Source organism: Cyprinodon tularosa, unplaced genomic scaffold, assembly GCF_016077235.1.
Source record: "Cyprinodon tularosa strain WSP-4 unplaced genomic scaffold, ASM1607723v1 ctg624, whole genome shotgun sequence".
Classification (NCBI taxonomy): domain Eukaryota; kingdom Metazoa; phylum Chordata; class Actinopteri; order Cyprinodontiformes; family Cyprinodontidae; genus Cyprinodon; species Cyprinodon tularosa.
The window spans coordinates 1-122667 of record NW_024039368.1 but is presented as its reverse complement, the minus strand read 5'-3'; the positions used below and the strand labels follow the sequence as shown (position 1 = coordinate 122667).

Below are 122667 nucleotides of genomic sequence, written 5' to 3'. Positions count from 1 at the left end.
CGGATTTGGACAGCTGCTGTAAAATGGAAAGGTCACTTCAGGATCGGCGAAGAGGAGCGCAGGGGCCCCCAGTCACTCAATACTAATGTTTTATTAATGCCTCCCTGTGAGGGCCACCAGGAACACAAGCTGAAAGGAGCTTTTATTGCAGCATCTGTGTACAACGACGACTCCCTCCACCACCTCAGCACAGATACACACTTCTCCTGCAGTCCCCAGAGTAATCAGTTCGCCACATTACAGCCCCTCAGAATGGCCGCTTACATTTGCATAAACCTAATGGTGTTTTTTTTTTTATTGGCCTTTTCTCCATGCGGAGGGTAACAAAAAGGAAAAGGAAAGGCGACGTTTGAAATGGCTGAATAATCACCCAGACTAATTAGATTACAGCCTTAAAAAGAGACGAGCTGTCATACAGTTAAAGTGGGCTCTTCACTGAGCCAGCTGGGGTCAGATGGAGCTGGGGTCTGTCTGCTAATTAATCACAATTAGGCAATATTTACAGAAGAAGCACTTGAGAGGTAGTTATTCAGTCCACGAGATAATATTTATCCAGCCTTAAACTATACTTCCTGTCAGCATCCAAGTTCACTGTGGAGTCCTCCATCAAAGTCATGCAAACTAATGTAAATAAAGCCAAGCTGGGTCAGGTGTGGGTCACTGCAGGATGGACCTGGATGGTCACATGGGACTGCTAAAGAAAAGACTGGGCTTTGCTTTTGGACGTTATGGGTAATTTGGGTTCTGCACAACGCAGATGTGGTCTGTGGCATATAAACCACAAGAGAGGAAAGAATGAAATCCCAATTCAGGTAAATTGATGACTTTCAAGTCAGTTTAAGTTAAAATGAACTTCTTTGGTTTGTTTTGCTTACAGACATAAGGCTCTAATAGAAATATGGTGATCGTTCCAGTATTAATAATGGCCTAAAATCGAGGTGAAAGGGGGGTGAGAGTAACCGATACAGCTCAGTGCGGCATGTTATCGACCTTGACGTGTAAAAAATGGGGAGCAGGCCCTTTTGTTGTGGCTGAGAGAGCAGAAGTTTGAGAATGTGCGATGGGAATGATGTCTACTACGGGGACTGAATATTTGGTCGGACTACAGCTCTAAAATTTGGATCATTTATGCTTTGAATTTAATGAAACATCTTCATTGGGACATTGACCTGATAGTCAAGCAGGGTAAGGTCTTCCTTCCTAAGCGCTAGATCCAAATATATTAATTGAAAGGAAGTGTGATGAAAAAAAAGGGGGGGGGGGGGGGGGGGGACAAACTTTCATTTTCTTTTTTTTTTTTAAACCATATGCCAAATTAGTTATTTATTTTCACTTTAAAATTGAGGTCCTGGATTCCAGAAGTGGAGGGAGAAGGAAAAATCGACCTTTGATAAATTGTTTTCCTTTTTAAAATGAAATGCTGACATAAGATGCATCTGTAAATATTAACTCCATGTAGACCAGAACTCATGAGACTGAATGCTCAATTCCTCCTGCAATCAATTCCTCCATTAGAGGCACAGCTCAAAGTGTGCAGCCAGTTCAGGTACCAGAGTACAAAGGGTAGATTTCAACTGTTGTTTCCTCATCTTTGCTAAGGTCTTTGGATTCACCTTTACCTGCGATTATCTCAGCACCTCCTTTACAGAGGAAGATAGATCAACGAATTGATATCATCTGTAACTGGTTCTAAATAATTATGTTGAGAATGGAGGCAATTTTAAGTGATTCCCTTGAAATCATAGCGTTGAATCCTCTTTGTTTAACTGGTATTCTGATTTATGTCTGCACACATATTAGAGAACATAGTCCCATTAGTCTCCCCATACAAATTGTGTAAAATCAACATCCTAATTCCTCTTTATTTTGAGAATTCAAATGAAATTCAAAGCAACAGAAATTGCATGTTAGCCCCGATTGGTACAAGAGTAGAATCTGTGTAGGAGCTGTGTCATGGTGATTCAGACCCTGTATTACACCACCTACGCTCCCTGACCAATATCAGCTCTGATGTATGCTGATAGCACTCGCTTGTTTTTATGTGTTAAAATATCCTGTTATGTTTAAACCTTTGAGACCCCACAGGAAAAAATCACAGAAGCACCAAACAAACAGGTTTACCTTATTTTCATGTCTCAGAAGATCTAATCTTATTTGTTCAGAAGGTAATTCAGCTTCTCTGCAGTCTTTTGTTTTCCCGGTAGCTTTACCTGATTCCAACTGTTGCCCTCAGGCTGATTATTCACAGCTTCAACAGTCGCACGTAGCTCAGAGAAACCTTCTGTAAGGTCAGCTTTGACAATGAGAGCTTACCAAAATAACCCTCTGCCTGCTGCAGAACAAAAATGTCCAAGGCTTGTAGCTTGCAGGGCAGAGAGCAGGGCACATCACAAACATGCAAATCAGAGGCAAACACCATGTTTAAGTTTCTCGCTACCTCCCCCGAGATATCCAGGGAAGCATTCCAACATGGCAGCAGGCGTGGTAAATTAGACGCCGAGTTATCTGGGGTTGGAGAGAAAACTCGAGAAGAGGGTTTCAAAGGAAGTTATTGCAGTTTTTGCAAGCGCTCTTGCATGTGTAGGGATTTAAAAAACTGAACCATGAAAAGGTGACTCAGAGTTGGAGCTTTTATCTGAAGACAGCAGATGGATTTTTGGAATCGGTTTCTTATTTAAATGCAGAGAGGCTGAATTTCATCTCGCCGTTGTCTTTGTTCCCAGACTGCAATATTTATTCCTCAAGAACCTAAACCAGTCAAGCAGCTTAATCCCGCATACCAGGACAACTTTGGTTAAATAACGTAGCGAGGCATTAATAATGCCATATGGGCACGCCTCATAAAATGGCATGGTGATGAGCACTGAAGACTTTGTGTTGCCCACTGTTTACACACTGCCTCCTTTTCCAGCAGTCTTTACAGGACCTTAACATTAACCTCCCTCTTTTCTGTTCCCCCCAGATGAGCTGTGATGTCTGGTATGCAGGCATATGTCTCTCTGCTGGCTCCACGGAGGAGGAAGAAGAAGGGGTTTGTGTCGTATCGTCGGGGCTCCGTCCTCTCTGATGAGTCTGCGGAGGAGCAAAGGCCTGGAAGCAGCCCAGAGACTGAAAGTCTGGTCCCACCCATCCTCAGCCCCCACCACCTGATCTGTTTACTCGGACTGTGTAACTTTCTCATGGAAGCAGCCTGCAGTTTAAGCGGGAGTTGTTGCCATGCTTACTGCAGGGGGGCCTCGCAGTCATCTCTGCTTCTTCTCTCTCCTCCTGGAACAAATAAGCTACTGTGACCGGATCAGACCTGTACTGGTCCTTTTTCCAGTTTTATTCCCTTTTCGCCTGACGCGTTTACTCAGGTGTATTATTTTCCTGCTCGCAGGCTGAATTAGACGTGTGATCAGCCAGCTGTGCGGCAAAGGAAGCAAGTTGTTTGTGAAGCTGTATTATTTTGTGCACAGAAATATTCTTCCTGTCTGTATTTTTAGCCTTTGGACTCGGGCTTCCCTCAATTTTGGTGAGCTAAATTTGTACTCCGCTCCGCAACTGAAAAAAGTAACGAGCTTGCGGGGAGAGAATGCTGAAGGAGATACTCATCAGTTTTTGTTTTGTTTTTTTGTCTCAGGGTTTTTTTGTTTTTGTGCTTGTTCAAAGAAGGGTTATGTCTTTCTCTATTGTCCTTTTTTTATGTACTTGTTACAAAATTTTTTGGCCCTTACATTGGTTATACAGAAAAATATACCCATTTGTCTTACCTAAGTGGTACTTTGGATTAAATTAAGTGTTTTCGTACTAGTTGGCTCTGTAGTTCTTTTTTAAAATATGTAATGTACATAATTGAATATTATTAACAGAGGTCCTTTGTGTGTTTGGTTTTTACTTTAGCTTTGTAATATGTAGAGAATTTTTATTTTTTTTTTTGCACAAAGAAAACTCTGTGGTCTTAATTTTGTATCTTGGTCTTAATCCAGCTCTGGTAGTGTGAGTAATTGAAGCCTTTTTGTAGCAAATATTCTCATCTCTTTCCACATTCTTTATTCACACTCAGTGCAAGTCGCAAATATATCAAACTATTTGTCTGTTGTACTAATTTACTACTTATACAACCTTATACTAGTTCTGCAACTGAGAACCTGTCAATAAACCTGATTTTGCTGAAAATAATGAATTGTTTCTTAATTTCACTCAGTGTCAGTAACAGCTTATTTTAGTAACTATCTTTAAACATCAAATGATTTTACACTGGGCTTATTGTGTATATAAGCACTGTTATGAAAAAGCAGTAGGTAGCATTAATTTATCTGTACATTTTCTGTAGCTCATATCCTTTAATTTCATACCATATGGCTTCTCTCTACATATACACTCTATGAGTCTAAGAGCCTTAAAGGAAGCAGATTGTTGTTGTGGTGTATCTTCACAATATAGCATGTCTGACTGTAGGGCAGCCTTGCTGGTAAAGACCCCACCAAGATACTACTCCATTTTAATGGAAAATGGAATTAATCATAATCGTGAACTGAGCCAAAGTCATTATATAGGTAATCAATGGAGAATAGGCAACAGACGTGCAACCATGCACATCTAATAGCAATTTAGAGACCTAACAGTCATGTTCTAGAACAGTGGGAGGAAGCCAGAGTACCCAGAGAGAACTCACATATGCACAGGAGTACATGCAAATTCCTTTGCGACATATTCTAAGGCAGGACTCAAACCCAGGGCCTTCATACTGCAAGGCAACAGTGCTACAAACATCCACCGTGCAGCCATAGAGTACATTAGTGATTACTCATGAACTTAGGGACAAAGGTTGTTTCTAGGTCATGTGGACTGGACCAAATTAAAATGGAAGTGATTGGCTATAAGGACTACGGTTATATTTTTCATTAAAAGAGAAGGATCCCTGAAGAGCGAGAGCAAGGCTTGTTACACTTTCTGGATTGGCCAAAATAACCCCTTAGTCCATGCAGTTCTTCATTCTTCAACCTGAAGAAACAGCTGTTTTTGCAGACTGTGCTCATCAGCTGAGTCAAGAGTCAGAAATGTGGGACCCCCAGAATGTGGAGAACTTTCAGCCATTCTAGTTTTTGAATCATCTATCTTTAAAGTCAAATTAAATCAAATTTATACGCATAACATGAGTGTAATTTAGTCAAACATTTCCTCAAAACCTTCTTGGACTTATTTTTCTAGCCTTAAACTTGAGACAGCACTGTGATGACGTCACACGACCCAGTGCGAGCTTAGCTACGATCGACTATCTTAGGAGGGGGTCAACATTTGTTTAGTAACAACAGATGTGGAGATTCAGACTGTAGATTTTACATCTGGTTTGAGTCAGAATGATTTATGAATACCAAGAAAAACTTCTACCAAAAGATAAGGGCAGATATGATTAAAAATTAGCTCTAATCCGCCGGGGAAACAGCACCAGGGAGAGGATAGGCTACAGCTGACAGAGGCTAGTTATATAGGCTACCGATAACTGTGGTAGATGAAAGGAGGATAGCAGACGATCAGAGAAGCATGCAGAAAGAACAGTGGAGCAGGGAGAGAAGGCTCCAGTTGCAGGACGTGGTAGAACCACGAAACAGTCCTTCTACTGCTAAATTAAGACAGCTTTAAAAGAGCGTTCACCACTCCATCTTTTGTCTACATAAAAAAGGCTTGTCTCCACTGCTTCCATCACTAAAAAAACTTGTCAATTCATACTTCTTATCTTCTAATAAATGTTGCAATAATACATTGTAATAATACAGATTCAATGTCAATGCCCACTACATATGTTGGTCCACTTTGACTTTGTATTCCAGCTTTTGCCATTTCCACTGATCCTTCATACAGCTTTCACCCATGCTGGACGTAAGTAACTACCTTTCAGACATGACTACTGCAAGCATGAGCAACACAAGACTTCCGTATCAGGACGAGTTTTACAGAAGGCCTATCTATATAAAGTCAGAACTAGTCGTTAAAACACAGTTGTTTACCCCTCTTGTAATGGTGCTGTATGGTCGTCAGGTGTAATATATATCTATACTTGCCATAATGGAGGGTGTTGGCGCAGGCCCCGGCTCTTGAACAATACCTAATAGCAAGAAAATCTCTTATCATTCCATTGATTTATTAAGACTAATGGTAGGAGAGGCATTTCTAAAATAGCTAAAATACAAATTATTTGTGGAGGTAATTGATGTACTACAATACAATCCTGCAGCAACAGGTGGAGCTTCAGAATCAAGGGAGAACTCCTATTCTGAGTCTGATGATGAGGACCGACATGGAGGATAAGGGCAATGAACCAATTGAAACCATGTAATGCTGAGAATTGTTCAGTCTCCACGCACCTAGACATACTTTGGCTGTCAGCATGGTTCAGCTAAAACATATGTTTATATATGGGCAGGTTTTAAATATTTGCATACAACATTTTTAAAGCTATATATTTGTGAACGTCTATTGTCATAGGTACAAGCAGAGGGCTGGAAGTATCCTCTTTTTGTTTGTCTCATTCCTTGAAGGGTTGTTCTACTATTGTGTTGTTTTTTTAATATAAATTAGAGGACAATCTTTTATTGCTGAGTGGATCATCTCAATAAGTGGTCCTCCATCATTCTGGTGATATATTTACGTAAGGCCATCCTATGTGCTCGTTCTGTTAGCTATATTTTTCTGTGTATGTGCACTTTTGGGCGTATATGTGTGGTGAGCTACGGTCTCAGACAGTCATTGAAGCTCACCTTTCTCACCGCGGTTCTGAGAAAGGTTCATTGTGTGGTCGCAGAAGTCTAATCCACCCTTAAGAATGAATTCTGTAGCTGTTGGAGAGCTGTCAGTGTTTACAACAGTGTGATTTTCTTAATGTTCTGTAGGGGGAGTGCAACTCGAAAACTACTTAGTACTGCTTTAACTGAGAATTCGCTGACACTTTGCCCATCACAGTTCTGACGTACTGTACTTAGACAAGCGGTCCCTTATCTTGGTACAGCGTGTATGTGGCAAAACCTTGGAGTATGTTCTATTTCACAGTCTGATAACTCGTCCTTTACAATACGTGTGTGATGTGTACTGTACTGTAAGAGCCCAGCACTATAAACCCAAACAACCTCTCTGTCTAATGTAATTTAAATTCTGTTAACCTATAGTCCTGTTTTACAGTAATTTATTATATTGGTTAATACTACCGGTTACTTAAAGTGTGATTAAAACCAGTGATCACCTCCAGACCAAGAACTGTGATAGAAACTCCTCTGAGTGTAAAAATGTGAAAACACCAAAAGTGAATTTTTACATTTTTTATCATTAATATTATTTTATGTAGATCTTTAAGGAAAACACATAATTTGATTTCAGATTATGTTGGTTTCTAGAACACTTATTTGACCACTAAACTGACAGGATGAGGTACTTCTAAAGCTTGCACTTAACCCCTTTATTTCCTGTACCCTCCCTAAAAAACAAACTAGAAAAAATTTGTTTTTCAGGCTTCTATGATTGAGACAAACCTTTAATAAATATTAGATATTTTAAATGTAACCATGGAAAAAGAGATATAACTCATAAGCTCGACTAAAACCTTTAAAAGACCGCTGACAAACCTTCAAAGAGGGCTCTTAATTGGATGTCAACAAAAGAGCGCTCTGAAAAGTTTGCCTAGGCAGCCGTGACATCATGCCAGTAACAGGCTCTGTCCAGTCAAGCATGTGGGTGAATCTGGGCCAGTTCGAGTACAAGGGATTCATCAAAAGGTTAATTTATGCATTTTTAAAGACAATGCAGACAAACATAAAAAGATGAAACACCGTCTCTGAAAGGGAGACCTGGCATCGCACAGCTGAATGAGCGGGGCCTCACAGCCACTCCTATTGTGATGCAAAATGTACAAACGGGGCAATTTCAAACAAATCTCGCCCACCACACAATTAAAGCACAGTGAATAAATAGACATTTGAAAGTTGGACAAAGACAAACCAACATCAGAGACGGTCAAAACAACAGTAAAAGAAAACGGGGAGTGGAGAGATAATCAAACTGGCATGGCAATCTGGATCCTGCATTGGAGGATTTGAAAGGTTTCTAGGTATGTGTGTGTGTGTGTGAATGGAAAATCCATGCTTCATGTGTCTTTGAGGTTTTGAGGGCATTTTTGTTTTCCTTCACGGGGTGGAGGCGGGGGATGGGGAATGAGCTGCGTGGCTTCTCGTAAACCTACAAGAATGAAGGCAGCGAGTCGGAACTGACATGGACGCCGCTCTGGCCTCTCCACCCAAACATCGGAGTGTGTCTGTTAGCCTGAGACCCCCAGCTGTGCCCTCTGCCTGCTGCTGACTGGAACAAAGACACAATAATGAGGCAAGAGTCAACACCCTCTCACCTTGCCCCAAGAGGGACCCTGAGGTTTCTCCTGAAGTCCAGCTCAGGACTCCCTGCTGAGTTTGGATCGATTAATATGAACCTTCTGGTCTCCTCATACAGCGTACCATGGTCTGTCTTATACAATACATTCAAGTCATGCATTTAATTTACTGTAGTACTCTAGGTTAAATCCTCACTGCTAAATGTAAATTTTCTGCCCATTTTAAAATGAGAAAAATATACAATGTTGAGGATAAAATTTCAATTTAATCTTTATTTTTCTCCTTTTTTTTGGTTAAATTTGTGCCTTAATGATAACAAGAAACAGCTGTAATATGAGTCTTTGTTATGAGTCTTCCTCTGTGAAAAAGGAGCAAAGTTGAACATTGAAAACTACATTAACAACAGTCGTTAATATGGATCCTGGATCCTGATTCAATTGAATCAACTGGATCAAACTTAACAGGATCTAAGCGTTTGAAATTCCCTTCCTCGATGGATGGTATCGAACTGGTGAAGAGCTCTTCTACCTTTCAGAGTCTGGGTGAGAGCCACAGCTTCGATTTATTGCTCCAACACGCACGATAAGCCACCTCTTATGACTGATAACATTTGGTTTAGTGTCCAAGTGATGAAATCAGCTTCCAGTGGCTAGCCGATGAGGTGAAAAGCTCTTTCTTTTAGAGCAGCTGCTCCCTCACATAGAGAATAGAGACAGGAGAGAGAGAAGTCATTGGAACATATCTCGCTTTATGTTCAAAATACCTCGAAAGGCCAAAAAAATGAAGTAAAGGATGTCATAACCTTATTTTAGGTACAGAATATCAATTATGGATGGAAAAATGGAAATATTTGGGTTACCTTTTTATGGTTTTCCCTGATTGCAAAGCATATGGGCGCCATCTTATGCAGAGGACCAGAGCAGGTACTCAATATGGCCACTGCTTGATTCAAACGTCTGTGACGTCAGCTGCAAAGCATCAATATGTGCAATGTTGAAATTAATATCCTCTATTTAATCTAACATCTATACAGCAAAAACATAAATTATAAGTTTTTGTATACAGCTGGTTATAAATTCAGGCATTAAAGGGGTAATTCTTGACCTTACATCTTAATAACACTGGATTATGCTAGAGAACAAAGATCAGAAGCCAACAGGTTCTGGAGACGCCTGAATAGTTTCTTCTTCAGTCAAACAGAGACTGTTTGACATGGCTGCTTACACAAAACCCTGCAATGTGGCCCAGTTATAATTATTCTGCAGAGAAGGACTCCTCCATAGTGATCCAAAGGCTCATCATAAGTTATCCCATAAGCTTGATGGTAGCTGTTGCTGTCAAGAGTGGCATAGTGGTCATAGTTTGCTGCTTTTTATTTTTTATTGGATCTGAATTGGCTTCAGAAATTAACATGTAATCCAAATTAACATGTAATCTTTGTAAACTAAACCTTTTCCACATATATATGGGGGAAAAAAATCTAAAATTCTGACTACGGTAAAAGAACTGACTGGTTATTATGAGCTGGACATGATTCTTGAAAGAGGTGTTTAAAGTCTGGTTTTATCTAGAAAAAGGCTAACCAAGTATTAAAAAGAACAGTATTAATCTTTAATAATATAAACTTTTGAAACCAGGTCATCTTAGGCTAATTCATCCCTCATGGCAACATAAAAAGGGACATGCTTACATTATTTTCAGTAGAATTTAAAAACTTGACCTAATTAAGGTAAAGTCTTATGCCTTAGTTGATATTGTTTTCCAAAGAGGAACTTGGAAGCATGCACTTTAGGTAGCTGGATTCATGTAAGTATTTGCACTGAAACTATCAGCAGCCTCCTCATAAAAATTGCAGTTGATCTGAGAGAAGCCTTCAATCTGACTCTTACATAAACCTCTCCTGCTGCAAACCTCAGCAAACATCAGCCCTCCTCCCCCACACTTTCTTTCCTATCCCAGTTTCAAACATCTCTCTTTATTCTACATTTTAGCCTCCAACAATAACCAGAAACAGGTTTGATCACATTTTTTTCAAAATCCCCAAACACCCAAAAAGCATTGCCTTCATGTTCTTTTCTCTGCTCCAAGTTATCTCAAATGCATCTTTACATCTTGCTGCGCCTCTACTCTACTCTCCCTTCTCCCCCATCGTCTGAGGGTATCTTGCTTGGCAGCTGCTCTGAGGTTCCAGAGTTGACTGGGAAAGCAGACGAGGAGTAAACACAGGGAGAGACAAACAGAGAGGCAGTCAGACTGTGTAACCACCGGAGCAAACCAAGAGCCTGGTTCATCTGCGCTGTCTGTGGGTGAAGAGGGGGAATGGGGGGGCTCACAGGAGTTGACAGGTCCAGGAGACCTGAAGGAATTGTTTCAAATGTAAAAATACTGAAGGTGAGCCACAGACATTCTTATTGCAGCAGAACCGGTTTTAATCTCAGAAATTAGCCTTCTGCATGAATAATAAGAATCTGACCCCCAGCTGTCACATCCGATAGAGGGAAATAATCCAGAATGTCTCAAGGTAATTTGACTTGACCATGGGCCGGCCAAAAAAGAAAACCCAACTTGGTTGAAATCGACTCTCATGTGGACAATCCATGGGTTTATATAAGAAAAGATTCAGGTTAAAACAAGGCAAAGACGAGACAACTATAAAACAGATTTTGGAAGATCAAAGTGGGGCTTAAAAAAAAAAAAACTGTGTTGCAACTATCAAGCACAGAGGTGAGACCATCATCCTGAGGTTGTGTTATGTTGTCAGTGGAACTTGTGCATTTCACAAAATGGATGGTACAATAAAGATCTCCAGACTTCAAATAAACAGCAGATGGAAAAGGAAGTATTATTCTAATGCAATTTGCCAGGTTTTTACTGAATCATGTTAACAAAGCTTTTTCTCCTTATTTCTGTAGAAACGTATATTTTGAACATTTAGAAAAAAAGTGGTAGATCCTAAGTGTCAAGCAGAAAATACAAAGATGAACCCTGGAGCATCTACCCTGACTGTTGAATCCTTTGAGCATCTTCCAGATCCAAAACACTCCTGACCTCTGCTATCATTTCTGTGGTTTACTGGGTAATTATCACATTGTGTAAGCAGCTATTTGGAGGTTTGAGTCTTGGCAACCCTCAAAGCTCCCTCTCGCTCTTATCACAGAGAAGGTTTACATAGTCTTTGTTTTCTGTACATTTTAAATCAAAGAGGCAAGACTATGTTGGATTCTTATGGTCAGTCTTAATCTGTAAAGTCTGTGCAAGCAGAGGACAAATTAAGAAATGCTAGGTCTAAAATGTGTTCAGCAAAAGAACAGTATCTGAATTTGCAAAAATCTAATGCAGATGTGGGAGAAAAGGCTCTGATCAGATAACACCAATATTAGATCCCCCGATCTACATGATAAAACATGTGTGGAACAAAACTAACTAAACATAATTACATTAATTTCCATGGTAGTGGCACCATCATGCTAATGAGAGTTGAGGAAGACAGTGGAGCTAAAAACAAGGTAGTCCCGGAGAAGAATCTGTTGGCTGCTGCGGACTTAAGACTGGGTTCAGCAGAACAACCAGCTCAACATTCAGCGAGGTCTGCAATGACATGATTTAGATCTATACTTAAATCTATACATATATGTATGTCAGGAACGGCCTAGTCAAAGTCCAACTATCACCTTCTCTTTTTCTCTTCTTTCAGAAGCCAGTGTAAGACTGAGCTTTTTAGCACGAATAATAGATGATTTTGTTATGCTTTGGAAGGCCCTTTTATTCCCCGTTTCACTTATTTTGATTGAAATATATAATTAATATAGGTTGTTTCTGTCTTGGAATAATTCTACAATGTTCTGCTTTTACTTTTCAAACAAAGGGACGGGGAAACCGTCTGAAACCTGCTTTCTTTGGAAGAGGAGCCATTGTGAAACACAGTCACGTCACAAAGTCAACATGAGGACGGTTTCATTGAAGGGAAAATCACACAAAGGCTTCGACCGATGACTGAGGGCGATGAGCAAAGACTGTGGGCTGAGCAGAGCCCGGCCAGCGGACATTCCAGGCAAGCCTGGCATACTTGGAGTCCTGCGGCACAAAGGGACACATTTCTCTTCCTCTTTGTCACAAAGCCCCTTTAAACTGCTTTGTTGTTTTTTTTGTCTGAATGAGCAGTTTTTTTAGAATGTATAATTGCAGCTTCCGTTTGCATTCATAATTAAAACAGGGCTCAAATCCCAGTTGGGTAGAAGAGATGTTTGAGGAGGGGGTGTTTTTGGAAATTAGGGTGGTATGGAGGTTGCCTGAGGAAATACAGCCATGCTCTCCCTCTCTCTGTCTATCTCCCCCTCACACGTTTGCTTTTCTAGACATACTGGGGCTTCATATTGACATTCATTTATTTTAACAGGTCTATTGGATGAGGACTGGGCTTTGGTCTCCCATCAGTAGGTTAGTGAGTGAGGTCCTTAATATGCAGCAAAAGAGAAATGGATGCTCACACATAAAAACCTAAAAAAAACATCCTAACATTGCCAATCACGAGTGCTTAAAACTTCAAACAGATCATCCAACGCCTGGTATGAAGCTGGAGTGTGACAGATGTAAGCCTGTCCTCTGGCTCCTACACACTCTGCAGAAAGTCAAAGCGAGAGAATTATCAAAACAAACCAAATGCATGAAGGGGTGGGGGTTGGTGGGGTGAAGCCCCTTCTGTCGAGCCAGTTTTCGGTTGACCACTGCGGATGAGATGTGACACCGAGGATAAATAATACAATAGAGAGATGGTGCTCGGACGTGTCAGCAGCATCTGTCTCCGTCTGGGGCTGACGTGTGTCATCCTCCCTCCTCATTCTGAGCACAGCGCTGAGGCTTATACAAAACTAATGAAGCACACACACGCTCCATTAACACACACACACACACACACATTCGTTCTTTGCTGTACAGAGCCACACAAACAGAGGCAGAAAAAGCAGTGTTGCTCAAATTGAATGAGGGGAGCCTCAGCCATGTGGCCACTCTTTGACCAGCGTCTCACCTCAGATTCCTGAAATTGCCCCCAAAGTCCTGCTCTGCTTTTGATACACAAAAAGACAAGTGTAGGCGCTCAGATTATACGGGTTGCTTTAAGACCGAGCAAAAATACTGAATGATTTATGATCAGACTAGAGGGAAAGGCTAGCTGTTGCCGGGTGTTTTGTTCACCACTGTTAGCGAACTAAGGAGGAGTTTGTTAAAGGCTCTTCTTGGCCGAGGGCCACAGAGGGACGATTAAAATAAAGAGAATAAAAGACAAGAAACGGGGGAAAGAGGAGGAGGAAACTGAAATATTTTCTGCATGTGAATAATAGTCTTCCTTTCTGTTGTTCAACCAGTTCTGAAGCAGGTTTTTAACAGATAAAATAGAATCTGGAGTGAAATAATGACACCTTATCTTGTCATCCCACTTAACACGCTTTTAACACTGCCAATAAAAAAGAGAAAAAAGGACATGTTAACTGCCTGACATAAGATGGAGATCAGATGAAAGAAAAATGCAGTGTGCATGTGTGTGCACGCTAAGGAGATGTTTGGCCTGGTTGGTTGACAGTTTCTGCTCCGTTACATAATCTAAGGCCGGGGGCATTAAAGAAATTCTGACTGAACCAATAAACCATACAAAGAGTTAAAGAAAAAATAGAGCTTTTTCCATTTCCTCTAAATAGGGTTTACTGATGCTACTTTAGTGACAGCATCAACTTAATGTTTTGCTGTTTTTTACATAATAATAACTAAGAAAATAAGATGGTTCATTTCGAGGAATATAAAATCAATCAATCCAACACTCAAATTTCTTAAAAAGTATTAAAACATCTGAAAGAAAAGTGGAACCAGTTAAATTTATGGTCAATTTTCTCCTGGAACAAATTAATAGCCCCTGCTTCACATTGTATCATACATGTTCTTCCTTTAGAGTCAAAAAAGACAATTCAGTCCTTGCAGGAGAAGCATGCTGCTGGTTTAAAGGCAAGGAACATATGAAGCGAAGTGATTAAGATCATTGTTGGAAAGAAGACAAAAAATAAAATAAAAGCCAGGACCACAAAACTGGGGCTACAGTTCAGGAGCATGAGGCTCTCTGGTGAATGCCCTCGGCTTTTCTAATGGGCAGACCTTTCATGTTCACAAAAAACACAGAAAGCTGCAAGAAAATAAAAAGCTGTCTCTTAAGGTGGTACTGTATATTTTCTAGAAAGTGAAACAATGTCAAATATTACAACAGATGCAAGCTTTTTTGGTTGAATACTTTGTAAAATTTTCTTTTCTTTTTATTTTGGATTTGTGCCATAGCGTATTGCACATGTTAAAAGCAGCTGCACAAATCCCCTCTGCCCTCTCTTACTCGCTGCTTCAGTTAGTGCCCTTTTGGTCCCTTGGCAGCGTCTTCCTGTCTCCTCCCCCCTCTCCTATCCAACACCCCACCCTAACCCCCTTTCCTCCCCCTACAGCAGTGTGACAAGCCATCCAGCTTTGCCATGTTCCAGCTGCTTAATCAGAGAAGCAGTGCTTAGATCCCCTCCTTAGACCATGACTTCAACGGCAAAATGAGCACTAGTGCATTCAGCTCAACCAACATGAAAGGAGGTTGAAACAAGAAAGCTCTGCGCACTTATTCTTCCTACTGATGGTGACCCCCTCACCACCGCCAAACACACACCCACAAACTACAAACTCAAACAGTTGGCTTAGAAACTGCAATACATAGAAATTACAGATGTGAAAACATGTTGTTTAGAGAGACGAAAAGCTACTTTTTATTGCTTTCGCTGATGGTGAAAGGGTCATGTTAGAGTAAAACACTACTTGGGGCTTTGTTCTTTTAAATGGACCGTCATAGAGAGCTGAAGAAGATGGAGCAGCGATGTCAAAGTGCACTATCAACAAGATAACATCATGCCAGAGACGCTTCCAGCTCCTCTTCCCTCACTTTAGATGCACTTTCAATCACATGCATCCCAACATTTCCTGCAGGCCTCCAGCTTCCTCACTCTCAGTGATGTTTTTATGTGTATCTAGCTCACATACTCCCCTTGACTTGTACATAACATTTTTTTGATGACCGAAAATAACTTTTTGCAAACTGCTTTAAGCGCTTTCTGATAAGGGAGAAACTTAGCAACTTTAAAAACACTCCCAGCTTCTTAGTTTTTTCATGCAAATCTGCCAGGGGTGTATTTACCTTGGCAGCGCCAGTATTTGACTTGAACTAACTAAATGTGTTGCATGAAGTAAGTAGTAATCCTTTGGAAAGACCCAGAGACCTCCCACACTGCACAGCCCTGCAATATACGGATGGAAAATACTTAAAGCTGAGGAAAGCTGGTTTGTTTTTCCTTATAAAATATTGAAAAGCTTCCTTTTAAATACTGCACCAATGAATAAAGCAGAGAATGCTGCATTAAACATGTTCAGTAATTTGCAACCAAAAGAAAACAATTTAGTGACAAAGTTACTAAAAGAAGCATTAAGCAAAATGTCAGTATTTTAGATAGAAATAACTTAGAAAATAGCTTTGTGAAGAACTAAAGGTATCTTTATAGATGAATCATGGTACGTCATCATACACAATCGCAAGATTGTACACATGCACGTACCTGTGTGTACGTGCATGTGAATAGCAGCCACTCAGGGCTTACCAGCGCAGCATAGGAGAAAAATGGCAGGGAGAAAAACAAGTGTTTGACAACAGCATAAACTCATGGTTGTTTTTCTTCAATTCTATGTAATGCTACAATTGTGGCATGTTGGTAAATTGTTAGTTTGACCAACAACAGGCCAGATAGTTCTGCTACTGTATGAGAGGCAGGTAGTTAACCACAAAACAGGCTTAAATTGGAAGGAACTAGAGTTTCGCTCAGTTTTTTTTGAAGATGTTTTGGCCCCTATACTGGATTCTGTTGACGGAATGACGGCGGGTGAGCGTTGATGATGTCGAAAGTGAGACGGAAATCAGGAAAGTAGACAATGGAGAGCAACATGGCAGGAAGCCAGAGCGCAGTTAGTATTCTTTTTTGTTTTGTTCTAATATCTGTCTGAATCCCTCCCACTAGCACTGCGCCATGTTTATCGAATGCAAACAGGGTTTTTTCAGCTTGTTAGACCAAAAAAAGTGACTAGCACAGTGTGCTGATGTTCATATGTTGTGTTCAATGGTGTCAGATAATTCAGCATGTCAACCCGGTTCTGGTGTTCTCACAGCATGCCGATCAGAGCTGAGCCAATTTTAACGAGGGTCACTTGCCGAGCTGTTGGACCCGGGTAGACATGGGACAGTGAACTGGTCCCACTCCCACCAAAAGCCGATTGTTCCCAAGTTTAAACAGGTTTTTCGGCCATTGTGAAAAGAGTACTAGATAGGAGTCAAAACGTCTTCAGAAAAACAGCAAAAGTCCGTTCCTTCCAATTTCAGCCTGTTCTGTTGTTGCCATGACCCGGATGATTGAGAACTTACACAGGCCTGCTAGTACAGCTAGTATTGTTTAATGCAGCATGTTGGACTTATAAGCCGCCCTCTGTGTTTTTTTTCCAAGTCAGCACTATGACTCTGTACCTGTCCCTGCTCTGTGTAGTTACACTGAGCCTTTATATGAGCAGCAACTTGGGTTGTTTTGTCTCTGTTATTGTAAATTGACATAGAGAATCGAAAGGTCTCATATTGTATATCACAATCAATTAGAAAATGCATTAATACAATAAAGAGAGTAGTAGATTATTTTACAAGCAAAATAATGTGTGCTCAGTCTGAATTCAATGGGAGGAATCAATCATATTATTATTGTTATTAATTAGTAGAAACAAATTACATCTTGTGTTAGATTGTTGAGTTTGATTGAAAGTTGTATTAAAATTGTTGATTTGGCCTCAACAGCCCACCTAGCAGATTTGTTTTGTTGCAGTTTTGTTGCAAACTATTATCTGACTTTTTGTGTCTCTTTTTTACCGTCTTCACAAAATCCTTTGCTTTGTTCTTGGCCTAATATGCAACTCTGGGATAGAAGCTTCTTTCTGTTTTTACCTCTGTAAATAATTGTTAAAAAGGGGAACCTGACAGTTTCAGACATATGAAAAAAAAAAAAAGGTCAACGAGACATGAAGGTCCACAGTTCTCCTTTTGTAAAAAACATGAAAGCAGAGTGTTTGAGGCATCGCTTTAAAATGCATCTGCAAAGGAGCATCAATCGAATTCAAACGTGATTTAATTTACCTTATGGCATGATGTCATCACCTTACCCCAAAGCATTTTCAGTTTTACTTTAGGTAAATTGAAATTGACAAAAGTAAAAAAATTTACATAATTTGATCCTAATCTAATTTAATCTAATCAAAATAAAAAAATATGGTTGATTGAAATCAGAAATTAAAAACGGTATGTGTAAATATCTGCTTTTAAAGGTTTTTGTCTGTTTTTAAATTGCATAACTATTTGGAAACCATCTGCATCCCTAACAGAGCTCCTTTTCAGATCGATAAAATGGAGAACGGTTCTGTCACATTTGTGGCCTTTCCTCACCTCCTGATAAAGCATGATCAACACAAAGGCATATTTGGGAGCAAAACTAGTCTAACAGGAAAAGAGCCTCCAGCTGAGTCCAAAATGCAAATCCCACAAAAAAACACAAAGGGCGAGTCAACACCGAGCACGCTTCCTTTATAATCCGTCCTTTTAGTTCACCTGAGGCGTCTCTTGTGACCCAACAATGGTCCTCCATCTGATCTAATTTCTACCTGACACAAAGACTCTCTGTGGAGGCTTTCTCAACAGGAACTTCCTTTGTTGATATAAGATAGGAGATCATTTGAGAAGGGAGGATGAACAAAGACTCTCATTCATCCCAGCCAGAAATAAGACAGTTTACATATTGTACAATCCATTGGAAATATGTTTTGGCACTGGTCGAAGGCTCTATCAATACGAGTCTCAACTGTTCACTCTGCTAGCTACGAGAACAGCCACAGAGAAACGGAAATAATTCAAATGCTTTAGCTTGCACAATTCACATTAACTGTAGCAGAGCATATTTTACTGTGCTCAACATTTTCTTTTTTTTTTTAACACAGCACATGACGTTCTTCTGACCGCCTGGAGGGATGAAGCTTCGCTTGCAGGACAGACTATCCATAACCTTCCGCTCATAGCATCCCTTGGAAAAACAAATATCTCCTGAGGATGTTAGCTGATTATTTAAACCTAACAGACAAGTAAAAGATTCCAATTAATGAGGCCAATAAAGTACTCTATAGTGGGTAAAAAAGGAAGTCTGGACTGCTGTGCGGTTTCCAGACAGCCTTCAGCCCTCTGTACCATGATTACGCTACAGAAAAGCACACGGATGATGCTGTTCAAATCTGAGACTACCGCTTTCCAAAAGAGAACTACAAAAAATGCAAATTGCATACATTTTTTTTCTGCAGAACCTTAACAAAATGTTGCTACTCCTCATTTAATGAAAGAAACACTCATATTGCTAATAGAAAAAGCCTAAATCTGGCAAAAGTAAATCTACATAAAAATTTGACATAAAATTAACAAATGAAAGTCGTGCTTTAATATAATCATATGAAATAAAAGAACTCATGAAACCAGCGTAGACAAAAATGATGGTACCACTAGAAAAGATGGTGAGAGGCGGACAGGTCACATAGAACAATTCATTCACACACACACACACACACATAAGGATGATAAAGAGATGCCATTTGACCTAACAGTCATGTTTTTGGACTGTGGGAGGAAGCCAGAGCAGCCAGAGAGAACCCATGCATGCTCAGGGAGGAGAACATGCAAACTCCATACAGAAAGGCCGGAAATCGAACCGGAAACCTTGTTGCTGCAAGGCAGCAGTGGTACATACTGCGTCACTGAGCAGCCACTAGACTTTCTGGAAACTGAGCAGCACTGGACTTTTCCAAATTAAAGTTCACTGGACTTTGTTTTGGTCCAGTGGATTGTTTTTTAACTATTTTCAAATGATAGAAAGCATACAAACTCCTTCCTTAGTGCCAGCATTTTGCCGCCATATTTATTATGGCGAATGCTAATGCTAATCCTCTTTGGCTAAAGAGGCCTTACCAATTATGAAGATAGTTTTGGATACAAACAAGGGCATATAGTTAGGATTACAATATTTTTCAGTCAAAAACCATAATATATCTTTAAACTGTCTTTCTGCATGTTCTCCGTGTGGATCTCTCTGTGCAGCAGTTCCTTTTATAGTCCAAGACAAGGGTTAGTGATTGAAGCTTTAGGTTTTAGTGTGTGGGTTCTTTGTTGTCTGTCGTATATCTCCGTGTTGCCCATTAATGAATGACAGTGTCCACAGTGTGTCTGTCTATGCCCTAAAAACACTAGAAATGAATGCTAGCAGCCCCCTGATTCTGCAGGTGAGGAAAATAAATATTTGAACACCCCGCTATTTTGCAAATTCTCCTACTTAGAAGTCAGGGAGGGGTCTGAATTTGTCATAGTAGGTGCATGTCCACTGTGAGACACATAACGTAAAAAAAAAAAAAAAATTAAAAAATCCAGAAATCCAAATGTATTTTTTTTGTATGATCCAGCTGCAAATAAGTATTTGAACACCTGGGAAAAAAAATTGATGTTAATATTTGGTACAGTAGCTTTTGCTTGCAATTATATAGGTCAAACGTTCATGTGCAGATAAACACCCCCAAGCATGATGCTACCACCGCCATGCTTCACAGTAGGGATGGTGCTCATCATTCTTCTTCCTCCAAACACAGTTAGTGGAATTATGACCAAAAGGTTCTGTTTTGGACTCATCTCCCATGACTCCCCTGAATCATTCAAATGGTCATTGGCAAACTTAAGACGGGCCATGACGTCTTAGTGTATTACCAACAGTAACCTTGGAAACGGTGGTCTCAGCTCTTTCCAGCTCCTCCTGTGTAGTTCTGGGCTGATTTCTCACCTTTCCTAGGATCATTGAAATCCCACAAGGTGAGATCTTGCATGGAGCCCCAGTCTGAGGGAGATTTAGTCATGTTTAGCTTCTTCCATCTTCTAATAATTGCTCCAACAGTGGACCTTTTTTCACCAAGCTGCTTGGCAATTTCCCTGTAGCCCTTTCCAGCCTGATGGAGGTGTACCATTTTGTGTCTTTAGACAACTCTTTGATCTTGGCCATGCTAATAGTTGGATTCTTACTGATGCTGTGGGGTGGACAGGTGTCTTTATGGATTAGGGCTAATGACTTAAAACAGGTGCATTACATTTGCAATAATTAATCGAGTGGAGGTGGACATTTTGAAGGCAGACTAACAGGTCTTTGAGGGTTGAGAATTCTTCTAAAATGCTTATTTTCCTTGCTGTGAGTGAATATAGGCTATTGAAGTATGAATTATTCATATGAAAAGAAGGAATAACACATCTTGTTCTATAAAAGCTCCAAACGTCCATCTTCTCCTGCTTAATCCATCAGGGTCACGGTGAAGGTTTCGCTGCAAGGCAACAGTGCTACCCACAGTCCACCGTGCAGCCCAGCTTCAAACAGTCGCCTAATAATGGAAATAATCCAGACAGCTAGAGGGAGATGATGAGTAACTCATCCCCGTAGCCTTCAGTCAGATGGTGCATATTGGATGAATGAAAAGATTACTTCAAGCCTTTATCTGCCCAGACAGTGAATGACTTTGGTCCGAAATGCAAGCGACTGCTAATAGCTGAAGATTGTGCTTCAGTTTTTAGAAATTTGTTTCTTCTCTTCTACAGCAGAGAAGCTGATAAATTGGATGCTGTATTGACAGATATACAAAACCAGTAAAGAGTTTGACTATTTCATTTGATCACATGGTCAAGAGGGACAAAATACCAATTTGATGTAGAAAACAAACAGACAAATTCAGCAAAGTGTATCTGCTATGTCCACTTTTATGACTATAGCTGAAAGTTTCAAAATAAGACTTGAGTATAAAACAATGTGGATGGCCTGTTATGAAAATCAAAAAGATAACCCCTCAGTCAGAAGGCAGCAAAATAACCTTAAGGCTCTAGAGTAGATTTATAAAGTCAGCACATTAAGCCAAAACCAGGGTGAAAAACAACGGCTGACACAGAGTCTATCAAACTCAAATTTGTTCCAGTGTTTTATGTTTGTCTGTTCGTCTCAATTGGAGGAGACTATTTGTTTGACTCTGTGGCCAGAGAAGCCTCAGATGTACACACACACACACACACACACACACACACACACACACACACACACACACACACACACACACACACACACACACACACACACACACACACACACACCAACGGTGGCCAAGACTGAACCTCCTGTGTTACATAAACGGCCTCTGAGCTACGAGGTAGGTCTGAGACACGACCGGATGAGTTGGGAAGAGACAGGAGGAGATGAAATGGGCAGAGCAGTTATAAAGAAGGAGACAGAAGCAAAGACAGAAGAGAAAAAAATTATTGTTGAGAGGAGACAGAGAAAGCCACTAATGACAGCCGACAATAAAACAGAGAAAAAATACACCCGGCGACTACAGCAGCGTCTGCCACGCCGGGATGACAATAAGACAGGAACCAGCAGCCCTTAGTGCTGGAGAGGGATTGAAGGGCCACAACCACAGCGCCTAGAAATAGAGCTTTGTCTGAGGGTAAGCTGTTATTAGATCGTCTAAACACGGGGTCCATAACGCCCCTGTTGCATCTCCTAGACACTGAGAAATGGTTAGTCAGCCAGCTGATTGGGTGGTCAGGATTATTTTGATGAGCAGTTAATAAAAGCCCGATAATCAAGCTGGATTATATGTTCCAGTAACCTTAGCTCAGCGGAAAGGCTCCACTGCACATTGAATGAAAACTACCCACGTGAGAAACAAACCTTGGAAGCCAGACTTGGCATTAATAAATTCTTGCAAATTATATTACCTGTGAAATTTTATTTTAGCTTTGGACACCTTTTCCTACGAAGGAGATGGAACAATGGACCAGGAGTTTTATGCAGAGATGCTGAGGGCGTCACATGTCTGATCTGGTCACCTTTGTAGTTTTAACCTTACAGAGTCCTTGTTTAACTTTTGGAGCTCCACAGCTCTCTTCCTGATATATTGGTTGAAGCATTTAAGAGATTACTTTATATCCTTAGGCAGGCTTCAGATACAATAAGGCTTCTGCAAATCGTTTAAAGATACAGTTATCATAGCGGGTGCTAAATGATGGATTTTGACAAACTGATATTAAAAAAATTCTTATTCTGGCATTTAGCAAATGGAGCTTAATCCCACTAAAAAAAAAAAAGTTAACCGTATAACCCTAAAGAGTGAAAACTGCATTTTTATGCAGCATCTAGTTGGTATAAACAGTAATGTAGTGTGTATTTAAGGTTAAATTGGGGCATAGCCATTGTATGCATGTATGGAAAAACCTCCCAAAATAACATAATCATTTATCATGATAAAGTTATTGGTAATATACACCTAGGGTCCACCCTGATAGTCCTTTTTTTGAGCCTAAATAGAATTCCTGCACCGGGAGCAGTGAGCAGACAGGAACAGATGGTGGCATTAATGCTGAACTATCAGAAAGTCGGAGGACAATTGATGCAGCAAGTTAATAGAGCCTGACCAACCTGCAACGCCTCGCGACAAAGGCTACGTTCACACTGCAGCCTGAAGTGACCTAAATCCAATTTTTTTGCCCATATGCGACCTGGATCCGATCCTTTCATGGCAGTCTGAACTACACAGATACGATTTTTTCCCAATGCGACCCAGGCCACTTGGCTATGTGGTCCTGAATCCGATACGAATCTGATCTTTTCAAACGTGACCTGTGTGTGAACGGCCAGGCCAATGTCACTGATACCCGACAAACGTCACTATTATGCGTCTTGCTACGCAGAAGCGGCAAGAAAAACAACAACCATGGCGGATGATAATGCAGAGAGCAGCATTCATGTTTAACCATATTGAAAAGATTGTGTTTTCATGGTTGGAAAAGACCGCTAGATGCGCGCCGGCACTACCATCCAAGTTTACGTCCGGGAAAAAAGAGCACGCTGGCCTGTGACGTCATTGCGTCCTCTAATGCGCATGTGGGACACGTGTTGTTTGACTGCAGTTCACACAGGAGATCACATAGAAGTCGCACGCAAAAAAATCTGAATTGAGCATCAAGGCCTGCAGTGTGAACGTAGCCAAAGTGACCGATCAGCGTGGACCAAGACCAACGCAGTACTCCAAGATCTGATGAATCATGGCAAGGAAAAAGAATTAAGAAATAGTTTAAATTACATTTTTATTTCCTGTTAAGTGGATTGTTGATGAGACGTGAATAGAATCTGAACTTTAATCTATATTCATCTATATGACAGAAAACTGTTCCCCTATTGTGCATTTAAATTAATCAGTGTATAATGTTTGTACTTCAGGCTAAAAGGTTAACATACTATTCCTAACACTAGTATGAAAAAATACATTTACTCACAGCAACAGCTTAATTCCTCCACAGCTTTAGCTCGTTAAAGCGTTATTCAAGTCGCCTCCCTTCTGGAATCTTTTTATGCTTGTTTTTTTCCCACACATCTTGGACTTTTCTTTATTATCTTCACAACTCCAGTGAGAGCTCCAGACTTTCTTGCTTCGCTGCCAGTTATGCACATGTGCAATGTTTTACCTATGGTAGCGTGGTGTTATGGTAAATACACAAAGTAGGGCTTTATTTACCAAACAACTCAGCAAAAACAGTGTAAAACATTAAACAAAAATAAAACAACTAACCTGCAAGAATGACGCAATCATTTTTAGAAAATCTATACATGCTACCAGAGTGAACTATTGGTGTAATAATTTGAAATGTTATAAAACATAACAAAATGTCAGCAGTAGGCTGGAGAAGCATTTCTTTTATTTCCCTCTTTAACAACCTGATCTTTAACATTATATTAGCATTTTTGCTTAAGAAAAATTCAATGTTATGTTGTGTAGAAGTAGTTAAAGAAAGATGTCATACTCTCGGGTCACCACAAGAGGGCACTCTAATCCCCACCGTCCACGCAAATAGAATAAATCAGACAAAAATCTTCATTTGATTTCTTTTTATTACTAGGTGTGTCTAAGGCAGCAGTTTGTGCTCACAGGTCTCTAATGTGACGCAGTGAATAAGACAAAAAAAAGGTACAAAAATCATTTTTAGCCGTGTGCTACAGACGTCATAAGAATTGATACAAACACGTTCACAGAAAACAGACATCATAATCATTTATTATACCCTTCAAGTATGCTACTATCCAAAGTGACTAGTGTAAAAATTGGCAGAGGAAATAAAATATTTTTGCGTGATTATTTACACATTAAAAAGGTCCAACGAGAGTGCATGAACAGATTAAACTGCTTATTCTGCTTTGTAGCACAGACAGAGGAAAAAAACAACAACACAGTGATGCGACCGACAGCATAATGAGCGTTCGAGTGCAGCGATGCAACTTTTAAGACTTCATTTGATCAGAACAGCGCCACCTGCTGGGAGCCTCTAACCTGCTTAGGTTGAGCAAAGCTAAAGTGCTCTTACACAAGTTTATCCGTCGGCTTCAGAGTTAAAAAACGTACCCATTAATATTATTTCATCATGAAGAAACATTTGACAAAAACATCCCATCTCTGTCATCACAACACGTACCACCATTTATAAGCTGGTTTTGCCCAAAAATAAAATCAGGGATGAGGCCCTTGAAAGTTTAAATGAGCTTGGAAATTGGTTCCTTTTGTCTAAAATGCACAAACATACATCTATAAACAAGCGTTTTGTTTTTTTTTAAGAGAGAAATCAAATCATAGTTGTGGAGTTCTGGACAGTAGGCATGGGCCGGGTTCTGGTTGAACCGTTTAAAAAAGATAGACTAAAACGTCACATCGTACCTTTAAACAGCTTATTGTTTCCTCTAGCAGTAAATAGTATAGCATAATGCTGATCACCTATTAGTGTGCTGAAAGTGATGCTTTCAACAACAAAAAAGAGAAAAATTCTTAAAAAAACTAAAAACCACAAAGAGAGCCACCTATCATTTATATTAAGAAAATGCCTTTTTTTTTACGCTGTTGGGAAGCTACCAATGTAATGTTTTTAAGTTAAGGTTGATTCTCTGAGCAGCTTGGCTTATAATGCTTGTTTTTTTTTTTTATAATGAGCAGAACAGCAAAATATGGCTATCTTGCAGCGCAGCTAGCAATTGGAAACCAACATTAAGTTCTTTAATCTTTGTATCAAAGCAAAGTATATAATGCTAATGATTATAGAAGCAATCAGCCATAAAACCATATTTAACCATTTTCCAGGATATAATGTGAGAAAATCTTTCCAGCCCATGCCTACTGTTCCCACTGACATCCAACTGGTTTATAACACATCTACTACATGAAGAGTGATCTGGCAGAGGAGGCCTACGTTTCCAAACAAACTAACCTAAGGCAGGATGTGAGCCGGACAACAAAATGTTGTAAACAATCGTTATTGACACTCACTGGAGGTTTTTTTATTTATATGCGAGTAAATACACCTTGTGCATAACCACACATCCAGCAGAGTCTTTAACCCTTCATGTAAGCCGACAGAGTGGAACAGAGCCAGCCAAATGTGTCTTTGGTTTACACCACTAAGAAAATAAGACAATTATATTTTTAGCTGATGCATAACCTTGGTGAAACCTCGGTCGTGAGTCGTACCAGAGAGCCAACACACAGTAGACACGGACTTCAATCCAACAACATAAACAAATGTGAGGAGATAGAACCAAAAGAAACAAAAAACCTGCCTTCGGTTTCAGTTAAATTACAGCAACAAATGATTATGGTTTCACTAACTGCCTAGAGTGTCCACAGATGCACTGAACCGTGATACACACCATACAGAAACAGACTTCTGCTTGGTTTTCACATCCAGCTTCATGACAAATTAAGCAAAAGGAGGGCAGCAAATGCCGTAGATCATAAACATATGTACAGAAATATTCATGATACAAAAAAAAAAAGAAAACGGTGTTAACATTGTGAGCTTAGTTTCAGACTTCAGGGTACAAAAAATGCAGTAAAGCTTAACATCATCTTCTTTTCAAGTTGGACTTTATCTGTAAGTTTTTTTTTTAACATGAAAAGCTCCATTAGATGAAAAATGATCGATTGGCAGTAAAACCGCCAATGTGAGTTTTAATCTTTCCATGATTCACACCGAAAAACCAACCTTGAAACCCATTTCTTTAACAACAATAATTGGCTACAGGACTTTAAAATTTTAAAGTACCAATCTGGTCCACAGACTTGAAATGAATAAGGAGACTCAAACACAAGCATCTACTGATGCTGTTCTTTTAAAATATGTTTCCAAAAAACAGAGATGCACCAAGAAGTCCAGAAATGACTGATCTCTGTCATCTTAATCTGATTTCTCCTGATTTGTTAACCAGCTTTATTTTCCAATCTGCTAAAATCATCAACTGTTAATGTTACCAAGTCTTTCTCTCAAAAACACTCTACAGTGTAGATTTTGTTAATAAGATAACTCATGTTTGATGTTTGATACTTAATCTGAGAGAGCAGAAATGCAAAAAGCTAATGAAAGGAAACATTCTTCAGACAAGTTGAAAAATGTGTTCCAGCTGCAAAAGAGAGCAGGACTTGGGGACATATTCAGTGCACTGAAGGAGGTACATCTGTTTATCATTTTAAGAAACGCTGGATTATTATCTGCAGCATTTGTAAAAATCTGAATTAAAGAGAGTAAATGCTAACAAGACTTTCTACAGTTACACTCCTTGATCATTTATTTTTATTCTGAAAGAGGAAAATCTTGTTTCACAGCAACTGATCCCTCAGAAATGCTGCGTTCATGCCTCAGCTTCCTTCATAATAAATTAAAAGATGCGTCGCAATAAGGCCACACATTCCAGTGTTCCTAAATGTCTTCTAATTTCAGTTCTTAAACAGAAATTATTTTTGGTGCAAACTTTTAGAAACTGGTCACAAAATCTTAAATCGGTGCATCTCTGCCTTGCGGACATATTCATTTCACTGTAAGATTGATGTTTGTGTATTTATTTGGTTGGTCATTGTCTGTCTGTGATGAACTTTTCTTTTTTGAAAAGCCATCCAGGAAGCAGACACAGCATGAAAAGCAGCACAAAGATATTCAGTCTGGAAAGCAGACTAGAGGTCCGATATAACTGGCAACACAAAGACAAGAAGAGTTTTTCTTTTTTAATTCTTGGTGAGGCCTTTTACCTAACCTGCAAAGCAAACCAACCGTATTTTGAAAATTTGCCGTATGTAAAAAGAAAACAATTATAGAAGGCATTTCGACTGAAGCAGAAGAGGATTAGCAGTTTATTTATCATTAAAACCAGGAACAACTCTAGACATATTGACGCATTTCGCTTCAGTAAGGCTTTCCTCAAGTTGTTTCACGTATTTACAAACTTTGCTTAAAGAATAAACTCTCCCTTAGCTGACATGGTTTAATATTAGTGAGATTTTAAAAATAGCCACAATGTTGATGAAAATCAACAATTCAACACTTTTTTTAAGCACAATTAAGACAAGTATCAAAAATTGCAATCGAGCTTTACTATCTTCAAAGCTGTACAATTAACTTTTTACAAAGTTTTTCCCATAAAATTATTCTTAAATTTTTTTAGAAAGGATTTTTTGTCTTTTTTTTTTTTGTGCAAATGAAACTTCAAGCAGAGCTGGATGACTTCATTATGGAGTTCTGATTTTACCGCTTCTCCTTCATTGATTTTTACTCCTAGTTGGGAAAAGACAAAAAAAAACAAACATGCTCCTTCATAGTGCTCCTTTCAGTCAGATCCTGTTTGTGCCTTTGGGATGAATAAAAATGATAAAAATAAGAACTCAGCGCTGGACTCCTTTGATGATGTGTTGGCATCCAATGTTTTAAGCATGTATCACTAAAAATTAAATAAACTTTACAGGCAGTTTGGATAAAAGTGTGAAGTAGTAAGGTTAAAAATCGGTAACTGAATAAAAAGTTGGACAATTCTCTGCATAAAGCTGTGTGTGTACTGATAGAAAAACTATGGTTCTCCTTTAAATGGCCCATGTTTCTGACTGGGCGGCTTCTTTAGAAAAAAATGACATCCTCCTTGTTTAGCTCTTCTGCAGGGATGGTGTAGGGTGGCGTTGCGCTGTGACCAGTTCCATGGAGGTTCAGTGGGAGTGGCGCGCTTGGGCTGAGGCTGCGTGGCTGCAGGTGGGGGGGCGACAAGATGGGGTCAGCACTCTGAGAGTGGAGAAGGTGTGCAGAGGAGGGTGCATAGGGCTGCACACCAGCCACCGGCGGCTTCTGCACATTAGGTGGGAAGGAGGAGCTGATGGAGGAGGTGGGCTGGCTGTCTAACCCAGCCTGGTCTGGAGGACTGAGCTGATCTGAATAATAAAATCATAGAAATAAAAACATTAGAGGACAATTAATCGAGAAATGATGAAGTGTTATTTCAGCATATTTCAGGTAATCTACCTAAACTGAAATTAATCACATGTGATTTTCCCAATGATTTTTATTGTGAGTCATTGTGAGAGAACGGGATTAAAAGGTCTGTGTAAGCAGAAGAGCCTGCCATTTGTCAAAGGGAAGGATGAGGAACTGATGGGTGTTTACACAGGGCGAGGCTGGCGTTAATGTGAGCTTTACAGAGGAATGCCACAGGGCGGGTCCGGTTTGTCCAGGTGAGGAACGTACAATCCAGTCTGTAACCGTGAGAACTAACACCAAGTTAAGATGCACTGCAGGAAAATGATCTTATCATTTGTCCACAGTGGAGTAAAATGGTGTTTAACAGCTCAGGATTTCAGGCAATATGTTTGTAATTGGTTATATTTCACATTTGACTGAATAAATCCCATAATCCTGTTTGTTTGTATGCTTTCAGGCTGCTCCTTCTTTCAGGGACAGAAAATAATTTAAAGTTTCCATAATGGATGCTGCTCCTAGCATTACAGTCAAAGACTTAAACAATTAAAAATGACAGTATTATACGAATTTCCCATATTTTTTTTGTTTAAATAAATGAGGCCACGGATCACTGTGTTTGTCCTACTATGACTGAAAGATACCTGAGTGGTGATGCAGGGAGTGGGACTGAACTGGCTGCTGATGGGGGCTGATGGAGCGTTTGGCCTTCAGCACATTGTCCTCTCTTGCAGACAGTTTCAGGGGGAGCATCTGCTTCATGTCCACCGAGGCTAGAAGAGGAGGAGGGTTCAAAAAGGAGTGGGAGGAGAAACAAAAGAAACAATACTGGTTTGATTGGGGTATTGGATTTCACTGCTAATCTGGAGCAGCGAAGCTTTTCACAGGGTAATTGTGATCATTTGAAGGGGGAAAACTAATTTAGACAACTAATGAGCTCTAATAGGGACGAAGAAGTCATTTCTGAAATTTCAGAAATGAACAAAGGAAGCTCTGTTCATGCATTTCTACGCTGGTTGGTTTCCCCTTATTACTGGAAGCAGACCACTTCTTAAAGGAAGCAAAGATGGAAAAATCTACACGTTTCTAAATGTGACTTTAAACAAGCGCAGACATGAATCCCATAACATTCCTTTCAACATATTTTGGGCTCATTTCAAAAGAACAACTCAAAACTTGTTTGCCTCTCAGATAAAGATCCACGTTTCCCACAGGCGGACAGCTTTGATGGTCTCACTGTTGTCAAAACTGAGCATAAAAAATGCTGTTAGGAAGACATTTTCCTTTTAGCTCTGATTTCACTCCACAGAATAAACAAGTGGAGTCCATTTGCTAAATACATACCTTCTAAAAGCATTGCCCTGGAAAAAATAGAAATCTAGAAAAGTAATTTTCTTCTTAAAATAAGTGCATTTGCTCTTGGATTGATGAGGTAAAAGAGTAATTTTGCCAAAGGAACAAGACTATTTACATTTAAAATAGGAAAACACAATTGCACTGTCTTATTTCAAGTGCATATTATCTTATTATCTTATTTCAAGAGTAAAAATAGTAATTCCATTGGCAAACTATCTCATTTGTAGATTAGATTTGTAGAAATCTTTGCAACCTTAAAATATTTCACATTCCACAAAACAATTGGGGCTTATATTGCACTAAGCTTTGTGTGACAAAGTTAATGGCGAGTGAACGAGCAACTCTTTCAATTCCTTACTGGAGCTGTCTGTGCGATGCGACGCCTTCCCACTTTTGCTTCCTTTCCCTTTACCGCTGTTGATTGCTGCCAGTTTGGTGGGGATCTGCTGCTGCACCCCGACCGGTTTGTGCTGCTGGTTAGTGGTGCTGAAGAGGTGGAGCGGCACCTCAGTTTTCAAGGGTAGAGGAAGCGTAGAGGAGCCAGTCTCCCGTCTCACTGCGACTTCTGGACGCTCGGGGTAGTCAGCCTGAGCCACGGAGAGACTGGCCCGCACTATGGGCTTCTGGGAGTGCGGCAACTCGGAGATACAGGTGGAGCCGGCGAGACCAGAGGATGAGAGGAGCTCCCCGTTCAGACTACCAGACATAGGAGCAACCTAAGGGTGACAGAGGAGACAGGTGGTCAATTGCTAGGATTCATCTTTTAGCTGGCATCATGAATGGGATTAAAATCTGCATGCAGTTATATTGAGGTCAGAATCAGCTGCTTCTTCAGTCTGCAGAAGACACACCGGTTATAAGTCAGCAGTTTGAACCATTACATAGATCTGTTTACTTATCAGAGTGTTTATAAGCCCTGGAGGAAATGAGAAACACACCAAAAGCTTCCTTTTTGCAGAGCCAGCACTTTAACAAACACTGTAAAGTACAAGATGCACAAAGAGCATAAACGTGTGCCCCCACTGCAACACACGGGCAGATTAAATGAGAAACATAAAACCTCTAATGGTCCCGGTGCACATAGAGGCACGTAACGAAAAAAGACAAGTCTTTAGGATAAGCAGTGTAACAAAAACAGCTCTCCTGAACTCCAAGGATGAAAGACAGAGGCTGCATTGTTTGCAAAAATCACAAGAATGAATTAAAGACGCTGTGAAGATTAAGTTAAACAAGAGAATTACTCCATCACAGAGCACCCATCAGTGTTTGTGTTACTAATCCAGCGTATTACGTTACAAGAACTGTAAAAAGTCTAGAATAGGTGCCATTACAGAGAATTACAGAGCTTTCAAGCAACCGATTCCTTCCCAAACACTGTGGTTTCTCAGAGCTGCCGCAGGGTATTTACCTTTCTCTAAACAAAGACATCAAAACATACAGAATTGACATCTTTTATGACACTACTTTGAGATGTGCACAACTAGTCCATCCTGAAACAGAGTCTTATTATGATGACTAAAACAAACTGCATGCCAGTTTGCTCCCAAACACCTAAAATAAAAAGTTTCTTCATTCTTTTGAGGCTCATTTGATACGATCACATTGAAAACGGTGATTAAAACTAAGCAGAGACAAAAAATTGGTTTAAAAAAAAAACATCCCACTGTCTCCATTTTAAATCCTGCTTTGTTCCTTTTCTCAGTGTATATATCTATATATACCGTACACATATATATACATATATAATTTTTTTATTGTGTAATAAATGGTGGCATAAATACAGAGACTTTATATCTTCATATGTCATGGAGCTCTTTCTCTCCGGCTGTGTTTCAGCTTGTAGCTCACAATAGTTTGATTAATTTACTTGTCAGAAGCTAAGAAATGTGTAAAAGACAAAAAAAAAAAAGAGCGACAAAAGCAAATACTGAAAAGCTGGGAGGGCAGATGAAGAGTAATGATGTTTTAGTTGGATGTTTCTGCATTAGTGTTTGACTGAATGGCCACCCAAGAGGAGAGCTGTGAAGGAGAAGTCTTTGGCTTAAATATTAGTTGATAAGTTAATTAGTCTGGTGGGGTTTTTAGGAGAAACGTGTCTGAGTTAAGGCGTCTGGAGATCTAACAGACCAGCACTCTGCAGAGGGATTAAAGCTCTCTGTGGCTGTCCTGTCTCTATGTAATCCATAGAAATGGGAAGGGTGCTGAAACCCCTCATCGAGGCTATGTTCACACTGCAGGCCTTGATGCTCATTTCTGATTTTTTTTGTGAAATCCGATTTTTTTTTGCATTGCCATTTATATTTCCAAATATATGCGACTTGTATGTGATCTCCTGTGTGAACTGCAGTCATACAATGCAAGTGTCCCGCATGCGCAGTAGAGGACATGATGACGTCACAGGCCAGCATGCTCTATGTTTAAGGAAGTAAACATGGATGGTAGTGCCGGCGCGCATCTAGCGATCTTTTCCAACCATAAAAACTAAATCTTTTCACATGTTTAAACATAAATACTGCTCTCCGCATCATCATCTGCCATGGTTGTTGTTTTTCTTGCCGCTTCTGCGTAGCAAGACGCAGAATAGTGACCTTTGTCAGGTATGAATGGCGTTCAAGAGGGATGAATCAGACCTGGCCGTTCAGACACAGGTTGCGTTTGAAAAGATCAGATTTGTATCAGATTCAGGACCACATAGCCAAGTAGCCTGGGTCGGATTGGAAAAAAATCGGATATGTGTTGTTCAGACTGCCATGAAAAGGTCACATCCAGGTCGCAAATGAGCAAAAAAAAGAAAAGAAAAAGAAAATCGGATTTGGGTCACTTCAGGCTCCAGTGTGAACGTGGCCAAATAGCCCAGGGGTCTGATATGCTTCCTCCTATTAACCGTATTTTTGAGGTCACATTTAACTATTCAGGAAGACTCCACTGGTGATCCCCTCCTCCTCATTATAAACAAGCTAAATACTAGAAATCTACTGTAAATGTGTTCTGGCTCTATATAAAGGAAGACAATTCATTTCTGAATGTGTGACCTTAATGAAAAGGTGCAGAAACATTGAGTTAAGCTTAAATTAGAGGAGGAATCACTCTATATTTTCTCTTCAATATAGCATCCACCAGGAAAATGACTGATGATGTTAAACGTCATTTGACTCAGTTTCCTCCAGCTGTACAGGAAATACCTTAAGTAAAAGAGAAGTCCTTGTGAGGGAAACGATCCCGTACCCTCTTGCCTGACCCTACCTTCCTCTTTCCCCTCCATCATTTTCTCTTCTTTCAGCACTCGCTCATCTTGACACACAGATGTTCAATTGTTCCCCTAACAACATAAACGTCTTTAACCACATAAATGGAGATCAGGTGACCAAAAAGAGGCAGCATGGCGCAAGGAGCTCTGACTGACAGCTCATAAACAGTTAGCAGAAAACGTCTTCCAGAAGGTTTCGATAATGACCGGTTAGTGTTGGCTAATTATACAGCTTCTAAACACAGAGTTTGCATGGATTCTCATAAATCAAGCACATCTTTACTTACAATGCACAATATATTGCATTGTGGAAAATGGATACCACCTAGAGGGAAATACAGGTTGGGTAAATATTGGATTATGATTCAGGTTCCAATCTATAGAGCAGTTTCACTGCTGTGTTACTACAGCTCAGGGGCAGAATCCAAACCATGTAGATAACACTGATTATACAATACCTGTCGTTACTGATTCATTAGGTTTATCTTTCTGCTCAACGGATTTCTAATTAGCCGACTGACTTGTGATGGGAGTAAAAAAATAAACTCAACAAGCCCCAGGCCTAAATGCAACCTGAGCATAATGGTAAGATGAGGCTTCTGTGCACATCAAAGTTTGATTCATAATAAAAACAAAATGAAGTAGCCATCTGTAGGTGTGGTTTGGGTGAAAGCCACAAGATTAATGAAAGTAACAGATCTATTTCCAGAGTTTGGAAATGTGAGGATTAACTGGGACCCAAAGAAACATAAATATATATGATATTGTTGGAGGATCTAACCTAAAATAATTAATCGCTTCTGAGTAAAAAAGGGAAAATGAACGATATTTTCTCCTGATCTAAAATAAAAAAGTAAACAGCAAACTAACCACACATCACAAACCATGCTTAAGAGGAAATTTAACCATCTTATAAGAAAGCAATAGGATATATTAACACTTTACACTTTGAGAAAGTAATGTGCCAGATGAGAACACGGAGGAGGCAGGATCATGTTGTGGGAAAGCCTTCCTTCAGCAGACACATAAACTGGTCGGAATTGATATAAATATAGAGGGAAGTAATCGCAGGAAAAACTGTCAACAAGTTGGTTGGCAGGTAAAAAAAAAGAAAAGGGGTAGAGCTAAACTGTCCGGATACTGAACATACAGCCAGAGCTGCAATGGGGTGGTTTAAACCGGGCATACGCTGTGTTATATTTTCAATTGTTGGATGCAGCTACAGCTCACACTGTACGACGAAAACCTGCGATTTCCTCATACAGTTCACAGCTCACGATGTGTTCTCACACTGTGCAGCCCAACCCTCTGATGCGATCTACCTGCTCACACTGCACATCTAAATAACCACGCCGGACTCAGCTCCGCTGTGAGATGGCGCTACTCGGACTCGTCTATACGGAAGCCAAACAAATAGAAGAGGAATATGAAGCTCACTACAGTGAAACGCTCTGCCTTTTTTGTGCCGAAAATCCTAAAAAATAAAAGGCGCTGATGTATTTAGACAAAGACATAGCTGCACAAAAATATGGAGCTAGATCGGTCTCAATTTTAACAAATACACATTTGTGACTCATACATACGCAGTACAAGATCCAGACACGCACAATACAAATGTTTGGGCAGAAGCAGGTATGATTGATGCAGATAGTAAGATTTAATAATTTTTTTTATTAAATTAAGCGCTCATTACCTCATGTTTTTCTCCTATGAAAGAAATAATATAGCACATGCTCTCCTCGAGCTCCAAAGAAGTCGGAGCGGATGTAGGAGGACGTAGGCTTTGCTTTGCGCAGGCGGTCTGGAAAGGAGCGGGGCAGATACAGAAGAAGTGGGATCTGGGGGGTCATCCCACGTGGAGTACTTTCTTGTGTTTGGCTTCTACAGGAGTTTTATGATTGGTAGCAAACCATTCCTGCTTAAAAAAGGATTTTGTGTATCGAGGCATTTCAGGGCAGTCTCAAAAATCCACACACAAATGCAGTGAAGTTTAAAGACCACTGGTATTTTGTTATTTCATTTATAATTGTTTCTGGGCCAGAAATAATTTGGTGAATCTTGTTCTGTGCATGCTGATCTTGTGTGGTTTTTTGGATCGTGCTGGGGGTGTGTGGATCTAGTATTGTGTGTGTGTGTGTGTGTGTGGATTTTTGGGTGCTTGTGTGAATTGTTCTGTGCATGTGTGGATCTTGTCCTGTGCATGTACTAATCACGTGTATTTGTGAAAATTGAGACCGATCTGGCTTCATACAAATATGTTCTGTCAATTTTATAGAAAGAACTCCATTTCACTCACACCCCCACCATGCTCCTGTTTTTGTCTGAGAGGAAGAAGAAGAATCTTCGTTCACACTGAGCGATTTATCCACGACCACCTCGTGATGGCCGACTGAATTTCAAACATGTTTGACTTTCTCCCGACCTCACGATTCCTGATCAGGAGATGGTCATGAGATGCTCTTGTTGATAGAAAAATTCTCGCATGACCGGAGAATCGGCTTGAAAAGGGCAAAAAAAAACTGTACAGTGTATGCCCGGCTTTAGTCAACCCCAGTCAGACTGCATGGATATAGTCTGTGAACAGGAACTTTTAATTAAATCTATCCTTAGGATGAAGGGCTGGACCTTTATGTAAAATTGACAGACAGTAGTAGCCACATTTGCTCAGCCACGTCTTTGTCCAAAAATGTGTCACCTTTTCTTTTAAGGGCTTTTAGCACAAAATTTCCCAAATGACCAAGGCAGAGCGTTTCACTCCAGTGAGCTTCATATTCCTCTTCTACTCGTTTGGCTTCCGTATAGACGAGTCCGAGTAGTGCCATCTCACATCGGAGCGGAGTCCGATATGGTTTTCAGATGTGCAGTATGAGCAGGTAGATCGCACCAGAGGGTCGGGCGGCACACTGTGAGAACATACATGAGCTGTGAACTCCCACTGTGGGAGCTGCAGCTGCGTGCAATGATTGAAAATATCGCAAAGTGTATGCCTGGCTTAAAACTTAGCAAATAATAACAAAGCTCTAGATGTGAAACTCTGGTATAGACCAGCTTAAAAGACTTGCAGCTTTCATAGAGGCGACAGGAGTGTTTTACAAAGTCACACCTCAGTTAGGACTGATTCCACTTGGCAGAATAATGGAACAGCACCTGTCTTTTCCTTTTACTACATGAATATGCATTATTCTTTTAATGTTATGACTGATTATGTAACGTTAAATTTCTTATTTGAATTCCTGCTTTTATTGCCCCCTTTCAGCCTTTAATTTTACGGCTCTGCCTCCTGACAGTTCTTACTCTGCCTACACTAAAATAAATCAAATAGAGTTTTGGTTCATTATCTAAAATCTCAAAAATATTTAAGTTTCTAGCTGCATTGCAGCAACATGTGAAATAAATGAAATGAATGCCTGCATGGCTCTATATATAGTATGAATCATTTAGCCCAACTCGTAGGTGAAGGACTGAGTTATACTATAAACAATACACAGCCAACAGATGGGAAATGGATCCAAACAGCTTGAGGGCAACAACTGCCAGAAAGCGTTGTTCGTTCTCCTTGTTCATCAAAGCGGAACGAAACAGGAAGGTGAGTCAGAGGCATCTGTGTTTGTTTACCAGGTGGGGGTGATGATAAGGACAGACTCAGATCACTGAAGCCACCTTCATTTAGGACACAGATGTGAGTCAGCATCTCTTAAGTCAGTTTAACAGTTTTCACGGTTTTCTGCTCCCATAACTTTGGTAGTTTTGTCTTTCCTGTTAATGTAGCCAATTGGAGCAAAAGAACAGCAGGAGGCAACTTGAACTTATTGAATAGCTAAAAACACTCGGCCTAGTTTTTTCCTTTAAGGAGTTCAATAAAATTCATTATGATCTATGGAGATTTAACATTTAATAACACAAAATAATGTGTGATCTTATGAGTTTATTTTTAAATGATTCCTCTATAACCTGATGTTGAAAAGAACCCATCATGGCTAAGGTGAAAAGAGACAAAAAAGTAGTGAAAATTCTCAAGCAAGCAACATTTTCCAAACATATTTGTTGAGAAAAATAAAAGAATAAACCTCCCTGTTTTTTTTTTGTTTGTTTTTTTCCCCAGAGTCTAATTATAGCTCTTTAAGTTTGCTGATGAGCCTTAGGTTTGGGTGGGGGCTATTAAATGTCTGAGGATATCAGCTTGGCAAAGAGCCTGAAAGAGATTCTGTGGTTACAGCTAATGAAAAGCTTGTTTGATGCTGCCTGATGCAGGAGTGCACTTGTAAATCTCCCACGGCCAGGAAAAGTCCCTTACCGCAGCAAAAGAAACATGTTAATACTAAATCAATATGATCTTGCAGTTTGTCATCATTTTAAAACCCATTCTTGTAAGCTCATTTAAATCCGTTGTTTAAAAAAAAGAGAGAGAGTAAATTAAAAGCATAGAATATTTTTTGGAACAATAGTTTGTGCATTTACAGACAACTTCAAATCAAGCTATCTGAATAAAATTCAAATATCTCAGAACAAACAGATGAAGAAGCCACACTGTCTGTTAGATTGGTGGCATTATATACACATCTGTCTAAACTGAATGTCACTCAAACCATGTGAAAACATAAACCGCTGAAGGGCAGAGCTTACTAACTGGTTCTGCTGCTGTGTGATGCTCCGAGAGGCTTCAAAGAATATGTCCAGATCATGCATCAAAAGTTAGTGATACAGGGAGACGTCGTAACAAAACAATTACTCCTATGGATTTAACATCATTTAAAGCTTAATTTTGAGGTTTTGGGAACCAGACATTTGAGATGTTATATTCTACATCGGTCGCATACACTGAGGGTAGAGAGGCATATGTTTTTTACCTTTTTCTGTGCATTTACTGTTCCATCCTAAGGTTTTGGAAATTGAAATTAAACTTTATTGATCTCACAATGGAGAAACCAACTCTCCGCCTTTAACCCATCCCCTTGGGGAGCAGTGGGCTGCCATTGTGTGGCACCCAGGGAGAAGTGTGGTGTTAAGGGTCTTGCTCAGAGAGCCAGAGGGCAGTCTCTGGGGATTGAACCGGGTACTTGAAATCTTCTCAGAGCACAAGCGCACCGCTCTAACCACTAGGCCAACTCTCCTCATTTTGTTATTATATTACTTTGTTAATATATCCAGCCCAATTATTGATCTAATTTATGCAGTAGATAATATACATGCACAAATAAAACAAAAAATATATGTAAATGTTTTAATATAGAAAAGTTTTTAGACATATTTAGCCGTCTTTGGTAAACTATTTTGGGATTCTGGTTGATGTGATTGTTTTGTTTCCTGTTGGTTATATATGATTCCCAGGGATGCACCAAAAATTCAGCCAACCGAAATTTTTCAGCCAAAGATGAACAAAAAGTGCATTTTCAGTTAGAATAGTTGTTAGCAGCATTAGGGCATTTTGTATAAAGACTAAGCTAAGCTAAAGGGAAATACAAATAAACAGTGTATTATCATTTAAAGAAAACGCATAGTCTCAGTTGCTGTCTATGATGCAGAGGTTAGAAACTGATTTGCTTATTTTGATTCGTTGCTAAAACAGGCTGCTGCATATTAAGGACTTTTGGGACCCAAATGGCCCTCAGCAAAAAAATAAAAGTACAGTTAAAGCTACAGTGTGTAATTTTTAGCGACATCTAACGTCCAGACTGCAGACCGCAGCAACATGAACATCTCCCCCCCACCACTTCTCCCCCCACAACAGTACGGCGAGCGTTACGGGACAAAATGTCTTCCACGACGTCCGCATCACCTACCTTCTCAAGTGATGAGGTTTGTTTACATAGATAATTTTACAGATAGTATTCTCAGGCATAATACTGCCATCTATTGTTCAGTACCGTCTCAGTTCATCTCTCTCAACTTGCCGTAGTTACTTTCGAGCGTAATGGGCGATCTCGCAATCGCTGGTTTGTTGGCTCTGCGCTGCCGTAGCGCAAAGATGTCTGCCTCCATGGCTGCGAGACCCGCTCCTATGTAATTATAAATAACGAATTCTAAGGCAACGCAAATATTAAGGTTAAGAGGCTGAGCTCGTAGATGATGATAAATAACATAGTTATGTATAATATATTACATTTCTGACTGTATATCCCTGTAATTATTACACACTGTAGCTTTAATGCTAGAATATGCTATTTTCATTTTTTCTTTTTTCTACTTTCAAAGCTCAACTTAGAAATAAACTTTTCTTGTATATGTATCTATGTTAGAACAGAAAAAAAGTCTGATCAAAATGTAATAGCAGCTCAATATTGAACCCTATGTTTGCTCCGCTGCCAAATAGTGGCTAAATACGCAATTATATAAATCAATTTTTTTATCTGTTTAAAACAAGAGGCTCCAATCAAAAAAAAAAAAAAATGTTGGAATTAAATATTACAGCTTTACTGTGTAACGTTTAGCCACTCAGGGTGCTAGACGTGTAACTCCTAGGTATAGTAGCCCTCAAACCCTCTGTCAGCCCTGCACTGTCTCTAACTTAAGCCGCTAAATCTTACATCAGAGAACAAAACATATGTCTAATCAGGTAAGTTGTATCGGTTTTGCTGCCTTACAACAAATTTTAGCTTAGTTAGCTCTCATGTTTAAATGAACTCAGATTACTCTGGGTCACATGACTCATTTAGCGACATCTCTGACCCTCTGAAAATGCATAGATGAGGTTTTCTTTTTAAAGAGCAGTTCATTAATTCACCCTGATGCAAACCATTTCTTTAATACTTTGAAAAGTTGTTTTTTTTAAACAAATGGCTATTTACAGTTTCCATTTTCATTAGCCACATCATGCCTCTTGGGTTTAATGTGCAAAAACATGCCTGCTGGTACAACTTATGGATGACTGGCCACTGCAGACCAGGGGCAGTGACTCACTGTGCTGATGTGTTCCGGCCTGCTTTGTGTCAGAGATATTTTGAGTAAACACATCAAATGAGACTCTTGATGACAGAAACGTATGTGAGTCAAGATGTGGCGCAAACACTGATGTCATTCTCCTCTCTATACAAGTCTAGATTTATACTTTCTTTATGCCTGACAGAAAAACCCCATTGCAACAATTATCTGAGTGATTGCCAGTGTTTTTATAGGGCAGTTTTATCATGACTTCTTGGCAGACCTGTTAGCACCAGGCATGAAATTACAGTCGGTTGATCATCCTGAAAACTCCTCTCCCATGAAGCAGGCAAACAATGACCCACATTGTACTACAATGACAGATATATGCCTTTCTACCCTATAAGTAACAGTTTGTACAAGTTAAAATAATGCTTTTATGTGGATGCTGGTTTGTTGGTGTTCCAGCAGACCCCGTGTGAGAGCAAATATGGAGCTTTCCGAGTGCATTGCTAAATAATGTTAGACTTACCTGATAATATAAAATGTTTGAACACAACAATAATTGATTTCTATAATTGGCCTGATGCCGACAGAGATAAACCTAAACTACTGCTACCTTGGAGCCTATTTGTGGTTTAGCCCAGCAGCAGAGATCTGAGCAGAGCACTGTACCCTGTACAACCCTACAAATGGAGTTATGACTTGCAAAGCGCTGAGCTCATAAGGTGGAGAAACATGGGGGCCTGTTTGCAAATAAATACTGGGAGTCACAAGGAAAGTACACTATATTGCCAAAAGTATTTGCTCACCTGCCTTGACTCACATATGAGCTTAAGTGACATCCCGTTCCTAATCCATAGGGTTCAATATGACGTCGGTCCACCCTTTGCAGCTAGAACAGCTTCAACTCTTCTGGGAAGGCTGTCCACAAGGTTTAGGAGTGTGTTTATGGGAATTTTTGACCATTCTTCCAGAAGCGCATTTGTGAGGTCGCACACTGATGTTGGACGAGAAGGCCTGGCTCTCAGTCTCCGCTCTAATTCATCCCAAAGGTGTTCTATCGGGTTGAGGTCAGGACTCTGTGCAGGCCAGTCAAGTTCATCCACACCAGACTCTGTCATCCATGTCTTTATGGACCTTGCTTTGTGCACTGGTGCACAGTCATGTTGGAAGAGGAAGGGGCCAGCTCCAAACTGTTCCCACAAAGTTGGGAGCATGGAATTGTCCAAAATGTCTTGGTATGCTGAAGCATTCAGAGTTCCTTTCACTGGAACTAAGGGGCCAAGCCCAGCTCCTGAAAAACAACCCCACACCATAATCCCCCCTCCACCAAACTTTACACTTGGCACAATGCAGTCAGACAAGTACCGTTCTCCTGGCAACCGCCAAACCCAGACCCGTCCATCAGATTGCCAGATGGAGAAGCGCGATTCGTCACTCCAGAGAACGCGTCTCCACTGCTCTAGAGTCCAGTGGCGGCGTGCTTTACACCACCGCATCCGACGCTTTGCATTGCACTTGGTGATGTATGGCTTGGATGCAGCTGCTCGACCATGGAAACCCATTCCATGAAGCTCTCTGCGCACTGTTCTTGAGCTAATCTGAAGGCCACATGAAGTTTGGAGGTCTGTAGTGATTGACTCTGCAGAAAGTTGGCGACCTCTTCGCACTATGCGCGTCAGCATCCGCTGACCCCGCTCCGTCAGTTTACGTGGCCTACCACTTCGTGGCTGAGTTGCTGTCGTTCCCAAACACTTCCATTTTCTTATAATACAGCTGACAGTTGACTGTGGAATATTTAGGAGCGAGGAAATTTCACGACTGGATTTGTTGCACAGGTGGCATCCTATCACAGTTCCACGCTGGAATTCACTGAGCTCCTGAGAGCGACCCATTCTTTCACAAATGTTTGTAAAAACAGTCTGCATGCCTAGGTGCTTGAATTTATACACCTGTGGCCATGGAAGTGATTGGAACACCTGATTCCAATAATTTGGATGGGTGAGCAAATACTTTTGGCAATATAGTGTATGTTGTAAGGAAAACTTAATAAGTTATCTAGAACAGGTAAGAGGTGAGCGGCCCTAAGCCTGCCAGCTCAGGAGATAATCTCAGAAAAACAGAGATGCGTGTTTAAAAATAACCTAATCCATTCAAATGCTACTGGGATCAAATTATTTCAATACTTTCTGGAATGTCACCAAATATTGTATCCCTGTTACCATTATAGGCTTCTCACCTCGATTGTTTTCCTTTTCATCTTTTTCACGTTTTCCAGTCGCTCCCTTTCTTTCTCCACAGCTCTGGTGGACACCCGCAGTCTCTCCAGGTCCTTCTGATAAGTCTCTCTCTGCCGGTCCAGTTCCTCCTTCTCCTTAGCCAGTTGCTCCTGTATTAAAGTAAATATATCATACAGCACTGTAGTTTATATGCCTTATCGATGTAAAACTATGTGCATTTGAAACCTGTAGTGTGCATCCAACCCCTTATAAATCAGCTTAGTATCTTTAAAGCAGCACCATAAAGCTGTACCTCAAGTTTCCTGCACTCCTCCTCTCTTTGCCGTAGCCGGGCCTCGGTCACCTCCACTTGCTGGCGGTGCCTCTCCCTTTCCTTCTCCCAGCGCTGCTGCTCCTGCCTGTGCTGAGACTGAAGCTTGTTCAGGTTGGCCAGCTCCTCTCTCTGCAGAGCTAAAGTTCGCTGTTTCTCCTGTTCTAGGAGCACGTTTCCTCTGTGGCGTCCAGGTAACGACACCCGCTCTGTAAGTGAGGCCCTCTGCAGCTCTATCTGGCTGTCCTGCTGGGATACGATGGCCTAAGCAAGGAGGAAAGCAAGAAGACACAATCAACAAAACGGGAAAGTACAATTTACAATGATTAGACCCAAGCCATACCATGGCTTCTGACATCATATGTTGATTCGTAACAATAAAATGCAGATACTGCCTCCCTTCAGGATAACAATCAAGATTTATCCCCATTAAACTAAAAAAAAAAAAAAAAAAAAAAAAAAAAAAGCAACAGAGCACTACCAACAGCACTACCACAAGATGGTGCTAAAGCATCAGGTTGCTTTCAAGCTTCAATCATGCTTTCCTTTTAATATAGATACAAAAACCAGTAATGCAGATTTTAGCTAAATATTTATGTTGTTTTACGTATGTTCTTAGTCAATAAATGGTATGAATCTGTGCAATAGAATATTCCTAAAAGGAATGTTTTTTTACATGCTATTTGTTTTCTTTTCAATTGTTTACAAACAATTTTTTTATATAATTTTCCACAAATACCAACTGGAATGAAAATGACAGTAAAAATTATTATTTTTTTCTTTTTTGCAAAAATTTGTTTTTTGTTTTCTAAAATTACAATAGTGGTTTGATAAAAATGAAAACAAGTAGATATTTCTGGTAAAAAAAAATTTTCTTTTTTTCCAGAAAGTCTTTACATTTGCGTCTATAAGTATGTTTCATTTAGCTGGACCGAGGGCGAGATCAGCTCTTTGGATCATAAAGGTCGCAGACCCCTTCTATAGAGGGAAGCATCAGCAAGACGTTGCGCTGAAGGTGTTGTTCACGCTCAACATTTCTCAGTCATTCTACTATTCAAACCCCTGCAGATTTCCCTTTTCATGTTAAAAGCTGTAAAAGTCCCATTACCCAATAACGTTTTAAACAGAATTAATTTCTAAGATTATAGGCAGTATATCAGAAAGAGTTTGATGCCTGATGGGGTTCAGAAAAGTGAAGCAGCGAAACGTTCTGCAGTTATTATATTAAAGGACCAAAAAATAAATAACAAAACATTTAAACTGATCCTGCACTTTCTTCTTCACAACCAAACCTGAGCCACACTCTCAGAAATAGACAAAAGATAGTGAAATAAAAAAGTGTTGAAGATAACTGCGACCTTGTAGGGGTCCACGGTGTTCTTCCTGATATCTAGTCTGATTTCTTTTTATTTCTCCATTAAGTCACAAGAGGCGGCAGAGGGTTTGAGGAGTATCCAGATCCAATACTAATTTGCCGGTTTTATGAAAACCTTAACACAAAGGTTGTCTATTCTGGCATTCAGCAAGTGGAAAATATTCTGGTAACTGACATAAAACAGGCAAATAACAGAGAAGTAAAAAAATAAATAAATAATCATAAGTCCTTTTAAAGTATATGTATATATTTGCTTTGAACGGAACACATTGTTTTATCTGGAATTGCAGGTCTTGTAAACTAAATCAGAGTGTGTAGAGCACAGTATTTATTACCTGCAAGCTGTAAAGCCTCTGGGAGAGCATCAGCACTCTGTCAAAGAACTAGAATGATAAAGAAAGAGAATTCAGGGAATTTGTAAGAACACATTTCTGAAGCATTTTCCCCACATGAGGACACCGATCAAATGCGAAATAAGATCCAGCAGCTATGTATGTTGAGAAAAGATCACCTCAGCTTCAGGGAAGGAGTTGGACCAGATGCGGTTCCATTTTGGAGGAGAGGAGCAACTCTGATCAACCTGAGAAATAAACAAAGTGAAAGAATGGAAATAAAGAAAGTGAAAACACTGTAACCCCAACTAGTCACACACAGACTCTGGGCTAAAAATTAGTAGAAAGTAGAATCATCTCCAGACGTGACACATGTATGAGGCCACTCACTTACAGAAATAATGCAAATAAAAGTCACATGCATAAAAGTAAAAAACAAAGAAATGTAATAATGTTGATGTTCATGAAATTGATGATCAAAAAAAGGCAACAGCTTAGCAGCAATGTGTTGTGGAGTAGAGTGAAGTTCAGATCAAATATTTGTCTGGTATATTTCTGTCTGTTGGCTTGGCTTTTGTTCCACAAACAGTGCTCCCTGTCACCAACACAGAGCTATATTTAGACAGGGCGATTGTTCTCAAGGACCACGATTGTTGGGAATTAACTGAATGTTCTCATGATAATATTTATCTAGAGTTTATACTTATAAACACATAAAGAGACTCGTGCTATTCATATTCCACCAAACATAAAAAAGGAAATTAAAACTTTCCCTCTGCTTATCCATAGATAAATAACAGAGTGACACATCCCAAAATATCCTGCGTATGTAGGTGTGTGAGGCCCCTACCGTCTGCTCCAGGGTGTGGCTTCCACAGAGGTCTTTGAGCTGAGGGTCTGAGCTGGCTCTCTGGCTCCTGTCTCGATTTCTAGACTCGCCAGAGAAGCTCTTCTTTACGCTGCCGTCTGGCAAACACACAAATACATGTAGGAGCACAGAAATGAAACAAAAGATCTATAAACACATACACTGCTCATATGGACACATGCCGCATGTTTAAGTGTATGTAATACAGAGAAGTAAAGACTAGAGAGGAAAGTTTACCAAGGAAAAAAAAACATAAATCAGTTCCACAGAATGATGAGAAGACTGAACTCACTCTTACTGAGGATGGCCGGGCTGCTGTCATAGCCTCCAAAGGTTCCCGCTCTCCTGGGCAGAACCCCAGAACCGCTTCCTTCCTCTGCTCGAGTGGACTGAGCCTCCTCCCTCACTCCAGACTGCAACAAGTTCTGCAGGTTTTCAACTAAAGTTTCAAAGAAAGCAAGAACGGCAAATGTTAAGAGACAAAGAAGCAAAGGGGTGCACAACTTCCATACAGTGCAAGAGAAGGTGCCTTTGATGCAGATGATACATAGCACCTGCCTTCCTTACAGCACCTGCCTACCTTCAGTGATGGCTCCTTTGAGTAGAGTCTCTCCCTGCTGGAGGTCTGAGGAGTCTCCTCGTAGCAGCAGTCTAGAACGGGAAGCCGTGTCCTCTAGACCTGCCACAGACTCCGCCATTTCTGTGAACAGCTGCAGCTTCTCTGTGAGAGCCTGGGTGATCACTGCATCTCGCTGGCTCAGACGCTCTGCAGGCCCAAACGGACATAATTTGATTAACTCAAAAACAAATGACAAAATAAATACATACTGGTGTTTACTGCACTTTGTTTTAACCAGTCACCAGTTGACTGTACATAAGACACCTTAAATCCTACTGTATATAGATTAGATTAGATTCAACTTTATTGTCATTACACATTTACAGGTACAAGGCAACGAAATGCAGTTGAGGTCTAACCAGAAGTGCAATACCAGCAAGAGCAGGATAAATAATGGTTCCATAAATACAGGACATGGGTTTTCTACTGAATGAGTATATAGATGAATACTATTATAAATAATGAATAAAATTCACTATAAGTCTCTTTTTCTTAGTTTTTTTTCCTATCCACTGTAAATATATCTGATGTACTGCATATACTTCATGCACCTTTTCCTCCTTTGTGAAACTTCTGTTGTTTATAAGACTCAATATCACAAGCAAATTTCTTCTTCTTGTGAGATCAATAAGGTTCTATCTAATATCTGATCATATTTAACCCCTTTTGGGGTTAATTCAGTTGATCAGCTTATAGATATGAGTAATTTTAGGGGAATATTAAGCTCTTAATATGTTTGTTTGGTCTGATATCAGCTGTTTTTTAGAAAAAAAAAGTTTTTCCCCTCAAAAAAAAAAATTAAAGAAAAACTGCTAAGAATTCTTTGGAACAAACTGAGCCAACTCTTTAATTTCCTGACACCATCAATAAACCAAAGGCTTAATGTGAGACATCAGCACCTCCTTGTGGACATGATTGTGTTCCTGTCGTCAGACGTTACCTTGAAACTCTCTAAGTCTAGAAGCACGAGCCTCCTCTTCCTCACTGACCAGCCTCTCCTCAGAATGAGGACAACTAAAAGAAAACACAGCAACATGCTACGAATTATTATCCGTCTTAACATTGTAAAACTATTCAATGCATTTTGCACAACCAGCTTTAAGATGTTTACAGGAAATTAATGTGCTTGTAAGAAGTATTTCAACACAGACCGCTTGTGTAACTCCTGTTTACCTTTCTACAGCTTGCCGTATGTGCGTCATCCAAGTGTTTCGCTCCTCTTTAGAAGTGGTGTGGATCTCGTACATCTCTGGCTCGCTTGAGGAAGCACAGATGAGAAACATGGCCTTCTCCTCATGGGCCACCTCTCTAACTATTAGCTTTTGGAGAGAAATCACTGATGGCTTGTTGTCCTGAAAGGATTAAAGACAGGGAAACAGAGAACAAACTGATTTTATTTTTTTCTTCTACAACTGATTAATAAAAGCTATTGTTAACAGTGTTACAGTACAGGTAGAAAGTTTGCATCTACTCTTCATGGATGAATGTCATGTTTAAAGTTATCATCAGATTTTTACATCTCTGTGGACTGAGGAAAAAAACAAGAAACAAGTTCTGGCTAAAAAGTGACACTTGGAGTCCAACGGCATGACTTCTGGAGAAGTATTTTCCAGTCAGATGAGACAAAGGAAAAGTTTTCATTGTGCTGATTCCTGTTTTAACACTCAAACACGGTGGTGGCAGCAGCAAAGATGTACAATAAGGAAGGAGGACCAACAATAAATGGCTGAAACATTGAAAGTATTTGTTGTTCCAGCAGGATTATGATCCAAAACCTTATGCTTCTTCACTGACCCAGGCGATGACCCTAACGATACATGTCAGCCACGCTTCAAAGCCTATTCAGGAGAAGGATGACAAGGCTCACCAAGGCAAACTGAATTTTAGTAGCAGCTTATTGATCCTTAAAGAAAGTCTGACATTTCTGTAAAGCTTGAAAGGAGCATCTTTCCACAGATTCCTGAGGCTAAATGTGTAAAAATAAAAAATCTACAAAAAACTAAACTTAATCAAACATTTCTTGGTTTAAAAATCAACTTAGGTTGTTTGATTTGACCCAAGTTGGCCCATCATCGTATGGCAGTTATGCTCCTCATGGATTTATGCTAAACTTTCAACATGAATTGTATGAATAAAGACCAAATATTACTCACAACTGTGGAAAATACATATCTCTGATCCTTCTCTTGAAGTAGGAGCAACACATCTGACAGCAGGACAGCCAGAATATCTGGAAGATGCAGAGTATCATCAGAGGGATTTAGTTGATGACAAAGAAGTGTTGTTGTCTGATTGTGGTTAATTTTGAGGCAAACCTTTGAGTCTGCCAGAGGCAGCCTTCCAGCTCACTGTGCCCTCGTGGAGCAGCCGCCTCCTGCCCTGAGCGAGGTCCTCCCTGCGAAACACTCTGCCATCTTTGATCTTTCCCTGTGCCTTTGGCTCCATCTTGTTGTGTATTTCTCTGAGACGGGAATCCTTCTCATGGAGATTAACCAGTGTGTCCACCTCTTTGATGGTGTCTTTAATCAGACTCACCGCTCGAGTCAGATCTTCATGCTCCTCTGTACCCTCTACAGACAGAAAAAAACAAACAAACACTGTTTTTCAAATCCAATCTGCAAACGCTTTTGTTTAATTTGTTATGATTGTAATAGGGGTTTCTGCTGCAGTTGGACCTCTTGTGTTGTGGAGGATGCGCTCCACCAGTACTGGATACTTGGTAATCCTCTGTGTTACCAGCAAAATACATTCGGTCACTCCTAACCTCCGTACGATGGATAAGTTGCTGATTTTCTGGAGGAAAAAAAAGAAAAGAAAAAAAAGAGAGTAGAAATGTCTATCTTTTGGCAGTCTACGCAGGCACAATAAAAAGGGAACTGATTAAAGGCGTAACAACTCAAATGGTTGCACAACCTACCCTTATGAGGTTCTGAAACCTTCTATTGTTTTGCAGCAGCTCCTTGTAAAAGCTGACAGCTTCAGTGTGGTGGCTACAGAAATGTCCATAACAGTCCTTCATCCTCTCTCCTATTTCACCTGAGAACTACACAACAAACAGGCTCATAGTAGCAGCACACCAATAACATGCTTTAACAACACTCTGCAACCTTTGCTTGCTTCTAAGCTTAACCGTAAGATATTTGAGGCACTTCCAGAAAGCTGGAATCACTGTTCTGGTCCATACCTGAGTGATTAAGATGTCTGCCACTCTGTTGATAGTGTAGTTCCTGTCGCTGGGTGAGACAAGGTTTTCCCTCCGCCGCTCTCTGAGACATGACAGGAAATGCGTGTGAAGGTCCAGGAGGTTTTCCAAGCGGGGGAACAGACAGTCCAGTCTGCCAGAGTCCATCTGGAGGTTTTCCTTCATCTCTCGGACATAGACGCGCAGCATTATCTTTAGCGTCCTCACATGGTGCATCTCGGTCTGCATTAGCTCTATACAAGAAAAACACATTGGTTCTCAGAATTCCTTTTGCAGAATGCGTTTTGATATGCTATAGTCAAACATTAATTCTTTATTAAAGGGAATTGAAGGAAAGGGGCTAAATAAATAATACTTCCGAGATTTTGAGGTGAATCTTACATAAAAAATAATGTTCTTTTAAATTGAAAGATGCATTTGGCATGGTGTTTAAAAGCACTAATGATAAATGAAACAAAGTCACACAAACAGGTGCATCTTATCTCTAAGTTAAATTCAACAGGTGAGCAGCAGGATTGTGTGACCTGGGTCATCTACTACAATAATTGGGTATGAATACTTCTATAAGAACCGTAAATCTATAAATAAGACATCCACAATTATTTAACACTAATGCATTAGATAATATATGCAATAAGACCAATTTGTGAACATTAGCTATTTCAGGATATTTAAAAAAAATCTGATTAAGCAGAATTACTTGACCCTCTTAGTTTTAATGAATTTAAATGTTATCCATTTGCGTCTTTCTACATTAATACTCCTTGAGAAGCTCTGAGGAATATCAAAACCAGATTAAAATAAAAAATAAATAAATGTGGTTTTACAATCTCAATATGCAGCTTAAAAAAAAAAAAAAAACTCAAGTTACTGTTGAACAGCAGTGATGTTTTATACATGCATGTAGAAGTAATAAGCAATCCCGCCTACCGTATATAACATCCTGCCTTTTCACCACGTCCTTTGTATGTTTCTTCAGATACTGCTGATCGACTGCTGTACTCCAGGAGTCTGCCTCCAAGTCCTGAGCATCGGACTCCAGGTCAGCCCGCACTGCTGCATAGTGAGAATCTGAAGAAAGAGGGCTGAGAACTCAAAAAACTATGGCAAAAAAATTACCTTTTATAAATGACCCAAATATGAATAAAAAAAAATCTTTGATTTTCATTATTTCTAAAATTATTGAAAAACAAGATGATAGTAGGAGACTTGGCCTTTCTTACAAATTTAAAATCTACAGGATTGCATTCAATGGAGGTGGACAAAAACCCAAAAATAAAGGATGATGAGTATCAGGTGTTTGCAACAGCGCTTCAGTGTTAAAAGCAAATCCAATAAAACTCTGAAGACTAGAACAAACATAGAGCCCTTGTCTCCAGTCAGTCTGATCTCTCCTACACAGTTCAGCTTAATGAGGCTGAAGTCATGACTCAGGAAAACATCCTCACTCTTTCGCTTAAAAAAAATAAAAAAAAAAAAACTCCCTGAAGACAAACAGTTTCAAAGCCTTCAATCATGTTAAGCAGCAAAATCTGCGGACTTTGCTAGAAGCCGATAGTGCTAAGAGGAGAACAACCGGCAAGTCTGAACCTCTGAACCTCGACTCCACTGTGAGAATCAGCTCACCTTCTACGATGATGGACTCTGTGATGGAGGGGGCGAGGGAAATGGCGTCGTCATTGCAACGTTTAGAGCGGAGAGCATCTGCCTCATCCATGTCCCCGGGAAGGGATCTGATCGAAGACAGTCACAGATAAAAATCACAATAATTAACATAAAAAAAACCAATAATAATAAATCAACCTTTTATCTACGCAACCAAACAGTTCAAAATGGACAAGTTTATCAAAACTTAATTGGCAAGGGCAATAAAAAGCTTATATGATTACCTTAAAATCAAACTAAATAAGTGATACACGATCTATTCTACTCAGATTCAGTTAAAAGATGATCTGAAAGGAAAAGCCTGAAGTTTGCTTAAACAAAAGCTAAACACTGTGCTGCCAACAGATCTCCATCTGGGCGATTTGCACTTCAAATCTTATGATAGTAGATGATATTGTCGTGGCAACAATAAAAGTTAAGATTAAAAAAGGCCATTGCTTCTTTGCAGTCTTTCTCATGTACCTCTAAGACATTGGCAAAAAATAATATATATATAATATTTAGTATTAAATTCGGGTTCTGCAGGACACCTGTTACATAAGTATGATTTATATCACTATATATCTCATATTGACCACAATTAATCCTATTTTTCAAATATGTTCCCCAATATAAATAAATAATCTAAATGTAGTTTTCACAAAGAAATTCATTTCCAGATATATATTTGGTAGTGGAACCCACCCTGAGCTGCTGTGGTGACGGAGGCTGGAACCAACGCTGGAAGCTGGAGCTGCAGCGCTGCTACTGCTGAGGCTGGCTGAAGGTTGACTGGTGGGTGGAAAAAAACTAACGGTCATGCCTGGGGTGCCGGGAAACCCTCGCTGGCCATCTGCAGCCTGAGATGCGGCTGTGCCTGCCTGATCCCTCTCCTTGTCTTTCAGTGCTGGGAAAGAAAGACGAGACACAGGTGAACGGACGAAATGAGACTGGATGGAGGAGGAACAATGGGACAAACGAGGAGACGACATAGAGAAAGGAGAAGATGACCAGCGGAGTGGCAAAGATGACGCCTTGTTTGAATCCTTCCCAAGTTGACCCCAGTATCTTTTCAGCCAGGATCGAGGCAGGGATCGGTACAACCGGCAGGTAATCATGTCACGGTGCATCAGAACTCGCAGGCCTACACGTCCAGAAAGACCCCAAGACGACGCAGAGAGAGACGAAGAAGATGCCTTGATGGTTTTGGAGGCACCTGTTGAGGCCCTCGCTGTTTTCCCTGCTTCTTTGGAAACCGTTAGGTCCATAGCAAATGTCTCTGGTAAAGAAACTCCTACTCCAAGACGAAGTTCAGCAACGGGATGCGACTTCACTGACATAAAAGAGTATCGAGAGGTCGTCTCAAAATCCGCTCTTTATATGAACCGACCCAGAAGCCCCAACATCCCAGTTCCTGCAGTAACTTCCAGAAAGATGTGCACCCTTCTTATGTTTCTAGCACATTCTTTTTTTCTTCAGTGCTCATCAATCCTCTCTCTGCTCATCGTGTTCCCGACCCCCTGCACAAACCACTGATTGGCCGGACCAAGACGTGTGGAGAAATCAGGTGTGGCTGGCAGGACTCCAGCTGCTTTGAGGGGAATAACAGCTTCTACAGGAGATTAACTAAAGCCTGCCGCTGCTGCAGCCACACATGTCTCCTGTGGGTTCAATCACATGCATTCACACCTGCTGATGGTGCAATTAGGAGTGGTGACTGAGATGAGCAGTATAAGGCAAGATCAGCTGGTATTACTATAAATGCAAATAAATATAAATGACTCTTAATTCCTTACAGCTAAAATATAATTACCAAGTAGGATGTCTAGCAGGGTTGGGCACCAATCATCGACTGGAAGTGGCTTTAACCTTTGAATTTTCAATGCCCAATTTCAAAGTACAGTAGAACAAGCCGCTGAAAACCAGCAAAGAAGAATTTTGCCCAACCATTTGTTTGTGTGGTTGCATTTAAAAGTTTTGCTTAATGATAATTAAAGACAGGACCAGTCAATGACTTGCAGCAATTATGATTGGATTATATTATGCAAAGGACCGGCTGCACAGGTGTTGTTTGCCTCCACCCAACATTTGTAACAATCTTCTGCAGGGGGGAGCTGAGCCGGTTTTGTAATCCTTTCCCTCTTTCAGATTACATTTTAACATTTACCTGTCTTCTTTCTTCACGTTCTCTATAGAATGAAAAGCACTTCTATCTAGATCAGCCAGATTTTGAATAATTTTAAGCGTGACCCACTAAATGAACGATGGAGTATGAGATCTGACCGTTTATATTCAATTGATTCTCTGTCAACAAAACTAAAACATTTGTTTTTCCACGTCTAGTTAAGTAGCACTGAGGTGCAGTGAAAGACAATGAGGGTATAAATTCTTTAGGGATCTTTTCCTAAGCAAAACAGCTGTTGTGCTGCTTTTTCTCCAAGCTCAGACACTCAGCCTACCACCAGAGACAGAGTCACATAAATGAAATAGTTAAATTGTCTCATAAGGCATAAGTTTGAATTTTATATACTTGTTGAAAACAATTCTGAGATCATTTATAGTCAGGTTTACATGAAGTAAAAAGTTCAATAAAATAATTCATTTTAAAACCCTTACTGTTAAAAAAAAAAAAAAAAAAAAAAAAAACATTTTTAATTGAGAACCAATAGTAACCAGAATCGAAACAAGGAATCAGAATCGTTCCAATTTAGACGATGCCGAAGCCTAATGTCTATAAAACAAAACTTAGTTTAGAATTACAACAAGGTAGTTTTGCATCAAAAACATTAAGCAGAAGTGGAATATTTACAGTAGTAAAGAGTAACTGAAAATTACAAATGAAAATACTGACAAACAAGCATCAGATTTTGTAGCTTATTACTTGTTTGTTGTGTTTATAAAATATTTGCATTGGAATATATAGAGAAATGGGTGCAGAGCCTGAATCTCCTTCATGGCTAATCATCACCTTTATCTACTAACTGTAGGAGACCAATCTACCCACCCTACGCACAAACATACACCCGTAAAGACACACACAGATGGATTTTAAAATGGCCAATCTACGAGCCTAAACCCTATTAGGTTGATGAGAAAATGAGTCATATACCAACAATTGAAATGTTCTGCTCACCAAGGTTAGGAGATGCTGAACCACCGCCCCTCAAGTGAGGATCTCTCTGTGTGAAAAATAAAATAGGACAGTCAGTCAACTGAGTTGTTACAAGAATTTAAAGGTGTTCCTTTTTACCATCAAAATACAAATCTTATAACAATATACTGTGCTGAAGCTGGAGAAGCACCAATTGGAGATAACAGGCAAAAATTAAAATGATGAAGCAAAGCTGCACACCTGTTATGCTTCACTTCTCTACATAGACTTGACATATTTAACTGTCCAGTCATATAAAATGGGACTATATTAGTCAGAGATATGCTTACAACTATATTACCTGTTGGAAAGGAGCTAGCATGTCTTATTTCAGGGTCGCCGTGATGCTAACATTTTTAAATCAACACCCAAATTAAAGAAACGTACCTGATAACTGACCCTCTATCTATTGTCCTAGCAAACCTTTTGAAGACACAGACTTCTACACTGGAAAAACAATCTAGAAATAAGTAAAACATTTCTTAACTTTAATATATTTACCCTTAATTTGAGTAGGTAAATGAGATAGTTTGTCAATGGAATGAGTATTTTTACTCTTAAAATAAGATAATTAGATAATATGCACTTGAAATAAGACAATGCAATTATGTTTTCTTATTCTAAATGTAAATTGTCTTGTTCCATTGGCAAAATGTCTTTTACTTCCTCAATCCAACAACAAATGTACTTATTTTAAGAAAATGATAATGACTTATCTAGATTTCGATTTTTTCCAGTAAAGACAGACTAAAAATAAATTCAAATTGATAGTGAGCCAATATTCCCATCAGATAAATTACTAAGAAAACAGTGTTGCTTTCGTTACCTTTTATATAAACATATATGCGAGATGTGAAATTGATTAGACAATGAGATTTTCTGAAAACGTAAACATGAAAGAGGCCCAAACAAAGATTTCCTTTTATACTGGGAATAATTATATTGTCTCTATTAGAACAATTACCTCTCTGTAAGGGTTATCAGAAAACTTTAAGAATTAAACAATCTTTAAGAATGTTTCTTATGTTTCTTCGACCCCAGAGGATGAATAGCAGGTTGGTCTTTGCACCATTTTTTTATTGCTTTTTTTATTACACTGTTATTGATAACTGCTTTCATTATCATGATTCCACCCTATTATATTTTTATTAACCTGTGCAGCACTTATCTGCCTAATTATATGACAAAGCACTTCATAAAAAGAGTGTTGACACATTTATTTTTCATATTCCTTCATATTTTCAGTCTCATTGTACTTTTTGTCGCCCGGTTCCAAATCCTAGATTTAAAATCAGTGTAATTACCTGAAAGGCTCCCAGCACATTTGCATATAACCACAGCGACTGTGCTTTCAGGCCATCACAGAGACTTTATCGACACACCTCAAGGATGCTTGTTAGAGCAGGTTAACAAACTCTTTGTCAAAAAATAAAGTGGCGGAAAATAAAAGTCTGTCAATTTTTGTTTTCCATATTTTGTGTGAAGTCTAAACGGTTCTCTGAACTAAATTATTGGGATGTGTCGCTTTAATTCACATGATTATACCACTATATTTAGATTAGGAACGTGTCACCACAAAACGCAATGAAGTAACAATTAAGGACATCCAAAAATAAAATAGGAAATTCAAAAACAGAAGCCAGTTAACAGTTAGGTGCAGTTAATAGACTGTTAAGTATCTAAGAACCATTCGGATGAGGTTGTCCCAAATGGCAGGCATGGGGTGGCTCCAAGATGACTGTTAGATACTGGGCCATCAATCAGCTCACTGAAACACTCTGCTTGGAAAGACCACATAGGGAGACACCGAACTGGCCTCTGTGATGCTGGTCAAACTAAACCATGCAGCTAGCATCCATCATCATGTGGCAGGAGGTCAAACACGCACTCTCTCTGCATTCTTCCACTTGAAAAGTCCTCCAGCAGCGCCAATGCAAGCATCCTTTTACCAACACACAGCTATTTATAGACAAGTGTGACTTTCTACACCTTATGAATCATCACCACTGACTTGTTTGGAGTTAATCTGTTGATCTTCCACAGTTTTTCTTTGCTTTGTTTTGTTTTGTTTTAGTAAGAATGAAAGTGCCCCGTTTGACAAAAAAAAAACATGGATGTGATGCTTTTGGGTGCACAGACCAATGTGTATTTAAAAGGCCAGAACATAGGGATATTTAAAGCTTACATTCAACTGAAGTCATTTCTGTTATTTTGCGGGTTTACATGTGGTTAAGTTCAATAATTCAGATTTTAAAAATCAGAAGCTCAAATCCATAAAACAGAATAAATGTGATTGATTCTCCTTGAATTAAATAAAACTGAATGTGTCAGTGTAATGAGGTTTCAGAGCTTTTTACACATTATAGGTGCACAAGTGACAATGAACAGTGCAACATTAAAAAAGGCGTTCTACAAGTACAACCAATCTACCTTTTATTTTTTGATTGAAAAAATGTTTGTCTTGCTGCTGTAGTTCAAAGGTCAGGGTGAATAAAAGCACATTTTCAGACAACCTTAATTTCTTGCACATGCCAAGCTATGCTTAAAATTCACAGGCAAGAATTTTGTAAACTTCAAACATCAGCCCAAAGCAAGAGAGGCTCAGTGGAAAGGTTGACAGAAACACCACAAAAAGTTAATGGATGGATCTGTGTGTGATTCTCAGTGGAAATCTTTAAAGATTTTGTGTTTTGTCAATGTGAGCATCCCCAGCAGTAAGAATAACACAAATCCTAATTAAATGAATATAAGTTTGCTCTAAAACCATCAGCTTCCTGATATTTGCTCCAATCTCCCTCATTTGAAAGTAGAGCTGACCTACTTTGGTCAAAAACAAAGCCTCCTAAACCTTTTAACGCCTCACAGATACAGGTGCTGGTCATAAAATTAGAATATCATGAAAAAGTAGATTGATTTCAGTAATTCCATTTAAAAAGTGAAACTTGTATATTATATTCATACATTACATACAAACTCATATATTTCAGATGTTTATTTTGTTTAATTTTGATGATTACAAATGACAACAAATGAAAATCTCAAATTCATCATATCAGAAAATTAGAATATTGTGAAAAGGTTCAAAATTGATGGCCCCTGGTGCCACACTCTAATCAGCTAATTAACTCAAACCACCTGCAAAAGCCTTTAAATGGTCTTTCAGTCTAGTTCTATAGGCTACACAATCATGGGGAAGACTGCTGACTTGACAGTTGTCCAAAAGACGACCATCGACACCTTGCACAAGGAGGGCAAGACACAAAAGGTCATCGCTAAAGAGGCTGGCTGTTCACAGAGCTCAGTGTCCAAGCACATTAATAGAGAGGCGAAGGGAAGGAAAAGATGTGGTCGAAAAAAGTGTACAAGCAAGAGAGATAACCGCACCCTGGAGAGGATTGTGAAACAAAACCCCTTCAAAAATGTGGGGGAGATTCACAAAGAGTGGACTGCAGCTGGAGTGAGTGCTTCAAGAACCACCACACACAGACGTATGAAAGACATGGGTTTCTGCTGTCGCATTCCTTGTGTCAAGCCACTCTTGAACCACAGACAGCGTCAGAAGCGTCTAAAGAGAAACAGGACTGGACTGCTGGTGAGTGGTCCAAAGTCATGTTCTCTGATGAAAGTAAATTTTGCATTTCCTTTGGAAATCAAGGTCCCAGAGTCTGGAGGAAAAGAAGAGAGGCACTTCATCCACGTTGCTTGAAGTCCAGTGTAAAGTTTCCACAGTCAGTGATGGTTTGGGGTGCCATGTCATCTGCTGGTGTTGGTCCATTGTGTTTTCTGAGGTCCAGGGTCAACGCAGCCACATACCAGGAAGTTTTAGAGCACTTCATGCTTACTGCAGCTGACCAACTTTTTGGAGATGCAGATTTCATTTTCCAACAGGACTTGGCACCTGCACACAGTGCCAAAGCTACCAGTACCTGGTTGAAGGACCATGGTATCCCTGTTCTTAATTGGCCAGCAAACTCTCCTGACCTTAACCCCATAGAAAATCTATGGGGTATTGTGAAGAAGAAGATGCAATACACCAGACCCAACAATTCAGAAGAGCTAAAAGCCACTATTAGAGCAACCTGGGCTATCATAACACCTGAGCAGTGCCACAGACTGATCGACTCCATGCCACGCCGCATTGCTGCAGTAATACAGGCCAAAGGAGGCCCAACTAAATACTGAGTGCTGTACATGCTCATACTTTTCATGTTCATACTTTTCAGTTGGCCAACATTTCTATAAATCCTTTGTTTTTATTGGTCTTCAGTAATATTCTAATTTTCTGATATGATGAATTTGAGATTTTCATTTGTTGTCATTTGTAATCATCAAAATTAAACAAAATAAACATCTGAAATATATGAGTTTGTATGTAATGTATGAATATAATATACAAGTTTCACTTTTTAAATGGAATTACTGAAATCAATCTACTTTTTCATGATATTCTAATTTTATGACCAGCACCTGTACTTTGAATCTCCTTCCTTCAGTAATACCTTCCACACGAAAGTGTGTTCAGTAGGGTGAGCATTAGTATTAGGTAGACTATGGTATGACTAAACCAATACTCAAACACTTTGCACCACCAATAATGAAGAGCTGTGAGTTTAGTTCTACTAAAAAGGGGAACAGACACCTTGGACAGTATAATTATATAATCAAAATACATTCTTAATATAATCCATACTAGAATGTGCTGCATTTCTTGCACAGCTAGCGCGTTGTGTTTGGATGATGGACTTCTATTTCTAAATGAAGCTGAAGCTTCGACTGATCTGAAGTTAGGATCTATCCACTCGATCCCTGTCAATTAAAATCAACTGATTCTAGTGGATTTTTGCATCTCTAAACATACTTTACAGAGTTTAGATTTCAAATCCATAAATGTGTAGTACCGTGTGCAATGTGGAAATACTATCAACATACTCTGACAAAAAGTTACTTGTACAACAACGACTGTTTTTGTTACAATCTTTAAACTGCTTATTTATTTATTTCAAAAGGTCAAGGTGTCTGTGGACATGTGTCTGCAACATTCATTATTAAGGTGCTAATGTGGCCAAAACCTCGGCCTTGGTGCTCTTATCTGGTCTGAAGTGTAATGTTTACCTTGTTCTTGCTGCTGGTGCACTCGCCAAGCAAAGATTTGCAGCTCTTGTGAACGTTCACAGCACAATCTGAAAAACAGCACAAGATCTTAGAGTCAAAACAATTTGTCTTCAGAGCAATGATTGGCTGGACTATGTTTCAATTGAATATTATTGAAGATGAGAGAGTTGCATGATAAAATTTAAGCCATCTCTATCTGCAATTACACTTTGATGTTAGTGCAAAGGTGGTACTTGGCTTTTCTTTTCAGGTGTATTCAGTTTTAGGAGTATAGATGAGCATCATGTAAATGGTACTAAAAAGGCAAGAATCAAGGCTGCTAGCAGATAGAAATGTGACACTAAAAGACAATATATTTTCTTATGTAAATATTTACATAATTCTAAGGAGGCTAAGACAATTACTTAATTCGATGAATCTCTTTACAGCTAGTGGGGAAGGGTTTCCGCAGCTAAAAACAGCAGCATGTCTCTGTATCATAGGTGTAAAGTGAGAGAGAGCAGATGAGAAACACTTGTTCTACTCTTTCTCTATGGAAAGCAAACCAAAGCCTGTCAGATTAAGTTAAAACAAGGGATTGCATTAGTGCCCATTAGAAGAGATGTAAATCTATGATGTTATTGAACAAACAGAGAGGACAGTTAGTTTGTTCCTTCTTTCTAATCAAAGACAAAACAGCTTGAAAACAAAACATTTTCCACAATGAGGCCTGGACGTTTAAGGTGAGCGAAAGGAGGTAAACAAAATGAGCCCGGGCTGAGATACGAGGCTTGCCAAACAAAATAGGCGATCCACATGCAAAGCAACAATCCAGTCCAACCAGTTAAAACCTGCCATTGTCGACAAAAACATCTGAGTCCTTGAAACAGACACAAAAGCTTTCCCATACGGGAAATCATTTAGAAAAGAAAAAGGTCTTTCAGTCAAACAAAAGGATCAAATGCTTGTTTTTATTAATCCCCCCCCACACACACACACACAAATCTAAATCCCACTAAAATCAAATCCCACCTCTACCTGCATCCCATTTTAACCCAGGACATGATAGGGCCAAGACAAGGCCGATTTGAATCACAGCATGCTGACAAAGGTAACAGGCCTGGTAGCAGCACAATGTAAACATCAGTCACACCGGCAACTCCCAACAACCCACTGTGACCATTTCCACAGCCCCGTCCCCCTCTGTGTGTTCGAACGAAGGACACAACCACAAATGTTTCACTTCTTTTCGAACCAGTGACCATCTCTGTTTCACTCAGAGTCAGAAAGAAAGATTTAACTTCATCTTAACAAGAACTGCTGCTATTTTATAACCTTTCATAATCTCCACCTGTCATCTGTCATCCTGCTAGCATATAATCTGTAGAAGATTACCGTAATACCTTTCAGGCACCTCAAATTTGAGAGGTGCTGCATTCGTGTTTGCTTTGAATGCAGATGGGTAGAGAAATGACCGTAAGCGGCTGTCATCAAATCACACTTTGGCGTCAATGTTCTCACTGCAGTAAGAAGCTAAAATGTCAAAATCGATCTCACTCACAGTGTGACATCGCCACCGCCCCAAATTCATAATATAATAATATACTACCAGAAATTTGCGAGGCTTTCAGGTAAACATTGCAGAGAGCAGATGGCTCTTAAAAAAAAGCAATGAAGCAATGAACTCGCAGTGGAGAACCTAGTCTAAGGTTTAATAAGGTGCCTCTGCTGGCTACAGTCCAAGCTATGCCACATCTAATGCCTTACTACAGGCCGATCTTTTTCTTTATTTGATGAAGAAAACTTGTTGTTAAAGAAGAAAAAATCCAGACGTGCAAGTGACCTGTTCATCGGATGTATGTCAACAATTAGCACAGATATGCTGTCACTTATCTTCATGCTGCTATGCCATTCAGACAGGTTTTCTGAAAGGTCCACACTCCTTTTATCCCAGATAAAATCAGCAATCTCTTTTTTTACATAATAAGTTGCTAATAAAAGACAGCAGACCGACCACGTGAGCTAAACAATGTAAACAGGTGCCACACATGGTCACAGAACTAGGGCACAAACATGAATTCTCTCTAACAGACTGGATATATCAGACAATGGACCCGATGTGTGAAGATACACAAAGCTCTAACATTACAGGGAACAAAATTCCTCTAATAAGGAACAGCGACAAAAGGAGAGGACGTCGTGGCAGGTAAATACGGCTGATACATGACCCAAACCTCACTTCTCCTTTCTTAAGTCAGACATGGAGATCATTTAACAGACATCAAACAGATCTTAATGGAGGCAAAATGTTAACTCGTGATAACAAGCAATGCATTGCTTTGTGTCCAATAATACCACGGAACATGTCGTCATGATGTGTGGGGGGGGGGGGGGGGGGGGGGGGGGGGGGGAACCCAAACACACGCGTCACCAGAAACTACTACAAGGACACCGGCTGAGTGTATGCGAAGCCATGGGGTCCAGTCACAGTCGTGTCAGCAGTTGTTTCACGAGAGTATCATCCAAACCACCATCACCCACAATCTGCTGACCAGTAAGAAATTGATCAAGCCAGACATACCGTTGTGGAGAACGGTGCAAAGGCTTATTTGAGTCACTCAGTGAACCACAAGGCCAAATGGTGCCCAACTCGCATACGTTTGCAGCAGAACATGTTCTATCTTGAGTTATTTTGTTACAACTGTAGGTTAAAGTCAATCCTATTAGGGGCTGGTGCTGCACAATATTAGACAACACATACAAATCCTATATGTTAGAGTTATGCTGCATCAGTTAGCTAATGAGCTTCCACAATCCTGTACAATCCTTAGGCGTTTAAGCAGTAAACAGCTGAAACAAAACAACCCAAACTGAATCCACCTGGTTTAGTTTTTATACTACAGAGATCTGTTAGCAAAGCTAAAAACACTGATCATATAAGACTACAACCTGAAAGGCTATGGTGCTGACATTTTCACTAAACCTGAGGAAAACAAGCAACAAAATTTTATTATAATATCCGTTAAAAACAGCGGATACATGTAGTTATTTCTTTAGATATATGTAAATATATCACTAATATTTTAATATGCCAGCAGTGTTTAAATCGATTTGTTTCGGGCTGAAAATTAAGATAAAAACTTGGCATGACTTGGCATACTATCTATTAAAAAACCTCAATATAAATCAGTGAATCTGCGATTTGAACAATGTCTTGCTAAATTGCAATTATAATGCGAATGTGATTAGTTGCCGAGCCCTAGACGAGGTGTTGGAACCTACATCTGAAAACTTTAATCTCAGAGAAGAAACACTGCTTTAAGGTACATCGTTGATATTTCCACCCTGATGGCATACTTCTTTTGTTTTGTCAGCACCCTGAATTCAAGAGTGATATCACCAGTGGTTGAAGTTTCTTCCTCAATATGGTTCGCAGAGGATCTTTTCAGACCAAACAGGAGAAGTTGAAATCAAACTCTGGTCTTAGAAGCAATGGGTAGATGGTAGAAGGTCCAAACTCACAAATCACCAGCAGGGAAGACAAAACATGCTCAACCAAAGAGAAAGACATGCCAAGCTCTACCCAACTAACAATGATTGTGAGGTCATGTACTTGCGTGCAACGATTACAGTCCGAAACACGTAGTCTGCAACAATTGTGAGGGTCCAGGACCGTTACATACATGCAAATACTGTTGTTTCACACAAACACTCTTACAAGAAAACACACAGAATGGATATTGATCATTATTCTGTTACTATGGCACAATTTTTTTGACTATTTTAACCATTAAAAAAAATATTTTTGTGTGGATGCAGTTACCTTCCAAAACATATTGGAAATTATCATCTGCAACTAAACTGACTGAAAAAGCATAAAAACACACTGATTCTAAGGTACACTGACTGTTAACCTGCTTATGGAAGAGTGTAGGGTCCTGTCACTTGTGCATATAAGGGTTTACATTTTAACTGATGATATATGCAACAAAAAATTCCTTTAAGTAATAGCTTAATTCCACAAAAAGTAGCATCATAAACTATAGTTGCTATTTTCTTTTTTTTTTTAACTCAGACGTCCCTATAATACTAAAAACAGTACCAGATAAAGATACTGACTAAAGAGTAAGACAATGTATAACAATTTCTCTTTTATACGGGCCTCAAAGTAAAACCCTGTGAGAACCTGTGCTGATAGGGTGAGACCCAGAGTCAGAGAAATTGGACTTTTCTACCAGGGCACACTTGCCAAGCACAATTATTACAACGTGACCCAGTCAAGTGCTGAGGTGGAGGCAGCAAGTCTATGGCTAGAGTGCAAAATGGCTGAGATGTAATGGAGCAGATGAAACAGCCACTCCTCAACTGACATCGCTATTTGCCTGGAAACATGACTGGAATCTGAGTTACAGACATATGTTTCAATAGAATTTTATAAAGATGAGAGAGTTGCATGAAAAACTTCAGCAACCTCTATTTGCAATTACACTTTGATGTTAGTGCAAAGGTAGTACTTGGCTTGTCTTTTCAGGTGTATTCAGAAAAAACACTGGCAGAGATTATTTGCAAGTTAAACGTCCTATGATGTAGACCTAATCAGCATCAACAGCCAAACTGTTCAAGGAAAACTGTATATCCAAGACGTTTTAAGACAAGGAGAAACATTTGAAAACTGTCAGTACGAACTAATGAAGAAGACAGCAAATATGTGCCAGTGGCTACATGTGATAACAGGCGTCTTAGAGTATTGCTTTGATAAGTTACAAATCAGTAGAAGTGCAGAGAATCTGTTTTTATGATCTATAAGTTAGGGAGCCATATGTAATGAGAGACGTCAAAGTTTCCCTGTCTAAAATAAGACTTCAATGGACCTGTTCTAGTAATGTTTTCAGACAGAACATTTAAATATCTGAGTGAAAATCAAAATCAAACGGGATGTAATTATGAAGTCTAATGAGATCTTTTTCTTTTCTGTTTCTATTTCACATAACCCAAGTATGTAAACATAAACAAAACATTAGGGATGCACCATACTGAGATTCTGGCCAATATCCAATATGCCAATATCCTACAAATAAAATGGCAGATGACAAATACCAGCATTCTTTCCATGGATCTACTTACAGGTCCTGTGTAGTTTTCTCCCACCTCTCCACCAAAAAGCAGTTCAACTATCTATTTCTGAAGCTTAAAAAAAAAAAACTATTGACACCACTGACATTTTTCACTTCAGCATCTCAAGTTCTGTGACGGACTCATACACCAGTTAGGTACATGTGACCTGCTGGCACAGGCATGAACCTCCCATTTTTCTAAACAAAGCAGCGGCTTCATATCCAATATATCCCATATTTACGTATCCAATATCCCAATAATATCCCTAGAAAAAAGGAAACCTGATTGCATAATGTTTCAGTTGAGATTTAAATCATTTTCGATAATAAGAAATTCAGGAATTTAGGTTTGATTTTCTCAAAAACTACAAGATTCATTTTAAAGCCGTTTTAAAATTCAGAGTTTTTAATAAAAATTATTTAATGTTTAACCTAAAAAAGGTTTCAAACAGCTGCTGTAAACAGCACCATCTCTAAAAACAGAGGTTGACACTTTTAAGATGTCCAAACCTAAAGATGAATGCATTTTTTGTCAGAAATAATATTAACTGTTACAGTTTTTAATTATGAGCTAATTAATTCATCATGAGCTTTTTAGCCAAATATAAAATGGCCAAACCTTTGCTTAGACAGCTTAAATTTACCTGAGGTGACAGGGATTTTTAATACATCATACCATAAAGTTTACTCCCATGTTTTTCTTACTGAAACAAAAATTGGTGTCCTTTTCTACAAGAGTTAAAGAGCATATAAGTAAAATTGCACAAAATGTACCATTTTCAAAATGACAGAAACTCAAAAACTAGCAGCTTAAAGGTATAAATATATATATATATTTTTTATGATTGAATTTCAGAACTGAACTAAGGCAATATGGCTTGAAAATAAATCTAATTATTTATATATATATATATATATATATATATATATATATATATATATATATATATATATATATATATATATAAATTCGATAATGACTTCAATAAAATGTGCTTTTATTGCAATCGCTCCCTCTTTGAAGATGAGCTGCATGAAACTAGGCTAAATGCAAGCTGTAAAACATTTTGGCAGGCCCTACTGTTATAAACAATAAAAAGATCTTTGTTGACAGCACCATTGCACAATCTGCCAGTTTATCTATACATCTAAGGACAAACAGGGACAGGATGACAACACTCTGAACTACAGAAACCCAACAAGTCCATCCTGAAATTAAAAAAATCTGGATTTGTTTTTTTTGTTTTTTTTTACATTAAATCTTCATAACAGACAGGATAATTTAATTTATTCAATCAAATCAAGTTCTCTTTAAACCCCAGTGCTTTCCATATTATAATTTCCCCACTAACAATTGGCCTTATGGCTCTATTCAAAATAATCAAAGTAAATAATAGTTCATTACAATCACCGGAAAAAAAAACATGATAGTTCACAAAGAATTACTAAAAAAAATGATGGCAATATTTACAACAAAAGGAAATAAGGAAGAAAATATGACAGTTTTGGGATGAATTTTGTGAATTTTTTACTCTTACTGGATAAATCATCATAAGAACCGTATTAAAAATCTAAAATGCACTTCATTTTCAATTTACATACATAACTGTATAAATGGCCAAATGTTTTGACACTTCTTTAAAACTTTACTATTATTAAAGCGCCTAGTATAGCATCGTACAATAGATTTCTCACATACAGAGAGCAAACAGTGTAGTAAGGAAGGGCTAGAAATAAATCATTATTTTTATGGTTTTAACACTGGGTAATAAGCCCATAGCTCTTACAAAAACACATTCATCTGAATTAGTTGAACATTTTTGTATCTGAATACAGGAAAACCAACAGAAGTTATCAGGAAGCTTAGATTAGCCGTGCTAGCAGTCACCTGTTGAGCCTCTCCCAAAGTCAATAGGCAGCATCAACTGCTGTCTCTGAAAGCTGTTTTCTACTTCAAAGTTATAAGAAGTCGCGCAACATCTCTTCATTTTCACACAGACGAAATAGCCTTCGTCATTTCTTCACAATAAGCCGATAAAACCCAACGACTGACCCAACTAACGTAGTTAATCAAATAAAGGCTCAGCTAAGGCGCTAGCATTGCTTTGCTAACAGCTAGCCAGAGACTTAGCAACGGTCTAATTTAGTTGTTAACACATTTAGTTTCCAAACAAATAATGAAAGTGTATATTCTAGTTGAGACACAAACATTTGCAGGTGGGGTAAAGTAGTATAACATAAAAAGTGTTGTGTTGGATATGTTTAGCTGGTAGCTTGTTAGCATCAGAGCGGTAGGATGTGAGGGGAAACAACGGGACTTCATCCACCTGATCCCGCTACGCCAGCTGCTGCTTACCGCTCCAGCTACAGCCGCCTTGGTCCGAGACAGCAACATCCGAAAGAAAGTTTAAACTGCCACAAATCTCAGTGAATCACATCGTCAAAACAGATCAGACAGCAAACAACGTCCCAGATTCTTGATTTTTCTTTTTTTCCCCCAGTTTTACTGCTTCCACTGGGAACAATCTCTGGCACACTAACGACGCATTCCACGGACTGAATCCCCACAGGGAACGGTTCGAATTAAAGGGACACTCACTTGTTTTCTCAGCCTGTGTGTTCCAACATCATTTTTACAAACACTGATAGAAAAGTGTTTCAACAGGAGAAATGCGTTGCTCTGTTTTTTTTATTTTTAAATATATAAAATCAAAAGAAATGTTTTTCTACGGAAGAGGATTAGGGCCACTGAAAAATTTAAAAAGTTAACTGATTTCAATGAGAAAAAAGTTAGAATTCTGACTTTATTCTCGGAATTCTGACTTTTTTCCCTCAGAATTCTGACTTTAATCTCAGAATACTGACTTTTTCTCAGAAATCTGACTTTGATCCCAAAATTCTAACTTTTTTCTCATAATGCTGACTTTTTTCCTCAGAATTCTAACTTTAATCTCAGAATTCTGACTTTTTTCTTAGAATTCTGACTTTTTCTCAGAATTCTGACTTTTTTCTCAGAATTCTGACTTTAATGTCAGACTTCTGACTTTTTTCTCAAAATTCCGACTTTAATCTCAGAATTCTGACTTTAATCTCAGAATTCTAAATAAATTCTGATAGCTAACAAACATGTCAGCATCAAGCTGTAGCCAAGTCTGTTTTAGAGACTAACCTAGGTCTCTTGTTTTAATCACTTTCTGCTCTTCCATTAATTAAATATCATCACCGGGGACCCCTTGGGCACGTAAAAAGTCGCCTAATTCCGTCATTTTCCACCAATGTGTCACTGGCTCTCTCAAACAACTCACATCTTTGTCAGTGAAGCTGCATGCTCCCACATCTCTTCCTTTATGGTGCTAATCTACAATAAGATTCAAAATTCTGAGATCAAAATCAGAATTCTGAGATCAAAGACAGAATCCTGACTTTTTTCCCATATTAAACTGAAATAATATTTAAGAATCAGTTAACTTTTTTTTTTTTTTCAGTGGCCCTAATCCTCTTCCATATTTATCGCATGTGTGGTTTCTTTGAGGCTTGTGAAATATGCCAGAACCCATTTGTTTAATAAACACCCTGCTAAAAAACAATCGTTCATTACATCCCCTTCCACCAGGCTGCAAGATGTATGCATATCATGGAAATATTGCAACCAACCAGATGATATAGGGTAAACATTTAATTACAGCCAAAACAGAAAGCAGGATAAATCTACTTCTCTGCATGCACCTGCCCACTTAAGATAAAGAAAAAAAGTCTTGTTTCCTGGTTCTTTTAAGTGATGTGAAATTATCCAACAGTAAACCTCGTGGTTTATAAGAAAACAGTACAACTTCCAGTAAATTCTATTGACAAATAGCAGAAGTCAGGGGGAGACTTTTTGGAGTAAAACATATTACTATATTACTACTAGGGGATAGATAAAAAGCTTAAGGCCCTGTTACTGGCATACCTAGTAATGATCTGTCAAAAGTGTAAATATAATTTAGCTATTTATTGCCATGGCATATTATAAAAAAAAATAAAGAATAAAATCAGGTGTTAAAAAAAATCTCTCATTAATAGTTTACATCCAAAGCCTTCTTCCTGCTTTTTTTTTTACTTTATAAGTTTTTTTTTCAGTTTGTAGAATCTCCTAATGATAAATATTGTACTTTTTGGAGAATAAATGGTAAATGTCCTGTACTTATATAACGCTTTTTCAAATCAGAGGACTTGACCAAAAAGGCTTCACATTCAGTCATTCACCCATCCCCACACACTGATGGTGGATAGCTACATTGTAGCCACAGCTGCCCTGGGGCTCACTGACAGCAGCGAGGCTGCCATAAACTGAGGCCACCGGGCTGTCTGACAACCATCAGTAGGCAATGCAGGTGAAGCGTCTTACCCAAGGACACAACGGCACTGAAAGCCGGAGCTGGGGCATCAACCGACAACCCTCTGGTTGCAAATTAGTTAGAGGAAATAGAGGAATGAGTTAATCCTATTTTAAGTTGATTAAAATTCTGAAAGCTTAAAAAATTTGGGCCACACCAAGATACTCAGAAGGTTTATATTACGAAATAGTTTGAAGTAAAAAAAGGAATCTTATTCAATTGATGTTTTTCAACAGAATAAGTGATTTGTATGACAAATGATCCACCCATGCACCATAAAACTGAATTAAAAGGCAAAACACTCAGCAGGTCGACAATTTGGCACCAAATTGTGCAGTTAGGACAAGAGCAGATGATCTATGAGTTTTATGTACTGACACGCTGATAATACACAGGTGGGTGGTGCTGGGTTCATTTAAAATGGTGTCCCTAAAATTAGACCAATCATTTTGCATTTTATATCAAACATTTTGGTCAGAATCTTACGAATACATTTCTCCCTATCTAAGTTGAAGACAACAGTTTATGTTAATGTAGGAATACTTGAGTAACATTTAAACACTCTTAAACAACAAAAGAAGCATCATAGAATGTTTTTTTTGTTTTCTGAAAGTTTTGATCTCAGTGTCTCGGTTTTTCTTTTAGATCATTTGTTATCTTGTATGTAAATGACTGAATTCATTGTTATCAAACCCTTTTCTAGTTAAACTATCAAGTGAAAGCACTTCACACTTGAGCGACGTTCACCGAGCCGCATTCAAAACCAAATTTGTCTCAGATTAGAGATTTGCCTGTATAAATAAGGGTGAGATAAAACACAAATATTTAACTCTGATTATGACAGAGAATTGTTAAAGACCTCACACACCTGGTCTAATGTTTAAAGCATGTTGTTTTTGGTGGGCCTTGTTTCTTTTCAGCTGAGCAGTTGACACTATCTTGCTGAAAAGTTTTAGATGCTAAACATCTTCATAGCAACTTCATGTGTTCATGTCTTTTATGAAAACATCAGGCTGAACATGACAACGGAATTTTTTGCTGAGTGGGCTGGTGTTTGATGATATTTCAAACAACTTGTGGTAATGGGTGCACCCACCTGCTTGGTAGTTTTTTTTTTTCGTGTGCCCCGAGTGAACTAGTCTATAGGAGAGTAAGCATTCATGCACAGGGGTTATAAATAGATGCAGGTTTGTGTGTGAACATAGCACCTGCCAACATGCGTCATGCGGTGAGCAAACGTGGGTGAATGTGCATCTGTGACTGTGTTACTCACTCATGCACTGCAGACCATGCTTTTTCTGCAGGCTCTTGCTGCACAGCGAGCAGGTGGCGGAACTGGAGAAGGAGCCTGGTATTAAATAATGCCCGTTGCTGTTGCTGTGGCTGCCGGTCCTGCACACTTTCTCTTTGGCCTCCCTGTCTCTCTCCTTCACCCTCTCTCTCTGCTGCTCTTTTTCTCGATGCTTACCCTGGAGACAAGAAAAGAGAAGCACACATACAAGGTGGTTTTTAAATGCTAATTTTGTTTGTTCTTCGTTGCTGCGCATGCTGCACATCAGCATGTCTCATCACATATGTGTCAGAGGCAGGAGGCATAATAGGGTTTAGGTAAGAAGATTAAGATATTGTGAAAGCCACATGCATGCAAATGTTTACATGGCAGTAATACATAAAGTACCTTCCTGGACTACAATATTGCAATGAGACAAATGTTTCTGTTGTGCAGCTTAGGCACCGATCATCTGTGGCATTGTTTACCTTATCTTTATTGAAGGAACCCGTCACCCTGCTCCTCAGGGAGCTTAGAGTCCTTTTCACCTTTGTTCCTTTCTCAACCTTTTCTGCTCGGTCCTCCTCTTCCTCATTCCTAAAGATAAAAGGAAGCAATGTATGAACAATTTGAAATAAGCCATGTAAGTAACTTAGACTCATACTGGATGAGTAATAGCTTTAAAAAGTAGTTAATTTAATAATATTAAATTAAATGAATATTTTTAGGTGTGTTTTCATGTATACAATTTATTAATCTGAAATATGTTTCAATTTTTTATTGCTTCAGATAAAAAATAAATGTCTGAAATATTTTTATCTACAAAATTCTCATTCTGTAGAAGATTTTGTTATACTTTTTACCAAATGCTTGTGGCTCTGTAAGGTTTAATTCAGTTTATGAGGATACGCGTTGGTCCCTTTATTTTTTAATTTTTTTTTGCTTAAGTCTCATACAATCCAAATAATTCATTGAAAATAAATCACTAGTCTCATAAGAAAGCTAAAAAAGTAGGATTTACCGACCATGTTTACTTCTTGAACTAAGGCAAACAGTTTGGTTGTACTGGTTGCCTGCAGCATCATGAAACTAGTCTGAAAATATATAAATATACCAAGAGCTGCACAGTTTCCCTTCTTAATTTCTCTCTCCTATTTAATGTTATGGTGACATGATAAACAACAGTTTACATTACAGTAATTGACAGAAAACTGCAATTATATAAACACCAAGATAACAAGAAAACTGAAACTGAAAAAAACAGGAAGTTTTGCATCCATGACGGCAACATAAAATAACTAAATGTATCTTAATCACATATGGATAGCAAAGCCATTTCTCTACTAACTCTTATGTGTGCAAGTAATTGTGTGAGCTTATCTGCTAACATCTACAGTTCCTATATGATTCATACCCCTGCCAGAGTTGAGTTTAAAATAATAATTTAACTTTACCGATACATATCCTCTGACTGTAAGAAAGATAAATGTTTTGGACCAACCCAGCTGAAGGTCTCGACATGAATTTAATAGAGAATCTGTGAAATATTAGACTGATGGAAAGGAGGCTGCCATTATTTACCAAATAATCATCAAAATACATGCAAAAAGCTGGTTAAAAAATAAGGGTTTCATTTTGGAGGAAGGTGCTTCCATTCATTTTTCAAAAGATTTATCATTTTTAAAGTTTTTTTTTGCTAAAATGGAAAAAAAAAAAACATTGTATACAACTTCTATATTCTTCTTGTTGTTTTTGCTTTTAGAATTCACTATTCAGAACAGCTATTCTCATGAATAAGAACTATTTCAAACCTAAATCTGTTGGGGTTGCAAATATTTTGAGCTTAACTGAAAATATAGTGCGTGAGTTCCTGCCTCTCTGGTTCCGTTTGTATGCAACTGAGCGCTGTTTACCAGAGGTGGCCTCCTGAAGATCCTCCAGATCCCAACAGTTGGATCATTTAATATTAATAAATTGATTTAGAGTAACAGACATTGTTTGGAAAAGAAAGTTATAAACCTAATTGCCAAACGTTTGTACTTACTCCTTGGAGAGGAACTCGTACCAGGTGACACTTCCTGAATCTTTGGCATCTGGATTGCCGTTGTTTCTGTGCTTTGCTCTGTGAAGGACAGTTTGAAAACTTCATGCAGGAAGAGCATCCATTTAAGCAGAAGGCAGGTCCAAATTAAAACCATAAATGACCGTAAGAGATGAGCATGTCAAAGTCAGCGTTTATAAGAACAAGAAAAACAAGCATAGTGTGACAACATAAGCAGATTTATGTTGCTGTGAACTTTTGGCAGCTGATCGTCTCATTTTCTTGTGCTCTTCAGATCCTTTCCAGCCATGGTGACGTACAGTTTGTGACAGTGACCAGAACAGACATGCAACCCCATGTGCAAAAATAATGCATACACTAGTGTAGTTTGTAAACACTCGCTGGCTCTGCTACTGGAGATGATAGAGCAGCAGCCAAAGCTTGCAGACCTCCCTCTCCTGTTTACTTACCCATAGTACAGCTTTAGCTCCTGCAGAACTTTCTGTACCATCAACCTAAGGCAAACAAGACACTGACACTGAGCGGGGGGAGAGAGGACAACCTGACTGATGGGAACTGAGTGCCACACTGTGATATGAAGTACGATTCTCCTTCATCTGCTGCATCCGTGCAGCCATTAGAGCGCAACCATTTATTACACCCAGACACTCTCACTTAGCAAGGGGCCATCTTGGCAGCTAAAGAACAGAGAGCTGTGGGAGGGGAAACTGCAGAAGTCTGATATGGAGCAGAAATCTCAGGGGAGAACGGGGAAAGCCCCTCTGTTATGTGGGAGTTAGGTAACTGTAAAAGACTATTTACATTACTGAAGAGTTTCTGCATGAGGCACTCAAGGGCTGCACAGACACATTGTCTTTCAACCATCGTGCTGCTATAAGGACAGATGCATATTCTGGAGAGGAGATATTCTGTTTCAGTTAGATATGATTGATTATGATGAATGCTTACATGTGGCTTTGTCCCTCTGTAGAGTGCAGATTTTCCTCTGGGTCAAACTCCTCTGCCACTGTGGGTGGGGAGGAATCAAATATTACTATGAAAAAAAGGTTAAAAATAAGAAATGAAACGGCGCCATATAAAGCAAACATTCGTTTGCCTCCCACACCTCCTGCTGCCCTGGCGGCCTGTTTGGATGTCTGGACGACACGAGAGATGTGTGCAGCTCGGGAATAGTCATCAGTGGCTAGGATCTCCGATCGAGAGTACAGCTGCCTGCTAGGTCTACCCATGGCCTGAAAGAGGAATGGATTGGATTGAACCATTTAAAGCTAATTACAGAAAAAATATTTTTTAAAATTTACATTTCAATGCAAAGCATCAGATGTTGCAACCAGCCTTGAGCCGGGAAACAGTTGCAACATTGTTAGGGAATGGTTGCAACATATCACAAATACAGTGTATATCGCCATTAATAAAATGATTACTATACGCATTTTTATCTCTTAAAAATATGTTATATTGCAGTATTTCTTATCAGCTTTTATTTGCTGACAATTATATACTTGCACATATAGGTAAGCCTTATATGCAGATTTTAAAGATTCAAACTGATCTAAAATATGATAGGCTTTCATTGACACACGAAGAATGGATTATTAACTTTTATTTAGTCAGTTGTTGTTCCTGCATTTATTATGCAAAATGTACTTTAAGGAAAACTGGGCTTCCAAAACTGTTGTGGAAAACCACAATTGTGGAAAATGCAAGAGTTTTTTATACCTAACCATTAAAATGACATTAATGCCCTATTATCTACTGAGGTCTATGACAATTAATGACAACTATCCATTTAATAACTAATAATTGCATTTAACAATATGATTGGATTATTTATTTTTCTATATATTATAAAGTGTGCATGTGCTTAATAACAACAAATGACAGAGGTATGACAAAAACAAGGTTCAAGTAAAAAAATAAAAGCAAAAAAAACAGTACCACTCCTATAATCTGCCTGTTATTTGCTGGAATGACAGACTTCCAACTACTTGAATGTGCAGTATTAACATCATCACGCTAGCTTGTTTCCGGATGGGGAAATAAATGACATGCTGCAACCATGACATGATAAAAATGCGCCTGGTCTACCCCTACGACTAATGTACAACTGATCTGTTTTTCATCCACTTCCCAGTTTACAACAAGTACTGCATTGAGATTAATTATGCTTACAGTGGCCTTTATTAGCTGCTAATCTGCACAGCATTTAGTCATTTTTGGTCTTTGTAGTAAGGAACCTCTGTGTTTGGCACAATACTCCAAATTTATCAATTCCCCTCTAACTGTGGACTTATTTGGTATTAAATTCTGTGTTGCAGTCATCCTGTGGCCATTTTTCTCTTAAAAGTGCATATAATGTTTTATTGCAAGGGAGGGTTTTTACAGAGAAGGATTAAATGAAGGAGCAAGCCGCTAAAACAAGCAAGATTTCATCTACAATGATTCCTAGCTTTTAAAAATGCCGCATAAGCTACGAAAGGTGATTTATGGCAGGGTGTCACATTATGAGGCAGACGTTTAGGGCTCAGAAAGCAGTGGGCGTCAGGAATTTTTCAAGTTGCAATTGTGATGTATTAAGATGTGTACAAAGGCAGATAATCGAACTCAGGGCTTCTGCAGAAAATCCTATCATGGCAAACACACATTAAGGGGCCATATAGGACTCAAGTTTATCAAGTTAAAAAATGTACACAAAAGTTAAAAAGAAGAATAATTAAAGTCCTTGTTTTTATTACCTTTGCATGCAACAACACCAAAACTACTGCATCCAGCGTGGTTCCATGACCAGATTAATAAACACCTATGCGATGAGTCCAGCAGTACAAGTAATGTTGCACAGATGACTGTTTGTGGTGTTACTATACAGTAAAAGCTATTTGGATGATGGGACAGACTATTTTAGGACCATTTTTAGAAATGTCCCTATTTCAACACAATTGAAATAAATAATTAGATGATTGCCGGGACTCTTGAGAACCTGCATTCTCAGGATGAAATTAAACCATTTGACTGTAAAGGACGCATCTTAAAGTTGCAGGACACCGACCCTTGAGGTCTGGAGCTGTCCATCCCTGGACTACAGCATGAGGCAGTAGGTCAGGTAAAAATCCTGCTAACTTTCTGCAGTCAATAGCAGCAGAACTTCAAACTTCTCGTGATCGTAGTCCACTCAAAAGAAGTAGAGATAGCTTTAGGAAATAGTTTTCCTTAGCTTAGTAGCTGCAGACTGTTCTACACAGTGGCAATTTATAACCTCTGTAGAAAATTATATGCATTTAAACCTCAACTGACTGAATAAAGGAAAATCAAAACTTGAAGTAAATCTTTTCTTGCAGAATTTGTTGTAGTTCTTTAGGATGAGGACATACGAATGAAATTCCTGCCTAAAACTGGCATTAAGAAAGGATAATAAAAGCCGTTTTAGTTGGTTAAAGAGCATCTGTTTACCCTCAGACTGAAACCATCTGGCTCATCTCCAGGCCCTGCTGAGAAGCTGTCAGACTGCTGCTGGCAGGACTGGAAAAGACTCCTCTGTTGCTCTTCATCATCGTCACGCTCTTCATCGCTGTCTATAGCTGCGGTGTCTAGACTCAGTCTGACAAAGTAAACACAAGACATCACACAAAACTGTTGAAGATTCTAATTATTCCATCTATTTTAATCACCTAATATTATTTCAAGCTACTTTAATAACACCAGATAAAATGATGATGATATGGAGAAATATTTTAGGAGTCTAAGATATACTCAGAACATGGATTTTTGAATAATGAACTTAAATAATTTCAGTTTATGATGCACTATAAAGATAAACTTTTAACACTTTATTCTCATCCTTTTTTGCCAATTGTTTTTCATCTTACCTCCTAGCAGAACTGAGGGGTGACAGAGGGACCCCCCAGCTGTGCCTCCGAGACGTTGACATGGATCTGACCAAAATGGGAAAGCTGTCCATGTCTGGCTCTCCATCCAGCTCCATTTTGCCTGTGTCCTTTATCGTGTCCAGCTCTGTGACTGCATCCACTGTGTCCATGGATCCTAGAAGTCCATTTAGTTTAAGTGTCCAATTCAGGCCAAGTGCAGAATCCGGGAAGTCGTTGCTGTCGACAGTAAAACTCTGCTTTGGAGAGAGCCGGGAAACACCGCTTTGAAAGGAAGGTTCATCTGCAAGTTGCTGATAAGAAGGAAATGATGTTGCATTGACCTGTAGGAAGTTTGTGGCCAGGGGTGTGTTTGCTAGTTGCTCATTGGTCTGGGAATTAATGTTTACGGAGAATTGTGAGTCAACAGTTTGCTGCGCGTTGTTCTCAGGTAATGTAGAGGCATCTGATGATGCAATAGCCGCTGATTCTCCCTGCAGGTCTTTGAAATATTCCGAGTCTCTAAGGGAGGAACTGAGGCCCTGTAGGTCCTCTAGGCTGCTGCCAGCTTCCACACAGGGACAGTCGTAGTCACTGACTACTGAAGATGCATCCTGCACCATCATGCAAAGAGAAAATAGACCAAAAACATGTAAAAGACGATAACAAATGAGTACATAGAAAACATTATATATAACATTATATATATATATATATATATATATATATATATATATATATATATATATATATATATATATATATATATATATATATATATATATACATATATATATATATATATATATATATATATATATATATATATATATATATATATATATATATATATATATATATATATATATATATATATATATATATATATATATCTACAGTATATAAGTTACGATGATGAATCCCTCCCCTGTTGCTTATGATCTGGAGCTGTCTGGAGCTGCACGTTAAAAACCAGGAAGAAAACTTTTTCGCTTCTTATGACTCCATTCAGTGCCAGTTTTGTCTGTGCTTTATCAGAGTCATATCTGAAGTGCTCACCGCTGCTGCACTTAATGCGTATCCAGTGTGCCTTTAGTGCACATTTTGCTTAGTGAAGGAGACACTGGAAAAGGGCAGACTGTGGGAGCAATCTATATGGTAAACAGAACTCTGCATTATATATATCTATAGTTCTGTTTCTATACTTCTACAGTTTTTTCAAGATTTTAGAAACACTCTATCAGTAGATTGGAACATTTCATTAATAAACATAAAGTACTTTCTGGGGGTAAGTATGGATTGATAAAAAGAAGTTTGAAATTTGTTGGTTTATTGATCTAAAAAAAGACAATTGATCAGAATATATTCATCAGGAAATTAAAGCATTAGGTTGTAAAGAGGATGGATCTGGAGTGGATAAAGAGCTATTTTTAGCAGCAGGCAACAGTTTGTCAAAATGGGGGTTTATCTGTGGTCATGCTTGGACAGGCTTGGTGGTCCCCAGGGGTCTCTACTTTTTATTCTCTACATAAGTTACAGACTTCTATGGTTTTAAAAGTATAACATATTGATTTGTTTGCAGATGATACAATTATTTCCTGTACAGTTGAGAGCTTAGAGCATCTCTTTGATGATATCACAAAAGAGCTAAACATAAGTCTTTAAATTAAGACTTGAACTTTGACAATTTAGGGTTCATGTTTTTGGAAATTATTTAGGAAATCTTGATATCAAAGTCAAAATAGATTAGGTAAATGTAGAAAGAGTAAATTAAATACAATTCCTAGGTGTGATTATTCACTACAAGGTCTGCTTGGGGCCTCACATCCAAGATCAAACTATCAAAAAGCTTTGCAGTTATTAGTTAATCTAAACATTTTATGATTTATTAAGTGTTACACATTCTCTAATGTTAATTGAATTTACCCTGCCTAAATTATAAAAGAGCTATTAGAGAAAGCGTATAATTACAGGGATAATCTAAACTTTAAAACTGTATGTGCTTCAATGCACATAAAAAGAATTGCATTTCAATAAATGGTGTGAAAGTATGGAACAAACTTAGTGTTAAATTAAAGCAATGTCCAAGTATGAGACTCTTCAGGGAAAGGATATGATTAGATAAGTCTCATTTCTTTAAACCCCATATTTCATTTGCAACCACACTCAGCAAATGCAATCTGCTCATTTTAATGAGCAGGAACCAATGATGCTGGCAATCTTTGTAGATCACCTGCAACGCTCCTTCTTTTTAAATTAAATATTTATATCCTGTATAGAACTTCTGGGTACATGCAAACTATATATTGTTGCTTTGTACTTGTGACAGTGTAATGATCCTAAAGTTGAATTTTATTCTGTTCTATTTTGCAAGTCCTAAAAAACTTAATTAGCATGTCCAATTTAGCGCAGCTTATTCTGAATCTTTAAAGTTTAGGCCCACAATATATTTGTATAGTTAAGTGTATATAATGTTGGCATGTGTTACATTTGTAATTTTAAAACCATCATAGAGTCAGTGTTTTGAACCTGAGAAAACTGTATTTTGTAGTTTATTTAGTTGGAAGAATAATAAGGTTGGAGACAATTTACCTGGTCATCGCTGGTGTTATCAGTGAATACATCCTCTGTGATGGAGGCTGGAGGTAATGAAGACGAAGAGCCGATCCCACTGGGAGTCTGGGCACTAAGCTGGGTGCTAGGATTCCCACATGACTCGCTACATGGCTTGCATTTGGATGCTGGACAACAAAGGAATTAATTTCTGTTAAAAACAAACCAAACATACAGTAAACTCAACAGCCCTGCAGACAGAGGAGATAAGGAGCTGGAGGAAAGGCAGACGGGCTGCTGAATGTATCAATCACCCAGCGCCTGTGTAATCAGTCTGAACTGTGCTGTGAATGATGGAGAGCCCCGCTGCAGACCCCTCTCCAGCCTCTTGTTGAAAGCTCCTTTACATTTCCATTACATGAACAGATTCCAAATTCACATGATGCTGCAAACTACCATCACCAATGGCAACCACTCAGAGGATAAGTGTTAGTTTACTTGTCAGTGGTGCAGAGCCTGAGCCTATGTCTTTGCCGGGCAGCTCAAGAAGAGTCCAGATCATCTATTGGCAGCAGAGGCATGCCAAGGTTAAGCCAAGCCCACTGATTGCAAAAAGATACATTTGTGACACTGTTTACTGATAAAAGCAGACATGTCGGTGTGTAACACTTCTGCAATATATTCATCATCCAAGGAAATTAGATCCAAGTTTTCGGAAGGTTATATAATCTAGATTTTACATAAGCCTTAGCCTAAGCCAGCAGAGCTCAAAAATAGTAGATGTACTGGACATATATAGCCATTTAGAAGGATCCAAGAGCCCCAAAGTGCATTATACTACATCCAGTCATTCAGCTATTCAAACACACATTCACACCCTGATGGTGGTAATTGTAGCCACAACTCCAATGAGGCACACTGACAAAAGGTGGTGCTTGCCATGCAACCCCTCAGTATATATGTTACACAAGAAACCCCATATCCTGCACCACAGTCATATGGAAAGGAATTCCTCACTCTTTTTTAAGTCTGTAATTTACAACAGTAACTTTTAATTTCTCTAGTTTAAACCTTTTTACAACAAGTGTTCAGTACTGACCGCTGATAAGGTGGCATTATCTTATGACATGGAGCCTAGGCAGAAGATCATCTAAAGAAACTAATTGCTTTCCTACATCCACCTGTGATGCAGCCAATCAGCTTTGAACCACACCTCCACGAAAGCCAATCAGCATCCAAAGTTCATCTTAAAAGGCCTCCAATCTCACTTGTCTGCTCCTGTGCGCGGGCGGCGGATGCGCTGTGTAACTTCATTCAGATGACCCCGTTTCAAACAACCTCCAGCCCCTCCTCCACCATCGTAGCTAAAGCTTCATCAGAGTTTCATTCCTCCAAGACTCTTACTGCGTTCCCTGTCTCATCTCAACCGGTCTGGCAGAAGACCGCCATGTTGAGCCTGGTTCTGCCAGAGGTTTCTTCCCAACAGGCAGTTTTTCCTCTCCACAGTCGCTTCATGCTTGCTCATCATGGACAGTTTCTGTCAACCTGTGTTATCCAACTGGACTTCCATCTTCCAGGTCCCTGAGTGAAGCTCTAGTATCAGCTCACGCAGTCCACTGGATCTCCCCATAAAGCTCAGCATACCATCTCTCTAACCAACAGTCAACAGACCAACCAACTTCCTCTCCACTCAACCACCAGTTTCAGGTCTGGGGGGAAACTGCCCTATTCATTGCTTTGTTCATGCATATCTATCAAAATTAAGTGCTGTGTTTGCTGCCGAGGTCTGAGCGCCAAAGAAAAAGTAATTGTATCAATACATTTCTCCTAATTGTCTTTACTCTTAGTGTGAATTTTTCAGATTGAACCACAAAAACACAGTGAACACCTATGACCTTGCTTATTTATGCAGTTCTGTAAGGTAAGATAATGCAGTGACAATGAAAACATGTACCAATATTTTTCTTTAATGTATTTGAAAAAAAATGAAATAAAACTTCAATACATTTTATGCTTTTTTACCCAATAGAAAATATTCAATTTATAATATAAAAGTTAAGCTTTTTTTTTTGTTTAAAGGAATGTCAAAGTAAAACATATTTTGTATATGCCATAATTCTTTTGTTAAACATTAAATACTTAAATTAGGCATAATTGCAAAACTAATGTAAACAATGTAACTCTAGGGGAGTTTTGTTTTACTTTTTGTTAAAATTATTGAGTATTTAGGCCAAAACATTCTTGTGAAAATGTTTCAAACAACCTGTATGTTTTTCTAACCTGCCCATCCCTCATAGACGTGGACTTACTCCAGTAAAATAAAACCAAACCATGATTTAAAAATAGATAAGACTTGTAAGATTTTTAAGTTAAAGTGATAGGTAAATTGAATTATGGTGAAAAACAACTTGGGACTCCCCACATGTCTTCCCTTTTAAAACAAGTACTATCTTAGTAGCTCCACTGTTTTGCCCCAAACCACACTGAGATAAAGAAGCTAGGTGGTCCTTACTTTTATTTATTCCCTCAGGAATAATCACAGAAGGTTAAGAACAAATAGTCAAAACTCTAATTGATATCTGATTAAGCAAATGATTTAATAAAACATTATTTGACTAAATCATGTTATATTTATTTCCTTTGATTTGCATAGAGAATTGGTTCAAACACATTCCAATTACTGGGATATTACTGCAACAGTTTATTATTTATGTTTTTTTTTTTTAAGCCATTTTTATTTCTTTTCTATACACTGCAACATCTAGAAATAAGTAAAAATGTCCTAAATTAAGTGTATTTAACCTTAATGTGAGCAGGTAAATAAGATGCTTTGTCAATGGAATTAATATTTTTACTCCTAAAATAAGATAATTAGAAAATATACACTTAATATACACCATTGGCAAAGTGACTCACTTACCTCCTAAATTAAAGAAAAAATGCACTTAATTTTAGCAAAAATGACTTATTTAGATTTCCATTGTTTGCAGTGTATTTACATAATTGCGAATAAGTTGAGTTTCAAGAATTGTTAAATGAAATATGTTTAACTTGGAGATACATTATTTTTGTTAATACAGTCTTATATTTTGAGTGGAAGCTAATTTATTCTGTAAGTGTGCCCATAATTTAAGCTTGAATCAGTTTTTATTTTATTTTTTTGGTCAGGTAATTCCATAAAGGGTGTGTAAATTATAATCTTCACTCTCCCAAAAAGCAAAAAAAGAGATACCAAATACCAAGAAATCTGAAATAAAATCACTTGTACAAATGAGTAATACTGAATCGCAGGAATAGAGAGGAGGTTTAGTTTAAACTAAATGCTGCATTCATAGAAGATATTCTCATGCCAATGTTAAAGTATAGAGTTGGGAGGTGTCAAGGTTTTGCTGCAGCAACCTATTTAGATAGGTTGCAGTGTGCTTGTTGACATTGCTGACTGCGATTCCTCAGATTTATAGATAAATTTACAGAATTATTTTGTTCCTAAAAGTAGCTTCAGGCAGATACTTAATTATTGATTATGTTCAAAACCTGGGAGGGGGGTGGGGGCTGCTGGTAAGAGTCTACAGGAAGCACAAAGTGGTTAACAGCTTCAATTCATAAAAAAAAATAAAAAGAAAAAATGTGGGAAGGCAGCACCTACTATATCTATAAAATTCAATAGAAGAAAAAATGGTCGCATTTCAGCTACATCTCATACAGCTCATCTTAAAATATGTAAATGTTTCCTAATCTTTTATGGGTAATTTTGAAAACTGACTGTGGCATGAAGCCCCATCCATTTTTTTTGTCCATATAATACCTGTGAATGATAAATGTATTTTGAATTCATGGATTTTTATTCATATTTAGTTGTGTTTATTTAGACTTGTGCACCCAGTTATCCTTCTTTATAATTCAGTTATTTGCACTGATCTACTGTTTAACACCTGTGTTGAACAGGAATAACATACATGCATATGTATCTTCAGTCTTTTCAATAAATGAATAAAAATCTGAAAAAAAAAAAGCATTAGAGGTTGTTTTTCTGGAAATAAAATGAACAAACAAACCACCATATTTCACTAACGGTTAAATATGGTGGTGGAAGCATCATGAATGAGGATGCTTTCCATCAGATGGTTTACAGGAGAATCAGGAAACCTGCCAGAAGCTGCAAAAGACTTGAGACTGGAGTGGAAGCTCGCTTTGCTGCAGGAAAGCAGGATATTCAGTCCTTAGATATGCAAAGATGTATTTTTTTCTTAGACATAACTCTAAAAACAGGTAGGTCTGACTATATTAAAAGGTAGGTCTTCTGAAAAAGGATCAATACAAATCCCATAAAATAAGAGATACACCGATCCAATACCTGAATTTCATATTGGCTAGGATATTGGTGAATTAGCTGGTATCAGCAATTTGATGTCAGATGTCAGAGATCCAATCCAATGATTGCACTTTAAATGGAGCTTTTCTTTCTTTCTTTTTGCTGCTTATTTGTTAATTAATACTATAAAGTACATTTCCCTTCTCACTCTTTTGTTGTTTGTTATTTAGAACACTGTCAATTGGTTACCTATTTTAACATTGTTTATTTATATACTAAAGCCTTTACTTACATGGCCAGCTTTATGGTTCATCTGATCAGCGGTTCAGTTGGATCAATATTGGATATCGGCCGATACGCTCGGCCCAGGTATCAGATTGGAAAAAACTGGATCAGTGCATCTCTACATAAAATCCCAATAAAACTGACGCAAGGCTGAAAAACAAATACTTTTTTGAGGCACACTTTACCCTATCTAAAGGAGCATTACATGTCTTGATGTGTTACAGTAGGAATTTTATATGTAAATATTTCATCAGTTAACCCCCTGAGATGGACAAAATGTATACAAAACTTGGTTTTGTAATTTAAGGGGGGGAGTGTTACGGCCCCTGGCCTTTTAAGACTGTGCAGGCCTTTTCTTATGCAGGTTCAGCTCTGACAGAACTCCCTTGGTGGCTGCCTGAGGACTGCAGTGACATGATTGGAGCAGCAGAAGAGTGTCAAGCCAATCAGTGTGCTGATGAGGCCCACCTGCACCTTATAAAAGGCTCCTGAAAAGCTTTCAGTTTGGGGGACAGCTATTAGGAAGGTTTTGTTAAGCTGTTCCCCCATCTTGTTTTTGCATCTGTTTTTGGGAAGAAAGAGCTCTTTGCCCTGGCTTTGTATGTACTTTTCTTAGTCTGCTTTAGGTGGACTTGTTCAAGCTAGTAGCTTGTGTTTGGGAGGTTTGGTGCTCCCTTTGTCTTTTCATTTGGTTTGTTTTTGTGTTAAAACTTAGTCTGACTGTTTTTGGGCAGTTTGTAATTTTATTTGCTCTCAGCCAATCTTGAATCTGTTTGCCCTTACCTTTTTTGTTGTTTTGTTTTAACTGAGTTAAGCTATATTGTGTTTTGGGGCTGTTTAACCATCTTTTTTTTGTAATAAATAATTTTTAACTTCCCCCGAACTACTCCAGACGTTATTTATGTTGCTTCCCCAAGACCCCTAGACCTTGGGGGCGTAACAGTGGTTTTAAAGATATAGAAACAGCAGCTAACCTATTTGATATTAAGAAACATCACAACACAAAGAAACAAACAACAAGTAACTTCAACACCACCACATATATTCTCAATCATTAAAAGTGTCATTAAACTCACAAGCATGTTCTGAGGATGAGCAGAATACCTGCTAAGGTCAGTAGAGATCTAACCTGATCTATCCAATTGCAGAGAACAGATTTACATCATGTGTTTGTATATTTCCTCCATGATTCAATATTTAAACTATGGGTAACTTTAAACTATGATTTCCAACAAAGACTCTTTGAGATCCTTCCCTAAAAGGCTGACATGTGAAGAGTATAACCAAAAGGTTCAGCACTTTCCCTAGAGTTACCATGCCCCTCTTAGCAGCTCCCCTTATTAATGTTCTTGTTCCTCCTGACATTTTGGTGGATAGTCTTGATTTGTTGCAGTTGTGCTGACATCTTTTTTTTTTCGAAGCCGGATAGAAAAGTATTCAGTAAAACTTTAGAAGCTGGGGATATGTTTTATAATCTATTGCTGCTTCGAGACCTTCACAGAACAGCGTTTTGTTTGCTGCAACACTACAGACCTTTCAAATATATATATTTTTTGAAGGAAAAACTAAATAAATGCACTATTAATGTACTTTCATTACATATTAGACTGCCCTGATCTATCAAATAAAATACCACTCAAAAGAAATTAGATTTTATTTGTGGGATAAAATGTGCAGAATGGGATGATTAAGTTGTTGTTTATGCATTTAGCAGATGCTTTTACCCAAAGTGACTTACAAAGTAAACATTAGCATGAAGGGTCTTGCCTAAGGACCCACACTGCTAGCTCATTCGCCCCAGCGGGACAGGTCTTGAACCAAAAACAACCATTAGATTGGAGGTCAAAGTCTTAGAACTGATGCCACTTGCAATAGTGACAGTCATTATATCACTGATGGCTGCAGCTTGAATGAGGACCAGACCAAAAAAACTGTTGTATAAAACAAAGTTTAAGGAAAAGCAGAATACAACACAAAAAAGACGTAAAAACACAAAACCAAAACCTACTGTACTCAAGTAGATTTTCCTGATATTTTTACTTTACTTTACTACTTATTTTTATGGCGACTTTTTACTTCTACTCCTTACATTTTTACACAAATATCTGTACTTTCTACTCCTTACATTTTTAAAAATTGGCTCGTTACTTTAGTTTTGAATCATTTCAATGGAGTTACCGTTATTATTTTTCACGTCATCAATACCAAATTCAATCTAATTGGATGGGAATCTACGTTGCATTTGACGCACCACTACAAGATGAATCGACAGATTTGGCGGTATTCATTCGCGGCAAATCATTGCAGCTTGGTGGCGGTGGCGTTAGCATAGTAGCATGGACGACGAGATGATTGAAAATGAACACAATGGAGATGTAGTCCTATTGGCAGACATCCATTTAAAATGTAGGCAACGGCATGAAAAAGGTGTTTCTACTTTTACTTTTATACTTTAAGTAAATTTACAAGCCTGTACTTTGTTACTTTTACTTGAGTAAAGAAGTTTAATCAGTACTTCCACTTTTATCAGAGTATTTTTTAACACAAGTATCTGTACTTTTACTCAAGTACGGAAAGTGAGTACTTTTGCCATCTCTGACCAAAACAGAAATTGTGTGAACATAGGAAACTGTCATCAAGTGAGTCTAAAAGCCTATGTGATAATCCAAAGTCTTAATACTGGGTTCAATGCATCTCAATAACATCTCATTTATTAATTCTGATTCCTACTTCATGCTGTGTGGCCAGCTAAACTACAGGCCAGCTCTTCCGATAATGTAATAAAACCTGCAGAGCCCACCACCGTCTTCTTCCTGAGAGCCAGAGATGCTACTGTCTAAATACACACACTGTGGATACAGTTCTCTATATTACTAAATCAGCGGCCGAGGCTGCAGGGGTGGCAGCGTCTTCCCGGAGGGAGAATTAGTTTGTGTCTAATCCTTCTTGTGTAAATTGTAAACTCAGAGGAGACTCTGCAGCAGCCGCTCGTGCAGCAGAGTCACTCTGGCCTTTTATGGTCGGCCTTTCATTTCTTCTCAGACATGACAAAACAATGAAACATCAGAGCATGCATGTGTGTGCACACGCACTCAGGTTTATAACCCTTTTCATCAGACTCAGGTTATTGTTTTGTTTTTTTTACAGATTGGCTCCATATGAAAAAGGGAGGTTACCTCTGCTCGTAAAATTATCAAAACAAAAAAAATTCATGTAAAGATGTCATCTCTGCTATGAACACTGTTACATTTACTCACATTATGCAGCTTGGTGCTTCACACATTAATAAGTATTAAGAACTACAGTCTAACATTGTTAGTGTACGTACACAACAAATTAAAAGATTAAAAAAAAACAAAAAAAGTAAGTAACACTGCTTTTATTTTTTGTGGGAACAAATCATAACTAAGTATGTCATATTAAAAATGAATGGAAATAAACACTTAAAATAGCTCCCTCTGTGCAATAAATCAACACAAGTTTAACATTTCGTTGGAATTACTGATATAAATGAAGACATAAATGCCAATTGATTTTTTTTTAATGCATATATCATATTTAACTAATGGAGAAAGCTTTAATCTACTGTAGAAATACATGCCTATAATTGTTCCTTTAGCATAAATGACTGCATCTTTACAGCGTGGTATGAAGATGGAGGCTTTTATCTTCTCTGAGCTGTTTGGTCTGGTGTCTCCGAACTTCCTCTTTATGTTACAGTAAAGGAGATATTGGTATTGATGGTGTAGGCAGAGGCCAACTCCAGGTAGAGGAATATATATATTATATATTCAGCATCTTCAGAAAGCTTGTCAACAGAGAGAAGTATTCAGTGCTCAAGATACCCTGGGAGGATGCTGCTCTGGCTTTGGACTTTCTAAAACTTAGGGGACAAACACCAGCATATGGTGTAGCGATATATATGGATATATATGTGGTGCATTTAATGCTTTACAATACTAAGTAAGTCTTATACTGGCATTGCATTATAATCCTGCATCCTGTCCTATCTCTTATTCCACTACGTTTTTTTACATCTACAACTTTTTGTAACCTACATTTTCCTTCTACTCATCTTTCAGAAAAAATATTTGATTAAGGCACCGTTAACAGTCTGTTTTTTCTGTAATAACAGTTTGTGGCTTCCCTGCTAGTTGTTAACTCAGCTGTGATTGTTTATGGCATGCATGACCATAACAGGACAGTTCTGTTTTTTATTGACATCATGTGATATTTTCATTGTCAGAGCAACTGAAATTTGGGCCGTCGATCTCTAGGGCATAATTATCATGATTTTCATGTAAAAATTAGAAATATATCACATAAATATCAATATGTAAGTAACTTTTCTGTTGAAAATCATCTGTATTTAGATGTTTTTTAACAAGTCATTTAAAATGGGATGTCAAATATATCAGGAGGAAGGAAATAAAAGCACGTTTTACCCACGAGAGCCAGCGTGTTCAAAAGCTACATGATAATCACAAGAGGAACCCAGGCCATGATCAGGTGGTTTAAGTCAGTCATATCGAGGTGCTTCTCACACTTGTATGGTTCGCATATGACAAGACATTTTAGTTTAATTCATTCTGACTAGACAGAGAGAGAAACCCACAGATTTAAAGATAACTTCTCAACATGTAGTTGTTTTTAGACTGCTGCTTTCTGGGGCAGCATGAGCCAGTTCAAATTTGCGGTGACTAGTTTATGTGCCTGCATGAGTTAAGAAGTGCCGCTCGTTTCTCATGGTGCACGACGGATGCTGCCTGCAGATAAAAACAGAGCTGTCACATCTGAGCTTGGAGTGCACATCAAAAACCCATCCTCATCTTTGATCAGAAAATTCAGTGCTGTTTGAAACTACCAAGCTGCACAGACTAAAACGAAAAGAAAGCGTAAACAACAACGCTCATCAGACTCAGAGAAGAATAAGGCCCGTGGTTAGGTGTTGTGGGGTGAAGCACACGTTGACTACTAAAGGTCAAATGCAGCCCTACAGATGGTAAGTGACATCTTGACGGATGAATTACAGGTTTCTGTTTGAATTTAACAACACATATCTGCACTCTCACAGTTTAACACAATGCACGCTTCACTGTTTTTGATCTGAAAGACTGCAACCGTCACTCACCGCAAACCACAATCAGGTCACAATGGCAAACAGAAGTGATATGAAAAGAAGTGAATGGAGCTCAGAGGAGAAACAGATGGTTTGCACGCTCAGGTGGGTCACAGAAGGTCGGACACTTAACTTGAACCTAGAAGCAGATTACCTCTCTTGAAGGACCATCTCTTCATCCAGAGCTTAGAGAAGGAAGGCCAGGAGTGGTTAAGGGGAGAGTCAGCCATGGGAGCAGAGCAGAGGCCAGCTTAAACTGGAGCCTGCTCACACTGGTGCTGTGGTACCAGTAAGAGGAGGAGGGAGGGAACTGAGAGGAGGGAGGAGAGCCAGGAGGCTGGGGATTACCTCCAGTAGCAATGAAGAAAACAGTGAAGCTACAACTGTGACGAGAAACAATAGCAGGAGAAGGTTGCATACTACAAAAAAGTCTGAATAAGTCATTTTTCCTTTAAAAAAGTACATTTTTCTTGAATTGAGGAGGTAAGTGAGACATTTTGCCAATGGAACGAGACAATTTACATTTAGAATAAGAACAAACAATTGCATTCTCCTATTTCATGTGTATATTGTCTAATTATCTTATTTTAAGACTAAAAATACTCATTCCATTGGCTAATCATCTTATTTATCTACTCAATTAAAGGTAAATACACTTAATTTAAGAAATATTGACTTATTTCTAGAACATTTTTGCAGTGCAGAGATGGGAAAAGGAAAAATAAAAGAAAAACTTTAAAACCATAATCTGCTGCTTTTCTTTTAGAACCGTTTGCGCATTTATATGCTTTAAAAGTTCATTTGTTAATTCGGGACATTTGAATATTGATAATTTATAATCATAATAACCCAAACTGAAAGCTAACAGAAAAGAGATAAAAGGGGAAATATTATAAAGGTTAACCAGAGTGTAAAATTAGTTACATGGTTGGAATGTAGCAGTTCATATGTTTGTGCTGGTTTTGGGAAATAGAGCATTAACAAAAAAGGAGAAGGAAGTGGATGTAATGAAAGCACAGAGCGATGAAACTGTTTCTCGTTGACACACAGGGACATGCACAAGCACATAGCATATGTAATCTGAAATAACAATTACAAATGTATTAAAGAGACTTATTGTACCAAAAGAAAAAACGAAGACTGACTGTTTGAATAGCTTGACAGCAATGATACTCTAACATTTGCACAACCGCAGATACTTAAAAAAGGACCATGGTGCATATAGTGGACAGCAATCCTGGGTGATTTCCAAATAAGCAGAGAGACATTTCCGTTACTTTTTTCATGTATTGATTAAAACGTTAGAGTTACATATTGAGCATCAGCAGAAATATGCTGATGCAGGATGTGTTCGTTGAGAACCTATAGACGGCTCTGCTAAACAAAAATCTACTCACATGGATGAAACCGCTGGCAGAACACAACTTCTTAGTAATCCTTGTCTTTAAATGGCAAACACCTATAGAAAATACAGCTTAAGTCCTTTGAGTTACTCTGTGAGAACACAAGTCTGGTCCTCAGACAGAGAGTAAAAAGACAACCAGCTGCTTCCTCTTTTACCCCCGCTCGTTCTCTGCAGCTCAGACGTACAGTATCACACATGAGTGTAGCTGAAAACAAGCACCGTTTGCTGACACACTACCAGCCCACAATGCTGCTGCTCAGGTCTGAGCAACACTTCTGCAGAAAAACAAAAGGATGCTGTTGCCCCCCCTTGCTCTGACCTCTCTGACTTTAAAACTTTAAGACTTTAAAACAGCAAGAACTCCAATTGCTGCATTAGTGTTTAATCAGAAAAGCACCCAACCAGTCAAGTCTTAGATATGTGACTAATGGTGCTGCAGGGTGTAAAATCCTCTGCTTTGCTGTCACTTTTTCTTTCTGCATGAAAACTTGCAAAATCCTTAGAAGCAGGTTTAAGTGGGAACAAAATAATTATTTGATTTATTAGATTAAAACCCACATGCATTGTTAAAAGCTATTGACTTTAAAAGGAGTCATCCCAAAACATTGTTTTGACAGAAAGCAGAACTATGAAAAAGTCCTAAACCACAATGGATTTCTTTCTGTTGCATTTCAACAAGCAGGATTTCCTATATATTGTAAAGCCTTCTAGATTAGCATTTCTTCAGAATTTCAAAGTTTTTATTTTGGTTTCCGTTTGTTTTTTTCTTATTTAATTTTTTGTCCAATTCTTGTACATGAAGGCAGGGTTTTAAAGAAAACAAAATATCTTTGGACAGAACAGAGGAGGAACAGAATCTAAAGGTCATAAAGTCAGGCGTTTTTTTAAACAGGAAAATATGTTTATCAAAGCCTTCAATGCTAATCGTTGATAACTAGTAAACAACTCCAGTGAAATAAACACTAATTTTGATTAACCTATGATAAAACCCAATATCTCGAAATGCCTAAATGATTCAATTATAAAGGAGAGAAATGTGACTTAAGGAGCCAAAGAGAGAAAAGTCCACAGAATAGTTGAACACCAACTTAAAAGCATGAAGACATGAATAAGAAACCCCTGAAAATATCGTATTTTAGTCAACAGAGGCAAAAAAGTAAAAAAGAATATTAGGTAATAAAGGAGTTATCATCTTGTCACTAGTTTAACGTGAAAGCAAAACAAAAGAGGCTCCATCAATAATGCTTTCTTTCTTTATGAAGTTCAAATATGTTAATAGGACGTCTTGATCAACTCTTCTTTCCAGCTGCTAAAAGGGAAAAAAAAATACTATTTTCTGAGTGGATGGACCCCAAGGATAACAGTTTTATCCAATTTCTTATCTCCCCATTTATGTTCAGTTTATCCATAAACTTGTTAACCAGGTTTTAAACCTAAAAAAAGATAAAGGCTTTTACATAGATGAAATATGGTTGTTGTTTCTGATGCTCTGCCTGTTTTGTTTAGCGTTAGTGTAAACTGTGAAAAAGGTTGAACAAAATAGAAAAGGTTAAATTTATCACAGTATACTCGTGGGTCGGGTTATTTGTAGTGATGTTGCCATTTCGATGAACTTTTCTGCACATCATTACCTGACCATCTAGTGATGAAAGATTAGTCTGGCTTCCATTGGCAGAATTCAGCATGCCGAAGGGAGTTAGTAGTTTTCCGCACCATGTTTTTTCTCCAACACTGTTTACATTTGATCACTGCTGCACTTTAAGAAATGGAAATGTAAGGAAAGCTGTACAAAATGAAATTTTGTACGCACTCTGTGTTTACAAAATGACAATAAAAGTTGTCTATGTCTAAGTCTAAGTAGCCATCAGCGTAAACAGAGTGTTTGATTAGCAATTTGAGGTGAAGATTTATTAATGCTAAGAAAATCATCCACTATACCTTTAATTTTTCTTACCTGTGCTGCCTATTTCAATGATATACCTGAGATTATATGTCCTGCTTATGACTTCTAATCTTCAGTTAGACTTAAGGAGATTTAAATATTTTGTTTGATCTCTTCAAAGTGAAGCAAACATTTATTGTATAAACTGTTGCAAAAATATTGGTCATTTGTGAAGGTTTCACCCCTTGGACAGGACCAGAGAAAACAGATGACCATCAGCCATCAGGTGCAGGGATTTGTGAGCAAACTAGGTCCATGATGGAAGCAGAACATTAGACAAGATTAAAAACATCAGTCATACACACATGAGAAAAACAAAAAAACATGATTAAAAACAAACATATTCACCTCTGGGATGTTTGTGTAGAAGGAAACAGGCGGATTCATTATTATATTTCCACTGCAACATTAAAACACACAATTGCCCAGAATAATCTAAATCCCATATTGTTGAATCAGATCCTCAGATTATTGTAAATTCTTAGGAAAACCTCAACTTTCCTTTATTAAACCTTGGATATCCATCACTACATTTAGTACTTTTTCATTCATAATCCATCAATTACATGTAGACCTTCCTATCATAACCCAGCTAAAACTTAACTGAGTGTTTGATAAACTGGTAATTCCACAAGGATTAGGCAAGTGTTAAAAGTGAAAAGATTAAAGCTCATTAGGAATGATCAAGGCTCTTGAATGCAACAAGGTTAGACACCAAAAGAAAAAAAATTTTAATAAAAATACTTAATAATCATCTATGATTGAATATAGAATAGATATGCTTCCAAAACACATGCATGGATCTATATCTCATTAAAAGTCATTCAATAAAAAAACTTATTTAAGAACAACATTTAATACCTAAATCTGTGCTACAAAAGGATTAATATCACAAACATTAAAGTCATTTGTAATTGTTGTCTTTAATTGTTCAGTTTATTAGTGTGGCAAGTCGACGTTTCCATCACTTCTGTTCTGGACAAATTCTGTAATGGATGAAACTGAAAAATTAAAAGAAATGTATAACTTGCTGGAGCAGCACCCATGAAATAAATACATTGTATGATTAAGAACTTTAAATCATGTTAAATACTGTTAATATATAATTACTTTTAATTTAGTAGGATTATATGGTGATTTCAATGATTCTATAGTATAGACTATATAGAAGTATATTAAATTCTGTTCAATTAAAAAAAGAATAAATGTCTTATTTTTAGGCTTTTACAGGACTTTTATCTACCAGATCAGTTATATATTTAGCTACTTTATTAAAACTTAGAAACACCAATTTTAAGCTAAATAACTTTTTTTTATGCTGAAAATGTTAAAAATGAGCTAAAAAGCATTATCCCCCATTTGAATATATTTTATGTTAGTTTTCTACATTTGCTGTTACCTAAAAAAACAGCTTTAGGAGTAACAAATTTGAAAGTGTGTTAATTTTGAAGATGCAACACATGAGATGTGATAAAAAGGAGATAAATGAATAAAGTGATAAAATCCCTTAAGTCCTTTAAGCATTATTGGGACAGGGGATTTTTCCCCCAACCCTTCAGTAATTTGGAAATATTTCTTAAAGCTGGGCTGTGGATTTTTCATAATTTTCCATTAACATGGACAAGCACTATTCCCAAAAAATTTGTTTTTTCTTCCTTTAAAACCTAATAAAGAAACGTGTTTAGCAGTATTTCTTTTCATAGTGTCCATCTTTAAAACTGCAGGTGTTTCGAAAGTTCCAACTTTGAAAAGGCCTCTTTATTCAGCTACAAAGGACTTCAAGAAGACACATTTTCTCCAATAATTTTATTCATAATTTTAATATAAACAGTTAATTGTTGAATAATTTACACACAGCAAGATTTTCTTACTTTCATATCATTGCAACATTTTCTTTACATGTCACTACTTGGCTCTCCTTTTGAAAACGTATAGAAAAAATAAATTGTCAAGCGTTCTTTTAGTCATGGCACGTTTTGTTGTTGTTTTGATCCTGTACAATGAGCTTTTATCTCTGCATTTGTGAGAGGAACTCCCATCACGTTTGCTGTCCGTGGTACAGATAGATCATGGCACATCTGGGTCCAGTGTGAGGTGAATGGGGGGGGATATAAAGCAATCCGTGTGAGGTTTTTGCAGGTTTGGGAGGGGGGGTTCGGACTGTACACGCACACATTTACACCCGCTTTCTGCATTCACAACATCTCCACGTACTGTATACACAATATGTTCCAAAAATGAATACAAGTACAATAAAAATTACATTAACAAAGAGGTATCCTGCAGGACTATGCACAGAAATCTGGAGAAACCACCTACGTGCACCAAGAGAAGACACTTAAAGACAGAAAGGAGGAACAATCAGACAATGGTTTAAACAAAGCAAGCACAGGAGGTGACTGAACTGGAGTAGACCACTAGCTCTTTTATTTCTACGCATTTAACTTCAATCAATAAGGATTCATGAAACATACGTTAAATATGCCACTTAGTAAGTTATGAAATGACTCAGAGCAGGAGGTGTTTCATAACAGGTGTTAACCTGTTGAAAGGAACAACTCTAACAGTTTTATTTCTAGGAGAAATTTTGCTGAGATAAATCATATGATCCAGCCATTTTGGGGGGACAAGTAGTTTAAACAAATTCAAAAACTTAAGTAGGTAAAGCTGAAAATTTTAAAATTAATCAACCATTATTCTGAGATTAACAAATCTGCAGAACATCAAAATTTTCTTTGTTAAAGGCTCAATCTGCCCTTTTCTACCAAATATTTAGATATCAGTTTGTTTGTAATTTCAAGCTTTACCACTAGATGGCACACTGCTCCTTTTACCAAATGACTTTTGCTCTTGAATAAACAGGGAAGTTTAAAGTGAGAAAAAAGCCTTTTATGATCAGAAAAACATGTCCCTCTATTAGAATAAGAAAATAAGTCATATTAATGGGAGCAAACAGTTTCATCTTCTAGCAGAAATACCTCCAGCTCTAGTCTGAATTTCAGGCAAGTGTATTCTTCATCACAGATTTAATTTTTCATTTTGGATCTTATTGCTTAGAATTACTCTTTAAAAACACATGGGTCTGGTCCAGCTTTCCCCCTAATGTGTACATAAAAAGGAAGAAAAAAAAAAAGTTTCCACCTGATTTTTATTAAAAAATAAAAAGACATTTATGAGAAAAGGCTTTCAGTCGACATGCTGCTTGGACTGAGTGTGATGGGGTGGGGGCTGACATTCAGAAAACTAGCATGAGATTATGGGATGCGACAAATTGGAGGCCACATGCTGTTTTGTTATGTTGCTTCAGACAGGAGAGCTGCTCCCCCCCCCCCCCCACTTTACCAAATACATGAACAGACTACGACATGTTTCTGTGGTGGGCTGTGTTATAAAAAACAGACAAAAAGAGAAATAATCAATTAATTTAAACTTAGAAAAAGATATATACACACATTGATAACAACGTTAAATTCATCATGTACAAGAAGTAGGAAAACTACAGTCAGAAAAAAAACTATTGATTTTTGTCCTCCCCTACTTTGGCTAAAAAAATAGAAATCAACATCTCTAAAGTGTAATACTTTATCTGCTGAAAACAAAGCAAACCATCTGCTTTGTTTTCACCCAATAAGAGTTCAGCAAACCTTCCCTAACACCAAGTGCTTCTCTTTTATTTCCTTTTTCCTGGACACACAACATCAGCAGCTATTTACAGTTTGAGGAGCTTATTATTTATTGTACAGATTTCCAAATAAACACCTTTATTTTTTTTTTGTAAGGTTTTGGTGTGAGTGGGTGGGGGGGCCCTGTTGTAACAGACTGATCAGAAGCAAAAGCCATCAACATCAAACCATGAATCTGGAGTTCATCAACTTTTCTTTCAAATTACAGTATTAATTCTGCATTTAAAGGAAAAAGAAACAGAATGTGTAAAAAACAAAAAAATAAAATAAAGTGAAAGCTTTTATTTTAAGTTTGGTGTAAAATCTGCGATTTGTAGAGAAATGCCAGTTTCTGAGTCAGGTGTGCCTTTAGTCTTAAGAAGGCACGTTGAGACCTGCAATGCCTCCAAGAAACCACTAGAGGGCAGTCTGAGCCACTTCACCACAGAGCCAGAGATGTGGATTCCTGATTATCTCTAATTAGGAACAACTGGGATAGATGAAAAGGTAGGTAGTTCTTCTTTTCCCTCCTCCACCTCTTTATGCTCTTGAGGCAAAGCAAGGAGCCGCCTCCCTGAGACCAAAAATTTACAATCAAGATTTTAAAATCTGTTAAAAGTTTTTGTTTATGGCACACAGGATTGTCCCAGTTGGCTTTTTTTTCTCTGCAGCAGGAAAATAAAAGGTTCTCTCTAATCGCCCCCACTTCTGTGTCATAATCCGTCACAACAGACCCACTGGATCAATGGTGCTGGCAGGGAAAATAAAAGGTCATCTCTTGTATTCACAGTTGGGGTGGGGAAAGAAAAAAAAAAAAACATACACAGACAACAAAATCAGAGCCAATACAACAGGAGGATAAATGCAAAGAAAGGTCGTTTACAGAACATAAGGCCTACAGCTGAGCTAGGTTAGCTTTGGCTGCAAACAGGCGATAAGAGGGGGATCTGCTGTGAAATCAGTAGATATGAACCGAGGAGCAGTCTGGAGGTCGTCTGCTTCCTCCTGTAGTGGAAGTGGGGAAAAGAAAAGGAGCTGCTCGTTAAGCTCCATAGTTTGTGTTTAATTCGAAGCAAGGCTGCCTCCCCCAGACACACAAGAAGAGATACGGATACATAAAAAGAGGCAGGAGAGAGTTAACCGTATAAAACCATCATATGTGTGTAAAACGTAGCATAAAAAGATTTTCTTTGTAGTGATACTAAGCAGGCTGTGGGGATGATCGAGGCTCTTTGAACAGCTTCCTCCTTCCTGCACTGAGGTAGACTCCGGCCAAACAAACAGACCAAGACAACTACATACAAACAAACTATTAACAGAGCTGTTCACCGCCAGCCTTCCCACCAGGACAACAATTAACCATCTATTTCCTAAAACCTCATTAATGCTCAATCACACGGTCAAATAGTTTCATTAAAAAAAGAATAGTACTCTGTTGTTTTTATGCAGAGGGAACCAGAGATGTGTCTGAGCTACAAATAGGGCTCACTGTGATGTGCCAGTACTAGAAACATTAAAGATGTTTACTAGAATCTTATTAAAAACCTTGTTTTCACTCAAAAAGGCAGAAATCTAAAATGGTTCCAATTTGTTTCTTTAATTTACATAAACAGCCTTCAGATAAATTGATAGAGGACTCCCCCACTGAATGATTTGGAGATTTACTGACAGCCATATTGTTGGACCTTAAATAATTCGATAAAATGAACGTAACAAAAACATTACCTTTATGATTTTTCTTGCTATTCAATACAGTAACTGTTTAAAAATAAAAAAGAAATCTAAGAGCTTGCTTTTAAGAATCACAGTATTACCTTGCACCTTGGAGTTGTAGGTCTCCATGGCAACCAATGGATGCTTTCTGCATGCTAAGTGGTTGCCAAGGAGTCTAAGAAATACCTTTTCTGTCTGGCCGCTACAGACAAAACTAAGTGGAGTTTACTAAACTCTTTTGCAACTTTAAGTGGATCTTTGGTGAAATTGGACTAAAATTTTACTGGAAAAAACACAATCCATCCAGTTGATGTTTTCTACAGCAGAGGTTCCCAGACTTTCAGCCTCTGACCCACAAGTGGTACCAGAGTCGACTCATGACCCAAATATTGAGTTGAGAATACAAACCTTTACTCAAAATCAATTAAATACAGTTGTAAAATATTACAATCGGCTTCAACAATCACAGTATTTGGTTTATTCCATCTTTAGAGATGCTTTTCCAACCTTAATTACTTCAACATTAGTGTTTATTGTTTAGTTTAATTTCTGTTGTGGATCTCTCAACCCGTTAATGGCTGATCAACGACCCCATTTTTTGGAATTAGTCCTCTATGGCGCTTCATAAAGTGGACCTATGATGCTGTGGGCCAAACTATTTTTCAAACACTAAAAAAGGGCAATCATTAGCAGGTTGAGTTTCATGTCTTTTAAAGGCGGTATCTGGGATACTAGTGTTAGTTTTTATATTTTCTTATAAATAAATAAATTTACTCTTAATAAAATTAGTGTTTTGTCCAAATCATGCAATGGGAGATCAATCTATTCAAATACAGAGATGATATGAAGGTTTTATTACACATCTTTAGCTCTTGCGACCACATCAGTAAATGCTAATAACTACTGACTCTGAACTACCTGCAGCGACTCAATCATAACATATTAGAGACCTTTTGCTTTTTTTTGCAAATGAAAAACTAACAAAATAAAAACTGACAGGCCATTAGGAGCATATTTTCTGCATGTTGCATCAGCTTAGAAGATGAATTTGTTGGGAAATAATTAAAAAGGCACTGGTTCAGATATGGAGGCAGCTTCTCTGGCCACCCTTTAAATGAACGCTGCTCAGCAAAAAAGTGTCTGTGTCCTCAAAGAGAAATGCTGCCATTTGGGAGAAGAGCGTTTCCAGTTATGCAGTGAAGGAAAATCTTTTTGCCGATTTGTTGGCACTGCTGTTAGAAATGATTTATACTCCAAATTTATGGGGTGAAAATCACGAAAAGACAAGATGCTGTAAAGTGTTATCTTCTGCAAACCCAAGCAGCCGTTGATTAATGCAGCAAAACACTCTGATGGTGTCGGCCAAACAGGATTCTTTGGGGATGTGGAGATTTGACTGAATCCTGGAATGTGTGTCCTGAGCGGAAAAGCTGCTGCACGCCGTGCCCCGACTGTGAAGCTCCATGTGATGGCAGGGAGAATAAGAGAATTAACAATCGACTCATGATCCCGCCCCACCCGGAGTGCAGGACTGCCGGCTGTGAATACATTTGGAACTTTCCGCATCTCTCTCCAGCCCTCAGTCGTTAAACGTGGAAATTTCCACCAGACTTATTTGGAGAGGAGAGTTCAGTGGCCGACAGAAAGCCTTGGAAGCCGCGTCGGAGGGTTCAGGAGCAGTGAGGTGTGGGTGATTTATCAATGCTTGGGTTTAATGTAGTAAATCTCCCCAACTGAAATTCCTAATATCATCCACCTCACCTGCCGTAAACTCCAGGACTAATACCGACAACTGAGAAGCACCTGAACAAGCAAAACCACTCAAAGCTGCACAATTTCAAGACATTTTTGCAACAGAATTTAGTTTTTTTTTGTTTTCTCCTCAAAGAAACCAAATGGATAAAAAGGCAAACTGTGATTGTGACCAGAGAAAGACGGCAAACACATTTCTGGAGCACTTTGACCCTATAAAGGCCTGGCTTCCCCTCTTTGTAAAGCTTTTAGGTCATTTATCCCGGGTTTTTTTTTGCTGCAGTAGTAAAGTTTCCTCCATATGTTGAAAATCAAAGACAAAAGTAAAAATAAAAAAATAAAAAGATCATGGGCTGGATGCCGTAGACACAGAGAGCACTGACGGTAGATTAGTGTAACTTCTGGGGCTAAAAAACATTTAAAAAAAAAAGAAAAACACAATAAAACACGTAAGTAAAGCCTCTGATGAAGTACACAAATATCAACTACAGTATTTACAAAAGTAACCCATCAATGTTATACAGTATACTATATATAAAATAATGGCTGAAAAATGTAATTATTCTATATATACTATATATATATTATATATTTATATATTTCTATACCCACTATAATATATCAAAGCAGCAGCTATTGGTCAGTCTGATGAACTCTTTTGTCCAAATTTGAACTGTTTAAATATCCTTCAGCCACAAAGTGAGGACACAGAAACAAACAGAGAAGGGAAATAAGGACACAGCCAATAAATTAAAACTATTCACCAAACACCTGATAAATCTGTGGGTAGTTTGGAATTTTGCAGAACCAAAAACAAAACAAAGCGAAAAGAAAAGAAAATGTTCCTCCAGGAAATGATGTTTGTTCTAAGATCAATTCTTTGCGAGTAAGTCATCCCACTGATTAAGTCTTTGTAGCTAAAACGAGGAATTTACTTAGACATGATTCTGTAGTCTATAGGCCACGTATTTTTTTTTTTTTTTTAAAGGCCACCATCAGAGTAAAAACGTTTCATTTGGAGAGACAAAAAAAAGGTAAAAGCACAGAAGTGTGGAAAATGCAGTTGAGCTGGGAGCGAGAGGAGAGGCTTTTATGGGGGTGAGAGGGAAGGTTGAGCAGCCTTCTTGGTTGTCTAAGGTTTGTTGTGTTCACAGTTTTGATTTTTTTTTTAATGTTTGTTGTTGTTTCCGTCACATGGAGTCCTGGAAACATGGTGTTGACCCATTAACGCAGATGTGGGTAACATCAAGTCTGATGTGTCATGGAGCAAGTTGAAAAGAGGCGTTTGCATCCTTTGCTTGCCTTGGTTTGGCAGCTATGAGGAAGAAAATTCAAAGTCCTGAGATCTGGGTCTTTTTTTTTTTGTGTTATTTTTCGATTGGTTTCTCTAAGAATAAGAAAAATCGTTAGAAAATGTTTGCAAGGTACAGAAAAAAGGGACAGAAAGAGAGGGAGGAAGTGTCACTAGTCATTTTAGGGAGGGGGAGGGAGCAGGAGATGTTAGGAAGGACTGGATCTGGGCAATGATAAGATTCTTCCGTTTTTCTTGCCACCGTTCATGTGTGTGTAGGGGATGTGCTCCTCATAGTTCCCCCTGAGGGCCACCGAGGGCCCGCTGTCTCTGCTTAAGTTATCCTCCCTCTGGGAATAAGACGATGGGTCCAGGGGGATACTTTCCATGTTGTCCAGGTCCAGGTCGAAGTCCTCCGTCTCGGGGATTTTGTTCTCCTCGCTGTAGAAGAAGGACACTTCCTGAAAGGTCGGGTGCAGGTCGTCCCGCAGCATCTCGATGATCTCGAGGAACGTTGGCCGCATCTTGGGGTTGTACTGCCAACACATCTGCATCAGGCTGTGCCTGGACAGGAGACGCACAAACAGATCAGTGACATGCTTTAGATCCAAAACAATTATTAACTAAAAAAAAAAGAAATAATAGAAAGAACATTTATTTTCAGCCCCATTGAGTGAAATAGAAATGTATTCCTTCAGATTACATTTCTATATCAGCCAAAAACGTCCATACAGGAATGTTCCAAGGGTATAAATGCCTTTTGGCTGCTGAAGTGACATGTAAGCAATTAAAATCAGAAATATTTTATACGATTGTTCGTTTCCGACTAGAAAAGAAGAAAAAAAAAGCATGATTACATCCTCTCAGGGCAGTTGTCAGGTCGATCCAGGAAGCCTCCGTCCATGACGAACTTCAGAACCTGCTCATTGGATAAACCCTGGTAAGGCTGCTCTGCTAACGTGCTGATTTCCCACAGCACAACCCCGAAAGACCTGCAAACACACACGCACACACAAAAGACACAAATAAAGGATTAAAGGTCAGAGATCTCCGGCAAATCTTCAGCGTAGGAGGAGTGACGTACCAGCAGTCAGAGTGGGCGGTGAAAACCCCGTCCTTCAGGGACTCTGGAGCCATCCACCTGACGGGAAGCAGACCCTTCCCTCCTTTGCGGTAGTAGTCAGTCTCATAAATATCCCGCGTCATTCCAAAGTCTGCGTGGCGGCAGGGAGGAGAGGGGGGGGGGTTAAAGAGTCAGCATACGTGAAAAATCCACTGGGATTGATCTGGTGTGCTTTCTGTGTGAGAAACACGGAAAATCAAACAAGCACAGACCTCCGATCTTGACAGTGAAGTCCTCCGCCACCATGCAGTTTCTGGCCGCAAGGTCTCTGTGCACAAACTTCTTGGCGTTGAGGTAGGCCATGCCGTCTGCAATTTCTGCTGCCATCTGGAGCATGTCTTTCAGAGTGGGCGGCGGGCAGCCGGATGGGTTGTTCTAGAGGCAGACAAAAAAAAACAAGGAAAACAATGAAAACCTTCATGTTTTATCGGCCATTTTTCCTGCTGCTGGGTCTTCTGTTTAATCAAAACAAACTTAGGGAACATTTCAGCTCTCGTATTTAATATTTTACACTTAAAATGATGAGAGATGATGAATAAGAAGAACAAACAGAGGGAACAAACCTCAGAGTCTGGCCTCAGACTCCGCAGGTAGCTCTTCAGGTCGCCATGAGTCATCAGCTCCATGACTACCAGCGTGGGCTGACCTTTAGACACGACTCCCAGCAGACGAACCTAAGAACAAATCCACTTTGTCACTTATTTAATTGTAAATTTAAGTTCTTTTTAGGAACTTCATGCTTTTTTAGCAGAATAACAAAATATGTTTACAATTTAACAAAATATGCTCTAAACAAATAAAACACAAGACGCATAAATACACATTTATTTTATCCACAGGGCTTCCAATATAATATCCAATATAAAGGCTTTCCACGACCTGGTTCAAATAGAAAGTTACATAAATCATAGTAGTAATGTGGACTCTCCCCTCCTCTCAAGGAAAATCCTAAAATGTATTCCCTACATCCCGATGTGGTATTGTGTTCATCTTACAGTGTTGACACACGGCCGTTTAATTGCAGCTCCGTAGGTTTTGTAATGAAATGGTAAAGGCAGGCTCCATCGCTCGCTGAGTGTGAACATTTGTTTTGGAGTCTGACTGCGTGTCAATATGGCCGCTTCAGCACAACAAGTGGGTCATGATTCTGTGGCTCGTGCTGCTTTCAGCAACATGACAAATCTCTGGGAGTCGGCTAGCTGCCCCAGCATGCTGGATGGAGATGGGTTTTTTTGTGGTTAAAAAAGAGGCGGGTCCTCACCACATGGTGACAGATGAAGGCCTTCATGACCGAAGCTTCATTCAGGAACTCGATCCTCTCTCTCAGGCTTGCTGATTCGTTGACCGTCTTGACGGCGACGCGCGTCTCTGGTTCTCCCTTGACGATGTCCTGAGCGATGCCCTCATACACCATGCCGAAGGAGCCCTGACCCAGCTCCCGGAGGAGGTTGATCTTCTCGCGGGGAACCTCCCACTCATCAGGAACGTACACTGAACAAAACACAGAGAGCTGCATGAACCCCGCCACAGATCGAACGTTTACTTCTTCGCTAGGTTGTCATATTCTAAAAGGCAGCAGGACAATACGGGCTGGTCTTACTGTCATTGGCACTGAAGTATTCTGGATTCGGTGAGGTGATGAGATCTCCCAAAGGACCTTCGGTTTGCCTGTAACACAACCACAGGAATGCCGCTAAATAATCGAACGTAACAGAGAAAGAAACGTCTAGTGACAAATTATTCAGGTTTTATATTTAGGAGCCTAAGTTTTCCCATCATGTCAAATTACTAAGTTACCAGCTATATGTGATCAGCCAACACCAAGCTTTGTTCCTGACTATGAAGTGGAAGAAAGACATTTTTTTTTTTTTTAAGGTAAGGTCTTTTGGAGTTATGGCTACTAGATTTAACCACAGACAGGAATATGTAGATGCCTCTTTGGGCGTGGGCTTGAACTTTGACGCCACTGCCATGTTGAATTAAAGGAGCTATAGGGATCGCTGATCAGAAAGGATGCCTCATGCATTGAAATGTACCAAACGTTTTATTACACAAACCAGATCTGCTGGGCTTACTTTTCACACGTAAGAATGAAAAAACATGTATTATAGTATTTTCCCCATCTTTAAACAAATTGAATTTTCTAACTTTGGTGGAAATACTGGGAATTTCCCCGCATCCCAATGTGAACCCAGCAGGGAAACCAGCTAACAAGAAACAAAATATTATTCTCCACACACTAGAATAAATTATTTCAATTATTTATATAGATTTCCCAAAGATAAAGCTTTAAGAAGACAAAGGTTAATCAGTTTAATCTAAGCATTCGTGGTCTTTATTTATTTTTTAATAAGATGTCCATATCTGGTATAGACACAGATCTACGGTGGAGTATTATGGGCATGTATTATATTTGACCAAGTAAAGGGATAAAATTACTAATATCATGAGAAAAAAAAGCCAGAAGAATAGAATAAAAACATAATGAGACAAAACTGGTAATATTGTAAGACAAAAGTATATTAAGAGGTAATTTTATAAAAAAAAATATGAGAATAAAGTGGAAGCATCATACAGTCTATAGGCTATAGATTATTTTATTTTGGTTTATGAGATAAGGTCAGAGGAATAAAGCCAAAAGAATATGACATTAAAGTCAAACATTACAAAAATATTTTTTATACTACAAATATAAAGCATATTATTAGATAAGAGTCCCTCTAACACTGAATTAAGTATCTAACAGCAGATCCAGCATATCCAACACGGCGTACGCTCTAAGCCCAACCCACGGTTTGAACATGTTTCTTTTCCAAAGAGCTCATCAGGCTGGATGAGGTCTGTACTCTAGTTGGATACTTCCAACTAGGGCTGCAACAACGAATCGATAAAATCGATGAAAATCGACTTTTAAAAGCGTTGGCAACGAATTTTATCATCGATTAGTTGTGTCGCGCGATTATTGCGTCATCCGCTGCGCCGTCATCACTGCCTCCTGACTGAAAGAGGAAGAAAAAAAAATACGGCAGAGCGAGTCAGCGCCGCAGGTGCAGTGTTGCCAACGCCGCGACTTTTCAGACCCCTCCAGCGACTATTTTTCAAAAAAGCGACTAGCGACAAATCTGGCGACTTTTTTCGGTGTCACTGGCGGCTTTTGGAGACTCTTACGTGAAAGCATGTATCATTCCTACTCTGCCGTGGGGCGCCTCCCCCACCCCCAACCGCGTTTTCCCGCAGGAGTCCCTCTCAGTCAGAGCCTCAGCGTCCAGACTGCAAATGAAGCGCGCATGCACCGGGATTGACGGCGCAAATTTATCACAATAATTAAAATAGCCTGCGCTTTGTAAAGCGAAAAAAGTGATAACATGCAACTTTTTTCAAAAGAAATTAACATGGCACGGAACCACCATGTTTATTTGGTTTTAAAGTGGGGAAACATTACGTTAGTTTCTCAGGTAGCTCATCTGATGCTTTCCTTACCTTGTTAGTAGGTTACAGACAGTGATAAGGTTGGCTACTTATTTTACTTTTAATTTCATTTGAATTAGCTTAAGCAGCGTTTACATTTACTTTATAAATAAATTAACTTGCAAATTATGAGGGCAAGACTTTTAAAGTTTAAATCTTCTGGCAAAGATAAAGTAAAGAGGATCCTGCAATTTAGAGAAGTAAAGCAGAATAAAATCCAGCAAGATCAGTAATATGTCAATTAATTATATGCCACATTCCCATGTAAATATCTGTCTTTAGAGGATGTGTTTTTTAGCACCCCTAGTTCTCTCATTTTTATTCCAAATACAATTTATAATTTGAATCACAGGGCTATTTTTATCTCTATGGTTCAGTATTTTCTCAAGTAGCAACTTTAACTGCTATACCTTCCTGTCTTAAAAGGCAGAACTCTTCTAGTCTAAAAAAAACTCATTTGTTGAAATGGGGGGGCCTATTGTTTGAACCCCTTAGGGGCTTTTAAAAACAAAAATGTCTTTTTTTGCGCTTTATGAAACAAAGTACCCTATATTTTGTGGATGTACATCTACATTTCTCATGTAAGTTTGCGTAGTTTTAACACAAACATTTATTTTTCCTATTGCACCAGTACAGTTAATGAGCAACCTGTACTTGTGTGCTTGTTTGTTCTGTCTATAATGTTTATTTTGGAATAAAGAGGTTAATATAAAAAATATTTTTTGTCCGATTCATCGATTAATGGAAAAATTAATCGTCCGATTCATCGATTTTTAAAATAATCGTTAGTTGCAGCCCTACTTCCAACTAACAAATAAGCTTTGATCTAAAGCAATCAGAGCAAACATCCTTAGTAGCTCTGGATGAACTTTTAGAGTTTTTGTGCAGTTGGACGGTGAAAATACCACAATTTAAAATCTTTTGCAGCCTCTAAGAGATGTTCTTCCATTACTGTGCTGCATTTAGTTCCACTGAGCTTTCCATCAGATCTAACCCGCTTCTTGTACCTTTTCAAAAAGATATCTCCAAGGCATCATAATGCCATCACCGTGTTTTACTGTAGGGATGGTTTTTTTCTACATAAACACCAAAAGGGAATCACTATTGGCCTCCTCTGACCGGAGCATCTACCTCCAAACATTTACCGTCTCCCCTTGGGATGTGGAAAACAGCCCTTCTTATGGTTTTCTTTGTTATTTTTCTATTGAAGCATATTTCTAAAATTTTACTGAAATACACTGAAGCCTGTAGTAGCGTTAGAAAGGTGAAAAAATGCTAGGCAACAAATGTCTGCCGCAAAGTTTTTGTTAAATCTTACCTTTTCCTGATGATAAAGAAGACGGCTCCTCCCACGAAGAGCAAGAGGATGGAGCAGATGACCGGTCCACTCACAATCCAAACTAAACCTGTATCAGCTGAAGACAGACAGAAACCGTTGGGTATGAAACCTGAAATAAGCTTCTGAACGCTTTACACTAAACTAATTAAACGGCAAACACTGAACATAGGAAAGAGGAAGTGCAGGCATAGAGAGTGAAGCAGGACGTCATTGTGTCTTACGGCTCGGCATGAAGAAGTACGTGGTTTCTGTGAAGGATCCATTTCCAGCCAAGGATGTAGCCCGGACAGTCACGCTGTAGTTCCCAGCCTGGACCAGCGTGAGCTTGGTGCCGCCCATCTTCTGATAGTTCAGCCGTGAGACACAAGTTGAGTGCGGCTGGATAAAGACAAGAAAAGACGACTTACCTCAACTGCGATGTTAGATTTGAAACTAAACCTAAATGCAGGTGAGAACCTTTACTGTAAATAATGAGTCACATAAGCAGCCTTTCTACTTAAAGTCCCCAAAACCTTCGCTACTTTAAAGTTTGAAAAAAAAAAAAGTCTTTTTGCATCTTCACACAGATGCGAAGACATGAAAACAAGACAGATTTAACGATCTGTGAAAAGGTGTCACTCTTTAAAACCTGTAATAAGAAACTACATTTAACAAACTAAAAAATCTGTGCGTTTTCTATTTCAAAAATTGTTTCTGATAACCTTTGTTATATATGATAATTACTGTTTAGATAGAAAAAAAAAAAACATGTTTAGCAAGAGGGTCAATAAAGTGCCTTTATATCTGAGTCTTGCTTTAGGCAGCCAGAGTAACAGCCTAATTAATTAATCAGAGCCGCCATCGTGTTCTAATCAGCGTTTTCAATAAAATGTAGACCAGTATTGTTTAGGCTGAAGGCTGTATGCGTCTGACTCGATTGTTTTCAGCGCAGTGCAGAGCACACAGGGTCTGAGATACGACATAATCTCTGCTGATGCATTTGAAACCTTCCTTCTTGCTCCTGTCACTTTGGCAACAGCTGCTGCTGCTGCTGGGTTTTAATCACATATTTGCAGCAGGTAAACATCCATGCTTTAACATGCACCCTACCACAGATGTGCACTTATCAATCCAAACCAGAATGAAAAAAAAATCTCTAATCTCTTTTAGTTTCTGTATAACAGGAAAGAAAACAGTGAAAGCAACCTTTTTTTTGTCAGGTGAAAGAGGCAAGTTATTGACCTTTTTTTTTTTGGTTTTGCATGTTTACCTCTGGGTCGCCAACCTTCCGGTAGAACACCTCATAAAGGATGATTAGGCCATTAGGCGAGGGAGGCTCGTTCCATCGAACATTCACATAGGGGGGCTCAGCGTTCACAATCTCATGGGTCACCTGGCCTGGGATGTCATCTGCTTTTACTGGACAACATTAGACATAGAATGTCAATGGATCAAATTCATTTCCCAGCAGCAACATATTCTGTACTGCTAGCTTTAAGTGTCACATTGAAAGACATCTGCGGGGTCGATAACTATACGCTTTATGATGCAAATTAGTTGAAGAGCATCCTTACACTCTGGCATGGTCCGGGCGCTGACATAAGTGGGCAAGCTGCAGCGTTTGGTGTCTGTGATATGGTTGCAAGCTATGATCTCTATCTTATAGCTGGTGAAGTGCTGCAGGTTGGATATGACTACTGATTCCTTCCCAAACACATCGACCACCACCTAGGCAAAAAAGGAGAAAGAAGTACTGCAACTGATACAATATAAAGTCCAAGACGTATGTTACTTTAATTCGAATAAAGCATCTTATTCACGCTGCAGTCACTTTAGGTTGACTTTTTTTAAAGACAGATTTTTTTTTTTTTACTTTCTGTTATTAATTAAAACACAAACAGCATTTGAAACCTTAGATCCCTCTTCCTCTTCGTCCTCTTCCTCGGGTGAAGCAGTGGTTGGATCGTACTTCAGACGGGACATGGAGGTGTGAAAGAGAGTGGACTGGGTGGGATCTGGGTCGTCCACTGAGCGTCGAGGACGACTTTGCCTAGAGACACGTAACGAGGAGATGCATAAAAAAATAACAATGATATATGTGGTCAAGATGTTTTAAAAGACATGTTTCATAATTGAGAGAAGCAGATGGATGGACAGAGATTTTTAACCATTTGATGTCAAAGGAGGAATCAATCTAACATCATTTAGCCAGAAATATCTCCTCCAGCCCCGGTTATCCCACCAGCAGCCATTTTCACATGGTGCAACTAAGAGAGAGGATACTGCACCCTCAGCTGTTTGAGGTAAATGGCACAATCCACACATTCAGGGAGGAAAACAGATGTTTTACCTTGTTTTTTTTTTAAAGAATAATAAAACTTTAATTTGAGGGAAGTTTAAAGAAGGATAGAGAAACTAAAGATAAGAAAAAAACACTGATGTCTCTCTTCTTGGCAAACCTGCTGTCAATTGCTTTGTTTGTGATAATGATAAGTTAGACTTTATTAATCTCACAGTGGAGAAATTCACTTGTCACATCGGCTCAATAGTCAAAAGAAAGTACCAAAGGGAAAAGGTGCATGGGGTATATGCAGTGCAGCCACGTGTACAATGGATCGAGAGAAAAAAAAGAAATAGGGCAGAGATTTAAGGTGACTTATGTACATTTAAGGTGACTTATACATGTATGGATTTGGTGTTGTACATGAATGTGGTACCAGGTAAGGAAAAACAATGAGATAGTGAGATAAATATAACAGCTGAAGTCACTTATTTAACAGGATTATTGCACAGGTTGTTAAATAGTAATTGCACATTAGTTATTGCACATGGCATCAGAATATAACATGATACCAAATGGCCCAACTATACCAAACAAATTAATGTTTTTTAAAATTAGGAATCTCAATTCAATTGCTTGAAGCTTGTTACATAATCATGTTACAACCATAAAGCCCCACCTGGAGTCCTTACTTTCCGAAAACTTAATCTTAGTCTAATCTGACCAAGGTAAACTCCATCTCTTTTCATTTATTAAGGACATAAAGGCATGGCCTGTAGATTGAATTTAATGACTGTTATGGAAACTTGATGACCAAAGGATGTTTCTCTTTACTGTATGTTTCTAATGTTGTCTATTTTTTATCTTTACCATCCGGCTCACAGTGCATGGTGGAAAGATAGATGTGGGTCCTCCTCCTCCAACCTGAGGGCCAGTGGCTAAAACAAATGGGCCTGTATATCACCTCTGACAAGTCATGGATTATTAATTAGAAGGTGCTAGAAACTCAGATCAACATAGAAAAGCCAAGCATTTTGAAAATGCTTTTACTTTTCAAATTGATTGCAGTGTTATGTAAAAAAAAAAAAAAAAATCCTTTAGGAGGAAATATTTTCCGATGGAAACAACATATATGGTTAGGTAGCTGTTTTTTCCACATTTAAAACATGTAGATTAATTTGGTTTAAGGCTTTTTTACAGATTTTAACCAGAGTTGACAATAAATGTGACGGCAATTTGTTGTCTTCTTGAGGCTCAAGTTCTGCTAAGGAGTTTCTCACTCAGGTGGAAGAAAAACAGCCATATTTCTTTTGGTGGATGGGCTCTGAGAGCACGAGGACTGTTGTTAGTACAGAGAGCTCGCCCCGTCCGGAGTCAGTAGTGTGTGAGGCTGAGTGTTTTTGTGTTTTCAAATGGCAGTGTGCATGATTGCACCTCTGACTGGCATGAATGATAATGGGCACAGTAATGACTCCCTAGGGGTAGTGCGTGTATGGAGGTGTTTGTTACCTTGTGGGGACAATGTGGGGCCAGTTTCCTAGAAGTATGCTACATTGTGGGGCTCTTACGGGTTCTTGTGGGCACCAGTCAATCGGTCCTCACAAGGAAACGTTCTCCCCTTGAGGTGGGGGATGGTGTATGTCAGGTTTAGGGTTAGGTATGTGTTAGTAATGGTTAGGCCATAAAAATTAATGGAAGTCAATGCAGGATAGCGAGACATAACTTGTGCAGGTGTGTTTCAGTGAGAAGGAAGGATCAGTTAACTCCCTCCAACAACCACAACTTTTTTTTCCCTTGTCTAAAATGTCAAAATTTTGCCATATTTGGTTGCTATATCATGAATTGTCTGGAACTTATATGATTTCCAGGTCTGGAAGACAATTGAGGATGAAATAAAAAGGATATTTCCCCTGACTTTTCATCCCATTTTTTTCTCATTTTATTCTCATCTTCCCTCCTCTCTCTAATCACACTGTCCCTCTATTCCTTCATCCATGTCTTCTTCCTTTTTCTGATTCTTACTGCTCATCATGTCATGTGATTTTCTCTCCATTTGTTTTTTGTGTCCTCACTTCCTTTCTCGTTTACACTTTCCGGATTCTGACAAGTCCAGGTATAATTTCATCCTTATTTGTTTTGTATTTTAAAATGGTGAATTAGAAAAAAATACATTGAAAAAGTCGAGAATTTAACATTTAAAACAGTGCAGCAACACTGCTTATGATATCTTAGAAAAATATAGAGAGACCAAGGGAAAGTTTGGCACGACAATCAAAGCAGCTTTTCAGAGGCGCTTGCCGTGGGAGGGCTCACCTGCTCTCAAAGACGATGTTATGGAGGTAATCCTCAAAGGTCTTGCGGTACGCTATCTCTTTCTGATGTTGCTCGATTTCAAATTTCGTCTTCGGGCAGGTGCAACATCGCCCCCCTGGGTTCAGATCTTCTGTTTGGTTCCACTTCTGCTCGTCCTCGCTGTCCAGGTGAGTTGGGGTTCGGGAAGGCAGCTTCATTCCTGGGCAGGGTGGAGCAGTGTGAGGTGAAGGCAGATTTTTATAAAAGGACGAGGAAAAGATAATGGGGTGTGTTTGACTAACCCTGTAGGCAGTAATCAAACTTGTAGAGGTCGCTGTCCTCCTGCTGCTTAAGACAGACCACTCGGTAGTGGGTGATGTTTCCGTTGGGACTGGTGGGAGGCTTCCACTTCAGGATGATCTGAGAGGAGGAGTTTGAGGAGGAGATGGGGTCCAGAGGTTCAGAAGGTCCTAAAAGAGATAAGAGATGGTATTTAGTCGGAACTAATAAAGAAAACAAGATGAGGTCTTTACACAGATCTAGGAAAAACAATTCATTAACAGACAGGATAATCTAACACATTTGCCTGTTTTAAATAGTGGAAGTTTGGTGTTTTACCAAAAATGAAGAAAGAAGTCCTGCTTTGAATAGTTTTTTAGGCAGTGGTGGGTAATAAATGTTTTTTTAGAGCAAAATCATCATCAATTTGAGTACGATAGGATTTAAATTTAATAAGCAAGATCAGGCCCACGCTGTGGGACACATCTCGTTAACACCTAATCTGATCTTTAATTTATCGTTAACATTACAGCACAGGATGAAAACAATCTGCAGAGTCATACTGTTGTGCAGAATTTTACAAAGGCTTTCACTGATCAACAATGTGATTCTTTCCTTGCTTCATTTTTAGCAGACAGTTTTACAGTTTGTTAATCTTAGCATATGAGCATTATCTAATCCCTAATAGTTTAATACGTCAAAAAGACACAGCTGTTATGCTACAGTTTGTAAAAAATATTTAAATCACAATTACTCATCAAAACTATAAAGTACAATGGTTTTGTCTATATTAGTTAGTTTATATATATTCACAGATTTTGTAATATTAAATAAAGTCAGGTTTTACTTACTTGAGGCGTTTGTGCGAACATAAATGATTTCGCTCTTGGCTCCGTGAACCTGATGTTCGTCAGACGCAGACAGCTGGGTTCTCACCATGATGGCGTACTGGGTCCAGGGTTTTAATGCTCGGATGAGGTAGCCTGGATCTTCTGCCTTCTTTCCATCTGTGGCGCGAGGCGGAGGGTCGACGTCAGCTATTACCCAACTGTTTGAGCCGCACGCGTCCTGTCCGTCGAACTCGGTCACATTCTTGTACGGGCTGTGTTTGACATGGTTAAAAAAAAAAAAAAAAAAAAGAGAAAGAAACCTAAATTTACAAATATTGTTTGGATTATGTCTTAATCAGCAGGATGTCCAAACAAACAGAAAGTCTTAACATTAGCAGGATCTGCTAAAAAAATTTAAATACATGAATAGCTGCAACATGGCAGACGTGATCCTGCAAAGGTCAGTGAGGGGAGCTGCTTTTTTTGTCTCAAGCTGTTCAACTTTATATTTTTGCATTTACGCTATATCGTTAAATAATATTTTCTATTATATTTCTTTTACATCAATGTAGAACCTTGTGACTTTGTTTGCCATTCAGAATCCAATAACCAGATGAGATTAGCAGCTCATAATCTGTTGAAGTTACTGGTAAAAAAATGTCCTGTAGAACTATGTGAAGGTCACTGATCAACAAATTAAATTTTAGTAAATATGGTTAAATAATAAAAAAAACTTCCACTTACGCCTCTTTGTAGAGAACCATAAATCCCAGCAGGTCTCTGTAGTCCGACGGCCAGTACGCCTGCCACTTCAGAATGATCATGTTAGACTTAACCTTAATCTGAGTGAAGTTCAACAGCTTCATCTCACCTAAAAGACAGAAAAGTTAGGGATCAGTAAAAGGTTGAACACCTAAAACACTCAGCACAGTAAACATCTTTCTTTTCCCTAGTTAACCCTAATATGGATGTATTGAAAGTTTGATTAAAAAGGAGCTAAGGTGTTTTTTTGGGGGGGGGGGGGTTTATTAAAATAATCACATATTTCAAAATCTATATATTTCTATATATGACTAACAGCAACATGAGGAAAAATAAGATAAGAGCAAAGTTGATCTTAAATGTTATCAAGAAAAAAAGACAAAACTCCCTTAGTATCTGCTGCCACCACTTTACAATGAGACACTATAACTGCAATAACTTGTGCAAAAACGAATGTGCAATTACTATTTAATACCCTGTGCAATAACCTGTTTTATATTTAATGCCCAGTGCAATAACTATCTATATAAATACCCATTTTATACAGTATATACAGTATGTCCACACACAAATACATATACATATATATATATATACATATATATATACACATATATATATATACATATATATATATACATATACATATATATACATATACATATATACATATACATATATACATATACATATATACATATATATATACATAAACATATATACATATATATATACATAAACATATATATACATATACATATATATACATATACATATATATATATATATACATATATATATATATACATATACATATATATACATATACATATACATATATATACATATACATATACATATATATATATATATACATATATATATATATACATATACATATATATACATATACATATACATATATATACATATACATATACATATATATACATATACATATATATATATACATATATATATACATATATATATACATATATATATATACATATATATATATATATATATACATATACATATATACACATATATATATACATATATATACATATACATATATATATATACATATACATATATACGTATACATATATGTATATATATATATACATATACATATATACATATACATATATACATATACATATATACATATATATATATACATATATATATACATATATATATATACATATATATATACATATATATATATACATATATATATACATATATATATATACATATATATATATACATATATATATATACATATATATATACATATATATATATACATATATATATACATATATATATATACATATATACAGGTGCTGGTCATAAAATTAGAATATCATGAAAAAGTAGATTGATTTCAGTAATTCCATTTAAAAAGTGAAACTTGTATATTATATTCATACATTACATACAAACTCATATATTTCAGATGTTTATTTTGTTTAATTTTGATGATTACAAATGACAACAAATGAAAATCTCAAATTCATCATATCAGAAAATTAGAATATTACTGAAGACCAATAAAAACAAAGGATTTATAGAAATGTTGGCCAACTGAAAAGTATGAACATGAAAAGTATGAGCATGTACAGCACTCAGTATTTAGTTGGGCCTCCTTTGGCCTGTATTACTGCAGCAATGCGGCGTGGCATGGAGTCGATCAGTCTGTGGCACTGCTCAGGTGTTATGATAGCCCAGGTTGCTCTAATAGTGGCTTTTAGCTCGTCTGAATTGTTGGGTCTGGTGTATTGCATCTTCTTCTTCACAATACCCCATAGATTTTCTATGGGGTTAAGGTCAGGAGAGTTTGCTGGCCAATTAAGAACAGGGATACCATGGTCCTTCAACCAGGTACTGGTAGCTTTGGCACTGTGTGCAGGTGCCAAGTCCTGTTGGAAAATGAAATCTGCATCTCCAAAAAGTTGGTCAGCTGCAGGAAGCATGAAGTGCTCTAAAACTTCCTGGTATGTGGCTGCGTTGACCCTGGACCTCAGAAAACACAATGGACCAACACCAGCAGATGACATGGCACCCCAAACCATCACTGACTGTGGAAACTTTACACTGGACTTCAAGCAACGTGGATGAAGTGCCTCTCTTCTTTTCCTCCAGACTCTGGGACCTTGATTTCCAAAGGAAATGCAAAATTTACTTTCATCAGAGAACATGACTTTGGACCACTCACCAGCAGTCCAGTCCTGTTTCTCTTTAGCCCAGGCAAGACGCTTCTGACGCTGTCTGTGGTTCAAGAGTGGCTTGACACAAGGAATGCGACAGCAGAAACCCATGTCTTTCATACGTCTGTGTGTGGTGGTTCTTGAAGCACTCACTCCAGCTGCAGTCCACTCTTTGTGAATCTCCCCCACATTTTTGAATGGGTTTTGTTTCACAATCCTCTCCAGGGTGCGGTTATCTCTCTTGCTTGTACACTTTTTTCGACCACATCTTTTCCTTCCCTTCGCCTCTCTATTAATGTGCTTGGACACTGAGCTCTGTGAACAGCCAGCCTCTTTAGCGATGACCTTTTGTGTCTTGCCCTCCTTGTGCAAGGTGTCGATGGTCGTCTTTTGGACAACTGTCAAGTCAGCAGTCTTCCCCATGATTGTGTAGCCTATAGAACTAGACTGAAAGACCATTTAAAGGCTTTTGCAGGTGGTTTGAGTTAATTAGCTGATTAGAGTGTGGCACCAGGGGCCATCAATTTTGAACCTTTTCACAATATTCTAATTTTCTGATATGATGAATTTGAGATTTTCATTTGTTGTCATTTGTAATCATATATATATATATACATATATATATCTACATATATATATATATACATATATATATCTACATGTATATATATATACATATATATATCTACATATATATATACATATATATATATATACATATATATACATATATATATCTACATATATATATATATACATATATATATCTACATATATATATACATATATATATATATACATATATATATATATACATATATATATATATACATATATATATATACATATATATATATATACATATATATACATATATATATATACACATATATATATCTACATATATATATATACATATATATATCTACATATATATATATACATATATATATATATATACATATATATATCTACATATATATATACATATATATATATATACATATATATATCTACATATATATATATATACATATATATATATATACATATATATATCTACATATATATATATACATACATATATATATCTACATATATATATACATATATATATATACATATATACATATATATATCTACATATATATATATATATATATATATATATATATATATATATATATATATATAGACAAACTGTATATACCCCATGCCTGAGATCAGTAATGTCGGTCAATCAATCAATATCATTCTCATGATTAATCATGGGCTGTTTTTCCTCAGGAGAGAAGATGGAGCATAAATCAAGTTAATCTAGGAGGGAAGAAATCTGCTACAGGTTGATCAAAAACTAAGAATAAAGCTGGAGCATTGGAGATATGGTTTGACTTTAGGGTGGCATAGTTAAAGTCCAGATCTAAATCTGATCTGTTGTGTAATTTCCGAGGTTCTTACAGGATGCTTGGTCTCCGTTGGTGCGAGCAGCGATATCGTTCTTCATGTTGCGCTGCTTGGTTCCTGTTACCTCCTCCAGCTTCTTGATTTCGGACATACAAAGCTTAGGGTTGAAGTGGAAGAAGGTGCGGCCTCGCTCGATCGTCAGGTTGTGCTTGGACCAATCCCACAGCTGCCGGAGGTTCTGGTTGTCCAGTGCGTAAAAGGCATAGTGACTGATGGAGAAATGCAGAGCAGACAGGGGATTAATCACAGAGTGAAAAAAATAGAATTAAAAAAGCTCACCGAAATGAAAGGTGGAAGAAAGAGTACTTACTCTGAGTCAAATTGCTCTCCCTTAATAGTATGTAGTTTTCTCAAAAATGAGAGGGAGACCAACGCGTAGGCCCTCCGTATACTAAGGTAACCTTTGATGACCTCGATCTGTCCCAGGCTAGCTTCAAGCTCAGCCGCAATATTAGCTGTAAGAAGAGGGACAGTTGAGGATGCAGCCAGTTAGTGACAATTATCCAAACTAGAACGTGTGGAGCCGTTACAGTAGGCTCAGCAGGGGGGACAGCATGTAAATCTACGTACTCCCTCCTCGGATCTTGATAACCATGTTGCCCTCAATGACGGTGCATCCTCTTAAGGCCTGGGCTGAAGTAACAGAGTCAATCGTCTTATTTCCCTGGCACGCTTTAGGACAGGGGCCTGCACAAGGTTCACAGGTCAACCTAAACAAAAACAGATGCAGTTTCTACATTAGAGCTGAAAATGCAACGGAAATGTAGGCTTTTATTTAGGGGTGTCAGGAAAAGGGTGTTAAAACCTTCTAGACATTTGTTTTCCCTTTTTTTCCCCCACTACAATCATGCTGCATGTTTTGCTTCAACACATTAAATTACAGTAAAACACAAAATAATTCAAGGTTGTATAGGAAAAAAAAACAGGTGGATATCAAAACAAATTCTCAAGCTGCTGGAAAAAAAAATCAGATCACAATTCAAAAGTGAATGTTTCTCTTAAGCAATCAGATAATTGCCATAATGAGCCTATAAACTCACCATTTTACTCACTCTCGTTCACATCTGTTCCTCCTTGATGTTTATTTGCACCGAGGCGACCGATGCGAATGATCAAAGAGAGCATAATCACAGACATACCCAAACAACGCAGCCGCAGCTCCCTAAAGGGGCTGCTTTGTCTCTGCTCGCACTGTGACGTCCTCTCCCGGCAAAGCGTGCGTTTCTGCACGAAATCATGCTCACATGCAGCAAAGAGGCCTTGATAGTGCCTCTTAGGAAATTCATTCACAAAAGCCACATCTAAAGAGAAGACCTGGTGCTTCATTCACAAACAAGCACTGCATCCTTGAAAATCCCCTCAATAGGATTTCTAAATCCATCTTTTCTTGGAACCTACATTAAAATGTCTCTCTAGGAGATAAAATTCAGAAAGATAATATTTATTTGAGATGTAATTAGATGGCTTTTTTTTTTTTTTTTTTTTATTTCACTCTAAAACCATAAAACTGACTGACATTTTCTATAGTTGACAAAGCATATTTAAAGAGTTTATGGAGGCTAGCAGATTCCAAAACCTCTAACTGAATACAGTTGCATCAGGCAGAAGCCGGTGAAGTCACCTCTTTTAAAGCCCCTGCACATGGGGAACGAAGCGTACAAAGGGCCCTGTTGTTCATGGGGGGAACATGTAATCTATACATATGCTGCTGGTTGCAATCTCTTCATGCTTTAAATTCTGTTTATGAAACTCCCATTATAATCCTCTCTCCTGGGCCGACTTTCCCCCTCTTACTGCTACGCTGTCCTCCCAGTGACATCTAGTATAAAGACATGAGAGCCTCCCAGTTTCAGCTCTGCTGTCCCGTGTTTGTAACCTTAAAACTCTTACAAAATTCCTACCGATCGAAAACCGACTCATTGTTTATCTTCATCATTATGACAGAGCGGAAAGCCAGTAGTAATGAGCGCTTCAAAACAATGAATAATAAGACAAATTCAAGGATGTGTTGTCTTTCTGCGCCACCCACACAAGGGGAAGAAAAACATATATTCTGTCTCTCCAGCGTAACGCTCTAGTTGCAGCGCAGAAAAGGGAGAATGTTTTGGGCTGTTGTACCGAAAACACAGACACACAGGCAGACAGGCCGGGGCTCCAAGGGCAGCTCTTAAAGGGACAGTGTTTATCTGAACTCTGTGACTCGGACTCCGGGGTCTGTTGGAACCATCTAGAGTGGAGGCCTGCAGCTGACGCTCGGGTTTTGGTTTGGGCCCAACCCTGACAGAACCACACCAAATGTGAGAGTGTGTGCTCGCTGTCACGTTGTCCAAAAAAGGATGAGTAAAGTCGTTTCATACAGCAGAGAGAGGCATATGTGTAATGAGAGCAATAATTGTGAATGAATTTAAAAAATACATAAAACATATTCAACCTTATTGCAACACCTAAAACAAAGGTATAAAGTGGGCATCCCCAAATTCGGTCCTCGAGGGCTGCTGTTCTGCAGGTTTTAGAGGTTTCCCTGCTTTAGCACAGCTGATTCTGATGATTGCAGTTCAGCAAAAGCCTGTTAATCAGCAATCAATGAAAATCAGCTGTGCAGAAGCAGGGAAACCTTTAAAACCTGCAGGACAGCGGCCCTCGAGGAGCGACTTTGCGGATGCCTATAAAGAATAAAATTATTCTATGTATTTAATAGAGTCTTAGAGAGACTCAGTTAAGACTTAAGAGTTGCAGCTACAACCTTAAACTTCTTACCTTTTTACATGGATAAAAAACTAAGACAGTTTAAGAAAAATCTATGCAGAAAATTATGTACTAGGGCTGAAAGAGCAAAACATCAAAATTGCGATATTTTCAACCAATATTGCTATTGTGATTTCTCTTTGCACCAAGCAAAACCATTTTAATGACTTACTCCAGGGTTTCAGTTTTTCTATGACCTTGAAAGCCTACTTGTCCAGAATCCAGTGCTGCTGGACTTTGCTTTACATATAAAAGATCTTATTTCTATTATAATGTATAGATCTAGGTGGTTTAAATGCATTACCGCCAACAAAGGAAGGAATTTAGTGTCTTACTCTTGTTGAATGTATGGTGACTAAAATTGAGTGCCTCTGCGATGTTAAAATTGTATTTTTGCTAAATTGCGATTATATTGCAAAAGCAATTTATTGCTCAGTTGTTATATGCATGCAAATGTAAAACACAAAAATGAGAAGGATGCATGGATGGATGGACGGACGGATGGACGGAATGAGAGCAATCATGCAAATGTCTGATCAGGCCATCCATTATTGGTTGAGCATGGAATGAGACACACTGGCAGCCATCACATCCTGGATAATCACTTCTGTTTGACAGATCTAATAATGCTAAACAGCAGTGTTAGTTAGGGGTTGTACCACCTGATTGAACTTGGGCTGATACGCTGATACTGATGCAACATATATCTTATCCATCTGTCTTATTTCTTTCTCTAAAGGTCTGAGAATCCCCCTCTGTCAACAATCTAAACTTTGGATTTACATTATGAGAGTATTGAAATATTCAAGGTGTTTGTGATCTTTTACAAACTGACAGAGGAAGTTTAAAAACAAATCAATCAAAACCAGATTCTGCATATCAGGCTTTTTAAAGACTGGTGATTGGTCAGAAAGCTGTAACCGATCCACCTATGGTTGAAGTTGTTGTAGACCTTCTGAGTACAAAATAGGTCAGTACAATGTTCCATAATGGTTTGATTTTGTCACAGGCTATACCCCTGTAATGATGTTTGTTTATTATTTTAACCACAATATGAGGCTGTGACGTTGCAACAGGGTTGTGATGAAAAGGTCTCGCTTATCACATGTGTTCTACGTGTGCACACAAATAAAAAATAAAAAAAGTCTGCCGTGGAAAAGTTTCTGACACAAAGCGTCTGTTTCCGATATGAGACTGGTTCAGAATCAGCAGCTTCACAACATGATCAAACACGTTCCAAGGACCGGATGGAGGCAGAAAGGAGAGAAAAGTCTCCCACAGCGCCCTGTTCTCACTTCCATCATATGCTGAGAACCCTGATGCTCTGAGCCAGGAAAGCTGGTTCAATTTGAACCGTATGTTTCATTCTGAATGTAAAGCTGGGAAGTGTTTTCCATCTTTGTTTAACTGCTCAGACAATTTGCATGTACTGTTTTTGAAATGCTACAAGGCACATGGGTAATTGATCAAGAACTATGTCCATGTGGTCCAGTTTAATAGATGTGTGTACCGTAACCGTTTATTACAATAGATTTTACCTGGAAAAAACTATTTAAATAATGGTCTGAATTTAGAGGATCATATCACTTAAGATCTTGTGTGGATATTAAGTTTTGGTGAACAATGTAATGCAAACCATAACTCACACTTGTCTAAATCAACTTTAAATACTAATTATTCTTAAACTTTTTGTTAAAAATTAAAGCTGGTCAGACATCACATCCTGCCTCACCTGGTTTCACCGGATCTCAGTGTTGCATTCCTTACATTCAATCAAAACTCATTCAAATGCTCATTGGTAGGCAGGGACTAGTTGGACAATTAAAAATAGAGCAAACAGAGATCATATAGGGGATTCCTCAAGGCTCTGTTATTGGATCTCAGATTATGTAGTACTAAAAAATGCCTCAGTGTTTGTTTTGATTTAACACAGCTTAGGAGCACAGGTCCTCATGACATGCATCCCTGAGTGTTCAATATTAATACATGGAACTAAGAATGTCTTCTGGCTTAATACAGGAGAGAAAAACATCATTGTTTTTATTCTTAATAACACAAGTAAAGAAATCTGCTATTTACTTATCTTGATGAAACCAAAGCTTACAAAAATCCTTGCTGTCATTGTGCATTGGAGTGTGTTCCTAAATCAGACTAAAATAAAGATGTAAAGAAATGGATTACTGCAAAGGTTCTACACTCGTCATAACTCTCCAGGTGTGAACCATGAGTGCAGATACCTGTTGAGTGTGCACGGAACCAAAACTGAATAATGGGAGGCAACATTTTGATTTGATCCTCCTCAAATCAGGAGCAATCTCCATGAGAACCTAAAATAAGTAGTGACTGTTGGTTTCTATTAAAATCAGGAATGAAAACATTGTTTAGCGTTGCCTTCCCAGACACTGATTTCAATAGCTTCTCGCATCTTATCTATTCGTTGTAAACTATATTTTAACCCATTACCTTTATCAAGCAAAACTTTCTTTTAAGTCTTTAGAAATTCCCCTCCAATTTGATTTGACCCACTTTTCTTCCAGGGTTTGATTTTCTAATGAGATTCTCTAAATTTAATGGAATACAAATGGTCAAATTAATTTGTCTTTGATTCTGGTGTCATTAATATAAAGTATACTGCCACCCACTGGTCATGTGTGGGTCTCTATGCTTTTCAAAATAAAAGTACTAATTAAAACCGCGAGCGGTATTGACGGCCCTCGCAGCTCAGCGCCGCTCGGCCTATTGCGACCGCGGGAGCCGAGCGACCGCCGCCCCCTTGCACCTTCCCAGCCAGCGGGAAAAGCTCCACGCTTCACTTCTGGACCAGCAGAAGACAACCACAGCGTTGGTCAGGAAGGGTTAAAATAGGGATAAAAGATAATATCTGGGACGAATCTCATCTGTCAGATAGACGCTGCGGCCATCTCAGTTGGTGGGTCAAAAGTATTTGTTTAAAAGAAGGAGAAACAGCATCTTCAAACTCCATGGTTAGCAGTATTACACCCTACCCAAAACTATAAAAAATCATTAAAAATCCATAGTTTGCAGTAAAATCCCGAAAAAAATCACACATGTCAAGGAATGCATCTTACATATTCTAGAATTTTTTTAGATTATTTACTAATTAATTGAAAGAAGAAAAAATCTTTAAACTTAAGTGCCATATAAGATGTAATTCAAAATGGCCGACTCTACTCAAAACAAAAAAAATCATTAAAAATCCATAGTTTGCAATAAAATCTCGAAAAAAATCACAAATGTCAAGGAACACATCCTGCATGTCCTAGATTTTTTTTAGATGATTTAATAAATAATTTAAAGAAAGAAAAATCTTTAAACTTGAATGCCTTATACTGCGGCAGTTGAAAACCCCATAAGATGATCAAACATTCATAGATTCACGTCAAACTTGGCAGTCTTTTCTATAATCAAAGGATAAATAACTGTTCCAACTTTGGCTAGGATTGCTATAAAACTTTTTGAGAAACAACAATTTCCTGTTAACACAAACTTTTGAAAAATCAGAGTGACGGACTTTTAAGAAGAGCTATGCTGTGTTTACCATCAAACAAGTAGCGATTAGAGCAATATATTCCAAAAGTCCTAGCTCTTTGGGGAAAACGACTGATTTTTTAGAAATATTTTAACAAAGTGATTCTATTTTCATAAGGGTACCGTTTGATTCAAAATGGCCGACTTCATGAGAGGTTTAGACGATGGCTCCAATGAAACTTTTTGTAGGTGGGGGGCTCATAAAGATGTATACCAAATTTCATTATCCTAGGAATGAGCATTGCTAGGGGCTGAATTATTTCTTGGCATTATCTGTCCACTTGGCGAACTACTAGGCAAGAACGCAAACTTTTAAAAAATCAGAGTGACGGACTTTAAAGAAGCGCTTTGGTATTGTAACCAGCTTACAGCAGACTTTGTAAAGAACGTATTTTGAAAGTTTTAGCTCATTTGGATAAAATCCAGACTTTATACAATTTTTTGAAAAGAGGTCAGTGCTTTCACAACAGAGTAAAATGAAATTCCCAA

At 38.4% G+C, this 122667-nt stretch overlaps 3 protein-coding genes across 3 annotated transcripts in view; 1 reads left to right on the top strand and 2 right to left on the bottom strand.

The window, feature by feature from the left end:
- Window positions 1-3453, top strand: part of enc3 (ectodermal-neural cortex 3) — an 11286-nt gene extending 7833 nt beyond the window's left edge. Inside the window, exon 4 of the mRNA XM_038307942.1 lies at window positions 2963-3453. The gene's annotated coding sequence lies outside the window, so the exon portion shown is untranslated. The remainder of the gene's footprint in view (window positions 1-2962) is intronic.
- Window positions 3454-28001: 24548 nt separating this feature from the next.
- Window positions 28002-88324, bottom strand: arhgef18b (rho/rac guanine nucleotide exchange factor (GEF) 18b). Its single transcript, XM_038307943.1, has 33 exons — window positions 88235-88324; window positions 78404-78552; window positions 76156-76425; window positions 75815-76068; window positions 75399-75546; window positions 73057-73183; window positions 72900-72957; window positions 72401-72445; window positions 71934-72011; window positions 70378-70486; window positions 69893-70088; window positions 59151-59218; window positions 54021-54066; window positions 51593-51794; window positions 50870-50976; window positions 50174-50314; window positions 49226-49476; window positions 48959-49084; window positions 48717-48834; window positions 48357-48611; window positions 48195-48271; window positions 47215-47393; window positions 46982-47055; window positions 46003-46188; window positions 45715-45861; window positions 45405-45520; window positions 44734-44802; window positions 44558-44605; window positions 42830-43111; window positions 42537-42686; window positions 30548-30905; window positions 29478-29606; window positions 28002-28790 (listed from the first exon to the last, which is right to left on the bottom strand). The coding sequence occupies exons 1-33, from the start codon at window positions 88308-88310 to the stop codon at window positions 28486-28488; spliced, it is 4944 nt and encodes a 1647-aa protein (XP_038163871.1). The 5' UTR covers window positions 88311-88324; the 3' UTR covers window positions 28002-28485.
- A 4894-nt stretch (window positions 88325-93218) lies between these two features.
- LOC119798459 (insulin receptor-like) lies at window positions 93219-116594 on the bottom strand. The gene is made up of 19 exons (XM_038307947.1): window positions 116455-116594; window positions 116195-116339; window positions 115879-116093; window positions 112181-112307; window positions 111458-111708; window positions 110630-110797; window positions 110349-110547; window positions 107666-107804; window positions 107329-107482; window positions 107025-107173; window positions 105997-106153; window positions 105755-105851; window positions 102569-102636; window positions 102230-102459; window positions 101532-101642; window positions 101181-101343; window positions 100930-101059; window positions 100703-100837; window positions 93219-100409 (listed from the first exon to the last, which is right to left on the bottom strand). Exons 1-19 carry the CDS (start codon window positions 116477-116479, stop codon window positions 100055-100057), a joined length of 3018 nt encoding a protein of 1005 aa, XP_038163875.1. The 5' UTR covers window positions 116480-116594; the 3' UTR covers window positions 93219-100054.
- Window positions 116595-122667: the final 6073 nt, after the last annotated feature.

Coding starts and splice junctions, on each gene's coding strand:
- arhgef18b (XM_038307943.1), bottom strand. CDS start 88,310: ATGGCTGACTCTCCCCTTAACCACTCCTGGCCTTCCTTCTCTAAGCTC. Junction 78,553..88,234: donor GAGATGGTCCTTCAAGAGAG/GTAATCTGCTTC, acceptor TTTGTTGTCCAG/CATCCAAATGCAAGCCATGT. Junction 29,607..30,547: donor GCATCGCACAGACAGCTCCA/GTAAGGAATTGA, acceptor CTCCTCTTCTAG/CCTCGGTGGACATGAAGCAG.
- LOC119798459 (XM_038307947.1), bottom strand. CDS start 116,479: ATGGTTATCAAGATCCGAGGAGGGA. Junction 101,643..102,229: donor CCTTCATCTGTCACCATGTG/GTGAGGACCCGC, acceptor ATTTGTTCTTAG/GTTCGTCTGCTGGGAGTCGT. Junction 101,060..101,180: donor CTTCACTGTCAAGATCGGAG/GTCTGTGCTTGT, acceptor GCCGCCACGCAG/ACTTTGGAATGACGCGGGAT.